The 144,179-nt window shown below is 42.2% G+C and overlaps 1 protein-coding gene and 4 long non-coding RNA genes across 6 annotated transcripts in view; 1 reads left to right on the top strand and 4 right to left on the bottom strand.

The window, feature by feature from the left end:
• Positions 1-40,081: 40,081 nt before the first annotated feature.
• On the bottom strand, positions 40,082-43,342 carry LOC131401929 (uncharacterized). The gene is made up of 3 exons (XR_009218138.1): positions 43,296-43,342; positions 42,020-42,110; positions 40,082-40,198 (listed from the first exon to the last, which is right to left on the bottom strand). It is a non-coding gene; the product is annotated as an uncharacterized LOC131401929 (long non-coding RNA).
• Positions 43,343-61,746: 18,404 nt separating this feature from the next.
• On the bottom strand, positions 61,747-99,714 carry LOC131401957 (uncharacterized). 2 transcript variants are annotated; one of them, XR_009218151.1, is made up of 3 exons: positions 99,519-99,714; positions 69,576-69,689; positions 61,747-61,859 (listed from the first exon to the last, which is right to left on the bottom strand). It is a non-coding gene; the product is annotated as an uncharacterized LOC131401957 (long non-coding RNA). The 2 variants fall into 2 exon arrangements; XR_009218150.1 differs by lacking the exon at positions 61,747-61,859 and adding an exon at positions 68,230-68,427.
• Positions 99,715-126,781: 27,067 nt separating this feature from the next.
• On the bottom strand, positions 126,782-128,275 carry LOC131401956 (uncharacterized). The gene is made up of 3 exons (XR_009218149.1): positions 128,213-128,275; positions 127,161-127,282; positions 126,782-126,836 (listed from the first exon to the last, which is right to left on the bottom strand). It is a non-coding gene; the product is annotated as an uncharacterized LOC131401956 (long non-coding RNA).
• A 530-nt stretch (positions 128,276-128,805) lies between these two features.
• LOC131401953 (uncharacterized) lies at positions 128,806-131,506 on the bottom strand. Its single transcript, XR_009218146.1, has 3 exons — positions 131,341-131,506; positions 129,147-129,254; positions 128,806-128,842 (listed from the first exon to the last, which is right to left on the bottom strand). It is a non-coding gene; the product is annotated as an uncharacterized LOC131401953 (long non-coding RNA).
• A 10,549-nt stretch (positions 131,507-142,055) lies between these two features.
• The window catches only part of LOC131401945 (adhesion G protein-coupled receptor E1-like), a 15,628-nt gene continuing 13,504 nt past the window's right edge, over positions 142,056-144,179 (top strand). Inside the window, exon 1 of the mRNA XM_058536995.1 lies at positions 142,056-142,123. Within this exon, the coding sequence (XP_058392978.1) occupies positions 142,093-142,123 (31 nt within the window). The 5' untranslated portion in view covers positions 142,056-142,092. The remainder of the gene's footprint in view (positions 142,124-144,179) is intronic.

The following is a 144,179-nucleotide window of genomic DNA, read 5'->3' as shown; positions in this document are numbered from 1 at the left end:
ACGAGATCCCACCCGGACTGGCTGTGTCCCCGTGGGTGGAGGGTTTACCCCGGGTCATGAAGGCTTCTGTGCTACAGGCTGGCACAGGCTCGCAGGAGAGGAAGCTCCCGCTGCAGGAGAGAGCCCTCAGGCAGAGAGTGGATGCAGGTGCTCCAGGGGGACACTGTGGGCCTGCTGGGGACTGGCTCCCAGGGACTGCAGGGACTCAAGTGGGCTGAGGGAACTGAAGGGCAGCAGCAGCAATGTCTGCAGCAGGGGTCTGCACACATGTCCCACACGTATGCCCCCAGAAAGGCTGCTCTGCGTGGCATTTCTCCTCCCAGATGCATAGTTGGCCCAAACCGCCCCTCCACTCCACACACCCAACTCCTTTCCACTCGTCTCGGGTTACTAGAAATTCAGAATATTTTAGTTGGTGTTGGAGCCCAGAGACTTTTGTTTGTCCTGCCCATGTTCTAACATTGCTGGCTTTTTAAAGATCTCAGGGCTTTGACTCCAAAACAGCAAGATGATGAGGATCCCAGAGAGCTTTCTGGAAGCAAGACTTGATGCTTTGCAATACTGCCATCCCACCAGCTCTTCTCAAAATCCCTCCAGGACACAGACTCACAATCTTGGGTCCTCAGATTGCTGAAAGGATGCGCCTTCAGAAAGTGATCGGCGTGGGTCGGCAGGACGCACCGAATGGTTGAGTGAGGAATTCAGCCAATCCTCTTCCCGGAAAGCCATGATCACACCGGACGTGCTGTCAGAAAACAACCTCTGGGAAGAGACCGAAGACATACAACCAACTGAGGAGCATGTGAAGCTGAGGGAAGAACAGTGAGAGTCGTGGTGTTTTTGCCCAGGGCAGGTCCCGTCTCCACCCCCTCAGTGTGACGGCCCTGTGAGCGGCGCAAGCCTGAATGGGGGTGGCTTCACTGTCAGAGGTTGCCCACTTGATGTCGCCATGCATGGGCAAAGACCGGCCCCTAAGCATTCCTGGAAACAGTAGCCATCTCAGTGGCAAGCTGACGTGGAAGGTCAACTTTGCAGCCGCCTGAGGTTGGATCTAGAACAGAGCAGCGAATCAGCCAGGAAGGTGAGACGGACAACCACACAATGAGACAGACACAGCGGCCTTGATGGGCTGCACGTAACCCCAGGGGGTCTGCAAGGTGGTGTGCTTGTGCAGGCCTGTGCTCAATCAGGTGAGACCAGGAAAATGGGCATTGTGGGGATGCTTAGAGACCTGCCACCAGCCTAGGCCCTGCCCCCCAGGTGTTGCTGCCTCCCAGGAAGTCCAAGTTGACTGAGGGGACAATGCCCAGCCCTGTTGAAGGTCCCTGTCCACTCTAGGGCTCCCATGGAGAGAGGCCTTCCCACCTGGAAACTTCTCCCCAGGTCTTCTTCAGAGGCTGAAACGAGGTGCTCTCAGAGCAGAGAAGATGGTGAGCAGTGAGGAGAGGCTCCTGAGGAGTCAGCTCTCCTGGGGAAGGAAGCAAATGAGCTGGGAGGGTGGAGTGGTCCCTGCTTGCTCTGGCCTCAGCCCCCTCAGTGTACATCTCCCTCCTGGAGGGGACAGGAGCCCAGGGAACCCGGGAGAGCACACCCGGGCCGCGATGAGCAACACTCCCAAGGAGGAGGATCTGAGCTCAACGCAGGATCAGCCCAGGTAGGAAGGGAGCCTTTCGCCACCAGGACACTCGAGTCAAGGTCAGCGTGCCCCTGCAGGGATGATCTCCCTGCCTGTTCTATACGGCCCTGTGGACCACTGACTGCTTAGGGACTGGCTTCTGACCAGCAGACCCAGCACAAGTGACAGGACGACCCTTCCCAGATTCCATCACCGAGGCTATCATTCTCTCTCACTCGCTCTCTTGTGTTCCCTCTTCCCTCTCCCCTTGTTCCCCTCTCTCAGTCTGTCTAACCCCTGGACCTGGGGACATACATGGACGTCCTGAGCTCCCCTATGCAGAGGCCCACGCAGAAGAAAACCAAGGGAGTGCCCTGGCCAACAGACAGAAAGCAGCCAGGCTCTCAGTGAAGCTGATCCTGACCGAGCCCACAGGAGTAAGCTTGACAGCACATCTCACCCTGGTCCAGCCTTGGTGGAGGCCACAGCCCCAACCTGGAAGTCGTCATGAGCAGAGGCTCCAGCTCAGTTGTGCAAGATTCCTGGTCCACAGAGATGGAGAGAGAGTGAATATTTGCGGTTTACAGATGCAGGGTGGGGAGCAGTGTTGTCAGAGAGGAGGAAACACCTCACACCATCTCCCAGTTCCCAGGTCTGGCCTGCCCTTCTCCCTCCTCTCCCCTCCAGGTTCTCTGCAGCCACAGTGCCCACCTCTCTAACCTCCTCTGGCCAAACTCACTTCTGCCTGGGTGTCTCCACACCAGCAGTGCCTTCTCCCTGGCATGCTGATCACAGGTGAGTGCAGCGCTGGGTCCTCATGTCATTCTGGTCACAGCAAATGTCACCTCAGTCAGGCCTTTCAGACCCTCCTACCCAGTGAGACCCCAGCCCTCCCTGCAGGACACTCTTTATTTTCATTCCAGTTCATGCTCTTCTCTTTCACGTGTCTCTGATTTTGTGCTTTTGTCCATCTGCCTCCAGACTGAGCTCCTGGTGGGCAGGGACCACTGGGTAGATTTCAGCACCACCCTTGGGCCCACTAGGGCTCCCGGCCCAGGGTGATGGCTTGGCACATAGCTGCCGAATGAACAAATAGGGGCATCTTGGATCCCTCCTTCCTGCTTTTGCTCCACTCAGTCGGTGAAGAGGAACACTAGTAATAGGAAGTGCAAGTGGGTCCTGAGGCAGGCGGAGGGTCAGCATGACTTCTGCATGAATCCTCCTTTCCCCAAATTGCTCCAGTAAAGCTCAGTGGGCACCACTGACACAGGAGGCTGCCACCTGATGGCCAGCACAGGAACTGCAGCCTCAGGCAGGGACAGCACAGCACCAGGCAGGCATGTATTTCTTGTGGAGAAATGCCTATCCAAACGCATTGCCCATTTTTCATTGTGCTATTTGTATTTTATTGTTGAGAGGGGAGAATGTATTATATATTCTCAATAGTAGAACTTTATCAGATATGTAAAGATCTGTAAACATATTCTCCCCTTCTGTGAGTCGTCTTTTCGCTTTCCTGATCGTGTCTTTCAACGCACTCAAGTTTTACTTTTCATGAAGTTTAATTGATCTGTTTTCCCTTCGGTTGCTTATGTGTTGGGTGCCACAATTACAAAAACATTGTCTAATCCAGGGCCATGTTTTCTTCCAAGAGTTTTATAGTTTTAGGTCTTACATTTACATCTTTGATGGTAAGAAGGTGTAACATTTTTGTATATGGTGTGAGGTAGGGGTTCACCTTTATTCTTTCACATGTGGATATCCACATGTCCCAGCACTACTTGTTGAAAAGATTATTCCCTCCTCATTGTCTTGGCATCTCAAATAATTCTAGAATCTGTGGTTGTTGTAGGTGGTGTGACTTACAGTTCCTTAGAATTTTTCTTTACATGAAGGTTGCTCTTCTCTGGCCTTGTGGACTTTCACCCACTGCATATGTAGACTGATCATTAGCGAAATAATCATATCAGGTATTTGGACTAGTTTTTTCTTTGCTTGCGGTGGGTATGTAAGTCCACACCCTGTTACTCCCTGATGGCTGGGTGGACCACATTGCACCATTGTTCTGGCCTGGATTATCACTGTATCCTTCTAACTGGTTTCTCTGCCTCTATATTTGACCCGCAATCTATCCTCAATGCACCAATTGGAGTGACCCTTTATAACCAGATGTCACACCCTGACATTGTGAAATCTCTCAAGGGGCTCTCCATTTCTCTCAGGGGGAAAGTTCAAGTCCTTATGATGGACCTCAAGCCCAATACAGTTGGTCCCACACTCTCTCTGACATCATCTTTGGCCAGTCATCCCCTGTACCATTTGCTCCAGTCCCTCTGCCCTCCATTATGCTCCTGGTACATGCCAGGCACTCTCCCACCTGTAGACTTGTACTCTATGTTCCTTCCACTTGGAATCTTCTTCCACATGATGATTTCATGCCTCATCTTCTTCACTATCTTTAATTCTGTGTTCAAATGTCATCTTGGTGAGGCTGTATTGACCATGTCATTTAAAATATAAACTATCCTCTTGTCCTGACACTCCCTATCCAACTTGTTCCCCTTTCATTTTTCCCCTTAGCACTAACACCCTATAAAATAATATATAATGATAAGAATCAGCGTTCAATCAGGACACGGAAACCAACCAATAGATTGAGCAGGGATAGTTTATATAATGAATAATTAACCATAAACCTTTAAAGGGAACTATAGAGAATAGCCCAGAATTACAGTAGAGTAGTTAAGAAAGAAACAAATTTGAGAGAGGACCCCCTCGCCAAGGCTGCCTTCAGGCCTTGTTGGAGAAGGAATGATTGCAGCACAGGGATGGTGGAGAAGATTGTCATGTTTCCCAAGGCCAGTACCAGTCCCTGGTCAGGGCAGAGCTCAGCAGGTAGGGAACAGCAGGCTGAGACTGGCAAACAGGAAAGCCCTGCCCCCTCCCAGGGGCAGGTAGGCTGAGGCTGTGATGCCTACTGGATTCACTGGGATTCCACTTGCAGCGGTGCCACTCATTCTCCTTATTAAGCCATCCAAGGGGATCCACTGAATCCACTGTGGATCACCCACTGTGGGTGAGTCCATGTAGACACCCCTGAATTGTGCCACTGCTGATTGTACTGCAGGAGAAAGAAAAAGAAAAGAATGGAAGCACCCTGGAATTAGGATGGAAGGCCCTTTGTCCTAAACCTTCTCTGACAAAAGCTTAACCCCTGCCAGGTGCAAAAGAGAAATGTCTACTGGGTGCAGCTCCATTATTGCAGAACAGACAATAGAGGCCAACACTCTGATGTTGTTACACAGGGGCAATCCATTGATAACTGGCACCATAATTCCCTTATTATTTTGTTTATGTATTTCATGCTTTTACTTCCAACTTGCCTCTATTGCTTTATTTGAAGTAAGATTTTGAAGACAGCATATGCTTGTATCAAGGTTTCTAAAAAAAGGTATTTTGACCCCCCAAAATGCCATTATTAGATCAAAACAACAGAAGAATTAAAAGTACAAAGTAGCTATACTATCAGTATATGCCTTAAGTAAATAGTTTACTGTCAAATTCCTCTTATATAAGAAAGCACCATGCAATTTCATTTTAATGATGTTAGCCTCAATAATCTAGTATAATAATAAACTCCTTTGTAATGAGTAACTATATAAAATGAAGTTACAATAATTTACAATTTACGTCTGTGACATGACCCAACTACTCTCTACAAGCACCACTGAAATCTTGATTGATGCTTGGCTACCTTGTTCTACTAGAACTAACGGGAATATTTCACTGCCAACAAATTCTGTTTACCTACTGTGTAGTTTATAAGGGTTGAATTCTTCTCTACTTGAAAATCACCATTTTCATCTCTCCATATGGATACCTGTTTATTGGCAGATAGCTTTGCAGCCAGTATAGTTTTTTTCAGGAGAGTCTTATATAAGAAGTCATAAAATATGAGTATAAATAACTTAAACTTAGGCAATTTTTCTTTTTCTTTTTTTTTCCCTGCTTGGAAAGATTTGCCCTGAGCTAACATCTGTTGCCAATCTGCCTCTCTTCTTTCTCCCTTCCCAAAGCCCCAGTACATAGTTCTATATTCTACGTGTAAATCCTTCTAGTTCTTCTACATGAGCCACTGCCACAGCATAGTCAATGAGAGACGAGTGGTGTGGTTCGCGCCTGGGAACTGAACCTGGGACTCCGAAGCGGAGCGTGCCAAACTTTAACCGCTAGGCCATCAGGGGTTGCTCCAGGAAATTTTTCTAGAAAAATATTGGAATCAAGATGTATGATTTATTTCTAAAAATTTCATAACATACTTTAAAACATGAAATGCTCAACATGTTTAAAAGCACTTTACCACTCAGTTTACCTTAACAAAGATATAGCAAACATTTTGAGAAATATACTTTCAACAGGAAAGTCCAATTGTAGCTTTATGCTTTTGTAGACCACTCCCAATAACGTGGCTTAAAAAATATAACTGTAAGAGTCTCTCAAGAAAATGTATTTCATTTCTATAAAAATCGTTCTTTACAGTGTCTCAATGTTTGTTTCCTACTAAGCTTCTCAATGTTCTTTAGGCTTAACAATACAGTAGAATCAAGCTCCTATAATTTAGCTTTTAATCCCACAATCCGGAAAGCTCTATCTCAAGGTCATCAACGACCTCTTAAATCACCGAATAATATTATTCCCATTTTATAAGTGCGAATACTAGGTTTGAAAGAAGTCAAGTTCATGCCCAATATTGTTTAGCTAGTAAGAGGCAGAGCCTAGATATGACTGACTCCTGCTGTCTGATTCTAAAATCCATAAGCATAACCTCTAGGTATACAGCCAAACATAACACTCTGTATTCTTGCAACAGAATAAATGCATTTGCTTTTTCTTTAATATCTGTAACACGGTTCTTAACTATTCCAATACATTGGTTTCTCCCTTTCTGTAAATGAGAGTGTTCTTCAAAGTACCTTCCTTCCTCCCTGCTCTTCTCTATACATTCCCTCCACTCCCAGTTCTTGAATTCATTTAACAAGTATTTATTTTATTGAGTCCATACAATTCCAGACCCCATGGAAAAACAATGAAAAAAAAACAGTCCCTGGTCTTGAAGGATTTACAGACTACTAGGGGAGAAAGCCCTATAAGCAAGTCCAATAATATTTTCAAAAAAAAAAAACAAGTTTGAGTCTGCACAAACACAGAAGGCTATCTATGCCACACAGCACGGGTTTTCAAGCCTTTTCTGAGGAGGACTACAGTTTTTTAAGAAATAGCGTTTAAAATTTCCAAAAGAGCACGCGAGACCTAGAACTTCCCTGATCCACTGTCCCCTTCCCACTACAAGCCATGTTTTTTCTAAGACTCTTAAGAACATCGTTTGAAAACCACTATATTCTAACATCTTAATAGTTTTGCCTTTCATGCCTAGGTCTTTAATCTACCTGGAATGGATTTTTGTGTACGGAGTAAAGTAGGGTTCCAATTTGAATTTTTTCCACACTGATATCTAATAGTCCCAGGACCACTTAAAGAAACGCCCCTCCTTTGCCCTCTGCTCTGTAAGAGCACTTCTATTAAAAGAAATCAAGTTTCTGGATACACGTGGAACTGGATTTGGGTTCTCTACTGTTTTCCACTGGTCTAACACTGTGCTAATACCAAAGTGCTTTAGTTACTATAGCTTTATATATAATAAATCAGGATATCTCATAGATCAAGTCTTCTCACCTTGACCTGCTGCTTAAAAAATATCTTGGCTATTCTTAGTCCTTTGTATTTCCATATGTATTTTAGAAATCACATGTAATTTTGAGCTCTGTAATTTCCTGGAAAACTGGTAAAATACCCACAAAACAAATCTAGATCAGTGTTTCTCGACCGGGGCAATTTTAACACCCCCACCTCCCACCCCAGGGACATTCAGCAACGTCTGGAAACATTTTTGGTTGTCACAAAGTGGGGGGTAGGTACTACTGGCCTCTAGTGGGTTGAGGCCTGGGAGATGCTGCTAAGCATCCCACAGTGCACAGGACAGCTGCCACAACAAAGAATTATCCCATTCAAATTTTAATAGTGCCACTTTTGAGAAACCCTGTCCCAAATAAATCAAGGGGCAAATTTGCATGGGCCCATTAAAGGCCAGGGAACGTCTACCAAAAACAATAATTTAGTTTTAGAAAAACTGAACTGTCATGTGCCAAATGAGATTTACCCCAATTCATTAAAAAAAAAAATCATATTATTTGCATAGACCAAAAGGCTTATCTTCCTCTTCTCTATAGCAGGGACATTTGCAGGAAGCTTATTGGAGGGGTTAAGTCTTTAAAATACAAAGTTATAAAGAAACAAGACATATCCAGAAGATATTTAAAAAAAAAAAGAAACTCATAGAAATCAGTAAGAAACAACCCAATAGAAATATGGGCAATCTAAATAGGCAATTCACTAAAAGGAATATTCAAATGACCAATAAACATATAAAAAGATGCTCAACCTCATTAGTCACCAGAGAAATACCAATTCAAACTCACGAGAACACCATCCATGCACCAGAATGGCTAAAATTTTAGAAGACTGGACATATCAAGTGTTAACAAGAATGCTGAACAACGTAATTCCCATATACTACTGGATGTAGGGAAGGGGTTGCATAACCTGGTTCAACCACTTTGGAAAATGTTGGCAGTCTCTACTATAGCTGAACATATCCATACACTATGACCAGCAATGCCATTCCTAGGTATACATCCAAGAAAAAATACTTACCTATTTGCAAAAGAATGAACAAGAATGTTCATAAAAGCATTAAAAGCCTAATGTAGAAACCATCCAAATGTCTAATAACTGCAGAACGGATTAATAAACTGTGATATGTTCATAGAAGTAAATAATATACCACAACAAGAACTACTACTATATGCAACAACACAAATGAATCCCCAAAATACAATGGTAAGCAAAAGCACGCAGACTCAAGAGTACAGATATCACTCCATTTCTATAAAGAGGCAAAACTCATCAATGGTGACAGAAGGGAGGATAGCCAATACCTGTGGAGAGAAAGGATAGTGACTAGAAAAGAGCATAAGAAGGGGCTGTAGGGTGTTGGTAATGTCCTATTTTTATCTAGGTGGTAGATACACGAGTGTGTTTACTTTGTGAAAATTCATCAAGCTATACACTTAGGATTTGTATGCTTTTCTGTATTTAGCTTATATCTTACTAAAGAATTTGCTTAAAAATGGAAAGAATCCAACCCTGATTTATCGCATCTGATGCTTCAAGAGACTATTCTAAACAGCCCAAACTCACAATGATGCTAAAATGCAAGTTGTGTATATATTGACAACTGATTTTTTACCAAGGAACAAAGGCAGTGCAGTGGATAAAGGATAGCCTTTTCAATAAATGGTGCTGAACAATGAGATATCCATAGGCAAAATAAATGAACTTGGATCCATACCTCACACCATATACCAAAAATAACTCGAAATGGATTTTAGACCTAACAGTAAAACCTAAAACTATATTTGATAGAAAAACACTTGTATTCAAAATATATAAAGAACTCTCAAAACTTAACAATAAGAAAAAAAAAAAACAGGCAAAAGTTTCAAAAAGACATTTTATCAGAGAAGATATACAGATGGCTCATAAGCACATGAAAAGACGCTCAACATCATAAGTCATCAGGGAAATGCAAATTAAAACCACAATGAGATACCACACTACATGCCTATTAGAATGGCAGACAAGACTGACCATACCAAGTGTAAGCAAAGATGTAGAGAAATGGGAACTCTCCGACACTGCTGGTGGGAATGTAAAATGGTATAATGTATAAACACTTTGGGTAACAGTTTGGAAGTTTCTTAAAGAGTTAAACATAAGTGATCCACTCATTCTACTCTTATGTATTTGCCCATAAACAGGAAAGCACATGTCCATAACAAAGACTGACATACAAATGTTCATAGCAGCTTTATTTGTAATAGCCCAAAACTAGAAACAACTCACATATACATCAACACGTGACTGGATCAACAATTTGTAGTATATCCATAGAACAGAACCTTACTCAGCAACACAAAGGAACAAACTGTTGACACACACAACATTGATGAATTTCAAAAGAATTATGTTAAGTGACAGAAGCTAGACAAAATTGGTGTACAAATTGTCTGATTCCATTTATATAAACTCTAGAAAATGCAAACTAATCTATAGTGATAGAAAGCAAATCAGTGGTTGCTTGGGGAGAGAAAGTCACAGAGCGGTGGGAAGGAGGGATAACAAAGGTGCATGAGAAAACTTTTGAAGGTAATGGATATGTTCACTATCTTGACGCTGACTGAAAGTTTCATGGAGGTACACCTTATGGTGGAGGCCATAACTTATCAAAGCGTACCATTTATTTTATTTTATATTTTTTCATTTATATATTTTTATTTGGAAATGTTTATATCAGTACAGTGAAACTAAATTTTAGAGACACGGGATGTCATTAGTTTGGATATCATTAGTTTATTATAAAAGAGAGACATGGAAATTATTTACATGATGAAAGATTTCAGTACTTCAGTGGAATGGGCAGCTTCACATGATGCCATTTCAATAGTGATTCATTTCAGTCTACATACTTTCCAAGAATGTCACCATCTCTAAATAAGAAATAATCCTTGTCGTCTAGAGCTACTTTGGTGCCTCTGAACTCTAGGAGAAGAACTTTATCTCCCACTTTCACACTAACTGGTTGAATCTCTCCACTCTTTCCTTTAGAGCCCCATCCAACAGCTACTACTGTTGCTTGCAATACTTTTCCTTGAGATTTTTCTGGAAGCATAATGCCTCCTTTGGTTACAGTTTCGGCTGCACTCCTTTCAACCAAAACTCGGTCAAAGAGGGGAAGAGACTTTCTAAATGCCTGTCCTGCCATGACTCCGGCCGCCGCAGCCCACGCTCCGCTCTAGCGCCGCCTTTGCAAGCAGAGCCCCGCAGTCCCACCCTCGAGACACGTGAACTTGGGACAACGCACCCGGCGCGCAGGCGCGCTCGCCCCCCCCCGCCCCCGCCCCTCCCCGCCCCCGCCCCTCCCCGCGCGAGGGGGCGGCGAGGCAGCGCGCGCCGTGATTCGCCAGGAGGGCCCTGCGCAGGCCCTGACGCGAGGACCCCAAAGCGTACCATTTAAATAAATGCAGTTTGTTTTGTCAAGTATGTTTCAATAAAGCTTTTCTAAAAAAAATTCAGGTTGTATATAAATATTATAAACCAGAGTTTCTATAATTTGCTCAAAATCAACTCCATTCATTCACACAACAAATAGTTATCTAGCACCTACTATACGCCAAGCACTCTGCTAGGTTCCAGGGTTACAATGGTAAGCAAACTGACATGGCTCCTGACCTCATGGAGAACACAGTCTGCTAGGGGAAACAGAGATCAACAAAAGATGCACACAGACACATGGATAATAAAAACTTCACAGACAAGTGCTGTGAAGGAGACAAACACAGTGAGATGACACAAAATAACAGGGAAACCAAATCTGATCTAACGGAAAGGTCAGCATGGCTCCCTCAAGGAAGTGAAATTTAAGCGATACCTAATGGAAGAGGAGGATAACAAGTTGAAGATGTAACTTTCCTCAGAAGAGACACTAACACAAGCAAAGGCTCTGAGGCAGAAGAAAGCATGACCCTTTGAAGGAATGGAAAGAAAGTCAAAAGGGCTAAGGGTCAAAACAGTGTAGACAACACTATTGGTCACCTCTCCAGTAACTTTTCCATCTCCTCTTCCTCACTCCTAACAGAATCACACTTGGGTTCCAGCAGCCACCCTCCTCCACACATAGTCATGTGCTTTAGAGGAAGACGACTCCATTCTTGATTTTAGGAAGTGGATACGTTGAGACTTAAGTCAGTCATGGCCACCTCTTTTCTCCCTGCCAGTGATTAGTGAAAGAATGGCATGAGTGAAAGCAGGAAAAGAAGTTATTGCATGCTCTAAACAAGAGATGGTAGTTTGGACCAGGGAGTTGTCAATGGAGATAGAGATTTGCACGGAGAAATAAGGTAGAGCAACGTGTACAGGATGTCTCCTAGGTTTCTGGCTTAGGCAAATAACGACCAATCTTTTCCATATAGTCAAAGCCAGAGAAATATTTTTTAAAAATTAAGAGTCTTATGTTATTCTTAATATATTTCACTTAAATAAATCTAATTAGAACTATTCAAGGATCATACCTAAAACATATCTCATCCTCATGCAGGATACTGGCTTCAGAAGTTCATGCAAACTTATCAAGAATGAATGAGGCTAACTAGATTTTGTCTTACAATACAAATCAATGTTTTCTAAAATCCTAACTTATAATTAACAATCCTGCCTACAAATAACATCAATGTCTGAATATCATTTATTTTGCCTTGCCTGCTTCAAAAAATGATTTAAGCTAGCAAAATGTCCAAATCAATTAAAAGCCAAGCCAAGAATAAAGTAGTCCAAGGATTTCTGACCACTCTTGTGTTATCTAAAAATAATTCCAGAGAAATTAGATGGAGGTACCTAATGAATTATGCTCATCAAATTTATCAAATTGGGTCTCATAACAACAGTAATGAAGGTTCCTATTACACATACCAACAGACCCAGGCAAAAATATAACCTACCTTGACAAGTTGGTGAACTGCCATTTCTTTCAGAAGGTGGTGTACTTGGACTGTTGAAATGACGTGAAGCTCCTCGGTCCTCGCCATCGTTTGTAACACTCTTTGAGTGGCACGTACAACGACGTGACAACGGCACTTCAGCTTTTTCGCTTAAGCTTTCATCCGCTGGCTTCCCTCAAAGTGAAAGAACCTCTATTCATAATATTTCTAATTAAACAAACATTCATCATCCTCTGCAGCTAGAGTGAGCAACCACTCGAATTTGCCCAGGATTGGGAGGTCCCCCAGGCTGTAAGATTTTCAGGGCTAAACCTGGGAAAGTACCTGGCAAATCTGGACAAGTTGGTCACCCTATCTGTAGCATCAAATTAGGACAGGAGAGAAACACTTATGCTGTCAGAGACATTTATAGAGAAATTATCATCAATTTACATAACTTACAAAAAGATAATAGTCAAAGATTAATAATGTAATAAAGGCACAACCACTTGAGTATTCGTTTATATTGAGATTCGTTAAAATATCAAACAGGGAGGATTAAAAGAAAGACCAAAAGTATATTCTTAGTTACTGCTATTTCCTTAAATGAATCATTCTGGATAAAAAGTACTTTATTATATTTTTTTCAAGTCCCAATAATCAAGCTGAATATATCAACCAAATACTTACCACGAAGAAGAGACTGTTGCCACGCTAAAGCAGCACAAAGTAAGACTAAGCTTTTCCCACTTCCTGTAGGGCTCTCCAACAAACAATGCTGCTTACTTTTTAATCCTCGGACAATCTATTGACACAAAAACAAAAAAAAATCAGTAAACAATTTACTTCATTAGGGTCTGTCTGCATCACAAGTACAAACACAACAAGCAGTAAAGTTGTACTTGAGGGAACATAGCAATAGCAGAAGGGTGAATTAGTATTTCGTTCAATCTAGACCTTATTCCTTTATCTTTCTCCCTAAAATTATGTTGGACTTAAAAGCATATAGGCATAAAAGAAATGAACAAAGCAATTTGTGCCTTAAGGATGCAAGCACCATCATTTCTGTAAAACTAGAGTACACTAATACCTTTGAAGACAACTTAATGGAGGATACTGCTAGAGAGAGTGTAAATCACTACAACCACTTTGGACAGAAATTAACAATTTCTAGCAAAGTTGAAGATACCCAACACCAGGAAGTCCAGTCCTATGTATATATCCAAAACCTTTCCCACAGGAACATAAGGAAACATGCATAAGAAAGTTCATAGCAGCATTGTTTAGAATTGCAAAAGAATGTAAACAACTTAAATGTCTGTCAGAAGGAAACTGGATAAAAAAATTCTGGTACATTCATACAACGGAATACTATACAGCAATTAAAATAGATTAACAATCAAGAAGGCTACTTCTTAAAAATAATGTTAAGCAACTAAAAACACTTCTGAACAAATATAGGTACAGTATCATATCATTGTACAAAGTTTAAAAACAGGTAGAGTAATGCTCTATATTGTTTACAGATACATATGTAACAAAAGTATAACAACACGTCTAGGAAAGAAAAAGAATAAATTCAGCATACTAGTAATGTTACTTGCAAACAAGGTATAAAGTTAATATGGCAAAATATTAAGATGGAACAACTCTGGAAAGTTGGCTTACTCATTTGTCTATTAATTTTCTATATGATTGAAACATCTCAAAAAATATGGTGAGAAATATAGTATTCTGTGTAAAAGACAGTAAATACTTTGTAGAAAGCAGTAATTCCGTAAAGTAAATAGAAGTTCCAAATGAGCTGAGAATAGTTTTCAGAATATTCTCCTTTGCCTCCTAACCATGTACAGTTTATAGCGATCAGGATTATTTTTCGAAAGGTTACATGTTCTTCCATGAACCCGGCAAATATTTTCAATCCATTCACTATCTGAGAAAATGAATGTAGTCACAGATTCAGTATATGTTATGAATTATCAGCATCTTTATCTTAATAAAGACTTAACTGCTGAAAAATACTTGCAGAATTCATTATAGCAAGCTATGATGGACAAGCTTGACAAGGAAAGTTCATCTTCACCCCACCAACTGCACATTCAGACCATATTGAAGAGTCCTGCTTTCCTGTTTACATAGATTCCTAACTGCAGCAGAAACGAAAATCAAGACTGAAACAATGCCAGTCAAAGAAAACCAGATACCCAACTAGACTAGGACAGAAGTCTAGAAATAAAAAGGGGATTCCTAAATGTATAAACAAAACAAATGCAAGTAAAAGAATTTCCTAGTCTTAACCATCACAGTGGTTGAGAACATGTCTCGGAATCTGACAAATCCGGATTTGTATCCCTACTCTGCCAAAACTGTGGACCAGGAGCTAGAAGCACGAGTTCTAGATCAGGTTCCCACAACTCAGATGTGTTTCCTTGATCATGTCTTCACTTCTCTAGACTAAGATCCTTATCTGTAATAATCCCTAATTGAAAAACTGTTGTAAGGGAGAAAATGCCTTGGCACACAGTAGGTGCTTGATAATTCTGATTTAAAGGTCAGAAGGGTATAATGAAAAGAAGATGGGCTTTGGAGTAAAGCAAGCCTAAGTGTGAGTCCCACTGTGTGAATCACTGAACCTCAGTCTGTTTCTTCATCTGTGCAATGGAGATAAGATTATCTACCCGATAGAGTGTTGACGAAAATTAGCCAGGCATTGAGATGAGAATTAAGTAAGGTAATGGATAGAACGTGCCTAAACTCTAGTACTTGACACAGAGGAGGTGATCTACTTTAATCCCCACCTCTTCTAAACCACCTATGCTTAATCTAGGATCCAGGGACAGAAGTCAGAGACTGTGCTCTCTTGCTATTGCGTGCAGAAGTCTTGGTACATGACTGCGTTTCTCTGAAGAGAACGTCCGTGGATTTCTCATTCCCAGAACTATATCCTAATAAAATCACTGAAAATAGAGGGGAGACTGATATGCACTGTTATCAACTGAGGACTTCCTTGCAATAGTGAAAAAAAACGGCGAATTCGACCTGGGGATGGAGGGATGGCTAAAAGAGCAATTCAACAGCTTATGAATCCAATTATACCCTGACCCCTAGCCTGTGTGTTCCCAAACAAGCTAAGAACCACTATTCTGAGGTATTTCCCAGTTCTAATATTCTGTGATTCTATCTGTGCGACTCTTGAGAAGAGATTTGGTGGACTCTAACCCCTTCACCCCAGCCAATAACGCAACGCTGGCTAGTTCCTCAGACACAGCCTAGAAATCCACCCCGCCCGCAGTCGCCGCCATCCCCCAGGGGATAAAGGAGGAGGCCCCGATCCGCCTCCCGCTGTCGCCCCCGCCGCCACGAGTCAGCGGGGACCGAGGGGGCCCGGGCCCTCTCCCCGGGGTCGGGACAGGCTCCCTCCGGCCTCCGCGTGCTCAGACCCCCGAGGCCCGGGGACGCGGGCACCCCGACCGCCCGCACGGCGGCCAGGCGAGAGCAGAAGGCTCCCTTCGGGCAGGCTGCGCGCCGCCCCACGAGAGACAGGCTGGCCTGTTCTGAGGAAAACCGAGGCAGCGCTGCCTGGGCTCCGAGTCCCGGGAGAAAAGGAAACGGTATCCGCGAGCACACACGGCGGAGCCCGGCAGAGAGGAGAGGCCCCAGACCTCTCGCCTCCTCACCGGGCTGCCACTCCCCGCCGAGCGCGGACTCCGGCGCCTCGCCCGCTCCCTCCTCCGCTCTCTCCAGGCCGCGCGCCCGCGCTCTCCCGGACGGATTCCCGCCTCCCGCCCCCTCGACTCCCAGCACCCAATCACCCGCCAGAGCAGAAACCAAGCAACCAATCCCGGCGCGAGGTGAGGGGACGCGCACCCTGGCCCCCGAGGGAAGCCTCCGCAATAAAAACCCACGCAAAGGATTTGGTGGGGAAGGTTCCCGGAGGGGAACGCCTGAAAAGCGAAGGACGGTTGCAGACCGCAGGGTTTAAAGGATAAGTCTTCTCCGTTTTGAGATTTTGAAACCGGCGACTTAACCGGTGCATCCGTTTCCTTGGAAACTCGCAGTCTCATTCTTCGGGTCTGTAGACCAAGCGAAAGGAAACCCTTTGAAGCCTCGCCGGGTTCTTCCCAGAGCGCCCGGCAGTGCCGCTCAGCTCACGCTTCCGACCTTCATGGCGGCCCGGGTGTCGCACAGACGGAGGCGGGAACTGCCAGACGCCCGAGCCCGGCCAGGCGACAAGGCTGGTTGACGACTGGCCGCAGAACCTCAGGATGTTCCAGGCTTCCCCGGATAGCGAGTCCACCCAGAGCAACGCTCTAGAGCGCTCCCGCCCCGGCCGCTTCTGCTCCATCAAGGCTCATCCGCCTCTGTCCCTCCTGACACCCGGTTGTTATTCTTTGCCACGAAGTACACTTCAGCTCCCTCGAAGGTAGGGAGTTAATCATGATCTCTCCAAATTGTGATTTTGTCAATTTCCGAGTAACTTAAGCTTGGCTCCAGTCCTAGTGTCTCAAAAAAGCAAAACCTGAGACAGTTTCTCAAGTTTGAGCAAGTAGTTTGGGGAGAGGTTTGCTGCAGGGGGAGCAGCGGGAGGAGAGTGGATTTGTTTGCCTCCCTTTCAGTTTTACTGCATCTTCCCAAATTGCAAAATGTACAGTGCTAAAGATAAATTCTACCTTTTAATTTAGTAATCTCAGGCTCAAAAATTTATCCTAAAAGAGTAATCCAAAAGAAAGAAAAAGTAAAAATACCTCAGTTGATAACAGTGCCTACTGTAATCCTGAAAAAAGTCATCAACCTCCCGGTCTAGTAATAGCACCCTATACGGTTATGATATATCAGTTTGATCATTATGAAGCCAGTAAAATAATTATCAAAACTAAACAACTTGCAAAAAAAATTTCATATAAAGTTAAATGAAAGAAAGCAGACTCCCTACTGGGTATTATGAATTCCATTATGTGAAAATATATATGCATAAGCAAAGATAGAGGGAAAGTATAAAAAATGTAACTTGCTGTTAAAACAGTGGAATGAAGGATAATTTATCAATACTTAAAAAAATCTTCAAATTTTTATTCTGCTTTTACAATTTTTTTAAATATCAAATCGTTTAAGTAACTGCTCCAGGGAAAGGACTACGATTTTCCTCCGCTCAATTCCTAAGGCTCTCAACCCACTCGAGCCTTGTATGGCCATTTGACGTGTGGGGCGTTAATAGAAATGGATACACGTAGGCTCTGGAGCCAGACAGTCCTGGATTCCAGTCCCTTGAACTGTTCCTTTCAGGTGAACAGTAGTGAAAGAAAACACAAAAAACTACAAGTTCATTTGATAAAGAATAGGAATGTTTATAAACCAATATTCAAAATAGCTGCACACATCTGTTTTCACTTGAATAAAAAAAATCACATTGTGACAAATTTTGTAACCTTAACTTAAAATACATGAATATTAACATTTACTAATATAGTTACACATTTTGTTTACATCATCAATGAATGTGATGAAAAACAGCATGTTATTATTTAAACACAGCAGGTTTTGACCAGTCTTTGAAAACTGATCCAAGAATGTGTGCTGCATTTAGTTAGAAACCATTTATTTCAACCTTTTCTGAACTCCTAGAGGTTTTCTACTCACATAAAATATTCCAAAGCCTCAGTTTAAAACAAAACAAAACAGGAGCTGCTGTATTTAATCTTAGAAGACTACAAAACTGCCTTGTTTAACAATATGAAAATTCTTACAGTATTTTTCAAGTGTATGCTTTTCTTTTTCGCATCGAAATTACTTAATTTAACATTAAGCATCTGATATCTCAGGGAAAGCCAGCCCAGTATCCTGTTTTTCAGAGCTGACCAGGTGTTTCTGATGCAATCTATGGACCAGCAGAGACCCATTTGACTAAAGAAGAAATAATTAGTCAAGTGTTCTCTAAACATTGCTGCATAATGGAATCAACTGGGGAATCTTAAAAAAAAATACTAATGCCTGACTCCCATCCGCAGACATTCTGATTTAATTGGCATGGGTTCCAATTGGGGATCAAGAGTTTTAACAGCTCTCCAGGTGATTTTAATGTGCAGCAAAATGTGGAGCCACCACAATGATGCAAGACACAATGGTGATCTAAATCACAATTAGCCACAAATGACAGATGCCTATAGAGGAGAACTCACTTTTAAAAAAGTTTCTCAAGTTGGAAATACTTTATAGTTTCTCTCTGTTTCTTAAGATCAAATTTATGCTTTTTCTTAAAGTTATAATGACTCTTTAATTAGTAGTGTTCAGAGGGGTTTTCTATTGTTAAACACTCAACAATTTTTTTCACCCATTAAGTTTAGGTTATTGTATATAATCACTGCTATACACTTATCTATTCCGTGTAACAATACACTGAAATTACCTTCTAGGCATCACAGTTTTAAGAATCATCCATAGTTTGTTGACGTTTGAAGCATTCTCCACAGAACCCCTGAATTCAATAGCTGGTTCATATTGGATGTTAATACTTCTGCATATGGTATAAGTTCACTGGCAGAGAGTGGAGTCAAGCGTTCTAGAATCTGTATCGTGTCCATATGTCTTACTGGGACAGCTGAAAATGCTAAAGGGGAAACTTAGCAGTCATAATCTAAATTCTATACAGCTTACCAAATAAGAAGTAACATTGCTCTATCAGACTACAGGCCAAACAAATCAAGAAAACAATGTTGCTCTAAATGTAAAACTTTCAATCCTAGCCATAGTTTTGGCCATACTTAAAATAAGGACCTTAAGAAAAATTCATTTAGGTGTAGTTATTTCACAAAGAACAAAACATATCTCATTTAAGAAATCACATTAGTGACCCAAAGACAAGGGTCATTTCCTTGGTGATTCTGACTGATTTTAAAAATTGATTGAAATATGAAAATATACCTAAGTATTGCCTTTGGTAGTCCCATTCATTTGAAAGATTGGAATTTGTTGATGCCTATAAGGGTGGCCCCCTTTATAGGTTATAAGCACCCAGCAGATTGCTGTTATTCAATAATATCAATCCTGTGCTCTTCAATAGAACAGACACTAACCACACCTGGCTGAGCACTTGAAATGTAGCTAGTCCAAAATGAGATGTGCAGTAAGTATAAAATATACACTGGATTCCTAAGACTTAGTATGGAACAACAGTAAAATATCTCATTAATCGTTTTTGATATCGAGCACCTGATGGAATAATATATTAGATATATTGGGTTAAATGAAATAGTTATTAAAATTAATTTTGCCTTTTTACTTTAATGTGGCTATAGAAAGTTTAAAATTATATGTTAAAATTATATGTGTGGCTTGCGTCTTATTTCTATTTGACAGTGGTGATCTAGAACACTATCCAGTAACCACAAGTACGTTGCTCTATTCCACGGCACTTATTTCTGACTTCTTTCTATCGACCTTTCACACAACCTGTTTAGTGATATAACGTCGGACCTAGGAGGAAACAGATACAAGCATATCAGAAAGAAATGGTTAAAACTCCTTAAACTCAAAGAGAATGATTAAAATTATATTCACCAAAACCTTATTATATCCCTAGGGAAGTTCTGCATGATTGTAAGATTTCAATGAGCCTAACATCTCTTTGCACTACTAAAGGGGAAGAAGGAGTATCAATCTACTATACCTTCTTGGAGTTGTTTAGGAGAGTGGTTTTTGGCATTATTAGTCAGGAGCATTTCCCTTAACAGGGCGTCAGTCCCTGTGATGTTTTCTTCACAGACCCATCTTTCACAATGCATAAATGCGGGTAGTTAGTTACAAGGAGACATAGTAAAGCAGAATGCGACCCTTAACACTTTACAGAAAGTCAACTGGATTTTTCATTCTTAAACACAAAACTCATCTCTCTCCTCTCTCCCCCTCCCTGCTCCCTTTCACTGTCAGCAATCCAAAGGAAGTTGCACTTCGTGTGCATGCATACTAGAGTTTGAGAACTTCTGTTAGGTAGTTCAGCCAGGGAATCTGCTTAGATCAAGATCCCCAAGTGATCTGATACAGGGAAGTTGGAAACTACTACTTTTATCAAAAGTTCTCAAGCTTTCTTCCACTCTATCCCAACATAAAAGTCTTTCATCAGGAAAAGTTGTTTGACATAGCCATAGTTCTGGAGTTGAGAGGGGGAGGAAAGAAAAAGAGGAGAAAAGAATGTCCATTTGGAGGAGATCATATATGACTTTAAAAAGGCCTCACTCAGAAATTCTGATGACTAGTGGTGTAGCGGTTTGCATACTCTGCTGCAGTGGCCCGGGGTTTGCAGGTTCGGATCCCGGGCACAGACCTACACACCACTCATCAAGCCATGCTGTGGCAGCATTCCACATACAAAATAGAGGAAGATGGGCACAGATTTAGCTCAGGGCCAATTTTCCTCAAGCAAAAAAAAGAGAGGAAGTTTGGCAAAGGATGTTAGCTCATGGCCGGTCTTCCTCACCAAAAAAATAAAAAATAAAAAAATAAAAGAAATTCTGATAGGCTTCTATAGGAGAACATGTCCTCTCCTCCAACCCAATTGACAATCATTGCTATATATGGGTAAAATTCAAGTTGCTCACTTTAAATGCCTAAAATGTCTCAGGCGCTTGATGTATATTTTCTCATTTCACCCTAACATTCCTACAAGGTAAGCAATATTGTCTCCATTCTGCTGTAAGGAAACAGGCTGAAAGACATTTATTAATATCCCAAAGTCACACAGCTAAGTGTGTCAGGCAGTCGAAGCAGTGCTGGTGATGCCCACAAGAGGACGCATTTGTCTTCCTTCAAGAAGGGTTAAGGAGGCTCCAAAGGAATGGGAAACCTTCCTTTTTGTAAATCAAATGCTTGTTTCTAACCTTTTGCTTATACCATGGTTTGACCATTCGTGACTATTGTTGTGTAATATCAATAATGAGAAAGTAAATGATGATATTGTAAAAATGCCTATTTAGATATATGAGATACCACTATGCTAAGTGCTTGGCACATAAATACTTAATAAATATTTTTGTTACTATACTAGTATCATCATCAGAGTTGTAAGTGTAGTAGTAATAATATTAGTAGCAACAATGGTACTTTAGATACAATCATCAACTTCTCATGCAACTTAAATCAAATCATACCAGTGCTTAGTCCCAGTAGGGATGGCATGACTCAGGGTTGGGAAACCGCCAGGTGACTCAGAGAGTCTTCAGTGGCCTTCCCACCTCCTTCAGCTTGTCTGGAGGGGGCAGGGCTCTGCCGGGCTGACCTCACTTTCTCCACCTGGAGGGAGCAGGGTGGGAGCGGAGCCTCCAAGTGAGTCCCCACTGCTGGGCGGGTGGCTTTTGGGTGAGGCCATCCACCTGCCCCATTAGCTGCCTCACCTGACCCTCCTGCAGGACATCTGTGCCCTCGGTCCCATCCCCTTCGGGCAGCTCCCTGGCCTTGAGGAGCCTCTGACCTCTGCAGAGACTCGCTATGGCAATGGTTCAGGACCCCTCTCAGTAATATATTAACACTCAGATAATGAATGCAGCAATGGCTTTTAATGTCCTCTGTGTGTCAGGCTGTGCTGAAGACTATTATCGCCTTCACCTTCCAAACGGCCCCATGGCAGGGTGCGTGTGTGTGTGATAATCTCTTAATTACACACGAGTAAACTGAGGTCCTGCTGGCTGAGGTGAGGTGCTCGGCCTCAGAGAGGGGACCCGGAACCTCTGGAAATCTCCAACACCCAACACCTAGAGGAGCTCACAGATCCTTTTCTTTTTCCATTTTCACTGTATTTATTTATTTGTTCATTCATTCATTTTAAACAGCTTTGTTGAGTTGTAATTCACACACCACACATTCACCATTGAAAGAGTGCCCTTTGATGGTTTTGGCTTATTTGTAGATAAGTGCAACCATCACCACGGTCAGTCTCGGGGCATTTTCATCACCACAAAGAGAAACCTGGAACTTTAGCTAACTGTCCCCCAACAGTCGGTTTGACCATAACAGTTGGTTAGTTTGCGATGTCCAGCGACAGCCACCTCTGGCTCGGCTTGCTGACGCCCCCGGGCCCCGAGCTGCCCCTGCCTCTGCTGCGGCTCTGTGCTGTGTCTTCCAGGCCTGCCCAGCTCTTCTTACAGACTGGCCACTTGGGGCAGGAGTGGGACAGGGGCTTCCTTAAAGTGGCCCAGACCGACCTGATGGAGTTACTGAAAACACGGATATAAAATAGGAGCAGACAGGTGGCCTCTCCTCACCTACTGGAATTCACCTCGATCCCCAAGGTCATGCACACTGTGCCCTAAAATGTCCCCCAGTGGCAGGGACACCTGACCCAGCATGGAGCCCACAGGCCACACCCTCAGTCAGAGGAGTCCACGTGGCCCGGGTTACACGTGTTGCTGCTGCGGGTCTGGCTCGCTGGCTCTGTGCGGGGCCGACTCCCGCAGCCGTGGGCCTTCACCTGGCGGGCAGCTCCCACTGTGCTCACCGCTGTTTCTCTGCCCCCTGAGTGAAGCTGCAGGCCCGTGCACCCCGCTCCCTCCTTCCCAGAGTCACGCCCTCAACAGACCGACAGACTGCAGGGCCTGGCGCTGGGTCTGGATTTGGGGGTGCGGGACTTACGGCTGCAGAGCCATCTCCTCTCCTTCATCCAGGGGCCCTGGCTGGGAGGGAGTGAAGGTGCAGAGAGACCGCTGGGCTCGGGCGGGTGGGGGCCCATGGGGCAGGGTGGGCAGAGGTCCAATCTCCATGCCCACCCATTCCCCACAGCCCTGAGCACCCCTTTCCCTCCTCACCTGATCTGCTGTGCACACAGCGGCCCCAGACGCTGCAAACAGGGAGAATCCACCCCTAATTACTTGCTGTCCATGTTACCAGTCCCTGGTGACCCGTCACTTCCCAGGTGGCCTCCAGAAATGTAAAGAGTGGAGGGACCTGTGATGGCCGATTCTGTGACCGGGAGGAGCCTCCCTCCGTCGTCGGTCACTTCACCTGGCAGGAACCGGAGTCTCTTCTCCCCAAACGCATGCACCTGTTTCTCTGCGTTGGAACCCGGAGCGTCCCAGGATTGCTGACTGTCACCCGAGAGGAGCCGATGGCCTGGCTCCCAGGCCTGGCAGGCGCGAGGGGCCTGGCTGGGACAGGGCCCGGGAATCTGGGGGAGATTCTTGCGAGCTGGAGAGCAAAGTGTGCTCAGGGGCCTGGGAGCTTCTAGTCAAGCTCTGGAAAAGTCCTCCAGGCCCCAGGGCGGAGGTAGAGCCAACCCCCAGAACGGGTGGGCGTTCCAATGGCAGCCGGGTCCCAGAGCTTCACTCAAGGGACGTCTCCGAGGGCGTCCCTCATCCAAACTGGGGGCTCAGTGAGGTGGGGGCTTGTTCCCAGTCTAGGCCTAGTGCCTCTGGGAGGCAGGAAAGGAGGGAGGAGGGACGTGGGAGGAGGGAGAGGGAAGAAAGCACTTCCTGGGTCTTTATGAGGCACCATGCCACCAGGCTCCACCACCTTCTGGTTCACAGTGGTGCCTGAGGTGTAGGACCACCCTTCCTGGTCTGACAGTTACTCAGGAAGCCTTGGGTTCTCTGGGAAGACAACTGGCCTGGGAATGAGACCATCTGGGGTGGAGTTCAAGCTCAGTCATCACCATCCCTGTGGCCTCTTGACCTTCAGGTGAAGCCCCAGGTGAGCTCCAGGTGAGCCCTGCACAGGGTCCCCACCTGCAACTGTCTGTCCTCTGCACACCCCACGCTCTGCCCAGGGTGACGTGGGCAGAGGAGGGCCTGCCAGCTCTGGCCAGGGAGGAGGCCTGCCCCCGAGTCTCAAGGTTACCATGGAAACAAACAGAAAGGGGACAGGGCTGAGCTCCTCCTCCCTGGCAGCTTGGAGACCACCACGAAGGCAGTGGCCCGTGTGTGCCAACATGTCCACTGGCAAAGGGCAGAGGGCTGCCACTTGTCACCCAGAGGGACAGGGCCCTGGGCTCCCACGACTGTGGAGCATGTTCTGGACGCTTCAGTGCTGCTGATGGGGAGAGCTTCTGGGGGGAGGTGTCAGACCGTGGACGTGTTAAAGGTCAGGGGTGTGAAATTACTGCACACGGATAAACCCTGGACACAGTTGCCGAGAAGGCTCTTTATGTTGGCAAACGTGCTTTGAGGTCATGAGTCAGGGTTTTATAGGCCATTTCTTAGCTGGGCCCCAGGAGGGCTGACGGCTTTGCAGAAAGGCGGCGTCATGTTTAATGAACGACAGATGCTATCATCACCCTCCGCACTGTCGTTCTGGTGACAGGACTGTGGCAGCCCCTGTGGACGTGGCCCCCGGTGGTACCTACAGGCAGAGCCTGGGTTCTGGCCTGGAGTGAGGATCCCTGGACAGTGCTCATGAAGTTTGTACCTCCCTCTGATGTTCCTGCTGTCAAGTCACCGCAGCAAGAGCATCCCTGGGGCCCCTGGTGTCCGGTGTGGCCCTGATGCAGGCCGGCCTTGCAGGATTGGCGGTTCTCCAACGGGACCTGGAAGGGCATCTGTCCCAGGCCCTGGTCCTCCCTCCTCCCTCCTGTCTCCACAGGCATCTGCAGGAACATCCTTGTCCAAATCCCATTCTCCTCGTCCATTCTTATCTTTTGTGTTTTCTCAGCCCCATAATCTGGGCCTGACATTTAGGGGCGAAGGCTGTACGTTCTGCTCTCTGCGGCTCACGCTGATCACGGCTCAGATCTGCCCCAGTCCTGCTTCGTTGCAACAGAATTATTTTTAATAAACAGATTTATTTCTCAATCTGGGAGAAATCACTGCATTTGGCCAAAACAGACATGATTTATGTTTTTAAGATCAGCTCTGCTCTGCTCAAAAAATGTTTAAAGGAAAGATGGGCAGAGACATCTGGGCTGTTAGGGTGAGACTCCAGGGAGAAGGCGGGGATGAGAGCCAACCCAGGACCAGAGGGTGGTTTCCGAGCGGGTCACAGGGCGATGAGTCAAGGAGCAGAGATGTGATGAGTCAAAGCCACAGCTTGAAACTCTAGCCAGGCATCAGTTGCTGTGGTGCTGCTGGAGCCCGGCCAAAGGGGAGCAGGGGTCGGGGGTCAGGGGTCAGGGGTGCAGAGGGGTCAGGGGTGAGGGGGCAGAGGGGCAGGGGGTGGGGCTGCGTCTGTCTGTCAGGTGTGAGTCCGTGTCCTGTACGGAACCCAGTGCCCAGGGCACCAGCAGGCCTGGCTTCTTCCCTGAGTCCTGGCCAGCAGGTGTGGGCAGGTGAATGAAGTTATGGGGACACTCCTGTCCTCTTCGTCTGGGCGGGAGAAGCACAGAGGAGTCTGTTCAGGCCAGGAGAGAGCTGCTTCAGCATTTTGGTTAGTTCCGTTTTTTTCCAGCACCCCGTGAGTCACACGGTCAGCACGGCATGGACCGCCTCTGACATCCTGCTCTGAGCCTCCCAGACCACCCCCCAACAGCCTGGTGACATCTCCCGGCCCCTCTGAACAGGGCCTGCTCCAGGCCGCTGCCCCGCAGACAGGTCTCACCGTGGCTCGTGGGTGCTGTCCAGAGTGGTCTGTATTTTCTCAGTAGAGCCAGGGAAGGGGCCCTGGACAGGCTGTGGGGACCCCAAGTTCTCTGTAGAAAGTGACTTGGCCAAGCCCTCAGGGGACCCGAGAAGGCCCCAGCTTCTGCCTCAGAGACGGGGCGCTGTTCTCCTTGACACCTTCTGGAACAGGCAGTTTCTCCTCTCCTGGTGTCCTCTTCTCTCTCCTTGTCTCAGCTCACGCCTTCCAGCTGCAGGGGTGTGACAGAGACCTGGACACAGGCCAGGGCTGGGCTGGTGTTCCCTCGGGAACACTTCCGGTGAAAGGGAGCTGTGAGTGTGCGTGCGTGTGTGTGTGTGCATGTGCGCACATGTATGTCACTTATAAGCATGCCTAAGCCAGCAGTGGCACACAACACACACACGTGCTCATTCTGAGGGTGGGCCCAGTCCCCCTCACGATGCCCAGCGTTTCCCACCGCCTTGACTGTGTCCGCCAGCTTCAGACAAGTGCAGTCAACCGTCAAGAAGAGAGCGCTTGGGTCCCATAGCTGCTCCTGAGGGGACCAGGATGCAGACAGTTGGAGCAGAGGCTCCGCACGCATGTTCCAGGAGCGCCCGCGTGTGGCCAGCCTGGCTGCTCCCCACTCAGGAGCCACACGGCCGGACCAAGTTCTTGAGCGGCTCCAGTCACAGCATCGCGTCTGTATGGGGGGTAAGCACCTCCACGAAGCTCGTGTCCTGGCCCTGAGTCCCGGCTGTGGCGTGGCCAGCAGAGCCAGCAGCATCCCCCTCATTTCCTCCCACCGCGTCACCCTGTCAGCTCACCAGGACCATCCGACACCCCCATGGGGTCTACAGGTCACTTCTGGGAGGTGGTCAGAAGGGGAGGTGGTGCAGGTGAAGCACGGCAGGAGCGTGTGCTCGATGCACGGTGGCTGCTGTTACAAGATTTACTGTCTTCACAACAGTGTGTCCGGGTTCTGGGGCCCTGCCGCCCCATCCACAGGAAATGAGTGTGCAGGGGAGAGCTCCAGCCCTTAGACCATCACCTGAACACTGAGCCCCCAGGACCGACCTGCACCCGCTTTCCTGTCCTGGCAATGCCCCTGGCTGGGCTTCCCGTCAATTCCCTGCTCACCCCCGCCCTCCCGTGCTGGAGCTCTCCACCTCCTCTCAGCTCTAAACCCGGGACCACAGCCCTTCCCCCTGCACTTGGTGGGGAAATACTGCCGCCGGGATCCTTCTGGCTCGCGTCTGCCCCTCTCTGGAGACACACTGGGCGTGCCAGGGGCGGAGGCTGGGTGGGAGCTTGTTAATGCTGAGTGAAACGCAGTCGGATCACAACGCTCCTAGCACAACACTCCTGGGTGCCCCAGCTCCTGCTGCCTGCAGAGTGAGGACCACCCTCCTTCCGTGGCACAAGGGGGCCCCCCAACTTCCCTCAGGTGTAACCTCCTCTGTCCTGACCCTCACCCATCTCCCTCTCACCTGGCGTCTGTTAGCATGACTATCTCTGCTGAGCTGTGAGGCAGAGACCAGACTGCTCAGTGGTGTGTCCTTGGATCCTGGGCCCACTCTGACCAGTGGGCATGTGTCAGGCTGACACTGAATGACTGGTGGGCATGGTGTCAGGCTGACACTGAACGACTGGCGGGTTGGTGGGGATGAGGGGGGAGAAAAGGAGGTTGGCTTTATTTTTCCCTAAGGACATAGAAAGAAGGAGGGGAGGTGGCTTCTGGGCAGGAGCAGACAGCTGTGCTGAGACAGGGACTCTGAAAACAGAATAGGCTCCAGCTGTCCTCTCCTCCTCCCTCCTGTGGTAGCCGGCCCCAACCCTCGTCTAGTGCACCCGTGGCTATTCAGGGGTTCCGTTCACTACGCTGCACTCATGTCCTCTGGAAGATGGTAATCTATTCAAGTCCCCTGCAGTGAAGCTATCTCGACCTTTGAAACAGATGAAAAGTACACTTTTTCCAAATGTGACTCAAAGGATGTGAGGTTCGTGCACAAGGCAGTTCTAAAAGTGGACGGGTAATTACTGGTTCTGCTTCCTGTAATGATTTTGTAAGATCATGCCACACTGCCTCCCCCACAGAGAACAACTAGAAAATCTGTACATAACGCAACCAGGAGCCGCTTGCCGGCACTGGGGAGTGAACAGCAGCAGACAGATTCCGGGGGAGTAGTTTGAAGTGAATTCCTGTGGCTTCCAGTCTGGGGCCATGTGCAGTCAGAGCAGGGCATGGGAGGCAGTGGCTCTGGGAAAACCACAGTCTCCACAGCCCAAGAACAAGAAAAATGAAACTGGGGGGCTGTGGTTGTTACCAAACCAAGTGGGCTTGTTACCGAACCAAGTGGGCCTGCCTCCTGGTGAGTTAAATAAGACTATACCAGTGGAAGTTGTCTCACAAAGTAAACTGTATTTGCAGCAAATAGGAGGTCGTGAGGAATCATTTCCAAAGTCATGGCGTCCCAGAACTAAGGGAAGCAGGAACTTTTATTTCAGTTGGGTAATAATATTCAAAAGGGAGAGCTGGGGGTATTCACTTGCACAGGCTCAGTTGGAGAACATGCTTCCACATGAGGCCTAAGCTCCTCCTGGAGAGATCTTTGCATTAAAAATAAAGCAAAGGTCATGGGCATAGCTCTTGTGGTGAGGCTTGGTCAGTTTCAGGATGGCTGGTGGTTACATCTCCCTTGAGTGCCTCATTTGGTCAGTTTCAGGATGGCTGGTGGTTACATCTCCCTTGAGTGCCTCATTTGGTCAGTTTCAGGATGGCTGGTGCTTACATCTCCCTTGAGTGCCTCATTTGGTCAGTTTCAGGATGGCTGGTGGTTACATCTCCCTTGAGTGCCTCATTTGGTCAGTTTCAGGATGGCTGGTGGTTACATCTCCATAACCTACAAAAGGAAAAGAAACAGCTTGGAATAACAGTTAATTGCTTCCAAACCCACCTTTGAGTTTCTCCAGGCACCTAGTCCCGGACATGGTCACTGAAGAGGGAGGGGGATTGCAGGAGGGGAAGAAATGTGCAGGGGAAACTTCAGACTCTGCCCTCACCTTTCTGACGGACTGAACCACGCATGCGCAAGCCACTCGCTAACAACAGAAGATCTGAACTGAGGCTGGAGCTGCAGCCAGGAGCCAGTTTGCGGTTCAAGACCAGCTGAGATCACTACCTGCTGAACCAAGAGACACAGTCATTGGTGGAAAATAACAGAATCCAGAATTTCCACCACACCACATTCATAATGTCCAGGACACAGTGCAAAATCACCCAACATCCAAAAATCAAGTAAATGGGACACATTATTAAGAGAAAAGAGGATCAACTGAGATAGATCCCAAGATGACCCAGGTGTTGGAACTGGCAGATAAGGATTTTTCTTGATGTGCCATAAAGCTCAGTTATTAGGTGCATAAACAGTCTGTATTATGTCTTCTTGATAATGGACCCTTTTGTATTTCACAACGACCTCCTTTATTCCCGGTCATATTCACTGTGCCTGAAATCTGCTTTATCTAGTATTAGTATAGCTTCTCCAGCTTTCTTTCAACTAGTGTTAGCATGGCATGTTTTTCCAATCTCTTTATTTTTAATTTATTTGTGTTTTTATATTTAAAGTGGGTTTGGGGTAGGCAGCATGTAGTTGAGTTTGCTTTCCTATTCAATCTGACAAATTATGCCTTTTAAATGGGGTTTTTAGACCACTGTCATCTAATGTTACTGCTGATAATAGTTAGATTTGAATCTATCCTGCGATTTGTTTCTTATTTGACCAATCTGTTTTTTGTTTGCTTTTTCCTCTTAGACTGCTTTGTTTTGGATAATTTAAGTATTTTTTATGATTCCATTTAATCATCTTTTTTGGCTTATTCTGGATGAGTCTTTGCTGTGTGTGTGCGTGTGTGTGCATGCCTTAGGGTTTACAGTACACATCTTTAACTTTTCACAGTTCATCTTCAAATAATATCAGACTACTTCATGACGCCTGAACAACCTCACAAGAGTACTCTCCCACCCCCACTGCAGCCTCCGTGTCCATGTTGTCACACGTTTTATTCGACATGTTACATACCCCACAGAAAGTGCTCTCTATCCCTTTCTTCACATAAGGTTTCCATATTGTGTCATTTTCCTTCAGCATCTCTCAGCGCTGATCCGCTGGTGACCGTGAATTATCTCAGCTCTTGTGTGTCTGAGAAAGTTGATATTTTATCTTATTTGTACCCTTTGCTGCCAGGCATAGGATCATAAATTAGCAGCTTTTTTTCTCACTACTCTGAAGACCTTGCTTCACTCTGCTCTGGCCTCAGTTCCAGTAAGAGATCTGCCTTCATTCTAAGCTTTGTTCCTCTGCACTCAGCAGGTCTTTTTATCTCCTGTCTGATTTCATGATTATCTTGTTATCACCCTATTTAAGCAATTTAATTATGATGTGTCTTCTTCATACTTCTTAGACTTGGGGTTCATTAAGTATCTTGGATATGTGGGTTTATAGTTTTTTTTTTTTAATAAAATATGGAAAATTTTCAGTCATTATTTCCTCAAATTGTTTTTTCTGTTTTCTTCTCTTTCTCTTTCTGGGACTCTGATTACATATATTTTAGGCCATTTGAAGTTGTCCTGCAGTTAAGTTTCTGTTCATTTTCTTTGGTCTATTTTCTCTCTGTATTTTATTTTGAATGGTTTCTATGGTATGTCTTCAAGTTCATTAATCTTTTGACGGATTTGCTCTTAATCTCATCTAGTAAGTTTTCATTACAGATGTTTAATTACAGACATTTCATCTCTAACAGTTTTTGGGTCTTTTTCCTATCTTCCATATTTCTACTTAACATCATCAGCCTTTTCTTTTTTTTACTGAAGTATTGACATACAATATTATGATAGTTTCAGGTGCACCGCATAGTGATTTGACATTTATATACATTATAAAGTGATCACCATGATAAATCTAGTTCCATCTGTCACCATACAAAGTTATGACAATATTGTTCACTTTGTTCCCCATGATGTAATCCCATCCCCATGACTTATTCATTTTATGACTGGAAGTTTGTACCTCTTATTCCCTCACCTATTTCACCCACCCCCGACCCCCTACATTGTCAGTCTTGTCTCTAACTTCTTGAACATGTGGAATATGATGACAGTAATAACATCCCATCTTTGTCTATGAATTAACGTCCTCTGTGCTATTTGTGGTCAGTATCAATTGAGTGATTTGTCTCCTCATTACACGATGTGTTTTTCTGCTTTTTTGCATACCAGGTAATTTCTGGTTGGCTGGTAGACATTGTGTATTTTTCCTTGTTGGAACCTGGATAGTTTGTACTCCTAAAAATATTCTTGAGCTGTTTCCTGGGACAGAGTTGTGTTACTTTGAAACAATTGGAAACATTCAGGCTGATTCTAAGCTTTGTCAGGTGGGATCTGAGTCACCTTTAGTCCAGGGCTGACTGTGTTCCACCACTGAGGCCACTCTGAATACTGGACACAATCTCATGCCAGTTATGGGGCTTTCCTAAGCCATGTGTGGACTGGTTGAACCCAAACCATTCCTGTCTGTGTGAGCTCCAAGAATTATTTCCTCTAATTTTTTGGTGTTTGATTCTGTAGTGTTGGGTAGTTTCCTCACATGGGTGCACTGGTCATTACTCAGTGGAAGATGCAGTGGGCCCACGGAGAATCTGTGAAGTTCTCTCTTGCTGCAGTTCTCACTTCTTGGGTGGTCTTCCATATGTGCTCTAGTCACCTCAGCCTCCCAGGACACCCAGTGCCATCTCTTCAACTCAGGGAGAGCTCAGGGGTCCACCTGGGTTCTCCTTCCCTGTGCTGGAGCCTGGAATTCTCTCTCCAGGCAGCAGGGCCATCACAGGGCCCACCTTGTCAGTTCCAGGTCTCTCAGGGGTCACTGAACTCTGCTGCCTGAGACCCACTGTGTGAAAACTACTGTTTCATATATGTTCCCCAAAATTTTCAGTTGTTGTGGGAAGAAGGGTAAATTAGTTCCCTGTTATTTCATCTTGGCTGAAAGCATAAGTATTAAACAAAGATTTTAAAGTGATTGTCATAACTATCCTCCATGAAGGTAAACAAACATGCTTGTAGCAAATGAAAGAGTAGGAAATCTCAGCAGAAAAATTTAAAAAAGAAAATTTTAGAATTGAAAAATACAATATTAGAAATAACAAATTCTTTACATGGAATTTAAGTAGAGCAATAGAAATTAACATGGAAAATAGAAAAAAGGGTGGAAAAATAACAGAGCCTCAGTCACTTTTAGGTAAGATCAAACTTTAATATACATGTGGTCGGCTTCAAAGAAGGAATGGAGAGAGAGAATGTGCAGACAAAAATACTTGAAGAAATAGTGGCTGGAATTATCCAAGTGATGGAAGATAGACATTTGCAAATATGATGCTCAACTAACACCAAGCAGAATGAAGACAGTCCCACATAGAGACACATCAGATCAAGCAGCTGGATACCAAGGCCGAAAAGCAAATGTTGGAAGCAACAGAGAAAAATGACACTTCACACAGAGGAGAATAATGATTTGATTAATAGCTGACTTCTCATCAGAAACTATGGGGACCAGAAGAGAATGAGAAAAGAGATTTAAAGTGTTGAGAGAGAGAAAAAAAGACCTGTCAATGCAGAATCGTATATCCAGCAAAAATATCCTTCGAAAATCACTGTTGAAAGACAGCATTTTCAGATTTAGAGAAACTAAGAGAAATTATTACCAGCAAATCTCTACAATAGAAGATGCTAAAGGAAATTCTTTAGGAGAAGGGAAATTATACCAGAAAAGGAATCTCAGATCCTCAGAATGGAATAAGTAGCTTCAGAAATGGTAAATATCTAGGTAAATGTCAAAGGCTACTCATTTTTTCTGCTTTCTCCTTCTAACTTTTGTATAATACACACAACTTACAGTAAAAACTGTAATATTATGGGGAGGGTAGAAGGATGAATAGGTGAGCATAGAGGGATTTTAGGGCAGTGAAACTATTCTGTATGACACAGTAATGGTGGATACATGTCATCAGACATCTGTCCAAACCCACAGAATGCACAACAGCGAGAATGAACCTGGTGTAAACTGTGGACTTTGGGTGATGATGACATGTCAGTGCAGGTTCGTCATCTGTAACAAATACACCATCCGATGGGCAAAGCTGATAGTGGGGGGGCTGTGCATATGGGAGCAGGGCATATATGTACCAAACACTCAATTTTGTTGGGAAACAAAAACTGCTCTAAAAAAAGAAAGTCTTTAAAAAATGATAATATTTTCTTCTGAGGTTCATAAGCTATGTAGATGCAGTACATACAGTTACTACAGCATAAAGGATGGGCGGGGTGGCCCAATATGGCTGCACTATTTCCATATTTTACCTGAAGTACTAAAATGTTCATTGTAAGTGGAACAGGAAAAGTTAGAGATGGAGATTGTGAACCCTGGAGAAATGACTGAAAAAAAAAATAGCCAAGAGGACAAAAAATAAAACAATGTAATCCACCACATCACCAGAGTAAAGAAGAAAATCATGTGACATGCAGAAAATGCATTTGAAGAAATTCTACATCCATTTATAAAAGTCCAGGAAAGTAGAAGTAGAGGGAACTTCTCTAACTTGATACAAGGCGTCCCTGAGAACCTGCAGTCATCACAGACAGTGAGACTAAAGGCTTCCCCTGTAAGTCAGGATCAAGGCAGAGACATCCACTCTCATTGTCCCCAGTCAACACCACACTGGATTCTTAGTTGGTGTGAAATAGCAAGAAAATCAAATAAAAGGCATACAGATTGGAAAAGAAGGAGTAAAACTGTCTTTTTTCACAGATGACATGACTGTCTACATAAAAAATCCTTAAGAATATAACAAAAAAAAAAGGCTACTGGAATTCATAAATGAGTGTAACAAGGTCATAGGATACAAAGTCAACATACAAAAATCATTTGTATTTCTATACAGTGGCAATAAATGATTGGAAATTGACATGTTTTTTCTTTTGCTTGAGGAAGATGGTCCCTGAGCTCACACCTGTGCCAATCTTCTTCTACTTTGTATGGGATGCTGCCACAGCATGGCTTGATGAGCAGTGTGTAGATCCATGCCCAGGATCTGAACCTGAGAACCCAGGGCCGTGGAAGTGAAGTATGAGAACTTAACAACTGCGCCACCAGGCCGGCCCCCAGAAAGTGACATTTTTAAAGTGCAACTTACAATAGCAACAAAAATCATAACATATTTAGGAATAAATCCTATAATATGCCTGTAGAATCTCTATGCTGAAAACTACAAAACACTGATGGAAGAAGTAAAAGAAAACTTCAATAAGCAGGGAAATGGTCTTAGTCTATTCGGGCTGCTATAAAAAAACCCACAGACTGGATAGCTTATAAACAACAGACATTTATTTCCCACAGTTCTCGAGGCTGAGAGTCCAAGATCAAGGCACCAGCACGGTCACATTCTGGTGACAGCCCGCTTCCTGGTTCATAGCTGGTGCCTTCTTGCTGTGTCCTCACACGGTGGAGGGGACAAGGGCTCTCTCTGGAGCCTCTTTTGTTATAAAGGCACTAATCTTGTTCATGAGGGCTCGACCCACATGACACAAGCACCTCCCAGAGGCCCCACCTTCTAACACTCTCAACCTTGGGGGTTAGGATTTCAACATGTGAATTTTGGGAGGACATAAGCATTCAGACCCCAGCAGAAATATACAGTGTTCGTGGATTGGAAGACTCAGTATTTTAAATATTAATTTTCCTTAAGTTGATCTATACCAATTACAATTCCAGCATATTTTTGGTAGAAACTATGAAGTTGATTCTACAATTTATTTGAGTAGGCAAAGTAATTAGAATAGCCAAAACAATTTTGAAAAAGAAGAACAAAGTTGGAGGCCTTAAACTACCTGCTTTCCAGACATATTATAACATTACGATAATCAATAGTGTGCTGGTGAACGAATAAACACACAGATCAGTGGAACAGAAGAGAGAATCCAGAAACAGAACCACACATGTATGAGCAATTGATATTTGACAAAGTTGCTAAAATAACTTAATGGAGAAAGAATGGTATTTTAAAAGAGAGGCACTGGAAAAATTGAATATTCATATGCAAAAATATCCACCATAATATATAACTCAAAACAAAACAAAACCCCCAAATCCTTGGACCCATGTCTCACACCACATACAAAAATTAACTCAAAGTGAATCATAGCAGTAAGTGTAAAATCTAAAACTATAAATCTTCTAGGAGAAAATATTCATGACCTTGGATTAGGCAAAGATTTCTCAGGTATGAAACCAAAAGCACACCCATAACAAATTTTGTTTAGTTAAACTTTATCAAAACTAAGAACTTCTTCTCTTCAAAAGACACTGTTGAGAGAAGGAAAACAAGTCAAAAACTTGGAGAAACCATTTCTGCAACACACATCTGTGAAGGCTTTTTATTCGGTGTATATGAAGAACTCTTCAATCTGAATAACAGAACAAACAACCTCGTAAAAAACTGGCAAAAGATTTGAAGAGGCACTTAGCAAAAATGATACACAAATGGAATGAAAGTACAGGAAAAAATGCTCAACATCATCAGTCATCAGAGAAATTCAAATTAAAACCACAAAGAGATACATGTGTGCACCTTTCAGAATGGCTTAAAAAATTAGCAACAATATCAAGTACTGGCAAGGATGCAGAGCAACCAGAATGCTCGTACACTCCTGCTGGGAAAGTAGAATGTTTCAGCCATATTGGAAAACATTTTGAGAGTTGCTTGTAAAGTTAAAGAAATGTTGACCATGTAATCTTTCTGATCCAGTAATCTTATTCTTGGATATATGTCAAAGAGAATCAAAATGTTACGTTCACACAAAAATCTGTATGTTGATGTTTATAGCAGACTTATTCACAATTTCCAAAAACTGGAAACAACCCAAACAGACAAACTGTAGATATAAATGTTCTTGAGCTAGTAAATAGGTGGCACATCCATCCAATGGAATATTATTCAGTAATGAAAAGGAATAAGCATTTTATATGTGAGACGAAATGGATGAATATCAAATACAATCTGCTAAGTAAAGAAGGTAAAGCTCAAAAAGTTGTTACATAGTGTGTGATCCCATCCCTGTGAGATTCGGGAAGAAGCAGAACTACTGATAGGGAGCAGATCAGTACTAGAGACAGTGACATTTTATAATGATGAAATGGTCAATAGTTCAAGACATAACAATTAAAAACATATATGCATCTATTAATGGAGCATTGAAATACATGAAACTTTTAATAGAAATGAAAACAGACAATTCAACAATAGTTGAAGACTTCAATACCCCACTTTCAATAATGTATAGAACAATTAGACAGAAGATCTACACGGAAATAGACGACTTGAATAACACTACAAACCAACCAGATCTAACAGACTTCTACAGAGCACTCCATCCAACAACAGAATATACATTCTCAAGTACATAGGGAACATTCTCCAGAACAGATCAAATGTTGGGCTATAGAACAAACCCCAATAAATTTAAAAGCATAAAAATAATACCAAGTATGTTCTCCAACCATAATAAAATAAAATTAGAAATCAATAGTAGGAATAAATTTGGCAAATTCATCAATATGTGGGAATTAAACAACACATTCATGAATAACCAATGAGTCGAAGAAGAAATCTAAAGGGAAATCAGAAAACGCTGGTTCTTTGAAGAGATCAACACAATTGACAAACCTCTGTCCAGTCTGACCAAGAAAAAGAGAGAAGATTCAAATTACTTGAATCAAAAACAAAAGAGAGAAAACAACACTAAGATATCACCTCACGCCCGTTAGAATGGCTATAATCACCAAGCCAAAAAACAACAAACACTGGAGAGGATGTGGAGAAACAGGAACCCTCATACACAGCTGGTGGGAATGCAAACTGGTGCAGCCTCTATGGAGAACGGTATGGAGATTCCTCAAAGAATTAAAAATAGAGATGCCCTATGATCCAGCTATCCCACTACTGGGAATCTATCCAACGAACCTGAACTCAACAATCCCAAGGGCCTTATGCACCCCTATGTTCATTGCAGCATTATTCACCATACCCAAGAAGTGGAAGCAACCTAAGTGTCCCTCGACTGATGACTGGATCAAGAAAATGTGGTGTATATATACAATGGAATACTACTCAGCCATAAAAAAAGACAAAATCGTCTTTTATGATTTCTAATTTTTCTATTGATTTCTAATTTTATTGCAACAACATGGATGGGCCTGGAGGGTATTATGTTAAATGAAGTAAGCCAGAAAGAGAAAGACAAACACTGTATGATCTCACTCATGTGGAATATAAACCAACACATGGACAGAGAAAACTGTAATGTGGTTACCAGGGGCAATGGGGGTGGGGGGTGGGCACAAGGGGTGAAGGGAGGCATATATATGGTGATGGACAAACAAAAACGTACAACCCAAAATTTCACAATGTTAAAAACTATTAAAACATCAATAAAATAAAAAGACAAAACTGGAGGGAAAAAAAAAAAAGAGAGGACAAGATTACCAACCTTACAGAAACGAAAAGGATTATAAACAAATACTATGAATAATAGTACACAAATTAGATAACTTAGATGAAATACACAAATTACTAGAAAAACACAAACTACAAAAATGACTCAAGATAATCTGAATAAACCTATAATAAGTGAAGAGATTGAATCAGTAATCCACAAACTATGCACAAAGAAAAGCCCAGGCCTAAATGGTTTCACCGCTGAAAGCTACCAAACACTCAAGGAAGAATTAACACCAATTCTTCCAAAAAAAAAAAAAAAAAAGGAGAGGAAGAAACACTTTCCAACACATTTTATGGGGCTAATATTACCCCGATACCAAAATCAGACAAAGATGTCACAAGAAAGCAAAACTACAGGGGCCAGCCTGGTGGCGTAGAGATTAAGTTTGCACGCTCCACTGTGGTGGCCCAGGGTTCACAGGTTTGGATCCCGGGTATGGACTGATGTACCGCTTGCCAAGCCATGCTATGGCGGTGTCCCATATGAAAAAAAATAAATAGAGGAAGATGGGCACGGATGTTACCCCAGGGCCAATCTTCCTCTGCAAGAAGAGGAAGATTGGCAACGGATGTTAGCTCAGGACTAATCTTCCTCACCAAAAAAAAAAAGAAAAGAAAGAAAACAAAACTACAGACTAATATCTCTTACGAACATGGATGTAAAAGTCCTCAACAAAATACTAGCAAACTGAATCTAGCAATATATAAAAAGAATTATACACCATGACCAAGTGGGATTTATCCTAGGGATGCAAAGTTGGTTTAACATCCAAAAATAATTAATGTAATACATCATACAAATAGAATGAAAAACAAAAAATCACAAGACCATCTCAGCAGATGTAGGAAAAAGCATTTGACAAAATCCAACACGCTTTCATGATTTAAAAAAAACTCAATAAACTAGGAACAGAAGGGAAGTTCCTCAATATAAAGGGCATCTACAAAAAATCTCCAGTTAACATCATACTTAATGGTGACATACTGGATGGTTTCCCTTTAAGATTAGGAACAAGACAAAGATTTCCACTCTTGCCATTTCTATTCTAAATTGTAGCGGAGGTTCTAACCAGGGCATTTAGGCAAGAAAAAGAAATAAAAGGCATCTATATCGGAAAGGAGGAGGTAAAACTATCTCTATTTGCATGAAGTGATCCTGTATATAGAAAATCCTAAGGAGTCTACCAAAAAACTATTAGAAGTAATAAATGAGTTCAGCAAGGTTGCAGGATACAAGATCAATATATAAAACCCAATTGAATTTCTATACATTTGCATTGAAAAACCCAAAAGTAAAATTAAGAAAACAATTCCATTCACAATAGTATCCAAAACCAGGAATAAATTAACCAAAGAAATGCAAAACTTATACTCTGAAGTTGATTCTAAATTCATACGGAATTCTAAGGCAACAAGCTACAGCTAACAAAACAATTCTGAAAAAGAAGAATAAATAGTGTAAGACTCATACTTCCCAACTGCAAAAGTTACTACAAAGCAACAGTTGTCAAGACAGTGTGGTACTGGTACAAGGACAAACATACAGATCAATGGAACAGAACTGAAAGACCAGAAATAAACATATACACCTATGGTCAACTGATTTTTCACAAGGGTGCCCATGGTGCTGTGACAATTGAATAGCTATATGCAAAAGAATGAAGTTAGACCCTAACCTTATCCCATAAGCAAAAGTTTACTCAAAATGGATCATACACTTAAATTGAAGAGCTAAAACTATAAAACACTTAGAAGAACACACAGGCATAAATCTTCATGACCTTGTATTTGGCAATGGACTCTTAGATCTGACACCAAAAGCAGAAGCAACTAAATAAATGAATAAATAAGTTAAAAACTTCATCATCAAAATTAAGGAACATGAGAAATGTAAAGTTCCTGCTTTAAAATTTCATCAGGGGCAAGCAACTAATTCAAATGGAATGCAGTCATCTAAAGGACATCTTTTTAATGAGAAATGCTATTACTAAAGGCGACTTGGGCTGTTTTAAATGATATTTAGCCCAAAGCAACAAGGGAGGTATTTCAGCAGGTGACTGCTTCCATTCCCATCTATAAATTCTTCCCCAGTGACTCAGTGCCCTTGCCTGATCAGTATTTTATGTTGATGACAAATCTCGCACACAACTCACTTATCATTGCTTGAAAAACTTACAAGAAGTGCTACTGTTTAACAAAACTGAAAAAATACATTTTGTCCTTTATGGAAAATAAGGAAGAAAGTATCAGGAAAGGAAAGAATAATTTAGCCCAAGTACTTGGTAAGAAATAGGAATACAAAAACAAATAACCAGAAATTGCTAGTATATGTATCAGCCATCTCAGAAAGAAGAAACAGGCCACTTTATTTCCTTTAAAGCCTGACATTTTTCTCTCTGCCCTTTTCCGACACCCTCCAATTTGTGGTCTCTAAGCAGCCCTACTGCAAGCAGCTGTAGACGCTAATTCGTGGTTCACTGAGGTGTCAATTGAGTCTTAAACCAAGGAAACAACAGCTGCAAAACAATACTTGACTCTGGTGCAAATATTTTCAAAGGTAGACTAAAGTTTCAACTGTTATTTTAGATAAACAAAACCCCAAACCATAACCTTCCATCAAGTCACAAAACAAAAGAACACGCGGCCGGAGTTTAATTCATTGCGTAGCGACATTTCTCATCGTGTTGCCGCTATTTAGACAGGCTTTCACGACTTTACCTTGACAAACGACTTCCTTCACTAGATGAAAAACTAGCTTCCGAAGCGATTTTGTTAGTTGTCTTTGTCTTGAATGTACCGCTGCCAGTATTCAAACCTGTGAGAAGCACAAACATGGAGAGGGAGTGTCAGCCACCACGCAGCAACGAGTGAAGAAGAGGGCTCACAATAACTTTGGTGAAACAAATGTCAACAGGGGAAGATGCTGCTCAAGCCACAGAAGGCAGGGAGCTTCTGAGGCAAGGAACATGTTGATAGAACTCTGAAAGGAAGTGGAGTGTTTTCCGGTGATACTTAGAAGCCACAAAAAATAAAAAATAAAATCATTCGAAGAGCTCTATTCCAAATGACCACGATGCACATGTGAGCACATGGGTCTCTACTACAGCACCATGCACTGGATAATTCACCTTGTTATAACACATGGGCAGCAAGGGATCATCAAAATTATGGGTGCTGGGAACCAGGTCTCAGAAATAACTGACACCGCTGGATGACAGTTACCCACCCCACCCACCCTTAAGCCCTCTGCCAAATCCTCTGTTTTTCCATCTCCCAGGAGAGACTGAATCTCCATTGAAAACCATCAAGGCCACTCTTTAACCAGCCTGAAAAAGTTGATGGGGAAGATGCACAATCCACCTCTTTCCTGGAGCCAGGGGAACCAGACTGTTCCCATGATGCTATCAGCGTGCAGGGCAATCCTTGACCTCTGCCCCCTGGGTGACTTCAGCCTTGGATGTTTCTGCTTCAAGTCTGATTCTTAACTGGCAGTCACCTGAGATCACGGATAGAGAGTGCATGGGTGTCTCTGCAAAAGGCATTTGCTGAGTTTCTATCCTGTAACCTGCTTGCCTGCATGTAACCTCTGCAGCCAAGCCATTCTCTTAACAATGTGTCCGTGCTCAGCCTGAAGAGGGCTTCCATGTGCTTAACAGCATAAGGCCTTTTCAGACATGGAAAGGAAGGCGCAAGGTGGCAGTGGCTTTCCTTAGTGACAGGTCCAGAGGCAGAGACCTAACACATCTGATGCAGAAAGTAACTGAAACATGCACTGCTTCTTCAATAGTCAGATTTGGGGTGGCTCCTGAGTTCAGGGTGCCCATCCTCACCACTACCTGTAACAGCAGTAGCGGGGTACGCTAACCACGGGGTACGTGGCTTCCATTTCCCTCCACCTTGCCAGCCTGCCTCCTGCTTCTCTTTGGAGCTCAGAGAAGTCCCCAGGATCAGAGTGAGAACGAGAGAGTGAGAGTGAGAGTGAAAAGTATTGTGTGACCACACGTAAACTAAACGCCAGAGGCCGTATCTGACCTCAGAGACGGCTGACACCACCAGAAGGACTTCTATGATCCCAACGCAGGAAAATGTGGAATCTTGCAAAGCACATAGTGTAAATTTGAGTGTGGAGTGAGGGAACTGAATCTAGGGGTGCTTGATTATACAACCTATAAAGTATCACTTCACTTATGAATAAATTAATAAACAAATACATTAATCATTAGTATATTAATAGTACCAACTTTTTTGTTGTTGTTGTTAGGAAGATGAGCCCTGAGCTAACATCCATGCTAATCCTCCTCTTTTTGCTGAGGAAAACCAGCTCTGAGCTAACATCTATTGCCAATCCTCCTCCTTTTTTTTCCCCAAAGCCCCAGTAGATAGTTGTATGTCATAGTTGCGCTTCCTTCTAGTTGCTGTATGTGGGATGCGGCCTCAGCATGGCTGGAGAAGTTGTGCGTCGGTGTGTGCCCGGGATGCGAACCAGGCCGCCAGTAGTGGAGCACGCGCACTTAACCGCTAAGCCATGAAGCCGGCCTCCAACATTTTTGATATACATCCAAGGGACTACAACTTATGTCAAATTTACTCATCCTTTGAACTTGTCCAATTAACTCTCCATATAAAATAAACTTACCAAACACAGATTTGTGGAGTCAACTTCCAACCACGTGTGTCTGCTAACTGGCTGTAAGGCTCCGAGGGAGGTGCTACTCTCTTGTCGCCTCCTTTTGTAAAATGAGGGGGTTGGATAAATACTTTCTAAATCTCTCTGGATTCTAATTCTGTGACTCAAATGTGAAGAAAGTGGTGAAAAGCAAACGGTTAAGGGCTCACGAGTGCTACATCTTTCCAAAGTGATGAAGCCCTCCATCGGGGCAGAGGCCTTGCTTCATACCTCAGCCAACTACAATGTCTCACATTCGCGGAGTTCACATAACACCCAGCACCACCGTGGCCAGCAGTCGCTGAGGGCTGCTCTCTAACAGGCCCTGTGCTGGGCATTTCGCCTGCAGTGGCTCACTGAATCCTCAAAACAACCAAAATAACAGAATTTTGCAGCAACCAATTCTAACACTAATATTATCTAGGAAATAGCTCTCTGAAGACAGACAGCTAAGTCTAATGCACCATATGTCCCTCGAAAAAATGCCTGTCTGATATAGACATCTTTGAGACAATTGGGAAATCTGGATATGGCCTGGGAATTATGTGATGTTAAGACATCACTGTTCATTCTGATGGGTGAAATTATGGAATGGTGGTTTATGTAAGGATAAGGAAGTGACTAAGGTGTACTTCCTTCTGTATGAATCCACTTACTTTCACAAAGGGAGCTGAAGTGACATACTAAAAAAAGGTGTAATAAAATAAAAACCAATGAAAATAATAAAAATGCAATAAAGTATACGAAAACAAAGAAAATTACAATTAAAACAAAAATCCTAGATTGAAGGAACTACACTTAAGCTTAAAATTTAGCTTTACTGGGATTTACAGTCTTTTCATTTAAAAAACCCAAAGTTTTCCAACATTCTGGTGAGGGAAAATAGCCCAGGATGATGTTCCCCATTGATGATTAAGAAACTGGAAGATGTGGGAAAAGAAAGAATTTGGGGTGTCTCCTGTGGTACTTAGTGACAAGTTACTATCATGACATGCCAGGTATAATCCAAGGGCCTGTAAGGACCATCGCCATGCCAGGGCTGGCACATATCCAGGAGGGAAGACTCTTCCAAACTCTTGTTTGTTAAGGACTGAAAAAGTACTGGCTGATTCTGATCCAGTGATAGCTTATTACAAAGCAAACTCCAGAAACTTTCAAGGAATGACCACCCTTCCCTGAGCACAGCACTAGCTGCTGCCTTGGGTCACCTAGACACTGGCTGTGAGTGCTGAATCTGCTCACTTACCTGACAGTTGTGATGCAGAAGCATCTGCCTTTTGGAACCTGTCTTCAGTTTGAGTTGTATTATCCTGAAGGGTAGACCACTTCAGCAACTGGTAGGCTTTTGTTTCTACAGATTTAAAAAAAGGCACAGATAACTGGATATCCACATGCAAAAGAATGAAGTTGGACCCTTACCTTATACCATACACAAAATCAACTCAAAAAGGGTTAAAGACTTAAACATAAGACTGAAAACTATTAAATTCCCAGAAGAAAACATAGGAGAAAAGCTTCAGGACGTTGGTTTTGGCAACGATTTCTTGGATATGACACCAAAAGCACAGTCAACAAAATTAAAAATAGACACACGGGACTATCTCAAACTTAACTTTTGCATGTCAAAGGAAACAATCAACAGAGTGAAAAGGCAACCTACACAATGGGAGAAAATAACTGAAATCATATATTTGAAAAGGGGTTAATATCCAGAATATATAAGGAACTTCTACCACTCGACAACAATAACAAAAATCAAATAACCCAATTAAAAATGGGCAAAGTGCTTGAATAGACATTTCTCCATATACAAATGGTCAATAAGCACATGAAAAGATGCTCAAAATCACTAATCACCAGGGAAACGTAAATCAAAACCACAATGAGATATCACCTCACACCCATCAGGATGGCCACTATCAAAAGAACAGAAAATCAGCGTTGTGGAGGATGTGGACAAATCGGAACTCTTGTGCACTGCTGGTGGGTGTAGCTATTAGGGAAAACAGTATGGAGCTTCCTCAACAAATTAAAAATACAATTACTATATGATCCAGCAATCCACTCTGGGTATATATCCAAAAGAACTAAAAACAGGATCTCAAAGAGTTATTGGCACACCCTTGTTCATCACAGCATTTTCCACAATGGCCAAGAGGTGGAAGCAACCCAAATGTCCATCAGTAGTTGAATGGATAAAGAAAATGTGGCATATACATACAATGGAATATTATGCAGCCTTTAAAAAGAAGGAAATCCTGTCACATACTACAGTGTGGATGAACCCTGAGGACCTTATACTAAGCGAAATAAGCCAGTCACAAGAGGCCAAGTACTGTATGATTCCACTCATATGAAGTAACAAAAGCGGTCAAAATCATAGAAACAGAAAGTGGAAAGGTGGTTATTAAGGGCTGGGAAGAAGGGGGAGGGAGTATTAGTGTTTAGTGGGTATAGTGTTTCAGTATTGCAAGATGAAAAAGTTCTAGAGATCTGTTGCACAACACTGTGAATATACTTAACACTACTGAGCTGCACACTTAAAAACAGTTAAGATGGTAAATTTAAAGTTATGTATTTTTTACCACAATTAAAATAAAAAGTAGAATTTGTCCATGACAATTCAGGTTTCTGCCTGTTGTCCCAGCATAATAATTAATAGAGTTGTCTTTTGTTAATCAAAAGTTTCCTAATTTAGACAATAAATTATATGGTGATGCTACTTAAGAGACATATGAACCAAATGCAGTGCAATGGCACAGTTTGGCTACTCATCAAAAAAATCAACTGAAAAGATATCTGCTTGGCTCCTGACTGAACACTGATTGGATATATGATATTGCTAAATTGTTATTAACTGCTTTAGGTGTGAAAAAAATACACAGAAATACTGAATTTTCTACTACCTAGAAACAAGTTTCTTGAATTCCTCCTACGACGTTAACACTTTTCAAATGCATGCAAATTAGTTTTTTGAACTGTCCCTTTTTAGAAACTCTGAAAACAAACAAACAAAAAACAATTTAGTTGAACCCAGGTTTCAAGACTCGAAGTCAAGTTGTATGAATTTATTTGAGGTGGCCAAATTCTAGTCGTTATTTTGAGTGGGTCTGTGGATAGGTTCAACTCACAGTAAAATGGTTTCTCTCCAGTCCAGGCCTTGCAGAAGCGGCTACAGGAATGAATCAGAGGACACATAACTGACTGCCTTGGTTGCTCAGCTGGTCCTCTGCAGCTCTCGCTGCCCTGGCCCTCAGGCTTGCACATTTGAGTGTGGGGTCTCTGGGCTGAGTGAGGGGCGGGAAGGTCAGGAAGGGGAGGCGGCAGCAGGATGAGCTGGGGGACCCACCGCTGAGAAAATCTAACCAGGCTCATCGTAGGGACAGAGAAGAGCATCTGCAGGGAGCAAAGCCAGGTGCCCCAGAGGGGTCAGCAGCAGCCTGGGCACCCACAGGACACCCTTACCCTGCAGGACTGTTAACAGTGTCTGCTGTAAGTTAAAGTGGGGAAGACTGTTGGGAAAAACAATAAATAATGATCACGTAAAGAACCTGAGAGACACAACTTTCCCATTACCTCAAGGCTCAAGGATGCCTGGATGAAAGAGAGGCTGGAGAAATAGAGTTTTAGCACAGACATAACAAAACAGCATCCACGTCCACATCTCCAACGTGGCCACAAACAAAAGGAGTCCTGCTGTCAGCACCGGAGGCTGGCAATCACTGCTTTCCTGCTTTTGCTGGTTCAATTTAAGAACTTAACCATGAGCCCCTTATTACTGGATTAAAACTGCCGTCACACTGACGAATAAAAATGTAACTTATCTTGCCCTACTGAGAATCAATCCAGATAAAAATAAGTACTTAAAATGAGCATCATATTTTGAAATATTAAATGCTATATAGTTAAAATATGTACAGATCAGGGACTCAACTCTGAAAATAATAAATCCTAAGGCAACACTTTTTAACACTGCTGGATTGTGATATTAGTTGGGCAAACCTGAACTAGTATTTTGACAAATTTAATAAAGAAAACACCAGATGTCATGCATGCAGAAGGGGAAAGTACTGTTTTGCATAACTTCTGTATATGTGTTGGGTACTGGCCTAGGACAGAAAGTGTTTCTTGCTGTAGATTAGTCCCACTGTCCTAGGACAGCATCATAACACTCTCCTGTCAGTCCTACTACCTATATTACTTCAGATTTGTGGTAAGGTACTTTTGGGAGAGGAGAAGTATCAATAAAATCAAAGAATTCTAAAAAGGTAAGGAATCACTGTAAAAGAGGTAAAAATGTTCTGTTTTGTTTTTATTCTATAAAGATCAACCAACAAGTTTTTCAGCTTTTAGGATATAAGTCCAGATCATAATGACCATATGCTATTTCTGCACTCAATTATACTGACTTGGTCAAGGAAAAGAGAGCAAAGATAAAAGTTAAAAAAAAAAAAGAATAGGAAAAGATAAAAAGAGTAGCTTCTTGGTAAACAAAGGCTCCTGGCAGCTGGAAGCTGGAGTTAGGCTTTCCTCTCATCTATTGTTGTGAGGTAAATCATCTGACTCCAGTGAGCTGGCTCTCCTGCTCCTCAGAAAACACGTGCCTTTTATTTTTAGGAGAAGATTTTCGTGAAAAATATAAAGCTAGTAGTTGTGAGTTAATTTCACATTTGGGAGGATTAAGTATTCTGTCCAAATATAGGACAGTACGGATATTATCACTGGTCTGAGTCTAGCAAAGGAGGAATGTGAAGTGAATTCACATTAGCAGCAAGGGACCATTTTACCACTCTGGAAAAGAAGGCCATTTCCGTGTTCCACACACTTTCCATTCTGGTTTCCTTCTCTTCCTTCCTCTTATTCTTTTTTTTTTAATTGAAGTATAATCGACATACAGCATTATATTAGTTTTAGGTATGCAACATAACGATCCAATATTTGTACATATTGTGAAATGATCACCACAGTTAGTTAACATCAGTCACCATACATAGTTACAAAGTTTCTTTTCTTGTGGGTGAGGAATTGTAGGATCTACCCTTCCCTTGCTTCTTGAAGGACTTGGACTCTGTAACTGGCCTTTCCCTTCAAGGCTGCCCTGAGTCTGCTTTCAACCGTACACAGTTTTGGAGGGATGTAGCTTGTCTCTCCAGTCTCGTTCTCCCAGAGCCCACCCCGCTTCCCAGCCATAGCTCCTTACTGGTATTTGATCTTTAAACCTTCTGTAGCCCTTCTCTAAGTGGAAAGTCAGTGAAGCTCACCTGGACAATTTTTATTTGGGACATAGCCGCCCTGACCTAAGTAATAGAGGGTTGGCAAAATCAAGCTGAGGACTGCTGGGCACATGGCCTGCTCCCATCCCCGATGCATGCTTCCTCGTGTGGTTTAAGGGCAAAGTGAAGTTTAAAAGGTGAAAGGATTAAGTGTATTCACTTGGAGGAAGAAACACTAACTGAGACAGGACCAAGACACCAAACCAGCCAGAGGGGTTGGAGCAGGCGGCAGGTGCTGCTGTCTAACAGGAGGTCTGTGTCGGGCAGCAGATGCTCAGAGCTGTGGTCATTCTCCCATGGCGTGTATCACACCCTCAGTCACCCCTGTTTTAGTCAGAAGAGCTGCATAAAACATTTGAAGGACTGGGAAACAACCCAAAAAGGAAAAACAAAATTAAGGTTTGGTTAAAAAATAACAATGAGAGGATAAAGGCTACATAGCCTGCGTAGAAACAAGGGAAGAGGGTTTAAGAACAGAAATTGCATAGATTGGACAGGGCAGGATTATAAATGCAGATGCTCTGGGGCCAAGTAGGTAGCACAGAGAAGTGAGTCTGGCCAGCTGGAGAGCACATGCCTGGCCAGGGGGACAGCTGTTCTCCGGCTACAGCCAACTGCTGCCAGGTGGGAAAGTGGGCCTAGTCTTGCCAGACTCCTGCCTTTCTTAAAAAAAAAAATACAACACTGCACAGGCCAAACAGAACACACTGGAAACCTCGAAACTAGATGGTGGTGAGCAAATTTTCTGTGTTCCCTAAAAGTGGCACAAGAACACTTGGAGAAAAACTTCAGCCAAGGGATATAAGCTAGATGTTAGCAAAAGCTTTCGTAGTTTGCAGAGCTGAGAGACCCGGGAACACACTATCAAGGCAGGCTGCAACAGCTGTGTGGAGATTTTTAAGTAGCTGCTTGTATCAAATAGACCAGGTTTCAGACTCTTTGGAGGCAAGAGTGTACGTCTTGCTAGGGGCACTCAAACAATTCAGACCTCCTCCTGGAAAAGCCTAGAGGTCTTGGCCAGGACGCCAACTTCATAAGTAAAGGAGGCAAAGCTACGGGCGTGAAGTTTCTGGTAACTCAGGCCCAGGCTTTCCTAGAAGGAAGAAGGATAGTGAAGAATCAAGCAGTTCAAAGCTGCACTGTATTGCCCTGCAGATTTATAGTTACGAAATGAATGAACGAACAAAAGAGCAAAAGTAACAAACGAACAAAAGAGCAAAAGTAACAAATGAACAAAAGAGCAAAAGTAACAAGTCTAGAGATTCAAATCAGCCTGCTATAGACAAGTGGGGGCCAAGTTCCTCCAGTTCCAAGGAGAAAAGACTTGAGTCTTCTCAACTGCAAGTAAACCCTAAGTCTGCAAATTCGAGGACTAGGTAGCCCCTTAAGGCTTTACTTTCCAGCCCGTGACTGAGAACTCCAGAGAAACATTTCCGCTCATTAGTCATGTCAAACTCTCAGAAAATTATTGAGAAGTGCGTATAATTAGATAAAACAAATATTTCTAAAGAATACAATTATTGTCAATTAGAATGTTCTGGTACACACAGAAACAGATATATATGCGTGCTCAAGCTTTCAGTTCTGGATCTCTCAGTCAAGCATCTATTATACACTCAAATCTGTGTCAAGATTTAATTTAAAAAGTAGAAAATATTGCAATTTAAAACATAAAATAAAGGAGTCCAGGGGGTTAAAATCCATCCTTGGCTATTAATTCCAGACTGGTGACACAAAGAGATAAATATGTTTTTCCCTACTTTGTTACATAAGCCAGCCAAACCCAATCATCTATCTTCCTACAAAGTGGTGAAGAATCACTGAGATTGCTTTTTTTTTTTTTTGATATGCATTTCGTGTCTAGAAAACGGAAACAGCCAGAGAAGGAAAGCGAAAACATGCTGAATAAAGGGAGGTAGGAGAGAGATGATGTTGAGGTGGGAAGAAAGAAAAAGCCTCAACTTCTTATCTTTTATTCTCTTTTATATGCAAATGTACACCTGCTAAAATACTTCTAAATCTAGAAATAAAAAGAAAAAGAAAATATCTGATGAACAAGTGCTTTTAACAACTCATTACAAGAACCAGAGAGAGGCAGGGTTCACCAGCCCCTAGGGGTGTCTCCAGGCAGAGAATCTGCCCCTGGCTTGCGCAGAAATCCCTAATGAAAGAAAGAAAAGTTGGGCCCGGAAAAGGAGTAACAAAGGGAGATGCAAACAATACCATCACTACAAATAGAAAAACAACCTTGAACCAACAAAGAACTGGGCATCTTTGAGGAAGGAAGGGGAATTACTATTCCTATAGGAAGTATGTAGAAATTTAAAAATTAAATTTGAAAAGTATTTTCTGTCCACTGAGTTTCCCAGTGCTGTTACTTTTCACATATTTCTACACCCATGCAAATTTTTTTCCACAGTTACTAGATGTGTTGCTGATGCAGCAAACATAGTCATTTTTGTAAAATAAAATAAAAATTGTGACATATATTTCTAAAATTAATTCTAAAGATAAATATTATCACTGAAAATCCAGAAGTCATTTGTCTAGTAATCTGCTCAAATGAAAACAAGAAAATATTAGGATATGGGTGCCTTCACAATTCTGAAAATACAGAAAACTCATCTATATTTAGGATTTTTTTCAAAGGCCATAAGTCAATGTGAACCTGAGATACATAGGTTGGATCCATGACCAGAATCACTTTTCATGTCCAGACTTTCTGCAACAAACTCCACTCCCCCAGTGTCGTGGGCCTGTAAATCTATTGCCAAGGTTTCTCTGTGCTCTCACAGAGACTGCTGATGTACAGAGAAGAGAAACTCCTACTTCACATGAGTTGCCTGGAGCTGCTTCAGAAAATAAATATTTAGGGACCAGCCCTATGGCATAGTGGTTAAGTTCGGCATGCTCCGCTTCGGCAGCCTGGGTTCGCAGGCTCGGATCCTGGGTACCAACCTATACAACTTGTCAGCCATGCTGTGGCGGCGACCCACATGCAAAATAGAGGAAGACTGGCACAGATGTTAGCCTAGGGCTAGCCTTCCTCAAGCAAAAACAAGAGGAAGATTGGCAACAGATGTTAGCTCAGGGTGAATCTTACTCAGTTAAAAAAAAAATTTACATCACATTCTTAATTTCTACGGAGTAATTCAACAATTACACTTGAAGATAAATGTCAGGCTTGTAACTGAACTTTAACAGAATGTTCCAAAACTGAACTGAACAGTCCCGCTGGTATTACTTCATATGTAAATTTATAACCATAGTGCCTGCCACTTAACATTGTTCAGCCATGGGAGGGGAATTTTTAACTCTCCAAGTCATGCAATCTTGAACTTTTCAAAGATTCAGTAATCTTGATCAGGAAGCTATATTTTATTGGCATAATTAAATATTTTTAAAAACAATATTTTTAGCAATTTGCATTCAATGATTTATATAATGAGAAGAATCAGAAATAAAGACAATAATATTATCATTAGCATTATAGTAGGGTCAGGAATAATCAATGTATAAGATGAACTAGATGTTAGAAATGTAAAATATGAAGAAATCTCTCTTCACCCCCTACAGTGGGTTGAATGATGTCTCCCCTAAAATTCATGTCCACCCAGAACCTCAGAATGTGACCTTATTTGGAAATAGGTTCTTTGCAGATGTAATTAGTTAAGGATCTCAAGATGAAATCATCCTAGATTTGTGGTGGGCCCTAAATCCAATGACAGGTATCCTGACAGGAAGAGTGGACACAGAGACAGGAAAGAAGGTGATGTGAAGATGGAGGCAGAGACTGAAGTCAAGCTCTCACAAACTGAGAGCCACCAGAAGCTGGAACAGGCAAGGAAGGCTTCTCCCCTAGAGCCTTCAGGAGCACGGCACTTCTGGCCTTTGGTTTAGACTTCTGGCATCCAGAACTGGGAGAGAATACATTTCTGTTGTTTTAAGTTTGTGGTACTTTGTTACAACAGCCCTAGGAAAATAATACACTTCCTGATCCTCGATTTTATTAAAATATCTGAAGCCCAACCTCTTCTCTCCCCACTTGAGTCTCTTGTATAAAATGAAGGTGTTTCACAACATGACCTACAAAGGCTCTTTCAGCTTTGAGACCCCCTGCTCCATGGTTCTCAAACCTGGGGAGTCACCTGGGGGTGCTATAAAAGACTGATGCCTGAGCCCCACCCCTAGAGGTTCTGATGTAACTGGTCAAGGGTGTGGCTGGGGCATAGGTATCCACCCAGGATTCTACTGTCAACGACCAAGGAGAATTTCTCTAGGCATTTATGAATTAATTTCCTTGAATGCAGGAGCAACCAATCGAAAACACTCTTCAGAAAGGTGCCTTTCATTCTTTACTGACCATGTTAAACAAACACCACCGCCCTGCAATGTCATGAGTGAAGACGCTTTGCTGTAGCAGCAAAGGGGAAGCCCCAGCAGCCTGACATCTACCACAGAGACAGGGCCACAGGGACTGCAATGGACAATCCAGCAGCATGAGATGGTTCCCCTGGTTTTGCACGAGTTGGGGCTCCCAGGCTTGGCAGGTAACACGTCTTTCCTGATTCTCATGCATTTCTGGGACAGGACAGGTGAGACACATTCTTAGTAAAGTCTCCTTAGTGGAGTGTTACGCCACTGTACTCTGGCGTCCAACGTTGTCACCACAGTCTTCTCTCCCAGGGTAAATCCAGTCACCAATGACAACCTGGCTATTGTATGTTTCCAGCCTTTTCCAATTTGATGTAAAACTCAAGCAATAACGTTTTGAGAAGCACTGCCCAGAACCCCAAGTGGCTGACCTCCCTCACAGCTTCTAAATGGACATACCTTAGTATGACATTGAATATTTCAGCTTGCCAAAGAATATCAGTGAGAAATGGCACTGTCAGGCAACCACTTTCAACACAGCTTGACCGAGAGAATAGGAGTCAAAAGAATGAGAGGCTGAATGGACATTCTTAGAGGCTTAATCCTCTTGAGATAAAAGCTGAGAGCCCTTTTCACGTGGAGCTTAAGGAGATGAGTTTTGCCAGGATGGGCACGTGGGGTGGGGAAAGTATTGGTAGAGTGACTGAGTGAAAGAGACAGCGTTCTGGCCTGAATCAACAAGCATTTAAGGAAACTCCTTAATCTTTGGATTCCAACTCGTTTTTATTCATTCGTTTGACAAACTGAGTGCCCACTGTGTTGTGTGCCAGATACTGTGTCAGGTGACGGGTTTCTATGACATTTAGCATAACCTGTGTCACTTGCTAAAACTAAAACTCACTTCACTCTCAGAGGTAAATTCAGTATGAATACAAACAAAATTGCCAACGTGGGAAATTTCACTTGGGGGTATAAGTAGTTCAGATGAGATTTTCTCTCATAATCTGGATAAGCATGGCTTTAATCCTGGGCTAAGTGTTCCAGGGAAGCACTGGCCTGAGTATGCTAGTCCTGCGCGTGTACTCAGGCTCGCCCCGCTTTATAAAGGGCACACACACCTCTTGGCAAAATCCATACTCGGAAATCCTTGCAAGCGCCCACCTCTCTAGGCCTAACATGAGAGGAAGGAAAGGTATAGCTTCGCTCATCATCACTCGCAAAGCATCCTTGTGGAGCTCATCTTTTGTGATGATATACACTGATGTTTAATTAATCCAGACACCTTGATGCAGTCGCCTCTCCTGTAAAACGAAAGCAGCAGGCTGGTGGAACAGAAGGAGTTCAGGGATTAAATCCTGAAGTTTGAGTTCGATTCAAGATCCAACACACTAGCTATATGGCCTTGAGCAGGACTCAACCTTCCTAAGTTTCTGTTGGACTGACTGTAGAATGGGTCCCTAATGTTTACCCCACAGGACTGTTGTGAGGATCAGAGATGATGAAGACTTAGGAGGGGCAAGGACCCAGTCTTAGTCCCAGGACTTAGCCAAAGTAAAGGTGTAATATACATGCAAATGATATACTATCTATTATAGGGAGAAAACCACACATTCATAGATATCAAAATTATTCTTTGATTTCTACCTTAATTCTTCAGTGTGAACAACCAGACTAATAAAAGGGGTAGATTGTGTTAACAACAACAGATCATACAGGCTGTGGGAATACTTATTCTGGTTGTGTGTGTGGGTCTGTGTACAGGAGGGTTTCTATGTAAATCTTAGCACAGACTGCAGGAGCTCAAGTTATGAAACCAACACTCTGCAAATGATTAACAAAGCCGATGCCTTCAGAGTGACAGCAAACTCTTTAAGGATGAGCCCCTCTGCCAAGGAGACCTATGTTTGGAAGTGATAAGCAAATAAGAAAGGGAAATAAAGAAATGAGAATATTGGCACATTTGATTTCTTTCATATGGAATGAGAATCACAGTCTCTTAGCATTAGAAGGAATGTCAGTTCCAGAAACAAGAATTCTTTCCACAGTGTCCCTCTAGAGAGTAGGTTCCTGCCATGGTTCAAGCACCCAGCACAGAATCTTATACCTGGAAGACACTCAGCTTGGTTTTGCCTCAAAGAAGAGCTAGAAAGTTCTTCCATTACTGAGCTGTGAATTCCTTCCCTGCACCACTCACACACAGAGCCCCCTGAGTTAGACTCTAAAATTACGCTTGATCAACGTTCTGTCTTGTACGTGGAGGCCTCGCAAATATTTAAAGATAGCTTTTGTACCCTTCTCAGGTTAAACTTCCCCAGGGCCCTCATCATTCTGAAAGTGGTCTAACTTCAGAGCTTCCCCTCCATTCTGCCCAAACTCCTGGTGCCTGCCTGGGTTCACTTCGGTGTCTTTCTCTACTACATCTCCTCTGAGACGGCTGTAAAGCAAATAGTCACGCAGAAGGACACACACTAAAGAAGAGCACTTCTGGACTGTCCAAACTCACTACTGGAACATGCTGGTCGTCAATACATCAATTCAGAAAGCAGCTTTAACAAATAACTTTCAATCATAACATCAACTGGGTTTAGTTACACTAAAGTAGCCAAAGCTTCATTATAAAGCAATCTCATCCACAAGGGAGATTCCCACAAAAAGGACTCATGGGAAAATGTTGACGATAATTTTAGTGTATTAAGAATACTGGTGCCCTCATTAGACTCAAGGTTTTAAAAAACATTCTGTGTATATCTGTGTATATTTCCCAAAACATGTTCCACAGAATATTAATTCTGTTGGCTGTTCATAGGAAGGATTCCATTTTCAAATAGAAGATAATTATTTGAAACTTTAAGTTCCCACCTTTAAATGGGTCATTTACTGAAAGTCTAAAAGTTTTCAACGTGCTCCCTGCACTGTGCATGTTGCAGAGGGAGAGAGCGATTATGCGGGATTTGGTCAGAAAATGTGTATTCCCTGAAGCATTTTCGGGGTGGAGCCTGCACAGAACACGCTTGGGGAAACGCTGCATCCGCCCATCCACACCGAGAGGCGGCACAGCAGGGGAGGACTGTCGCCTGGGAACCGTGTGCCCTGCAACGCCCTCACCTGTGAGCCTGTAAGAGTTATGGCACACAGGCACTCACAGGCAGAGATGCTGGGCCTTGACCAGTGAGAGCCCCAGGAGCCACTGCACCAGGTTGCTGTGATTCTTCTCTAAGGGTTTCTCCACGGGACTAATTAGAAGTTCCAAAAATATCATGCAACTCTCCTCAAGATTCCTTTTTGATGGGGTAAATATCCTTCTGGATTCAAATCATCAATTGAGTTCTTAAGCGGAAATTTCTTGCAGAAACTAATTTAGCGGTACCACTGGGAAGCACTGTCTAGGAGGAATTATGGCAGCACAGGGCTTGGGCGAGTCTTGGTCCCAAGTGGCTACCGCAATTCAGGAGGTGGTGTTCAGATGCCTTTCCAAGACTCGTCTCAGGATTATGCTTTCTATGGCACTGCACCCCCAGCCCCCTGCTTCTTTTCCTCTTTGAGTTTGCCTTGTGAGATGCCTTTTAACTAGATGGCATTGGCTTGAAAAACTGGGGACTGTGGGGCCAGTGCAGAAGATCAATACTACTACTAACATTCACATGAATATTATTATTATGAATCGCAGCTTACCTGTATTGAGTGTGTAGTACACGCCTGGCACTTGCACACACACGATCTCACGTAAACTTTAAGACCATCTTGCCAGGTGGTATGTCTGCTTTCCCAGTACAGAGGCTCAGAGAGGTGGAGAAATAGAGCAGGGAGTAAAATGCTGACACTGACGGCTGATGCCAAAGCCCAGGCTCAATTGTAACATCCCCTCAACCCTGAGAACAGCCTCTGGAATATTCCTTTTCTTTGGAATATTCTAGAAGGAATGCAGCCCATAAAACAGGAAAGTCTCAATAAAACTATTATAAAGGGGGAGGCAGAGTCTATCCCTTTTTTTTTTTTTTCTTTGTGAGGAAGCTCAGCCCTGAGCTAACATCCCATGCCAATCCTCCTCTTTTTTTTTGCTGAGGAAGATTGGCCCTGAGCTAACATCTGTGCCCATCTTCCTCTACTTTATATGGGATGCTGCCACAGCATGGCTTGACAAGCAGTGCATCGGTACACTCCCGGGATCTGAACCTGAGAACCCTGGGCTGCCACAGCGGAGCACGCATACTTAACCACTTGCGCCACCAGGCTGGCCCCAGACTCTATCTTAAATCAAACTATATACCTGCTTTACTCTACCAAGGCCAAATCTCCAAATAATTATGCCAAAGACACAAAGATTTAATAAAGAGATAATGGTCAAGAAGAACTTAGAGATTAAACTAATACAATGTTATATGTCAATTATATCTCAATTTAAAAAACTGGGGAAAAAAGAACTTAGAGATCAAAGTAGTTTCAATGACAGACATGACAACAGCATTAAAGAGTCAAGGCACATGAGGCCCTCAAACATTAATTTCATGGGAAGTCCAGTGGGTGGGGAGCAAAGAAGAAAGAGAGTATGGTGGCGAGGACAGAATGGAAATGCTCAAAGTAAATGGCTTTGAAAGTTTATTTTTATATCTCCCAAGTTATTTTATATGTCTAAAACTTTGGCATGCAACAGGCACAAAGCATTTTTTTCTTTATTTCTTTTTTTTTGGTGAGGAAGATTGGCCCTGAGCTAACATCTGTTGCCAATCTTCCTCTTTTTGTTTGAGGAAGATTGTCTCTGAGCTAACATCTTTCTCAATCTTCCTCTATTTTGTATGTAGGATGCCTCCACAGCATGGCTTGATGAGCAGGGTGTAGGTCCGCGCCCAGGATCTGAACCCATGAACCCCGGGCCGCCAAAGCAGAGCATGCAAACTTAACCACTACGCCACCGAGCTGGCCCCACAAAGCATTTTTTTAAAACTGCCAACTATTAATCGACTGATGGCAGGTTGTTGGAATTAAAATTTCTTTAAAAATCTTAATGGTAAATAGCCCTTATTATTTCTAGGCACATCACACCTCTTTCTGCAAGAAAAAAGAAAGATTTGAAACTCCAGTACTTGACTGTCTCTTCCCTTATAAAGAAAGTCTATGAGAAAATAACGTTTGCACTAATTTTGAGGGCAGTCATCTGCTCACAGCAAGGAATGACTGGAAAAAATACTGAAAAGAGAAGCAAGAATGGGCAACGAGATCACTTCCTGGTTTCTCTCCAATAAGTCTTTATAATTTTAACTGAAATAAATTCAGAGGTCATTAGATACTTCTGCATTCAAAGGTAAATGCAAGAGAAAAGTCTCCAAATGACTTCTTGATTATCTGCAATTTGGGATCATCTACACTTCTACTAACAAAAAAATAAAGAGGGAACGCTACCAGAGTTTTCTCAAAATGAAGAATAAAAATGCAATAAACATATCACTGGGAAAATGTTTAAAAGAAAAGAAAACCTCTGTATTTCGGAATGAAATATTATCTGATGCAGAATATATACAATAATTGCTCTACTATAAACTCTTTTTTCAAAACCAGAGTTCATCACAGAAACATGAGTTTAAAAAATTAATCATCAGGCTATGAATTGTATTGTCATAAAAGAAAGCCATTCTTTTCCGCTTATAAACAACAAAACGACCACATGTGCAGATGCGTGCCTCAGTACCGCAGTGCAGTGGTGTGGTTACTTGTATAAATATTTAAAGTCAGACCTTTGAATTTATAATGAAGTAGTGTACCACTTTACAAAATGAGATCCTAGTAAATTTAGATGTATGACAAATAGAACTCTGTTCAGAATACTCATTGCTGCTGTTGATATTCTAAAACTAAAAACGTAATGATATTCAGATTCCAGCTAAACAAGCGTAATACATGTGCAGAAATCTTAATAGGTCTTGATGAAACGTTACTGCTAAAATTTTTAAATTATCACATGGGCTTTGTAACTGAGGCACAAGCAAGCTTCTTGTCTGGCATTTTTTTTTTCCTGCTCTTATTTTAATGAGACACATTCAATTATCACAGGAAAGAAAAGAGTAAAATCAGAAACAGCTGTAGTTGGCCACACAATGACTGGTGTTCCCCATGGAGACTGACCTTGTCACACAGAAGCAGGTGCTGAAAGGCTATGTGATGGGGTGCTCACACGTGTAACTGTGTAACATGATCATGAAGAATTCAATAGGCATGGTTATTTTCCACCTCAGTTTATGTTAATGTAAGCGCACATGTCATGCTCTTACAATTAATCGTCCCCTCCAGCACGTAGTAGTTGAATATACTTGCTCTTAGCAGAGTCCACACACCACTAACCTAGAATGTTCTGATTACATTTCCTTCTATATGTAAATCAGTGCTATTAATGCAGATACAGAAAAGCAAGAGAATTAAAAACCACGGATGTAGACAGTAGATGACAATTTCCCCTAATACACAGATTTAACTGACTTTTTCCTCAAGAACCTTCCTCTTGCACACCAGAAGTAATTTTTCAATGTTTAAAGAGAAATGCAAGCATCATCACCTAAGGTATGTCTAAGTTATAGGAAGGGGATTTTATCTGTGCAGCAATTAAAAGAAAGCAGAAAGTATTCATATGAGCCAGCAAATGAGTATTCAAGAGAGAAGACCAAGAGAACAGTCGATCCTTAGGGAGAGATGAAGGGATTTCTGTGACTAGTCATGTGTCTTTCTGGTATGTGTGGTGGGGGCACTCTATGAGTGCCACCAGTAAGCCACTCTGCTTTCCCTGGAGAAGTTCTCCTGGGTGGAAACAGACATCACTTAGGAGAGAAGGAGTATTAAGGCACTTTGTGTTTTAATGAAGCACCCAACTCATTTTTTTTTCCACATAAAGTAATTATAAATTTTTCTGATTTAAAAGCCTGCAGCTCAATTATGTAATTGCCTAATAGGGTATGCGGGTGCTGTGGATCTTATCTGGTCTCAAGGGGACATAATCCGAGTTTCAGCGGCTTTAATGACGTATTTAGTCAAGAGACAGGATTGACTCTAGCTGACAGCAAGGGGACCCACAGGTAAACATCATTTACATGTGACTGTTTAATTAGCCACTTACCCAAGAGATCAAAGTAAATATTTCTGAGCTGCATTAGACTCTTAGCCAAGTAATTTTTAGTAGAACTTTCTTAAATTTTGAAAATCTCTTATTTTTAAGATTTTTATCTACAGAGAAATATGTAACTCATGCTATTTACTAAAGGTGTATATTGTTTCAATACAGGGAAACAACCAAAGATACTTGATTTTGCTAATAGTAAAAGCATGACATGTAAATCAAAACAGTCCTAGAACTCACAAAAGCATTTTGTTCTAAAGTTCGCAAGGCTTGCCCTGCCCACGTCATTTTGGTAACATTGTTCTTTACGGCTGTGCATTTCTTCAGTCACAACCTAACCGTTTCAGAAACTGCCTGCTTACTTCGATTTTTAAGGACAGATTTTGTGATTAATTTATTGGTAATTTTTATGATTGTCACTAAGATGAGATCAGGATGATTTAAAAGGGAACAAAAAACCTACGAGGGGAGGCAGAATAGCATTTGATTCATAAGTTATTAATTGGGCAGCCCCTTCTCATTAATAATGGAGTTATTGGGCCGGCCCTGTGGCTTGGCGGTTGGGTGCGCGCGCTCCGCTGCTGGCAGCCTGGGTTCAGATCCCGGGCGCGCACCGACGCACCGCTTCTCCCGCCATGCTGAGGCCGCGTCCCACATACAGCAACTGGAAGGATGTGCAACTATGACACAACTATCTACTGGGGCTTTGGGGGAAAAAATAAATAAATAAAATTAAAAAAACAAAAACCAAGCAACACTGAGAGATCCTTTAAAAAAAAAATAATGGAGTTATTATTTGAAAAATTATGAGTGGATTGGTTGTCTGGAAGTGGGAATACGTTTTCTAATATAAACAACACCTTTTTAAAAAAAGATGACTAGATAGGAAAGGGCAGTAGACCACTGCTTATTTCAGCCTTGACACGGCTGAGATGTGACCTAATTGAGTGAACAAGAATGGAATACAATGTTGTTACAAAATGGTACTAGATAAAATGGACAACAAAACCGGAAAACAAATCCTTCTTAAGATCTACATTTATTGGGCCAGCCCAGTGGCATAGTGGTTAAGTTCCCCTGCTCCGCTTCAGTGGCCCAGGGTTCACAAGTTGGGATCCCAGGCGTGGACATACGCATGGCAGGTGCATCAAGCCATACTGTGGCAGGCATCCCACATATAAAGTAGAGGAAGATGTGCATGGATGTTAGCCCAGGGCCAATCTTCCTCAGTAAAAAGAGGAGGATTGGCAACAGATGTTAGCTCAGGGCTAATCTTCCTGACCTAACAAAAAAAAAAGATCTACATTTATCAATAGGTGTGGAACGGATCTAAAAAACACAGGTTCTGTTTTTCCTCAAGAACATGGTTCTTTCTCAAAGAACATTCACACAAGTGGTATCATACCTCAAACAAAACAAAACTATAGGTTATTTATTGAGTCACAGGAAGTGCAGTGAAATGAAAATATGTGTGGGAAGGATAGCACAAGATTACCTCTGAAAAGGGGCATGGGCTTGAGGAGAAGCGCACAGGGGCTGTATCTCCGTAATAATTTATTTCAGGAGAAAGAAATTGGGGAGGAAGGAGGTTAGAGGAGGGAGAGGAGGAGAAGGAGAAAAGGAGGGGAGAAGAAGAGGAGAGAAAGAGCAGAAGAAGGGAGGGAAGGTGCGTGAAAGGGGGAGAGAGAGAAGCCAAGAGGGAGGGGGAAAAGGAGGACGGGTAGGAAGATGAGGAGAAGGAAGATGAGGAGCAGGTCTGAAATAAATAGGGTGCAATGGTAACAACACATGTGAGTCTGGGCTGGTAGGCATGGGATTCCTGGGTTCATTTTATCACTCTATGTTTGTATGTTTGAAATGCTTAAAAAAAGTACTTCTACTCTCTTTTAATCAAAGAGGCAAAGAAAGGGGGGCTTGAGAAGGACTGAAGGTGCTCTGAAAGGCTTGAGGGGTGATGGCCGAGGCTCTGGACCGCACAGCCACACAGGTGTGTCACTTCAGTGCAGAGATGGCAAGCCGCGCCTCCGGGAGGGGCACATGCAGAATCCTCGAACTTTGTGCATGATAAAAATAAAAAGGATCAAAGCCAGAAAACCCTATATTACATATAAGGATGAGAAAACATACATGAAACTAGACACGTTCACAAGACATTAAATTTAGGAAAGGAAAGGCCATCTCTCTGAATATATGGCTTTTCCAGGGAATGACAAGGACTACGATGGGAACGCTCTAAATCTGGGCTCCTGGGTTGGAGCCCATCCTGCTTTCCTTGGGAATCTGCTCCATCGGTTCCCTTGTCTCTTCAGCAGTTCACACTCCCCTCTGTGCCAGCTCCTGAGTCAGGCCCCTTGCTGTCTTGTCTGACCCACAGCAGGGCTCGCTCCTCTCCGTCTCAGTCCTAATCCAAGCAGACAGAACTCCCCAAGGCGCAGCAGAAATCTTATTATAGCCCCGCTCGAAAAGCTCTACCGGCTTTTCAAAATCTACTCAATTAAACACAAACTCCTTAGCCTAGGCTGGACCCGGCACAACAAGGCTCCACTCCCTTGGACCTTCTCGCCCACCAGCCCACACATCAGCCACAGAAGACGGCTCTGTTTCCCGGGTCTCGATGGAGTGGAGAAAGAAAACCAGGATGCTACAAGATGCTTCTAAGTTCCTTGGAAAATGCTGTGGTAGATATGCTTAATTAGGTTAGCTCCAAAACCTGAATCAACTTTATGTAAGGAGTTGAGATTCCTACATAAAACACTATGCAAAAGGCCTGAGAGCAGAAAGTTAAAACCAACCATAAAACCTCACTATTATTTAATCTTTTTTCAAATATGTTAACCATTGTTAAGAACATGACTATTTCCTTAAATGAATAATTTGTACATCTTGAAACTTATTAAAAAAAATAAAAATTACTAACCCCTGTCCTCTGGTCCACGTTTTTGACTGGAAAACTTCAGACTTCTTAGCTACCTCTTCTGTGATAGAATTATCACGTTCTTTCAAGGTGGCCATGTGCTGACCCAACTGTGCCCTCAACAAGCCTGAGGCTGACGCTTGTTCAGATCTATAACACAGAAATAGGAGACACATTAGAAATTTGTAGTATTGGGTTACTTATGAGATTCCCATATTTTCAAAGTCCCCTTAATCAAGTTGGTAAAAGACAGTTCATCCAGAAAAGTCTAGAACCTAATATATTCTGGACTAAGGGAATTTACAGAGTCTTGGTATTTCTTTTTTAATTTTATTTTGGTTACGATTTCATTGCTAGATGAGCATTCTCAACTTTGGCTGCATACTGGAACTACCTGGGGAGGTTTGCAAAATCCAGGTGCCTAATGCCACCCCTACAGAGTCTAGTAAAATTGGCCTGAGGTGTGGTCCAGCCATTTGGATTTTTTAAGGCTCACAGAGCGATTCTAATGCGCGGCCATGGTTTCAAATCACTGCACAGATAGTCAGCCTCCTCTTAAGTGTAGTTAAGAGAAACAGATCACATTTCCATCTCAACAACAGTTGATTCCTGTTATATACTTACTATGAAATTTTTTAAAAATTAAGATATTATTAGGAAAGAGTTAAAAGGAAGCCTATATTGCTGCCTAGACTATGGTATTTAGATACTAAAAGGAACCAGGTTCCCTTAGGGAAATGCCCTGTTCTAGTTCTGGGGCAGGAAATGTACAAGATGAGCCTGGAAAACCTTGTCATACCAGAAAGCATGGAAGCTATCAAAGACTACTGAGTCATGTCAAAAGGCCTCAGAGGCCATCTTGAAAGGGTTCCTGCTGGCCAATGATGGGACAGTTTGAGCACCAAAAAGAACAATGAGTGCAATGGACTTAAACACAGCAAATATATAAAAATCTACAAGTTCATTTAAAAAATAAATAATAAAAAGTTTTAAAAATAATAAAAAGTCTTTGGATTCAGCCTCAAAAAGGAAGGAAATCCCGTCACATTCTACAACATGGATGAATCTTAAGGACACTATGCTAAGTAAAATAAGCTAGTCACAAAAAGACAAATACTTTATGATTCCACTTACATAAGACACCTAGAGCAGTCACATTCACAGAAACAGAAAGCAGAATGGTGATGCTAGGTGCTGGGAGAGGGAGAAATGGAGAGCTATTTAATGGATACAGAGTTTCAGTTTTGTAAGATGAAAAAGTTCTAGAGATCTGTTGCAGAACAATGTGAATGTACTTAACAGTACTGAGCTGTACACTCAAAAATGGTTAAGATGGTAAATTTTATGTTATGTGTGTTTCACCAAAATTAAAAATATAAACAAATAAACAAACCTTTGGAGGCTGCTAGGGCAACAACTTGATATTCTGAAAATTGGTAAGTAAAGGGATAGAATCAAGCATTTATCCTGCCTTTGTGGTCAAAAAATGCATTTTACAATTAACAAGTAGTTGATGGGAAAAGTTCTTCCAACTAACAAATGCAGAAGAAATTAACAAATTAGAAAAATCACCATTTTGTAAGTCCAAATTAATGAATGCATCTAGGAAATGATCATAATTTTGTGGAAACTGCATAACAGTAAACTTTATACTGAAGCATCAGTCTATCAATGTTCAAACCCACAGACCAGTCTTCCTAACAACATGACAACCAGATATCACATGCGGCCTGAGGGGGTGTAATAAGAAGTACAAGCACTGGGGCAGCCCGGTGGCGCAGCAGTTAAATGCGCGCACTCCGCTTTGGTGGCCTGGGGTTCGCAGGTTCGGATCCCAAGCATGCACCAACGCACCGCTTGTCAAGCCATGCTGTGGCGGCATCCCATATAAAGTAGAGGAAGATGGGCATGGATGTTAGCTCAAGGCCAATCTTCCTCAGCAAAAAAAAAAAAAAAAAAAGGAGGAGGATTGGCATCGGATGTTAGCTCAGGGCTGATCTTCCTCACAAAAAAAAAAAAAAAAGAAGTACAAGCACCACCTATGACGTTGTCTTGCCAAAATAACTGGGCTGGAGTATAATCATGTATCTGGATTGAACCAGCAGTTTACAGGTGATAGCATTTCGATCCTGATACAAACAAAGCAAATGTAAAATGACTTTTTTGAGATAATCAAGACAAACTCACAAGAAATAGGTATCAGATAAAGTAAAGAATCTTGTTAAATGGTAATGTATTATATCCTTATATGTTAGAGATATAAGTATTTGTGAGTATTTATAAGTAAAATATGTTGTCTCTTTTAAACTACTCAAAGAAAAAAGTGTGGATGAGGGAAAGATAAAACAAGACTAGCAAAATGTTGACAACTGGTGGATCTGGGTGAGGGGTACATGGGACTTCATTATGTTATTATAGAGGCTTTTGTGAATGTTTTAAAAATTTCAAAGTAAAAAGTTAAAAAACAGTGTACTAATGTCTGCAACTTACTTGGAAATGCATAAAAATAAGAGATTGTGACTGATGGATGGATGGAAATATGAAGAGACAGACATATGGGAGTGCAATCAAATGCCAATGGTAGATTCTGGGTGGTGGGTATATGGATGCTCATTACACAGTTCCTTTTACTTTTCTGTATGTTTGGAATTTTCATAAGAAAATATTTGGAAAAAAAGTAAGTCTAGGTACAACTCAGAACCTTCTTTAATAAATCTTAATTGTTATAATCTTTGCCTGACCTAACTCTAGTTTTTCCCAAGAGTTGAATAAAGTGGGATGGGTCATCGGAATCCTTGAACTTATTTAAAAACTTCCCAGAATGATTCTAAGGTTTCTGGCTGGTTTGGTAGAAAGCCCCTTCAGCAACTTGCCTTTCTTGGTTCTGTCTAGACCTCACCAATGTCATAATGCCACCCAATTCCTTTGTTCTGTTTCTATGTAAATGAAGCAACCTTTTTCTACATTTGGTTTCACAAGAGATTTCCCTACCGGGAAAATGCAATCACAGGCTACCAGCAAATTCTAGTCCATTCAGCCGTTACATTTCTCATAATGAGTAAATCAATTGTGCTTCTGGTCTGAAAAGATGCTTACTTAGGTTGAGTTAAACTTGGAAACAAGTTGAAGTAGGGTGAATTAAGTTAGTTAAAGTAGTTGGGATGGACTGAATTATCAGAGACCATCTCGCTGGTGACTGATACACGTGACTTCTGCAGAGGCAAAGCCAAGGCAAGAGGCTACTAATGTCCCCACCAACTGTAACCATCCTTTGGGCTCTGGTATGAAAGAACTAGCTAAGGTTTCCTATAATTATTATACATACCTCACAAAAGGACAAAACCCATTAATTGACTTGCATGGGGTCAAATAGCAAATGAGCTATGGAAGGAGGTACAGCATCTAGAGTCTGTGACTTCTGAACAGTTAAGCCAACACTTACAGCACAAAACCAGGCTTTCGTGCAGATTGATTTCAGGACAAATTGGGTGAGGAGTACAACAGCCACGGCTCTCCTTGCATGGAGTCTTGCCCATGTTTCTACATAAACACACCAAATCAGAAAATTTGCAAAGTGGTACAAAGGATTTTTGTGTGTGTGTGTGAGGAAGACCAGCCCTGAGCTAACATCCAATGCCAATCCTCCTCTTTTTTGCTGAGGAAGACTGGCCCTGGGCTAACATCCGTGCCCATCTTCCTCTACTTTCTATGGGACGCCGCCACAGCATGGCCTGACAAGCGGTGCGCTGGTGTGCACCTGGGATCCGGGCCAGTGAACCCCGGGCTGCCACAGAGGAGCGCGAGCACTTAACCGCTTGTGCCACTGGGCCGGCCCAAGGTACAAAGGATTTAAAGGAGTTTTTTTTTTCTCTTTCGTCTACTTTACATTGGAAAATTTATAACATCAATGCCACAGAGAAAAAACAAAGTTCAATGTCAGCTAAATTATATACTCCTTTAATTAAAAAGATAATAAAAGAATAGACTTTAAACAGTCTATAATTAACTTCATACACTTGGAATGGCTTCCAATCAGAAAACTGCAATTTAAGTAAATGTACCAACATTTCCTAATTACAACTGATTTACAACAGATTGGTAACTTGACCAAAGTTTTAAATGCAGACAAAATAGTAAGTACCCTGAATTTTATTCTGAACATAATAGGCAGAATAAAATAAAGAGGTTTTTACATACTGTAATCCAAATAATATAAAGCTGACTCAATTTTTCAGCATGAGTTTGAGAGCACAATTGGGCAACTGTATCTGAAAGTAGCCACTAACAAGAGACAATTAATTAGTTGCACCTGGAAAAAAAATAAAATAATGAGTACTCTCAATATGGATTTCATATACGATAAAATTACTTAAGTAATCATTTTTATGTTAAAATATGTTTTCCAGAAGGCAATAATGAACAAATTTTTTTATCAATTACCCCAAATGACATGAATTATATTTTAATAATTCACAATTGTCTAAAATAACAACTTGGTCTTCCACCTAATAACAGTAAACTTTTCATATGAAGGTCTTTGAACACTTAATCCCTGATATAACAAAAATCAATAATGATGATAGGAACGGTTTTGTTCTTTTTCCTTTTAAGATGCTTCACTTTGTGAGCAGGAATTCAGAAGTCTTCTCACTATCTTTTAGAGTACGCTGTGGGGCAGGTATCCCATTTTGCAGATGAGATTATAGTAAAGAGATAGACCTCGACAGCCATGGTTGGGTCGGGGCACAAGCAGGGCTGCCGCCACACCAAACACAGTTCTCTTCAACAGGCTTTAAGGAGTTCATAACCCATTAGAGCCTTCCTACTCTGCCTGGCTTAGAATTCTAATGACATCAGTGTCATTAACAATTAAGGAACAAAAGTAGATCATTCTCTCCAAATCTGTGTTTCTGAAATAGTTTATCAAGTTGACCAGTTGACTGCTTTGGTCCAGGGGAGATCTCAAAGCAGATGGGAATATATCACTTAGGGGAGTGCCCAAAATAATTCCTGGGTGCTGAGGGGCACAGAGGGTGGCTAGAGCAAGAAGAGCAGCAAGGAGCCCGATGCCATGATTAAAACTTGTTAGAGGGGCTGGCCTGGTGACCTAGTGGTTGAGTTTGGCGTGCTCCACTTTGGCAGCCCTGCTTCACGGGTTCGGATCCCAGGTGTGAATCCACACCACTCACTCATCAGCCATGCTGTGGCAGTGACCCACATACAAAATAGAGGAGGATTAGCACAGATGTTAGCTCAGGGCTAAACTTCCTCAAGCAAAAAAAGAGGAAGACTGGCAACAGATGTTAGCTCAGGGCTAATCTTCTTCAGCAAAAATAAATAAATAAATAAAACTCGTTAGAAAGAATCTGTATTTAAAGACCTGACTGCTTATCTCTCAAAGGTCATATAAACACTTGGCACTTTTTCCAAGGCTAGACAGTGAACCAGTGACAATCAGTGTGCATTAAACAGCACCCCTAGTCACAACACACAATGCAGCATAAAAGGGCAATCCTAATCGTAACAGAACATAACACTGACATTAGTAACCATTCCTGACTTCTTTATCTGGCTTAAAAAAATGATTGTGGTAAAGAAGCAGTCTTGCAGCCTCCAGATATTAATTTTAAAATTTGTGTTGGTCATAAAGAAGGATCATTTCTTAGGGAAAGCTGATTTATACATAACTGTAGACCAACAGTCATGCAAAATGCAATCTTTCATAATGGAAATCAATGCTCTCTTATGCATGTTGAGAAACTATACAAATGTCTAGTCTAGTAGATGTAGATATTTTATCTCATCACCCACAATCACAGTTTGGCAGCGTAGGTTAAGAGAGTCACACAATGAATCATTTAGTCTAACAAGTCAGTTTGCACAGAGAATTATAAATGCATATATGCTTTCTACGCCACATACCACAACTGTGGTTTATGCAAAATAGTATATCAACAGATACAAAAAGCAGTGAGAAAGAAACAGGGGCCTGGTTACAGAGCCTCACAACACATAATCACCAAATGACCTACAGAGTGCAGAAAGACTCTGCCCCAGACAGCTTCTTCCACCGCCTTGTAAAGGAGTATTTGAGACTGCTGTTTTTTATTTTGCATGATAAAACAACAGGAAAGAGGGGGAGCCGGCCCCCTGGGTTAGTGGTTAAGTGCGCGCGCTCCGCTACTGGCGGCCCAGGTTCGGATCCCGGCGCCCACTGACGTACCGCTTGAACGGCCATGCTGAGGCCGCGTCCCACATACAGCAACTAGAAGGATGTGCAACTATGACATACAACTATCTACTGGGGCTTTGGGGAAAAAAAGGAGGAGGATTGGCAATACATGTTAGCTCAGAGCTGGTCTTCCTCAGCAAAAAGAGGAGGATTGGCATGAATGTTAGCTCAGGGCTGATCTTCCTCACAAAAAAAAACAAAAAAACAAAAAAAAAAAAACAGGAAAGAGGATTTTCTTGCATTGCCCTTTACTGCTTCAGGTTGAAAAGTTACTGACCCGGAAGGTCATTTCCAGCATTTTCCACAGTTTGGAGATCACTAGTACAGATGCAGAAGGTAATGTATACACATTCAGGACTTGTGAACCTCATCTTGTGCTCTGTTAAATGGAACATATGATTGGCCAAGTCTTCTTGTGACAAGGCCCTTTTAGAAACCATCATCTTGACTTCTCACGCCTTCATGGGATTTATGCTGAATTCTACTCTGAAGAAAATCATTAACATAAAACAGCCTATGTGGCACACTGAAGGTAGAGAAAATGATGTTAGATATAAGATAACCAGACCCAAAGCCCCTCTCACTCTCAGCGAAACAAGGTCCTTTCAGGTGGGCTTTCACAGACACTCATCTGCTGACCATGCTCGAGAAATAATTTGTTCTCTGCTAGTAAATAGTGGGGATATATTTTAATAAAAGGAAATATAGTCAGTCCCCAAAATAAAAATCAGAGTTAGGTCACTGGCAACAATTATGCAACATGAATTAGGCACCGACCAGGTGCCAACGCTGGACAAACCATTACACAAATTACACATATGTAATTCTATGACCTCAGTAAGTCACTCAGATGCCACAAAGCTTCTGAGGCCATGAAAAGAAACCCACACTACCTAAAAGGTGGGTAGAGGGTATAGAACAGATTTCTGATTGACTCAGGAAGGATGTACAAGAATCATGGTTCACATGTGCCAACTACCCTGCAAATAATTAACCCCCTCTCTCTCTCATCCTAGCTTTATGGCCTTTAAGGGATATCCTTGAAGTGGTGGCTCTCAAACCTGAGTGAGGGTAGTTCCCTTAAGGGCTCATTAAAACCCAGATGGCTGGGTCTTACCCCCAGATTCCTGATTCAGTGAGGCCTGGGTGGGGAAAACGTGTTCCCAGGTCTTGTTGATGCTGCTGGTCCAGAGACCATACTTGCAGATTGGGGGCCTGTATCTTCTAGATTGGGGGCCTGTATCACCAGCATGACCTTGGAAATTGAGGAATCCATCTGGGGTTTGGACTTGCCAATGACATCCCTCTAGGGTGGTGGCTAGACTAGATTATATCCTGGGTTGTTCACGAAGGTATGCTAATATACCAGATGAAGGCTACCTGTGCTCCCTCCCCCCAAGTAAGCCCTTAAAACGTTGTTATGAGTAGGGATTGAGTGGATATATCCAATTAACAATTAGAAACAAATACATTTACAAAGAAGTTAATGGTCAAGTCCATAAAACAGTTAAACTGACAACTACAAGTGTCTATCCCAGTGGTGACCGTGTGGACTAGTGTTTTGTTTTCATTTGGAAGCATCTGGGAACAAGAATGGCCATCCTTCCACAGCAGCAATTTCATCCCAATAATACCTGACTTGCTTTTCATGGCTGCCACCTCCAGGTAAGAGTCTCGGAGGCTGGTGAAGGACAGCTGTTCCACAGGCTTCAAGGTCTTCTTTCAGAATGTCACTGTGATTATAGAGCCTATAAAATAAAACAGGTGCTGCATGAGATGTTTATTTAAGCACAGATGGCCCAGCTTCTAGAATCTACGGAGGTTCTTCGTGGTTTATTGACATATCTGTAATATAATCTAAACACAAAAATGCAGCAACCAGACTATCTCTCGACAAAGATGTAAAATGGGGCATTTTGAAAACCTTGTTTGTGTGTATGTGGCAGTTTTAAATCCATCAGTGGAAATAACTTTTAACCCTTTGAAGACATTAATGACCTTCAAATCGACAGCTATGCAATCTCATTCCACATTCCACCTGACTGATAGGAATGCTAGATAATCTTAACAGCAGAAAAGGCTAATTTTCTATTGTCAATCATAACAAAGTTAGATCTCCACAACTCATGTGAAATTTACTTAAATCGTCACTGCTAAGAAACTGAAAACTGCTGGCTGGATACTGGTTATGTCCTCTATTTCTGAACGCAGAAAAATGACTATTATTTCTCCATTCAGATCCCACTGCAATACAATTTTCTTTATTTTTAGTAAGAAGAGGAAGGGAGGGAAAGAGGGATTTAGCCTTCATTATCTATTTCCAGTCTACTGGGGGCCTGGTCTAGTCTAACAATTTGGCCACTGTTTTAGGTTAGATCTGTCACGGTATCATAGTAGCTTCCAAAGAGACTGATTAGAAACTTCCTTTAAAAACATGTCTATTTGGGGGAAAGCATGATTCTAAAAAGCTATAGGAGAAGACATCAAAGACAAAACAGTATTTCTACTTTAAAGAAGCTGATGACATACGTAGTTGGGAATATTCAACATGTACTCCAAAAAGAAAATGAAGCAACTTGTAAAGCAATGTGTTAATTAGCAACATCTTACTAACTTGTAGTTAGTACAACAGTGGGTTAAGTTACTGGATCCACTTGATGGCCATGTGCCTAATATCAAAAGGATGAAAGAGATGTGCTCTGTTTGTCTATTAGAGGGTGAGTGACAAGTGTAGGCTCAGGCACCCTGACTCTGAAGCAGGCTTTTATCCTGGGCAGGAAATACAAATGTCGTGTCATGTCCGTCCCCCACCCCCACCCCCCCCCACCCCCCATTCAAGCCCTATTCTGGACCCTAGGCCACCCTATGGGCGCTCCAGTTCCTTGCCGTGTCTCAAGCTCTTGTCTAAACTCTAAGCCTAAGATTCTTAGTCCTTCTGGGCCACATCCTGTGTTGGATCCTTCACCTCTGAGCTCTGCTGCCAAAAACCTTCCATTTTTTGATCGGGTTGTTTTGTTTTTTGTTGTTGAGTTGTATGAGTTCTTTATATATTTTGGAAATTAACCCCCTGTTGGATATATGATTTGCAAATATTTTCTCCTAGTTGGTGGGTTGTTTTTTCATTTTGTTCATGAATGGCCAACAGGCATATGACAAGATGTTCAACATCACTAATTATCAGGGAAATGCAAATCAAAACTACAATGCGATTTCACCTTACATCCATCAGAATGGCTATAATTAACAAGACAAGAAATAACAAATATTGGAGAGGATGTGGAGAAAAGGGAACCCTCATACATAACTGGTGCAAATGCAAACTGGTGCAGCCACTATGGAAAACAGTATGGAGATTTCTTATAAAATTAAAAATAGAAATACCATATGATCCATATATCCCACTACTGAGTGTTCATCCAAAAACATGAAAGCAACAATTCAAAGAGATTTATGCATCCCTATGTTCATCACAGCAATATTCACAACAGCCAAGACATGGAAGCAACCCAAGTGCCCATCAACGGATGAATGGATAAAGAAGACATGGTATATAGATACAGTGGAATACTACTCAGCCATAAAAAAAGACAAAATCATGCCATTTGTGACAAAATAGATGGACCTTGAGGGTATTATACCAGGCAAAATAAGCCAGACAGAGAAAGATAAACACCGTATGATTTCACTCATATGTGGAAGATAAACACGTGGATACGGAGAACAGATTACTGGTTACCAGAGGGGAAGGGAGTAGGCGGAGAGTGAAAGGAGTAAAGGGACACATATGTATGGTCACAGATAAAAACTAGACTATTGGTGGTGAACACAAAGCAATCTATACAGAAACTGATATATGATACTGTGTACCTGAAATTTATACAATGTTATATGCCAATATGACCTCAATAAAATAATTTAAAAAATAAATTAAAAAACAAACAAACAAAAAACCTTCCAGACTCCTGGCCTATATGACTTACAGTACCTATAATACTTCTTTTTCCTTTGGCAAAATCTGGTTCCTAATTCTTCCTGGAAGGCTTTATCTCGTCACCACTCAATTCACAAAATAACACCTGCCCTTAAGAAAAGGAAGACAGGCCCATCGGAGGTAAGCCAATTTCAGAGCAGCAAAGGAGAGCACATAATCACTGGGAAGGCAATCAGGAGTTGTGAGGCAGTAGAGAGACAGAGAGCTCCTTGGCATCACAAGGGCTTGACTATGGAGGAGGAACTTCAGCTGGGCAAGATTTAGACAGAAGGGGAGATGACCCTTTAAGCTAAGGGGCGGCACAGGCAAAGGTGAGAGGAAATGCCATGGTAGGAGGGGTGTCGGGACCAGCAAGGACACAAGTCTGGCCAGGTGGGGGTTGCTGTTTGTGGTGATAAGATAGTAATGGGAAATAAAATTCAATATGAAACTCGAGTGAGAAAATAGTAATAAATCTTGCGGATTTCTGAGCTATGGCTGGTTTCTTGAAAGCAGTGTTTTTGAGAGGGTTAGCCTGGCAGCCGTGCACAGATGCAGTTGGTGAGGGGACAGACACGAGACCCAGACCACAGCCAGGAGACTGAACTTGTGCTCTAGATGGCAGGGGAAGAGTGTGTAAGTGGGAGAGCAGTGGTGGGGGTGGCAGAGAGGGAGAACAGTCATTCACGGCTCAGCTGGGGGGAAGTCAAGCGCCTACAGCTGGTGGGGTGGGCTCGCGAAAAACTGGGGTGTGTGCCTCACTCAAAGGGCCAGTCACTCCCAGCTCCCGCAGTGGAATGTGTCTCAGTGACGTCGATCTTCCTAGTTTTCAAGAGAAGCTGGAAATTCACAATTGCTAGTTTTATTTTTACGTGACATCTCCCAAATTTAAAAATCTGGCAGCTAATTCAAAAGGAGGTTAAATACTATGCTGGACAAACAGAGCTGGTCTGCAGGCTTGGGGTCTCCAGCTTAGACTGCCTCTAGTCTCACCTCCCACCCCAGGTGGTAGACCCTGAGCAAGGACCAGGGCTTGATGTTTTTGCACCTCCTCTGAAATGCTGGTACAATGGCGGAAGTCAGCAGACGCTCACCAATGCTGGGGTACCACAGTGGGGTATAGGCAGGGTGTTCGGGTGGCAGCAGCCTCCCTCCAGGGAGGAGTATTTTATCTCTGCCATTCTTAGGAATGGTGATAAGAGAAAACAGTTTTAGTGGTTTTATTACTGTTTATAAATGCTCTACAGACAATGCACCCTTTGTTGCCTGTATCCCCCACCCCCACACCATGGTATGCCAGTGCTAAATAATACCTGATTGTCCAGTCAGGACAGATGCCAGATAACCTTTGTTCTTTTCCAATTTGATCAATCCAAATATCAGGCTTACTTAGACTAGCTCTTCTCATACTTGTCTAGGAGCTTCTCTGACTACCTCATTCACAGGGATCTTTCTTATCCCTGAATTCCTTTAGCACAATACAGACCACATCCTACATTGTACTGTTCTCTAGTTATGTCATGTCTGTCTAGTCTTCTCAACAAGACCAAAAGCTTGTTGAGAACAACAATTGGACTTCTGAATTTTTATCTTACTTGAAGTTTCATGTTGCACTCAGCACAATACTGAAGACATACTTAACACCACGAGTTGAATGACAGGCCAAGATTTAAACCTAGATTAGAGAAATCCATGACACCTATTTTTACAGTATGTTTTTATACGGTTGCTGTTAGACCAGTCCAGGGCTTCCATGGCGTCCATGGCTTGGCAAGGAGCGATCAATAAGACGGCCACAAGTACTGTCTGCACAGAGCTTATGGTCTACTCTAGATTAATTCAGAACCTTCTCTGGCTAAAAGACAAGTTGGTCTGTGCTGAGGGTTTCTAGTAGTTATTTCTCCACGTGATACCTGACTTTAGCTTACAAAATATTCATCAGTCCTTTGCTGAAAAAACCTCTATTAAAGAATTCAAACACTATGGAGCTAAAGATTAAAGACTATGTGTTATAAAAAACACTATCCTAGAATTCAAGACCTCAATTTCTTTCATGTCTTCTATTTGCATTCCCATCAAAATAATTCCAGCTGGAGGGGCATCAGTCTGACCAGCCCATGTCCAGTCCTTCCTGGGGAATATGTAGACGGGCCTGGCACTAACACACTGGGCCTTACCATCAGTTTGTCTCTGTGAACTCCAGCAAGTGGACAAACGTGATGGATGACAAGTAATCTCTAGAAGCACAAAAGGCACTTTAAAGAGGTATATTTTATTTTACCCAACAGTGCAGGCAGATAATAAATAAATTTTTTTGGCCAAATTTAAAGTAATTGCTTTCTAGCTTCATTTTCATCTTTCAGTCATACAGAATTTAAGAGAGAATTTAAAAGAAAACAACTCCACTCCAGGCTAATGGGAACACTCAAAGGAAGGTACAATTTTTTTTGGAAGCAAGGAAGAGAGAAAAAGTGCCATGCTTTTCCTTTCAGTACTGCAAACTGAGAATTACTTTTTGGCAAAAATGACCCTGTATTAGGGCTGTAGAAAATAAACTTTTCCTTAACCCCACCAGGTAACTTCCACACATTCCCGTGGGTGTTCTATCAGAGTGGACATGTTTCAGTTGCAGCACTAAAGGCATGACTTTCAGGTTTTATTTTCTCTAGGGAACAACAGTCTCAAAATGGTGTGGTAATCACTGCCCATAACTAGTAATGAGTTTACTTCATAATTTACATAATATAATGTTACTTTTAAAAAGTTTTATACATTTACTGTATTTTTAATGAGACTGAAGAATAATAAAGCACCATAGTTGGTCACATCCAGAACAACGTTTTGGGGAAGGAAATTGTATTGCTAAATGAGCAACAACAAAAAGGCATCATCTGCAGAGGTGGTCTGTAGTTCTGAGTGTGGGGTTTAGGAACATCCCATATACAGAACAGTGGGCAAAGGGCAACACAACCGGCCTTTGCTTCCCATTCCAGTGCCTGCAGAACACTGGCCTGCACACTCAACTTCTTCCTTCTCATGGGTTTGACACTACACTCCTTCCAAAACATAAGAAGGTTTTGATCTTTAAACTAAGAACACATGGCCTGGATAGAAAAGATTACTTTTAAAACCATCACTTTGGGGCTGGCCCGGTGGCATAGTAGTTAAGTTGGAGCGCTCTGCTTCGGCAGCCCAGGGTTCTCAGGTTCTGATCCCGGGTACGGACCTACACACCGCTCATCAAGCCATGCTGTGGTGGCATCCCACATACAACACAGACGAAGACTGGCACAGATGTTAGCTCAGGAACAATCTTCCTCACCAATAAATAAATAAATAAATAAATAAAGTCTTAGTTGCATATTTTATCTCTATTAAAAAAATAAATAAATAAAACCATCACTTGATCATGTTCTGGTTCTGTTTTTCACATTTAATTCCCAAGGAAATTTGTTGATTACAATCAACAACATTTAAAATCCTCCTAAGACCCATGAGGATTGTTAAGTTTAAACAGAAGTAACAGAATGCATTCATGCACCCAACACTTAAAGACCACAACTGCTACAAAATATAACTAACGAGCCAAAGCGGGCTGTTGTCAGTCAAACCCTGATATGCTAATTCAATTTGTGTAGCTTACTGGTCATCCTAAAGCAATTTAGCACCTTCACCAATAAGAGAAAACCTCCAGTGACCTCCCACCCACAGGTACACAAATACAACAGAGAACCAGAGAGGTCTGTAGAAGCCCTACCTCCATAAAGATGCAAATTAAGATTTAAACAGTGTAACAATTGGCGAGAGCTAATCCTTTTACAGAGGTGTAAATGGCTATTGAGAACTGAATTCCGGCTGCTAGCTTTTGTTAAGTAGCATTACAGACAAGTTTCACCCAAGAGCAATGCCACCAATTCTGAAGACTATTGATAAAATAGTTTCATAAAGCCAGTGCAATTTGTTTACTCTGATATCAAGTTTCCTGACCATAAATCCAAACATGTAAATATAAACCACATCGAGAATTAGTGCCCTGGGAAAATAAACTGGGAGGAACTATCTCAAGCCTGACACCCGATGGCTGGAACAGCTGTATGTGCGGCCACAGTGAAGTCTGTATACGGGGTTTTGTTTGCCACACAAAACAGTTGTAGAAAGGACAAACACATACATAGTTAAAGAGTATTTTTCTTTTAACAGGCTGTCTTACAAAACCTATGTTTTGGTGGCTCCCTTGGTCCCCATTGTGCAGCCCCCTGGGTGGTCCCTTCCAGGGGGCCACTTGAAGGGAACACAATGCCAAAAATGAGGGAAGGAGGGGACAGCAACACAAAGGCCAACAGAGCGGGGCGGTCTGCAGCGGCAGGCTGCAGACTAGGGGTCAGCAAACAAGGCTCTCTGTTTAGCCCTGGAAACAAGGGCTCCTTCTCTATACCTGGAAACAGCGTGATTAAGCTGACAGCTTGAATTATGGGCTGCATTTTGTAGGGTATGGTCCGTCTGTGTTAAGGTCCTCTTTATTGTAGCAGAGGCCTCACAAGCAAAACCCTTGCCTTTTCCCCCTCTTTGGCTTCAAAACATCATTCTGTTCCATTTTAATTTTCAGAACTACTCCTTCTCCCATATCACCTTTCCTTTTTTTTTTTTTTTAAGTTGCTTACTGAGGTGCTGGGAGGCCTGAGAGAATTTATAATAGGGTGTTTCCCTCTACCCTTAAACAGAGATAACCAGCCTGAACCCATAATGAGATTTTAGCAGCCGAGTCATTAGCGATGGCTGCATAAAGGATGGTTCCTTTATGAAATGGATGTGTTCTTTTTTTTTTTTATTATTTATTTTTTACCCCAAAGCCCCAGTAGATAGTTGCATGTCATAGATGCACATCCCTCTAGTTGCTGTACGTGGGACACGGCCTCAGCATGGCCAGAGAAGCGGTGCGTCGGTGCCCAACCGGGATCCGAACCCAGGCCACCAGCAGCGGAGCGTGAGCACTTAACCGCCAAGCCACGGGGCCAGCCCTGAAATGGATGTGTTCTTAATTTGCTCTTTGATAGGTCTGTGGATCCCAAACAACACCTGAGTTGATAAAAATCCTCTTTGCTGGGAAGGTGAACACTGGAAACATTTACTCTTGCTCCCTGGATTTCCTTTAAATCAGCACAGATGTGTCGCCAGTGGGGTGTTGTCATTAGGGTGCTGGCTGCACCCTCCAATCTGAGGTGCACACAACGGATTTATGGAGCCAGTCACCTAAAGTGACCTAGCTTTAAATATCTGCTGCAAAAAAGAACATGGAGGGTAAATGTCTTATCGTACAACTTTATGCCTTTGATGGTGCTCAGGGCAAGCTACCCCAGGAAGCACCACTCTGGTATGCGGATTATTTCGAGCTGAAGACAATAAGGACTCAGAGAACTCAGGAAGAATATTTGAGTTTCCCCTCCCAAACTGCCTAAAGAATTTAAAACAAAAGATCTGTTTCAGGAAGGAGTTATTATCATGACTGCTATAAAGATAATGTAGGATAGAGGTTACAATAGAAAAGGCACCAACAAGCCCATCTTATCGGAAGCTCTGTCTCTCTGGCCACATGCTCTAGATGGCCCTGCGAGGAGTTACCAGACAATCATTTACAAGGGAAGTCTCCATTTGTAAAGGTATCTCCCTCTCTGTATTGGGAAGAGAGGGGATGACCTCATTTCTAGAGACTTATCAATGTAGAAGGTGAGGCCTTAAAACTGCATAATAAACCTTACTCTTGTTTATAGTGCTTTAGTGATAATCTCCTGTAACTAACACCCCCGCCCCCAACATCCTCCTTGTCTTTGGTTGGACATGGTATTTAAGACGAGAATCTCTGCTACTGTGTTGATAAACGCAGTGTCCCTGCTTTCTCCCATGTATACATGTTATTAAACTTGGTATTATTTTCTCCTGCTAACCTGTCTTGTTATTTGGCCAGCCATAAGAACCTTAAGGAAAAGGACAGAGGGAGATTCCCCCTCTTCCCCCGACACCTTTCAGAAATGTAATACAATCAGGCCTTGTATTTTGACTAAATTTAAAGAATACTATGAACATAATAAATTTTTTTATTAGACATTATTATAATTGGTTCTATAATTAAACTCTAGAGGGCGCTTTTTGTAAAAGGGCATCTGATATTTTCAGGGTAGAATCATCTTTGCTGGAGCTTAAGGACTAACAGAGGATCATAAAACAAAACACCAGACTTTTGCTGTTACACGTCTCTCCGTCTGTCTCCACATGTGTGTATGTGCCGGTGCGGGTGTACGTGCGTCTGTAAGAGAAGAGACAAGGAGGACCAGACTGGGCTGGCAAAGATTATGCTACGTGAGGGGATCCAGGGAGAAGGCAAATCAGAAGGCATAATGGGATGGTGGATGGGCTTACTGAGGGCTCAGGCAACGTTCAGACTCTGAAATAAGTTAGTATGTCACTTCTCTGGGATAAGTGAGTCTCCTTAGAAGCCAATTAACTCTGATGAATGGGAATGGGGTCTAGGGCAGTCACCCTCCACTGAGGGAGAGCTCAGACCTGTAGAGCAGGTCCCTCCCTGGGTTCTGACTCAGTGTTCGGGGCCCACCTCCATGATGACAATGAGATGGGAGTGGCAGCACCCTGGGAGGGCACCAGCAGGAAGGAGACTGAACACTTGGCTATTAATGATTGCCTCCTGCTATGTGAGTATGGTAGAAATCAAAGACAGAATTACTGACAAAATTGTGCTGGTTTTCTGCTGGCTCCTTCAGAGGGCCAATACTGTATTAAAATGAAGAAGCTGAATCAATTTATTATTCAAATGCTCATTCACCTAAGAAGCTGCTAAAAGGAAGCCAAAAGAAACAAGACAGTGAATGATAACAAACCATCATTATGAATGAATAAAGGGGATTAACCGGGAGGAAAGGCAGGCGGGATGCAAGCTAGGAAATAATGCCCTCCTGGGTAGACCCTGGGAGCCAGGTGAAAAGGCTTCTCCTCAGTGTGGAAGTTCAGGGGATGTAAGACAAGCACATCCCCAATTCCAGGTAAGTACACCTTTCAAAACAGCAGAAACCAGTTTCAGCTGTGCCCATGATTACAGATGTAATAATGCTCCAAAACAACCATGTCCAGCATACATCCATGTAATATATAACATCTGATCAGCAAGCACCATCAATCCCAGACCCAGCACTGGAAATTCTTTTAGGGATTCAATTATCCTAGAAAGTAGTGCTTTTCAATGTTTAAGGTGGCAGAACACCTGGAATTCTTAGAACTTTCTGTAAAATATCATGAAGTACTGATATACGTCATTTCATCACACAAATTAGGAACATTTTTACTAGCGGACAATGAATATATGTATACAATATAAAAATCAAACCACTAACACAAATACCCATGATGAAAAACCAATCTATCAAACCTAACAGGATCAGCTGATTTCACATTTTTCATTATTATTCATTTGGTACTCTCATTCATTTTCTCTTCCAGTAGGCAAGCTATAGCAGGTAACCAAAGTTTTATTAAAATAATTTTGAGGAAGTTCTCAAAATTACAAAGATTTATTTTCCTAAAAATTGGAAAAGACCACTTGACTCAATAGCAGGAGAATTCTACTGGAATATATCTGAGAATCACTGCACTAAAGAAAACGAATCTAGCATTGTTTTAAGCAGCAGATTCAAACACACTTCCAGTCCACAAAAATGACAAGCAAATTAAAATGAATTTACACTGACAAAGGAAAATAGAAAAAAGTTAGACAACTAGTTGAAGGCCATTAAACACAAGGTGTTCAGAAGTGCTCCTCACATCTCTCTTGTAGGTTAAAGTAATACTGTAAGTCTCCTAACTGGGACTCAAAATAGTGAGATTCAGTACAAAAGCACAAGAAAACATATCAAGGTCTCACTTATTGCTTTTTGAGTTTTTCTTATCTGCTTGGCCTATCTGCACAGATTCCCTCACAAAAGCCATCACTGAATGGAAGCTTTCCCACTCAGTTATCAAGCTCAAATGTTCCTTATCAAATCCCACCTTAAAATAAGTTTCGTTTTTCTAGAAGCCTATCACCAACAGCTCAACAACTGCTCTTCAAAAGGTGAGAAATATAAGTTTAAGAGAATAAAAGGGAAGATGAGCCATAAGGAACTGATCAAGTCTAAGATCAAGGCGCTGGCTGGCTTGGTTCCTGGTGAGGGCCCACTTCCTAGCTTGCAGACGGCTGCCTTCTTGTTGTGTCCTCACAGGGCAGAGAGAGGAGGAGAGCTCTCTCAGGTCTCTTCTCATAAGGGCACTAATCCCATCACGGGGGCCTGACCCTCATAACCTCATCTAACCTTAATTACCCACTAAGGGCCCATCTCCAAATACCATCACATTGGGGGTTCAGGCTTCAACATATGAATTCTGCAGGGACACAACTCAGTCCATAAGAACACCGCTGCCACCATCTTGTTCCTGGCCTAAGGATGAGGTCAGCACTGAGGATGACAGAGCAGGGAAACGGAAAGGACCTGGGTCTTTGATGACAAAAGTGAAGGGCAGTATCAACCAATCCCAGGGCCTGCTTTACTCCCGGACTTCCAGAAATAAACAAAAATGTGTTTATTGTTTAAGGCAGTTCGAGACAGTGTTCCCGTTATTTGTAGCCTGGTATATCAAGATAATTAATAGGTAAATGTTCAACAAGGCCAGAAAGCCAAGTTTGAAAAAAGAACTCTGATGGATGGCTTTTCCATAATTCAAATTTACATTTCATTGAAAAGAATTTAAGGGAGGTATCTTAAAATGACGATCCTACCCCTGTCACTCTGCTCCCCTACCATGTCTCCTTTTTATAAATACCAGTAACAGCAGAATCTTTGCTCTTGGTGTGGCTGGGCCAGCACAAAGCAGGATCGAGGGGCTGTTCATGTGCTGGGTGTGGAGGGATAAGAAAAAGACCCCTGTAGCCCCTGAATGTGTTCCCCTGGCCTGCAGTGGTGCTATACTCTGCCACATGAGCCACTCCTTCAGCTGGAGTGACCAACAGTTCCCTAGACATGGGCCATGCTGGTCTGTCTTCAGGCCTGTGCTCCAGCCATTCCTCTCTTAAAATCTGGAATGGCTAATCTCCTTTCATCAGCCAAACCAATCACCATGGCTATTCTGGTTTTCTATTGCTTGTAATAGCTAACCTGAATTTAGTGGTGTAAAACAACAATCGACAACTTTTTGTTATGCTCATGGCTTCTGCGGGTCAGGAATTTGGACAGGGCACAGGGCAGGTGGCTTGTCTCTGCTCTGCAATGTCAGGGACCTCAGTCTGAATATCATGGGGTGATGTGGAACACAGGTCACTGGAATTATCTGGAGGCTTCTACACTCACATCTGGAGCCTGGGCTGGACTAAATTCAGGCTCAGCTGGGCCTGCTGACTGCAACACTGACACACGGCCTCTCCCTGAGGCTTGTTTGCTGTTAGCCCCACTTTCTTGGAAACCTGGCCATATTCCAGTCTCTCCTACCTTATTTGAATCTTAAACAACCAAGACTTGACCCCTAGAGTCTCCTCTCCAACTTTTGAAACCATAGGTAAACTTGTTCCACTCAGAATAAACTACTTTTAGATCTCAAATTTGTATTGAAAGAGGTCTCATTTTTCTGCAGCCCTCGTGGAATTTGGGCTGCTGGTTCCCTCCCTAGCAGAGATGCAGGCCTGCTATATTCTCTCATCAGCCTCCCTAGTCTCTCTTTCCCCCTGCCCTCCCTTTCTCCCTCTCCCCAATCGCCTCCTCCCTCCCCTCCCTCTACATCTCTTATTTGGCTCCCGGAGTGCTGGGATAGGGCCTCTTAACACTCCATTGAGACATCTCCCCAAAAATGTTGTAACTCACTTAAACATCAAATGATAAGAGGGATTCTAGGAAAACAGTGGCAGCACAGCCTTTATTTTTAAAAATCTCCCTGAATTCCCTTATATAAATATAAAAAAAAGATAGAACAACTAGGAGAGCAAACCAAAAATTCATGCATAATATCTATGACAAAATTATGTGACAAAATATGAGTGAGTGGAACAAACTACTGATAGCAACTAAACCCCCATTATATCTGCAATTGTACAGAAGGAAGTGGAGGGACAGCAAAAGTATGAATGACGTTCCTGAGAATGCAAGAACCTCCACATCGTCAAGCGGTACTCACTGGCAGGCTGAGGTGAGAAGGGCAGCCCATCTGGAAGGGGGCTGCAGGTCCATTTCAAGGGTTAGAACAGAGGGACTGCGGTAGGTGCAGGAGCAATCCGGGCCCTACCACTCCAGAACCTTACCAGTCTAAGTGCCCTTTCAGCAGAGCTCTGCACTGAGGAGAAGCTGCTGGGAGTGAACTCTAAATTGAACTTAACTGGGACAATAACGGCAGAGGAAGAATCTTCCCATTTCAAGTGGAGGAGGGGAAAAGAGCCAAGGGATCTAAGAAAGTAAGAGGCCACATACAAACATTCTGGGAGAACAACAGAAGAGGGAGCTCTGGAGCCATAAAACTAGGAAAGCCAGCCTGGCCCACCTGCCCCTCCTGAGTGCAGGAGAACTCCTCTCACCAGACATAGGCCCAGAAAAGATTCCAGGTCTCTTTATCAGTAAAGCGCAGGTAACGACACCTCCACTGCATAGGGCTGAGGCAGCAGATGAGATAATGTATGTAAAGCAGCTGGCACAGCATCGGGTACACAGTAAGCACTCAAAGATGATCGAAATTATTACCATTATTATAAACATTAGCATATCAAGTTTATATAACAACCTTAAGCCTAACTCTAACAAAAGATTAAAGATTTCAGTCAGGCCACAGTGAAGTGTGGTAAAACACCACTGTCCCACTCCAGAGGACATTTCCCAAGTTGTCCACCCTGGACTCAGCACCCTCCTCCGCAGAACAGTACTACCCAGTACATAATTGCTCAATTCTGCCTCTCGCCTTCCCTTTCCCCAGCTGCAAGCTGACCCTTTTCCAGCTGCTCACACATCCTTGCTTCAGAGAGCCTCTTACAGCTCCCTGGTCTACGATTTTCCTTTATGATCAATTTTCCGCCCTGATTATCTTGTTTCTGGAAGGTATCTCAGGTTTTAGGAAAACTTCTGATCACACCCAATTGGATGATGATTTCCTGGTTGAACTCGCAGACTTCTGGAGCCTCGCTGGTGACCTCATGTACTGATGCTAAGCACAAGCTCTACTTACAGGGCATCATACCCAACACTTCTCAGGGAAAAGGGCTAAATAAAACAAACTGTCCATTTTGTCAGGATTCTGATTCATTGATGCTAGAAATTAAATTTATCAAATTGCTAAGAGTCAGAGTAGGAGAGACAGAAGCCAAGTTCATTTCTGACTTAAAAAAAAAAAGAGGTTGGCCATTCCCTTTATATGTCATGTATGTCCCTGCATCTTGACTTCCAGAACCACACTATCAGATTACCATTAACTATCAAATGCCAACATGTGCCAGCCACTGTACCAGGTGCTTTAGCTGAAAAAATCAATCTGATGAAGATAGTAAACTAGAACTTTGAAGTCAAATTTAATTAGTCAAAAGATGATACTGGTCAAAAGGAGATCCAAGACTATAATCACAAAAGGTCATGGCTCTGCCAGTCTTCCTGTGGTCTAGAGCAGGGAAAGAGAAAGAGAACATTCCAAACAAATCAGTAAGTTCCTGATTTGTTTCTTGTGATCCTCTCTAGTTAAAGAAAGGGAATTAGGGACAGGGCTAGCCTGACAGGAGAAATAAAAGGGAACAGGTTCATATTCTGGATAATTTTTCATAAATGTGTACAAAACATAATATTCTGAAATCACATATTCTCCATGTCAGCAGACGGTTATGAGTTTGGAAGGCTTTCTAGTAACCACACATAATAAAATAAGAAAGTACTGTGTATAATCTAAAAGGACAAATTGTTAAAAGACTTGGGAGGGCTCATCACAAGGAAAGAAAGATGAAATGGAAGGGGAGAAAACTGTTCCACCAATAGATTTAAAAGGTAAAAGACAAACTAAATTAGAAATGACTTTGTCAAAGCTATGCATTTCATAACTAAAACTGAAAGTGGCCAAACAATATCTGGTTTCCCCGGCCTTCAGAAAGGAAGCAGCAGCCAAGTGGAAGCGACTATGAGGGAGAAGGGAAGAAGAGACACCAGGTAGGCTTCAGGGTGCTGATACTATTTCTTGACTGGGTGGGGGTTACCAGCTGTGTTCACTCTGTGATAATTAATGGAGCAGTACACTCATGATTTGTTCACTAGTATGTAGGCTATACTTCAATAATAAAATTCATTTTAAAAAGAGCACATGACAAGGACTTCTGCTTCTTGTAAAGGCATCCTAGGTAATGCAGGCCAATCCTTGCACTAAGAACAAAAAAAAGTATAAAAAATATCTCTTTGATAGCTTAGAGAGATAAGGCAGTGATGAATTACAGGATCAAAACCTAGAAAAAAAGGAAATTCAGAGAGATAAGCCTAACATCTGGGGCAATTTTTCTTTGAAGGGCATGTGCCAATTCCAGAAAAGGCAGCTGAGAGTCTGAGAAGCTGAGTGGAGCTCCAGGCAATCCCACAGAGTGGGAGAATAAAAACTGAAGTCCAGGTCTACCAACGAAGGGGAACCCTAATAAATCACCCACACTTTGAACTGGAACTTCAAAGGGCTGCTTCCTGTGGATAATGGTGAAACTGAGTCTGGCCCTCAAAGGGACCAAGGCCTGGCTTCACACTGTCTCAATTCTTCAACCTGGATGAAAGGGACCCAGGATCACTTCTGCCCCAGGCGCCTGCCAGAAGCAAATGCAAATCCTCTTTAGAGGAGGAAAACTTCCTTGTCCTCAAATCACTCCCAAAATGCTCCTACACAATATCCATTCAAAAATTGCCAGAGATTTGAGAAAAACAAGACAAGAGTGATTAAAAAGCGAGAGAAAGAAAAGAAAACAGAAGCAGACCCATGGGGAAGAAATGGAGATCCAGTCTCTAAGGTACTTATACTGTCTGGAAAGAAAGTAAAAATATTAATTAACAATAGATTTTGAAAGGTCAGAAACTTATAGATGAAACAAAAATTAGTAAATATATAGGTGATTAGAATCATGTAATTATTAAGCTCGAGCTAACGGAAACATACAGAACCCTACCCAATGAAGAGTGAATATACATGTTTTCAAGCATTATGGGCATTTATAAACATTGGCCATTACTATGGCCAATCAACAAAGACCAAAGCACAGATGTTGTTCAGAACACATTTTCTGCCAACAATGTGATAAAATTGGAAATCTATAATGAAAAGAGAATCCTCTTTTCCCCTAATATGTTTAGAAACAACCAAAAATCATTTTACATAATACCTATGTCAAAGAAAAAGATATAATAATTATAAACATTTAGATAATTAAATTAAAATACTTAAAACTGAATGGGAGTGATAGCATTATTTGTCAAAACCAGTGGGGTGCAAGTCAAGCAGTACTTACATGGAAATTTAAAGCCTCAAAAGTATATGTTCTAAAATGGGAAAGATTGAAAATTAGGCATTCAACTCAGTTAGAAAAAACCACCTGGTAAAACCAAGCAAAGTAAAAAGGGAATAATAAAGATAATAACAGAAACAAACGAGATTTTTAAAAAGCAACAGACAGGATGAAATCTGATTATTTGGAGAAATTAATAAAATAGACAAATCTCACGCAGGATTGATTGATGAAAAAAGTTGGGCAGACATAAAATTATGAATGAAAAAGAAACATAATTATTGACACGGTAAAAATTCTAAAATATAGGGTCCAGCCCCGTGCCCTAGTGGTTAAGTTTGGCATGCTCTGCTTTGGCGGCCCAGGTTCAGTTCCCGGGCGTGGACCTACACCACTTGTCGGCAGCCATGCTGTGGTGGTGACCCACACCCAAGATACAGGAAGACTGGCAACAGATGTTAGCTCAGGGATGATCTTCCTCAGAAAAAAAAAAAAAAGAAAAAAAGAAAAAAAATTGTAAAATATAAAAGCTGCCCACAAATTTGAAAACTTAAAAAAGTATTAAGAAACTAGAAAATTTTTCTAGTACACTCTACATTTTCAAAATTGACTCAAGATGAATGAAAACATCAATATATGTATAAGAATTTAAGAAACGGAAAAAGTAGACAAAAATTGAGAGAATTTTCATCAGTGCACCTGTCTTGCAAGAAATGTTAAAAGTTCCTCTGGTTTAACCTCTGCAGGTGTTCTCAGTATCCCCGACTCCTGCCTTTGCTCTAGGGCACCCACCTCTTCTGACTAAGGCCAGAAGCCTATGGTGAGAAGGGTGGGAAAGGCTGGGGAACCAGGTTCAGGTCGGTCAATGGAGACTTCTTTTAACATCTCCCGTACAGACACTGAGTGACAGTTAATGCCTACTTCGCTGACCATCTGGTCTGAGGACTGCTGCCCTCTTGGAAGCCTGGTTCTGGACTTGTAAAAATTTAAACCAAAATAAAGATAAGGAAAGTCTTAGATTTTTCAGATCAAAGTAGGTGAGCTAACAGGAGAGGCACAGGCAAGACTGGGGCATGAAGTGCCAGGCAGAACAGGAAGGGGATACACTGACAGCCCCACCTGCTGGCACCAGGTTATCTTTTCAAAAGTGTAATGCACAACCTTACTTTGGGAACAAAAGCGATCATCTGTGGGGCAGCAAGAAAAAGCTCAGGGGGCCACTTGTTGAGGGGCAGAGGTCAGGTCCAGGAAAAACAAGAGACAGTGGTGAAGAAAAAAAGCAAGTGAAGCAGACACCTGAAGGCATCATCACATCTGAAGGAACACTGAATCGATAAACATGCTGCCAGCTCCGCTTAGAGTGACTTGCGGGTAAATGCTACAAGAAACACAGTTTTATGCAAGAATTTCAGATGCAAGAACTTCCTTCCCATATTTAACTTTGAAGAGGGGCTAAATTAAAATCACTAGAGGAGATTCACTTCATGTGATCACATTTTTATGACCCTGAGAAACCAAGGCTTTCATTTATTTAGTGTAAAAGGCAGCATTACGTTTTGCTGTCAGCCATACTCCAAGGGGAGAAGGAACAAAGCAACTCTGCGAGTGCTTTGCTCAGCTTGAAGAAAGGCACACAGCACTTCCTCAGCTTATTTGAGGCTGGAAGGCACAAAAATCAATACGGACACAGCAAAAGCTCAAATTGCCACCGCTTAGTTTTCTTTTCTTTTCCTAATTAAATAATCTCATTTGCTTCTGGAGCTTCCTTATTCAACCTAATGAAATATTATCTCTGATATTCCAGTTTTTTAGGCAGTAGAGAGTTACTGGGAACCAGCCCAGGGTATCAGTTAAGAATACAGACTCTGGACCCAGACAGCCGAGCTCAAAGTACACTGAGCCACTTTGTGACTTTGAACATAACTTCTCTGTGTCTCAGTTTTCTCCTTTGTAAAAGGGTAATGATGATAGGAATAAATGGATTATTATAAACAAAGCTCTTCACAACAGTGCCTGGCACAGAGTGGGTGCTATTGAAGGGTATATCACCATTATGATTGTGATTTGCATGGTAGAGCACAGAAATTAAGAGCATGAATTCTGGCATCCGGCGGTCAGTTCGAATGCTAGCTGCACCTCTAAGGTTATTTAATCCTTCTAAACCTCACTTGAAATACTCCACTTGGCATCTGCAGCACAACTTCTTCTTGGTTCTCTTGATTCTTCCCTGCAGCTTCGCCTCAAACTCCTTTGCTGTTTCCTTCTCATTTTCCTGACCTTGAATGTGGAGCCAGGCCTTGGGCTGCTTTCCTATTCACACTCATTGCCTAATGTTCTTCTCAGGGTCCACGGCTTTAAAGTGCATTTATACTCTGATGATTCAGTAAAGTTGCAGGATACAAAATCAACATACAAAAATCAGTTGCATTTCTATATAACAATCCAAAGAAAACAATCCCATTTACAATAGTATCAAAAAGAATAAAATACTTAGGAATAAATTTAACCAAGGAGGCAAAAGACTTGTACATTAAAAACTACAAAACATAGCTGAAAGAAATTAAAGGAGAGACAGACAAATGGAAAGATATCTCATATTCATGGATTGGAAGATTTAATATTGTTAAAATGTTCACACTATCCAAAGTGAGCTACACATTCAATGCAATCCCTATCAAAATCCCAATGGCATTTTTCACAGAAATAGAAAAACCAATCCTAAAATTCATATGGAACCACAAAGGACTCTGAATAGCCAAAATAACATGGAGAAAATGAACAAAGCTGGAGGAGTCACATCTACTGATTGCAAAACATATTACAAAGCTACAATAATCAAAACAGTATGGTACTGGCATAAACACAGACACACAGACAAATGGAACAGAATAGAAACCCAGAAATAAATCCACATATATATAGTCAACTGATCTTTGACAAGGGCATCAAGGAGGCACAATGGGGAAAAGATAGTCTCTTCAACAAACGGTGCTGTTATTCACGTGCAAAAGAATAAAACTGGACCTTATCTTACACTATACACAAAAATCAACTCAAAATAGACTTAAAAATCAACTTAAACGTAAGACCTGAAACTGTAAAACTCCTAGAAGAAAACATAGGGGAAAAGCTGCCTGACATTGGTCTTAGCAATGATTTCTTAAATATGACATCAAAAGCACAGGCAACAAAAGCAAAAATAGATAAGTGGGCCTACATCAAACTAGAAAATTTCTACACAGCAAAGGAAACAATCAACAGAGTGAAAAGGCAACCTACAGAATGGGAAAAATATCTGCAAACCATATATCTGATAAGAGGTTAACATCCAAAATACAAAAGGAACTCTAACAACTCAATTGCAAAAAAACCAAATAACCTGATTAAAAAATGGAGAAAGGATTTGAATAGATATTTCTCAAAAGACGATATATAAATGGCCAACAGGTATATGAAAAGATGCTTAACATTACTTATCATCGGGGAAATGCAAATCAAAACCACAATGAGATATCACTTCATACTTCTTAGGATGGCCATTATTAAAAAAAAAAGGAAAGAAAAGAAAATAACAAGTATTGTTGAGGATGTGGAAAAACTGGAACCCTGTGCACTATCAGTGGGAGTGTAAAATGTTGCAGCCGCTATGGAAAACAGCATGGAAGTTCCTCAAAAAATTAAAAATAGAACTACCATATGATCCAGCAATCTCACTCTGGCTATTTATCCAAAAGAACTGAAATCAGGATCTCAGAGACATAGCCGCACTCCCATGTTCACTGCAGCATTATTCACTGCAGCATTATAGCCAAGAGGGGGAAACAAACTAAATGTCATCGACAGATGAATGGATAAAGAAAATGTAGTATATAAATGCAATGGAATATTATTTAGCCATAAAAAGAAGGAAATCCTGTCAGATGCTACAACATGGATGAACCTTGAGGACATCATGCTACACGAAAGAAGTCAGTCACAGAATGACAAACACTGGTTGGTTCCACTTATATGAGATATCTGAAGTAGTCAAATTCATAGAAGTAGAAAGTAGAATGGCGGTTGCCAGGGGCTGGGGGAAGAGGGAAATGAGGATTTACTGTTCAATGAGTATGACGTTTCAGTCGTTCAAGATGAAAAAGTTCTAGGGATATGGTATACAACAGTGTGCTTACAGTTAACAATATTGTACTGTACATGTAAAAATGTTAACTTTTCAATAAATGGTGCTGGAACGGGATATCCACATGAACAAAAATGAATCTAGACACAGATCTTATACCCTTCACAAAAATTAACTCAAAATGGATCACAGACCTAAATGTAAAATATAAAACTATAAAACTCCTAGAAGATAACATAGGAGAAAGTCTAGATGACTTTGGGTATGGTGATAACTTTTTATTTGTTTATTTATTTTTTATTTTTTTCTGAGGAAGATCAACCCTGAGCTAACATCCACGCTAATCCGCCTCTTTTTGCTGAGGACGACCGGCTCTGCGCTAACGTCTATTGCCAATCCTCCTCCTTTTTTTTTTTTTCCCCCAAAGCCCCAGTAGATAGTTGTATGTTATAGTTGCACATCCTTCTAGTTGCTGTATGTGGGACGCAGCCTCAGCATGGCCAGAGAAGCAGTGCGTCAGTGCACGCCCGGGATCTGAACCCGGGCCGCCAGTAGCGGAGTGCGCGCACTTAACCGCTAAGCCACGGGCCCGGCCCTGGTGATGACTTTTTAGACACAACACTAAAGACATGATCCACGAACAAAATAACTAATAAGCTAGACTTCGTTAAAATTAAAAAACTTATGCTCTGCAAAAGATAACATCAAGAGAATGAGAAGACAAGCCACAGACTGGGAGAAAATATTTGCAAAATACACATCTGATAAAGGACTTATATCCAAAATATACAAAGAGCTCTTTAAAACTCAACAATAAGAAAATGAATAACCCAATTAAAAAACGGGAAAAGATCTGAACAGACACCTCACCAAAGAAGATATACAGATGGTAAATAAGCATATGAAAAGATACTCAACATCATATGTCATTAGGGAACTGCAAATTAAAACAAGAAGATATCATTACATACCTATTAGAATGGCTAAAATCCAAAAAAACTGACAATAACAAATGCTAACAAGGATTATAGAAACAAGAACTCTCATTCATTGCTGATGGGAATGCAAAATGGTACAGCCACTTTGGGAGACAGTTTGGGAGCCTCTTATAAAACTAAACATAGTCTTACCAAACAATCCAGCAATTGCACTCTTCGGTATTTACCCAAATGAACTGAAAACTTACATCCACACAAAAACCTGCACATGGATGTCTACAGCAGCTTTATTCATAATTGCCAACAATGTGGAAGTCACAAAGATGTCCTCCAGTAGGTGAATGGATAAACTGCAGTACATCAAGACAACATAATATTATTCAGCACTAAAAAGAAATGATCTATCAAGCCGCAAAAAGACACGGAGGAACCTCAAAGGCATATTACTAAGTGAAAGAACCCAATCTGAAAAGGCTACATACTATACGATTTCAAGAATATGACATTCTGGAAAAGCCAAAACTATAAACTGTAAAGGATCAGTAGTTAGCAGGGGGTGGGGGTGGGGGTATGAATAGGTAGAGCACACAGGATTTTTAGGGCAGTGAAAATACTCTTTATGATACTATAATGATGGATACATGTCATTATACATTGTTCAAACTCATAGAATGTACAATACCAAGGGTGAATTGTAATATAAATTGTGGACTTTGGGTGATTATGATGTGTCAATGCAGGTTCATCAGTTGTAACAAATGTACCACTCTGGTGTAGGATATTGATGATGGGGGAGGCTATGTATGTGTAGGGGCAGGCGGTATATAGGAAATCTCTGTACCTAATTCTTAATTTTATTGTGAACCTAAAACTGTTCCAAAAAATAAAGTCTTAAAAAATGTTAAGAGGATAGATCTCATGTTATGTATTATTTTATTTATTTATTTTTCCCCCCCTAAGCCCCAGTAGATAGTTGTATGTCATAGTTGCACATCCTTCTAGTTGCTGTACGTGGGACGTGGCCTCAGCATGGCCGGAGAAGCGGTGCGTCAGTGCGCGCCCGGGATCTGAACCTGAGCCGCCAGCAGCGGAGCGCGCGCACTTAACCGCTAAGCCACGGGGCCGGCCCTGTATTTTTTTTTAAACACAAAAAATATATGTATATCCAGAATTTGACACTTCTCACTGCTGCCACCCTGACCCAAGGCACCACCACCTACTCCCTAGATTACTGTAATATTCTCTAAACAGGTCTCCTTGCTCCCACCCTGTCCCCTACAGTTCATTTTCCATTAAGCAGCCAGAGTGGTTCTTCACCTCCCTTGAAGCACAATCCAAAGTTCTTCCTACAGCCTACAAGACCCTTTGTGATGTGGCCCACTGATATTTCTCTCACTCCATCTCCTACCTTCCTCACTCACCTGTTGTGGTCCAGCTGCACTGGCTTCTTTGCTGTTCCTAGAAACACCACGTATGCTGCCACTAGAGGGCCTCTGTACTTGCTGTTCCTGCTGCATGGTATTCTCTTCCTCAAGATATATCCCACTCATCTCCAAGACACTGAAGGAGAGAAATGAAACATAAATTGATAAACAAACAAATACACCAGGGTGAAAATTAAGGTAACAAAGAATAAAGCAGGTTAAATAGACAGAGAAGGCATGGGTACAATTTAATGTGGCTTACTCTCACTCACTTTAGATCTCCTCTCAAATGTCAAATCACCACAGAGACTTTCCCTGAGTATCCTACACTAAATTGCATCTATGCATTCTCTATGCACTTAACCTGCTCGTTCTTTGTCATAATATTTTCACACAGATTGTTTATTGGTTTGTGTTTTCTTCCTCCCCTCCACACGCATGATCATAAATACCATAAGAGCAAGAGTAGTGCCTGGGACAGAGTAGGCACTCAGTAAATATTTAATGTTAAATGAACAAAGTCCTATACTAGCTATCTATAGACTCGTAACAAACTACCCCAAAGCTTTGTAGCTTAAAACAACAACCATTTTGGGGCCGGCCCCGTGGTGTAGTGGTTAAGTGTGCACTCTCCGCTGCTGGCAGCCTGGGTTTGGATCCCGGGTGGGTACCACGCACCACTTGTCAGGCCATGCTGTGGCGGCATCCCATATAAAGTAGAGGAAGATGGGCATGCATGTTAGCTCAGGGCCAGTCTTCCTCAGCAAAAAGAGGAGGATTGGCATGGATGTTAGCTCAGGGCTGATCTTCCTTACACACACACACACACACACAAAACAATAATAAAAAAAAAAAACACCACCATTTTATTATATCTAATGACTTTGTGGATCAGAAAATCAGTCAGGGCTTGGCTGAGTGGATTCTTCTGTTTTAGGTATTATTGAGAGAGGTTATTCAGTGATATCAGCTGGTGGATGCACTTGGTAGAGGGTCCAAGAAGGCTTCGCCTACATGTCTGGTACTTTGGAGGGGATAGCTGCAAGGATGGGCACAGCTGGGACCACAGTCTAGAGCACCTACACATAATTTCTTTACCACGGCAGTCTCAGAATAGTCAGACTTCTTACATGGTGGTTCAGGGTTCCAAGAACACATGTTCCAGCAAAAAGAGTGGCAACTGCACGGCCTTTTATAACTCAACTTTGGAAGTCATAGAGGATCAATTCTACCATGCTCTATTTGGTTGAAGCAGTCATAAGCCCATCCATATTCAAGGGAAGGGGAGAGAGATCCCATCTTTTAATAAGAGGAGTGTTGAAGAATTTGCAGCCATATTTCAGATTGCTACAACCCCATACCTCACAGTACAGAGCTTTGGGCCTACTAGGTATTCAGGAAATTTTGGTTGACTCAAAATGGAATTACAAAATGGGATTTTCAACTAAGGTACTATAACTAGAAGAGAGAACAGTTTGGTTCTTTAATACAGGGGTTTATAAAAAATAATTAATTTTAAATGGTCTACATAATTTCAAAACCAAAAAACTAAACATCAAACTCAAAACAGACCATCTATGAGGGGCTCACCAATAGACTGGACATAGCTGAGGAAAGAATCAGTGAGCTTGAGGATATGTCAGTACAAATTTCCCAAACTGAAATGCAAAGAGAAGGAAGAATGAAAAAAAAATGGGACAGAACATCCAAGAATTGTAGGATAATTACAAAGGGTGTAACATACAAGTAATGGGAATACCAGAAGGAGGAGAAAGAGAGAAAGGAGCAGAAGGAATATTTGAAGTAATAATGGCTAAGAATTTTCCGAAGTTAACAACATATACCACCAAACTACAGATCCAGGAAGCTCAGAGAACACCAAGTAGGATAATTACCCAAAAAATCTACACCTAGGAATATCACAAAAATCCTTAAAGTGTATGCACCTAACAACAGAGCATTGAAATACACAGGCAAAAAGTGATAGAACTGCAACGAGAAATAGATAAAGCCACTATTATAGTTGAATATTTAGTCACCTCTGTCGGTGACTAACATATCCAGCAGGTAAAAAGCAGCAAGGATATAGCTAAACTGAATAGCACCATTAAATTGGATCTAATCGACATTTATAAGATACTTCATCCAACAACAGCAAAATACACATGGTCACATGGAACGTTTGCTAAGACAAACCACATTCTGGGCCATAAAACACACCTCAACAAAGTTACAAGAACAGAAGTCATAGAAAGTATGTTCTCAGACCACAACAGAATTAAACTGAGATCAATAACAGAAATATAGCTAGGAAATCTCAAAATATTTGGAGATTAAACAACACACTCCTAAACACATGGGTAAAAGAGGAAGTCTCAGAAGAAATTTAAAAATATTTTCAACTGAACGAAAATGAAAATACAACTTATCAAAATTTGTGGGATGCAGTGAAAGCAGTGCTTCCAGGGAAATTTATAGCACTGAATGCACACATTAGAAAAGAAGAAAGCTCTAAAAGTCAATAATCTAAGCTCCCACCTTTGGAAACTAGAAAAGAGAAGAGCAAATTAAATTCAAAGTGAGCAGAAGAAAAGAAGTAATAAAATTTAGAGCAGAAACCAATGAAATTGAAAATAGGCAAACAATAAAGAAAATCAAAAGACAAAAAGCTGGTTCTTTGGGGAAAAACCCAACAAAATGGATAAACCTCTAGCCAGGTTTATTAGTCTGCTCAGGTTGCCATAACAAAATATCACAAATTGGGTGATTTAGACAACAAAAATTTATTTTTTGCAATTCTAGAGGCAGGGAAGTCCAAGATCAAGGTGTCAGCTGATTTGGTTCCTAGTGAGACTTGCAGATGGCCACCTCTCACTGTGTCCTCACATGGCAGAGAAAGAAAGCTCTGGTGTCTCTTCCTCTTCTTTTAAGAGACCAGCCCTATTGGATAACGGCTTCACCCTTATGATCTCATTTAATCTTTATCATCTCCTCATAGGCAATCTCATTTAAAGCTCAGGGTCCTCTTCCAAGTTCACTGGTTGTTGGCAGAATTCAGGTCCTCGTGGCTATAGGACTGAGGCCCTCAGCTCCCACAGGGCACATACCATCGTCTGCCACGTGGCCTTCGTCACAAGATGGCAAGTTTGCTTCTTCAGGTGAACAGGAGAGTATCTCAGCTGCTTTGAATCTGATTTCAGTAAGTGCCCAGTCCCTTTTAAAGGTTGATCTGTTTAGGTCTGGCCCACCCCGAACAATTCCTTTTTGATTACCTCAAAGTCAACTGATTTGGGGACTTTCATTATGTTTGCAAAATTCTTCACCTCTGTCACGTAACATAGCCTAATCACAGAAAGGAAATCCTTCAAACTCACAGTCCTGCCCGCACGCAAAGTGAGGGGATTATACAGAGTGTACATCAGGGGGCAGGAACCTCAGGGGCCATCTCAGAATTCTGCCCACCAGTGTATACAATTAATCCTGATGAAACTAATGATGTCAGATTAATTCTCCTAAATCAAGTTACTCACCATACCACTCTTCTCTTAAAATAACCTTCAATAGTTCTGGAAAACACAGAGAAGGAACTTTAAATTCTTTACCCTGATATTCAAGGTCTTTCTCAAACATGACCCAGGCAACATTTTAAACCTTTACTCCAACAAGCCCTGCTCAATGAGCCCTTAGTCAGACACTTTGCTCTGCCCTCCCACGCCCTTTGTGTTCTCTGTATCTGCATTCCTTCTTGCACTCTTCCTCCAGACCTCATTCACTCCTTTCCCTCCTCCTTCTTATTCAAGCCTTTACAGCCTTCAAGATGCTGCATCAACACCCCGGGATAAAACCTTTCCTGACCCTTTTGACTCACACTGAGGTTATCTTCATTTGAATTTGTCCTCAAGTACTGTGGTGGATTGCAAAAAGCAACCGTAATCTTCTCATTCCTGTGTGCAATCATTTGCAATGTGACTTTGCCACTCATCCCATCAAGAGGTGGATTATATTTTTTCACCTCTTGACTCTAGGCTGGGTCCTGTGACTTTCTTTAGCCAATGGGACATGAGCAAACCTGACACAAGCAGACACTTTAAAGCATTTGTGCACTGGGGCTTGCCTTCTTGCTGTGCTGGGAACCCTGCTACCACCACCAGGTGACTGAGGTTGGACTACTCTACTGGACGATAAGGGACATCTGGCCAAATAATTCTTGTAGCCCCAAATGACACTGGGCCAACCACCTGGCACCTGAAAAATAATAAATGTCTGGTGTTTTAGGTCATGGAGCTTTGTACCAATGTTTGCAGCAAACTACTCTTTAACAATGAGATTCAAGGTCCTCCTTTTTAACAACATTGCTTTTACTCAGCTTCATTCTAGTATGCTTCCTTGTGAGAAATGTGAATTATAGCTTGCAATGAAGGAACTGTGCAGGAAGCACAAGCTGGTCTTCAATTATCTGGAAATATCCATGGGGGTGGGTCATGAACCTTCTCAAAGATGCTTGGCTTTTAAACAGAGAAGCAATCCATATGTCCATCAACAGATGAATGGATAAACAAAATGTGGTATATCCATACACTGGAATATTATTTAGCCTAAAAAGGAATGAAGTTCTGATACCTGCTACAACATGGATGAATCTTGAAAATGTTATGTGAATTGAAATAGACCAAAAGGACAAATATAGAAGGGGGACAAAAAAGTTTTGGAAATAGGTAGTGGTGATGGTTGTACAATATCATGAACATAATTAACGTCACTAAATTGTACACTTAAAAATGGAAAATTTTGTTATATACATTTTAACACAGCATTTAAATATTAATAATATAATATGCCAAAAACTCTTGAATTATACACTTTAAATGGGTGGATTGTATGGTACGTGAATTATATCTCAATAAAGCTGTTAAAAAGTTTTTTTAAATAAAACAAACAAAAAACAAGAGAAAACACCACCAAAAGTCACCCTTGATTTCACTTTTCTCCTCAGATGGAAACTACGCTGCATACTGCACATCTATTTTCCCTTCACTGCCAGGAAGCTTAAGACCAAGTTTTATGTTCAAGGTCAGCAACTCAGCTGGCACATAGATGTGCTCAAACATAGTATCTATCATCATTCTCATCAAATCAGAGGTTCCGCTTTCCTGTTCAGATCCTTCTATGTGTCTTCCTTTGTCCCATCTCTCGATCTTTGTTAACTAAAATTCATTCAACTGACTTTTCTCCAGGCCCCCAACAGACCCTAAAGTAAACTGAGATAATGAACCTTTGAGGTCATAGTATTAGCTCTGTAAATATGACACTATAGTCTCAGATGAATAATTAACCCTCAGAGCAAGGAGAAGAGCTCATGCTAAAGAGGAAATAAGAGAACGCAGCGCCTCAAAAGCGGTGAGGATGTCAGCAGGTTAACCAGGATCATTTAAACCACCTTCAACCTATTCCTGGGTAGTACTTTTTTGTTTTGTTTTGTTTATTTATTTATTTATTTTTTCCCCCAAAGCCCCAGTAGATAGCTGTATGTCATAGATGCAAATCCTTCTAGTTGCTGTACGTGGGACACGGCCTCAGCATGGCCCGAGAAGCGGTGCGTCAGTGTGCGCCTGGGATCCGAACCTGGGCCGCCAGCAGCGGAGTGCGCGCACTTAACCGCTAAGCCACAGGGCCGGCCCCTGGGAAGTAATTTTACCACAGAAAAATCAATGGGCTCAAATTTGGTAACAGACAGAAAACAACCATTGCTGACTGACCTTTCATTCTGGGACCATTCCATTAGGACAAACTATTCAAAAATTCCCCAAATGCCCATATTTTCTAACAAATTTTGGAAAACTATATCCCAAAATTCTGAGGAACTTGCCTTTAAGATCATAGGAAAAAGTCAGTCATATAGGAGAAGGAGAGAGAGAACATTCTTAATTCTATACACATACCCAACTTTTTTCATCTCAGAAAAAGCCTGAGTCCTGGGTAAGTACGCTAGTCCCCCAGTTAATCCACCAAACTACTTACTTGTCCAATGAATTGCTATAAAAAGAAGCCTACAAATACGAAACCCAAAACAGATACATTCTATCTCTAGTAATAAAGTTTCTGATGATGTAGTATATAATACCTGTACCTCTTTGACGAGAGGAGTATTCTTACTAGAAAAATCCAATGGGGGGCCAGCCCGGGGGCACAAGCGGTTAAGTGCATGCGCTCTGCTGCGGCGGCCTGGGGTTCGCTGGTTTGGATCCCGGGCGCGCACTGACGCACCACTTGTCAAGCCATGCTGTGGCGGCGTCCCATATAAAGTGGAGGAAGATGGCCATGGATGTTAGCCCAGGGCCAGTCTTCCTCAGCAAAAAGAGGAGGATTGGCAGATGTTACCTCAGGGCCGATCTTCCTCACACACACACAAAAAAATCCATTTGGCTTGCCACTCTAATAAATCAAATTTCCCAATGACAGGAACCATGTTGGTTCTTCCATCCACAGTACAAGTACTTTGTACTTGGATGTGCTATTAATAAATATTTCTTGAACATCACTTTAAAGTCAATCAGACTATAAATTAAAATTTTCACCATAAGTAGATAATGAATGGTAAGAGGCAATACATTAAAGGTGCAACGCTGCTCTAAAAGAGAACATATCCCCTCATATACAAGGATGCCCACTTGGCTTTTCACTGTTGCTGGGACTGTTGGAAAGAAAGAGTGATGGCATCACAGTGTAACAGAAAATTCTAGTGGTGGCATGTGGGTTGGGGAGGCAGGCTGTATGGAAGGTCTGCCCCAACGGCCTCCGTGTCATTCCTATGCCCCTAGCCTTGATTTCCTCATTTTTAAAAGGTGAGATCTACCTTAGTTTGTTACGTAGGTTCCTTCCACTCCTAAAAGAGATTTGATGCTATTAGAGTTATTTTTCATTGCAGAATTGGTTTTCAACAGTTTCCATGTTTTCTACACAATTCCACCTAGTACCTCCAATCAATAATAAAAAATTATACATGAGCTTTCATGAGTTGGATATTATAATAAGTGCTCAAAATGTATAACACTGATGTTGTTCCTATTTAACATTAAAGATTCCAGTGTCCTCATATTTACATTCAGAAAAGGAAAGCTGGCTTAGATATACACTTAGAAGAACTTATTAACTCATATTTAATCGTATGACAAAAATGACACCATGGCAAGGGATATTAGGATTAAGCAAATTAATTAGATACAAAGTTCCTAGCCTCTAAAGCTGAATTCCTAGTAAGTTTAAGCGTTTGTCACCTTCTGTGTTACCACAACTTCAAAATGATTTGTTTTCTTAAAAGGCTGGAGGGTAGGGGTGGGGGGAATGACTTATGAATTAACCAGGGATTGTCTGGATATAATTATAAACTGCAAATCACCATGATTTCAATGATATTCAGACTTTTAAAGCTATTTTATAAAAAAAGAAAAGAAAGCAAATTAGACCTTTGCTAAGAGATTATTTATGAGTAAGGAACTTATACATTCATGACTGAGTGTTCGACAATACATTCCCAGTGGAATGATCTCTAAAAATGTCTATAATTAAAAACAGAATAGTAAAAAAAAATTCAATGGCTTACTCTCTTGTTGGTGAGTTAGTGGAGGATTCCTTTTTTGAATCAGGAGAGCTTAGAGTTTGCAAAATACAATTATGTTTTTCGGTGGATAGGGCACCTCTTTCTTGCTCAGAGTGGATTAATTTTAAGGCCTCTATTCCATCTTCTCCCTCCATCTTGTCACTCGGATTTGGCTGTGGTTCTGGACTCTCTAAAATCAGACCATCTTCACTTACGGCAACTGTGAGGTCACTGCTGCTGCTCAGACTTTCCTCTTCCTGCTGTTGCTGCATTTTCCTGAAGGGCTTCTGTGCCTCGGGGTCCCCGTGAGGAGGATGATCTGGAAGAGGGGATATGAAGAGACTACTGATCACTAAGTGCAGGGAGAAGCGAGGTAAGACGTTCCACCTCACGGAGTGGGATTATTCATCAGTTAAAACATGTAGAAACAATCCATGATTAATTACAGTATTTAAAAACTCATTAAAAATATTTTATTAAATATATTAAAAATATAACAATGAGTTTAAAAATCAGAGAATTCGCTTGTAAGAATATTTCCACATACATATTTAAGAATTCATTAGACTGGAATTTGTTGGCAAAGTCACCACTGTACTTTGTTTTTTGACAAAAGATAAAATTAGAGAGTACACTTTGTTCTTACATAAGACCACTACCACCCAGAAAAACTAAATACCAACAAAAATCAGCAAACAACCTCAGCCTCTCACCCCACCTGAGAATCCTTCCTGAGCAGAATGCTTCTCTTGAGAACACTTACTTTCAGATGCACAGTATTCTGAGACGGATATCGGAGCGACTGGTAGTCTGGCACTGTCTTCCTTGACTTCAATATGTTCCCGTGTCAGTATTTCTCCCTCTGATGCCCCTGATCTGCTGGAACTGTCACACTTTAAATCAGTGGTTCTGCTCCCTGGACGTAATCTTCCCCGTAACAGGGAATGGAGTTCAGCAGACTTTTTGCTTTCAGATAAATTACTCTTGCCGTGACGTGAGTTGCTTCCTATCTCCAAGCTATGAGTCTGTTCCTCCTCAGACAATGGGCTGGCTGTGACTGGCGTTTTCTCACCAACCTGAAGAGATGTCCTTCCATCTATTTTGTCAGACTTATTTAAGCACTGTGTGCCACTATTAGTGCAGACTACATAGCTGTCTGTCACATCACTGCTCTGGCTGTCTGTCGCTGTGAACGTGGGTCAGGAATTGTTCTGAAGTTCTTCATGGGTTGGGGAGATTTCTGCTCTGTACTAACATCTCCAGTGCTTGGGATGGCTGACATTTGGCGGCCCATAAAGATTGTTGCTGGTTGATACAATCCTCTTGACACAGCTGTCCCCAAGTTAATCCCTGCCTGCATTGCAACCTGCAGCACCAAAAGAGACGTGAGTTAAATGTATTGTGTATGAACAATTAGGTTGTTTAGGTTGTTTTCAGAAATGAAATGAGGTAAAGGAAGCATGACCATTGAAATCAACAGCTACCATGTTTATAAAACTCATGGCTTCCTACAAAATGAATGAGCAAAAAACTGGTATAGTCCATACTCTTTAATTTTAAAAACAGTGTTGGTTCACAAAGCAAATATTGTCAAGGAACTATGGAATCTATATTTTTCAAAAAGAAATGCATACATTGCACAACTATGTGAATGTACTTAACGCGACTGAATTGTACACTTAAATGTGGTTAAAATGGTAAATTTTATGTTATGTATATTTTAGCACAAGCCAAAAAAAAAAGCTGTGAGTTCTAGCCACTTTCCTCAGAGATGCTCAGATTTGATGGAGCTAGGAAGGTACCTGATGGCAAAAAAAAAAAGGGAGAGGGAGAGAGAGAGATGCATACAAAGGACTACCAGAGGTTTCAAAACTCTATTTCTGGTATTATGTGTAATATAAAAAACCCTCCAATAATCACATTCAAGATTGCATTATAATATTCTGCATATGTGCAAACAGCCATAATTTCTAGTCAACCTCAAATAACAACAACAGTTTTTCCTGAACATCTTCAAATAATTTTAAATACATTTAAAGCAATTTAAATTTACTGGCATGTCTATCAGGAGAATGAACATTGTCTCTTCCTTGAAAAGAGAGAGGGGAGGGGAGAGGTGGAAAAAGAAACAGAAGCAATTGGTTCAGTGGCTTGATCAAGGACGCGCAGTGGGAAGCAGAACTGGAAGTAACAACCCTGAAGCCTTGAGGAATTTAAGTGCTTTTCTTCCAAAGAGACCAAAGCATCTCCACATATACAGTAGCATTTAGTTCACAGAGCCCTACAGAATAGATGGGGAGACGTATTTGCACCCCTTTTCTGCATATGGAAAAACTGAGGCCCAAATGTTCAGACAGAAAATGCCATAAACACAGCTGAAACAGAATCAGGTGTTGCTTCTCTTCAAATATACCATCTCTTCTATTCCAAAAAATAAAAGAAACAACTTTGATGTTAAAAACAAATGAACAGAGATGTCAGAGAAAATGGTAGAATAAGAACCTCTCAAAATTCTATGTTTCATAAAAGAAACAGTGACACCGGAAAACATCTTCGACACTGGAAAATAACTTAGAATCCCGGAGATTAACCACAGGCTTGCAGCAATCAGGGGAGCATTTACTCAAGAAAAACAACTGAATCTTGGTAGGAACAGTACACTTTATGGTGCTTTAACTTGTCCTATTCTCATTTCCCACTCTTCAGGTCTGCGGTAACTTTGAAAATCCACAGCCTGTAACCCAGCAGTCTAACAGCTACTGGAAGGAGTGGAAAAGAGATGGAATTCCTTCAACGCCCCATGCTCAGAGAACTGTCATTACGTGACTTATCTGGTGGTTTCCTGGAAGGCTACACTCACAAGACTGTCTTTATTTGACTTAACTTGGAGCTCACACAGTGCAAAAAGCCTTCTCCTTGGGGGTATTTGTCAAAAATAATCAGAGACAGGGGCCGGCCCAGTGGCGCAGGCAGTTAAGTGCATGCACTCTGCTGCGGCAGCCCGGGGTTCGCCGGTTCGGATCCCCAGCATGCACTGACGCACTGTTTGTCGAGCCATGCTGTGGCGGCGTCCCATATAAAGTGGAGGAAGATGAGCATGGATGTTAGCTCAGGGCCAGTCTTCCTCAGAAAAAAGAGGAGGATTGGCATCAGATGTTAGCTCAGGGCTGATCTCCCTCACAAAAAAAAAAAAAAAAAAATCAGAGACAATTGTTTAACATCAAGGCTGTATATAAAAGTTGGGCAGTAGATAAGAGTTGGGCAAACAACAGGCTAACCAAAAACCTTAAAAGGAAAAGCTGGTTAACAAGATGTCCATAGGGGGCTTTGAAAAGCTCCAACACACTCCTGGAAATCCAGATGGCCACCTGCACGCTCAGGCCTTGGGCATGCTCAGGAAAAGTCCTGAGAAGGGCCTAAGCTCTCACCTCAGGCTCACCCTGAGGCTCTGTGCAAGCACTTAGTAAAGGTCAAGGTGGAATTGTAAACTGCCTGGATGAGGGCTGAAGGTGTGCCCGAAGACACACTCAAAGCCCCTTGGCAAAGACTGTGAAACTTACTGGTTTTAGGCATTTCAAAAAACTCTGTCTAATCATTAGCTGATCACTAATAAGTGAATAGAACCTTCAGTGACCACACATGACAAAAAAATACTTTACATAATTAGTCCAGAAAGTCAGTAAACAAACAGCAACAACAAACTCTGAGAGGAAGAGAATCAGATGTTCAGAGTTGTCATATTTTATTATTTTCAAATGTCCAAATTGTAACAAAAAATTATGAGACATGAAAAAAAACAAGACAATAAAGCCCATACACAGGAAAAAAAAAAAAGTAGTCAAAAGAAACTATCCCTGAGGAAGCCCAGATGTTGGACTTACTAGAAAAAGGCTTTAAATTAGCTATTTTAAATATGTTCAAAGAACTAAGGGAAATCATGTCTAAAAAAATAAAGGAAAGTATGAGAACAATGTCCAAAAAGAGATTATCAATAAAGAGATAGAAATTATTAAAAAAAAAAAAAAAGAACCAAATAGAAATTCTGCAGTTGAAAAGTACAATCACCAGAATAAAAAATTCACTAGAAGGGTTCAGCAGCAGATATAAATAGGCAGAAGAAAGTATCAACAAACTTGAATATAAGTCAATTGAGATTATCAGACTGAGGAAAAGAAAGAAAAAAGAATGAAGGAAAATGAACAGAGAGAGATCTGTGGGACACCATCAAGCATACCAGCATAGGCACAATGAAAGTCCCAGAAGGAGAAGAGAAAGAAAAAGGTGCAGAAAGAAATTCTGAAGAAATAATGGCAAAAACTTCCCAAATTTGACGAAAAACATTAATCTACACTTTAAAGAAACTCAACAAAGTCCAAGTATGATAAACTCAGAGATCCTTACCTAGATACATCATAATCAAACTATTGAAAGCCAAAGAAAAAGAGAGAATCTTGAAAGTGAAAACAGAGGAGTGACTCCTCATATATAAGGGATCCTGAATAAGATTCGCAGTTGATGTCTCATCAGAAACCATGGAAGCCAGCAGGCAGTAGGATAACATACTCAAAGTGCTGAAAGAAAAAGACTGTCAATCAAGAATTCTATATCTACCAAAACTTTCCTTCAAAAATGAAGGAGAAATTGAGGTATCCCTTGCTAAACAAAAACAGAGAAAATTTGTCATTACCATACCCGCCCTACAAGAAATACTACAGGGAATCCCTCAGGCTGAAATGAAAGGACACTACACAGTAACTCACATTCACAGTAAGAAATAAATAGCACTAGTAAGGGTAACTACATTGGGAAATATAAAACAAAGCATAAATATATTTTTTGTTTGTAACTCTTCTTCTTCTCCTATATAATTTAAAAGACAAGTGCATCAAGCAGTAATTATAAATCTATGTTGATGAGTAGCATCTAAGATATAAAGATATAGTTTGTATTACAATAACATCACAAGGGAGTGGGAAAAGAATGGAGCTATATAGGAGCAAAGTTTTTGTATGCTATTTAAATTAAATTGGTATTAATCCAAACTAGATTATTATAAGCTAAGATATTAATTATGACAGTAGGGTACCCACAGCAAAATAAATGACAGAGATTTAAAATGGTATACTAGAAAATATATATTTAGTGCAAAAGAAGGCAGCATGGAGGATTAAAGGAACAAAAAAAGATATATAGAAAACAAAGAGCAAAATGGCAAATGGAAATCCTACTTTTTCGATAATGACATTAAGTTTAAATGGAATAAATACTACCATTAATGTAAGAGATTGGTAGAATGGATAAAAAACATGATCCAACTATATGCTGTCTAAAGAGACTCATTTTAGATTCAAAGACACAAAGAGGTTCCAAGCAAAGAGACAGAAAAGGGTATATGAACAAAGCCTCATGGAAAAAATATACTATGCAAACAGTAACCAAAAGAAAGCTAGAGCGGCTATATTAATATCAGACAAAATAGACTTTAAGACACAAAATTGTTACTTGAGACAAAGGACATTTTATAATGATAAAAGGATCAGTTTATGACAAATTTATAACAATGAGAAACAGATATCTATACCTATATCTATATATCTACACATATCTTAACAACAAAGCCCTAAAATACCTGAAGCAAAAACTGAGAGAATTAAAAGGAGAAATAGACAATTCAACAATAGTAGTTGGAGACTTCAATACCCCACATTCAATAATGGATAGAACAACTGGATAGAAGATCAATAAGGAAACAGAGGTCTTGAACAACTATAAACCAATGAGACCCAATAGACATATACAGAAGACTCAACCCACCCAACAGCAGAGTACATATTCTTCTCAACTGCACATGGAACATTCTATATGTTAGGCCATAAATGAAGTCTCAATAAATTTAAAGGGATTGAAAGTATGAACTCTGCTGACAATAGAATGAAATTAGAAATCAATAAAGGAAGGAAATTTGGCAAATTCAAAAATATGTGGGAATTTAAAAACACACTCAAATAATTAATGGGTCAAAGAAAAAATCACAAGGGAAATTAGAAGATAGTTTGAGATGAATGAAAAGGAAAACACAACATACCAAAACCTATCAGAAGCAGTGCTTAGACTAGGGAAATTCATAGCTGTATGTGTCTATATCAAAAAAGAAGAAAGAACTCAAATCAGTAACCTAAACTTCCACGTTAAGAAATTAGAAAAAGAAGAGCAAATTAAATCCAAAGCAAGCAGAAGGAAGAAAATTATAAAGATTAGGGCAGAAATAAATGAATTAGAGAAGAGAAAAGCAATACAGAAAATCAACAAAACCAAAAGTTGATTCTTTGAAAAGATCAACAAATTGAGATACCTTTAGATAGACTGACCAAAAAAAAAAAAAAATAGAGAGAAGATTTAAATTACTAAGTAAATCAGAAATGAAAATGGGTACTATGTTACCTACCTTACAGATATAAAAAAGATTATAAAGGCATACTAAAAATAATTGTATGCCAACAAATTAGATAACCTAGATGAATTGGACAAACTCTTAGATGGACACACACTAACAAAACCTACTCAAGAAGAAATAGAAAATCTAAATAGGCTTATAACAAGTTAAGCAATTGAATTAGTAATCAAAAAACTTCCCCTAAAGAAAAGTCCAGGACCAAAGGCTTCACTGGTGAATTCTACCAGACATTTAAAGAATAATTAACACTAATCCTTCATCAACTCTTCCAAAAACAGGTGAGGAAGAAATACTTCTCAACTCATTCTATGAGGCCAGTCCCTAACACTGAAACTAGACAAAGATGTCACAAGAAAAGAAAATTACAGACCAATATTTCTTATGAATATAGATGTAAAAATTTTCAATAAAATACTAGCAAACCAAATTCAGCAACATATAAAAGGGATTATACACCATGATCAAGGAGGATTTATCCTAGCAATGCAAAGTCGGTTCAACATATGACAATCAAGTAATGTAATATACCATATTAATAGAATAAAAGACAATCCCTCTGAATAATTATCTCCATAGACACAGAAAAAGCATTTGACAAAATCCAACGTGTTCATGATAAGAAAAAAACACTCAACAAACTAGGAATAGAAGGGAACTCCCTCAACTTGATAAAATGCATCTAAGAAAAACCCACAGCTAACATCATAGTCAACAGTGAAAGATTGAAAGCTCTCTCCCTATGATTCAGATTAACACAAGAATGTCTGCTCTCATCACTTCTATTTAACACTGTACTGCAGATTCTAGCCAGGAAGTATGACAAGAAAAAGAAACGAAAGGCATCTAAACTGCAAAAGAAAAAGTAGTCACGTGCTGAATAATGATGTTTCAGTCAATGACGGACTGCACATACGACGGTAGTTCCAAAAGACTAGTACCATATAGCCTAGGTGTGTAGTAGGCTATACCATCTAGATTTGTGTAAGTACACTCTATGATGTTTGCACAACAGTGAAATTGCCTAACAATGCATTCCTCAAAACATATCCCCATCATTAAGTGATGTATCACTGTAAATCTATCTCTATTTGAAGATAATGTGATCTTATATAAAGGACTCCACAAGGAACAAACAGAGCTAATAAACAAGTTCTGCAAGGTTGTAGGATACAAGATCAATATATAAATAGAAATAATGTACTTCTATACATTAGCAATAAACAATCTGAAATTGACATCAGAAAACAATTCCATTTACAATAGCATCAAAAAGAATAAAATACAACAGAATAAATTTAACAAAGAAGTGCAAGACAAATACACTGAAAACTATAAAACATTGAAGAAAGAAATTAAAGAAGACCTAAACAAATGGAAACACATTCTGTGTACAAGCAATGTAAGACTTAATGTTGATAAGACAACAATACTCCTAAACTGATCTACAGATTCAAAGCAATCTCTATCAAAATCCCAGCTGGCATTTTTTCAGAAATTGACAAGCTGATACTAAAATTCATATGGAAATACAAGGGACCTAGAATAGCCAAAAAAATCTTCCACAGAAGTGCAAAGTTGGAGGACTCACACTTCCCAATTTCAAAACTTACTACAAAACTAGAGTAATTCTAGTCTGTACTGGTATAAGGACAGACATACAGATGAATGAAACAGAACTGAGAGTCCAGAAATAAATCCATGCATCTAAGTCAACTGATTTTTAAGACATCATCTTTTTAGAGCAATTTTAGGTTCAAGGCTAGAAGGGGCTGGAATTGGTTATTTCCTTTTCTCCACATAGAAGCCTAGGGCCTTCTGGAGTTGGGTATTTCCCTTTCCCTAGATCAGTTAGGCTCTGGTTAAATAGCTTCTCCTGAGGGCAGATACTGCTAAGAACAGAATGCTCTAGTGCATTTCAAAAATGGTTCCTTTTCCCCATTCCTCTACCTGAATTATGAGGGAATTTTTCTCCGATGTTCACTGTGAGGACCTGTAAACTCACAAAAGAGGGGAGTCTCCCTATGACTAGTCCCCCTGGAGTTTTTAATCTCTTGAACCTATTTACACTGAGCCTCCAGCAATTTGTCAGTTACAGTTGAGGTTTCTCTCCCTCAGCACTGGTTATTGTAGAGGTTTCAGCTCTGTTCTGGTAAGTTGTGATTTCTCTATGCACCTGGCGGTCCCTCCAATTTTAGGAGTAGTGGACTGCCCTATGATCTCACTTCTCTGACAGACTGAAGAAGAGTTGCTGATTTTTTGGTTTGTTTGTGTTTTTACTTGTTAGGATGGAGTAGTGACTTCTAAGTTTCTTACTTGTTGGACTGGCAAAGAGACTATATTGCAATTTTAACAGCTGCATATTATCCTGTTCTATAGATGCACCATAATTTATTTAACCAGTCTCATTTTGATGGACCTTGGTTTGTTTCCCACCATCTACCACTGCAAACCATGCTGCAACAATATCCTTGAGTGTATGTCTATCTGCAAACGTGACAATACTAGTGGGACAGCTTCCTAGAAATAAAATTGTTGGGTCAAGATTGCCTTAGAGGATATTGCAATTTCACCATCCAAAGAGGCCATTACGTCATTCCTAAGAGTTTTCCATTATACCATATGGTTTAATTAGCAAAATTATATTAATCAACATTCTGATTTATCAATATGAACAGTATTTGTGATACAATGTGTCTTCTATTCCTTTTGTAATTGAAAAGCTGATATAATAACAAAGACAAATTTTAAAACAGGCAAAAATCACCTATTACCAGTACCCTAATGTAACAACTACTTTCATTTTTCCTGTTCTCAAAATAAGTTATTTATAAAGATGGCTCCAAGTGATGTGCTACTGTGCTTGAGCTTCAGCTGGCTGCACGTGAGGACTCAGAGTAGGTACACAATAGCGGTCATTTAGTGAAGACCTGAGGCAAATCAGTGACCAGACTTGTGAGTTTGGAAGGCCTTTGATATTTCACTTTCAAGACCCATTTAGGGAGTGTTGATGAACCAATACCAGAGAAATTACTAACCCAGCTCAGGGAGTACACAGCAGTCCCTCCCTCTTTGTTGGTCTGTTAAAGGCCAAGACATAAAGCAAAGGTGTAGGCCTGTCTCAGAGATGAGAAAGCCACCTGGGAGGGCCAAAGGAAGTGCCTTGAGTTACTCCTTGCAACCAGTAGTTCTCAAACTCCTCTGACCCACTAAGAGAGGCAGAAGACTCCAGGCCCATTTCCACTGGACAAAGAAGGCAGAGAGCCAAGAAGCGGAGAGAAACAACAAGAGTCTAAATGGTAACCTGTGCGATCAACAAAAGTAGCACAAAACCATGATTTAACTTACAGTAAACGCTTCCGTAACCACAGGAACTGAAAACAATGACCAATTCAAAAAAGCACTGTTAACAGTGGGTACTTCCTAAAAACAGGAGAAGTTACAATTCTCTGTGATAGCAAGTAGTTATTAAGTGCCATTTTGACAAGAATTCCAGACTTTTTAGAATATGGAACTCTGGGTCCTCAACAAACTCTAGTAATACACTAATTAATGAGAACATTATATTTTAGTGGCATGTAATAAATCAGGCGTTATAAAAAGATTACCCTTAATTATGCATAAAAATCAGTCTGGTGCATTATTCCCCTATAAGGATCAAAGGAGGCAACTTGTATTTGAGGATCTGCTGAGACCCAATAGGAATAAATAGAAAATTATTTAGGAGACTCAATAGGGAAAAAAGTTCTACTTTTTTGGAGGGGGAGAGGGGTAACTTTTTATTTTGATATAACTTCAAACTTACAGAAAAGTTGCAAGAATCATACAAGAAACTTCCCTAATACTCTTTAGCTGGATTTAACAATTGTTTATGTTTTGCCCCATTTGTTTTATCATTCTCTCTCCCTCTACATACATGCATGTGAGTATGTTTATATATATGCATACTATTTTTTCCTGAACCATTTGAAGGTAAGTTACAGACATCTTCCCTCTCTCCCCCTAAACAGTTCAGTATGTATTTCCAAATGTCCACAGGGACATTCTCTTTCATGAGCAGAGTTCAATGATTAAAATCAGGAAATTTTACATTGATACAATCTTATTTTTCATTCCACAGTCCACATTCAGATTTTGTCAATTGGCCCAATAATCTCCTTTGTAGCCAACTTTTTTCCAGGTTCAGGATCCAATCTAGGGTCATGTCTCTTAAATTTCTTTTAATCTGGAACAGCTCCTCAGTCTGTCTTTGTCATTCTTGACCTTGACATCTTTTTAAGAATATAGGCTGGCTACTTTGTAGACTGTCTCTCAATATGTGTTTGACTGATGTTTCCTCATGGTTACATTCTGGTTATGCATTTTTGGCAGGAAGACCACAGAAGTGTGTTTCTAGTTTTCAAGTGACAGGAATAATACTTTCATAAAGTAAGTTTTTTTTTTCTTTTGTGAGGAAGATGGGCCCTGAGTTAACGTCTGCCAATCCTCCTCTTTTTGCTGAGGAAGACTGGCCCTGGGCTAACGTCCATGCCCATCCTCCTCCACTTTATATGGGACGCTGCCACAGCACGGCTTGAGAAGCTGTGCGTCGGTGCGCGCCCGGGGTCCGAACCAGCGAACCCCGGGCCACTGCAGCGGAGCGCGCGCACTTAACCGCTTGTGCCACCGGGCCAGCCCTGATAAACTAAGTTTATTGGGAGGGAAATTAACTTCCAATCTTTCTCCTATCAAACAAAATAGTTAGAAATATTCCCTTAAAAACTTGGCTTAAAAAAACAAAAAACAAGACTGACAACAATGTAATATCATTTTATACCCATTACATTAAATTTTTTAAAATTAAAACTATAACACTCAATCCTGGACTGGGTCCTGGAACAGCAAAGAGGCATTAATAGAAAAACTGGTGAAATCTGAATAAAGTCTGGAGTTTAGTCAATAGTGATGTACCTATGTTGGTTTCTTAGATTTGACAAGTGTGGCACTATAACGTAAGAGGTTAACAATGGTGGACACTGAGTAAGGGATTCAAGGGAAATCTTGATATTATCTTTGCAGCTTTTCTGCAAACCTAAAATTATTCTAGAATGAAAAGTTCACTTAAAAAATTATAACCCCCAGTATTGATGAAGGATAGGTAAAACAGAAGCTCTTGCATTCTTGGTAGCAGAATAAACAGGCAGAATCCTCTTGGAAAAGAGTCAGACATTAAGGGTCCTAAATATCCTTGTTGCCTTTGATTCTATAATTCTACATGGAAACATTGTAAGGAAATAAACCTAACAGAAAAAAAAAGCTACGTGGACAAACAAGTTCATTTGCAGCATTACTTATAATCATGAAAAGTTGGAAGCGACCTATATGACAACAAAATAGGCAAGATTAGGAAGTCATAAAAACGAGGCAAATGAAGACTATGTCACATCAAGGGAAATGCTTAAATATGGTAAATGAAAAAAAAATTATATATTCAGTATGCTTATACCTATGTAAAGATCAATCTAAACACAGGAAAAAGAAATTACCCAAAATCTGTTTGTACAGGATTATGCCAGGAAAATGAACATTGTCTTCTTGGCTTTTTTTTTTCCAATTTAACAAATTTAACTTAATTTAAACTGTTAAAAACAGTTTTATTGAGACATAATTCACAGATCATACAATTCATCTTTTTAAACTATATAGTTTAGCAGTTTTTTAGTTTATTCACAAAGCTGTGCCACTATCACCACAATCAATTTTAGAACATTTTCATCATTCCAGAAAGAAACTCCATACCCTTTAGCAATCACTCCCCATCCTCCCCAACCTCCAGCCCTAGCAACCACTTACCTTCTGTCTCTAAAGATTTGCCTCTTCTGGACATTTCATATCAATAAAATTATACAATAGGTGTAATAGGTGGTCTTTTTTGAGTGGCTTTTTTCTTTTTCTTTTTTTTTGGTGAGGAAGATCGGCCCTGAGCTAACATCTGTTGCCAATCTTCCTCTTTTTGCTGAGGAAGATTAGCCCTGAGTTAATATCTGTCCCCATCTTCCTCTGTTTTCTATATGGGATGCCACCATAGCATGGCTTGATGAGCAGTGCGTAGGTCTGTGCCTGGGATCCAAACCTGCGAACCCGGCGCCGCCAAAGCAGAGCGCGTGTACTTAAGCGCTACACCACTGGGCCAGCCCCTGACTGGCTTTTTTCACTCAGCATAACGTTTTCAAGGTTTATCCATGCTGTAGCAGTTATAAGTACTTCCGTTTAAGGGCCAAATAATATTCCATTGCATGGATATACCACATTTTGTTTATCCATTTATCAGATGATGGACATTTGAGTTGTTTCCACTTTTTGGCTGTTATGAATACTGCTGCTTTGAAATTTGCACATAAGATTTTGTGTGCATATGTTTTTACCTCTCTTGAGTATATACCTAGGTGTGGAGTTGCTGGGTCACATGGTAACTATGTTGAACATTCTGAGAAACTGCCAAACTGTTTTCCAAAGTGGCTGTACCATTTTACATTCCCACCAGCAACAGTTTAAACTTTTATAACAAAAAATGTACAAGAAATCTGCAAAAATTAACTCCTGCTCACCATAAGGTAATGCTACATTTGAACGGGCTCAACATTCGCAAAGTAAAATATTGGCTCTAGCAAAATACAAGCTGGGGCTTTTGCAGGTTGGCAGATTTCCCACTTGCCGAGAACAGGCACAAAGACAGGCGTCTCTTTTCTTTTTTAAAATAGTCTGTCAGTTTGTGTGCTTAGCAACAGGAAATAGGGTGGTCTTGAATCTTAAAATTCTGAACATAATTATGTGTCTTCTCAAAGCAGTTTCTGAACCAGGGAAGCTGAAGAGAAAATGTCGCGTTTCACATTATTGTTGACACTAGAATAACAGTAGGAAGTGACAGGTTTTTGAGAGACAGATGTTATTGCCGAAAGAAGGACCGTGTATCAGAATTTAAGGATCTGACATAATGGTCAACTTTTTTACGCCTTCCTATTACTTTCTGTAGTTGAGTGCTTGAGGTAAATCTATAATCAAAGATTTTAGTTCAGTTCTTCCTTTTCCTGTCACAGTTACCCATCTGCAATTTCTTAAAAAATATTGAGAGTTGGGGAAAGTGATAGCAAAGCAAACAAACACAACTGAAAATACTTATTAAGGAACAGAAGGTAACTTCTTCAATCAGGCATTCCTCTTTGCTGGAGGAAAAGAGGGGACATATATAAGGAGATATCAGCAAGTTTAGAATTATTGTAATGATGTCTCGGTTAATAATTACTAACTGGAATTTTCAAAGCAAGAGGATCTTGACCACTACTGTACTTTGAAAAAATATTTGTTATACTTCGTTTTACAATATGCTGAGGAAATTTTAATTTTTTCTTTGTATATTTTTTCCCCAGACAAGGGAATTGGGAAGCATCAAGGTGAATGTAGAATGGAAACAGAGCTGTCAGACTAAATTTTCAGCTTTTCACACAGTATAATTATCACTTTTTAGTTTCCACATAAACAAGTCCTTAAATTACATTAAGATTTCAAAAATATCCCTTAATAAAAACTTACATATAACAATCCTGAAGGAATTATTTTACTTTACCATGTGTTATAAACTGAATTGTGCTGGCCCCAAATTCTTATGTTGAAGCTCCAATCCCCAATGTGACAGGGCCTTTAGGGAGGTAATTAAGGTTAAATGAGGTCATAAGGGTAGAGCCCTAATCTGATAGGACTGGTGTCCTTAGAAGAGGAAGAGACAGCAGAGATCGCTCTCTCTCCACGCACAGGCACAGAGGAGAGGCCATATGAGGACACAGAGGAGGGTGGCCACATGCAACACAAGGAGAGAGGCCTCACCAGAAACCAACCCTGCTGGCACCGTGCTCTTGGACTTCCAGCCTCCAGAAGAGGGAGAAAATACATTTCTGTTGTTTAAGCCACCCAGTTTGTAGTATTTTGTTATGGCAGCCTGACACAACTAAGACACCACACCAATGTGATTTGTAACTGTTCTTTCCTTTTTGCCACTGTGATAGATTATAGACACAACCAAATTTTCTCAACTGAGGCCACAAAGAGATGTCTCTGGCCATTAAATCCAATAGTCATTGGAACTATCTAAATTTTAAAATGAATCCACTAAATTTAGGCTTCAAAGGATGTATTCTAAGTTATTTTGTAGGATAAATCACTATAAAATCAATATTTTACGAGTTGTTACCACCAGGGGGCTTTACCTCCCATTTCTTTAATTCATAGCTAGCCTCTCTATCCCCATAGCTGGCCTCTCCACTATCCTAGATCAGCGACAAGAAGCCAGGACCAAAGTATGGCTGACCTAGTGGAGAACAAAGATGGTGATGATGGTGACAGTGGTAAGAGTGGTGGTGACAAGATCAGTGAACATTTGTCAAGCACTTACCAGATGTCAAGCAGATATCTATTACCTTTTTTAATCTTCAAAACAACCATTATTATTATCCCCACTCTTACAAGATTTAGCAAGGTTCAACAATTTGCTCTCTGTCACAGGATTCAAACCCAGACACAAGCAATCCAGTGCCCATTTCTTATGCTACAATTCTCAAAACTGAATCATTTAAACTCAAATTGTGTTACTGAACCATAGCTTTTTTGAAAAAATAAATAAAAATCCCTAATAATGAATCTGAAGTCTATGTCTAATTTCTTACTAAATACAACCAGTACAAAACCAGATCTACTAAAATAGACTCTAAATGGAACTTGTACCTGATAAATAAAACCAAGTCCCTGTAGGGTAAATGGGAAGAGTAGAAAAGCAGACAGAAGCTTCAGGAGAAATTCAGCATTCCTAAATTGTACCAGTAGGTGATTTTCAAAAAATGATGGAACACTTTTTGTTCAACATTTTCCCCAATACCTCTAGGCCAAAGCAACTGCCTTCACCAAAACAATACAAGTTAAGTCTTGGTTTCAAGTAAAGAACAGAAGCTTAACAAGTGTCTGCGAATATCAAGGCAACTGCTCATTCTTTTATAATACAATTTAATATGCCCTGTATCTGCTCGGAAATTCCCAAATAGGGTGACTCAGGATATAACTATGTCTCTTAGAGTTCCCTGTTCACTAAAGAATTACCACAGAGAGACAGAACACCAACTCCTTTTACTAATTCTGAGAGACCTGAGTAAAGATAAAAGCAACTCATACTCTACCACAATTAAAAAAGCAATCTCATCCACAGGCAGGCTCCTTTTTCCTAAAATGGATTAACCACCTGTCCATTCCTTCCTCATATATTTAATTTTTTTTCACTATATTAACATTATTAAATTAACTAGAGCTTCTATTCCTAGAGCATAGATTACCAAAAGTTGGATTGCTGGGATAAAGTATATATGGCTATTAACTGTGATGGTTATTGCTAGATTCCTTTCCAAAAAAAGTTCTAGGCACTAACATTTTTTTTCAGGCTATATGAAGCAGGCTGTCCTTTTCTACTAATACAGTATTTCATAGAACATAAGTACACAAAGTTTGGAAAGTCTTCTAAAGAACAAGAAATCAATATTTGTTCTCCTGTGGAGGCTTCTGTAATCCCTTTTACTATCAAAAGGAGAAAAGAAACTGTTACTCACAAAATTTATCTGCCTCATGCAAAATCGACTTATGTTTCCTTTTCCCATTCTTGTTCACTTTTCCTCTCTTCCCCATCACTCCACTGTAAGATGTGCACCTATATGTATGAACACAGCTTTCTCACTTGTAAGAGCCTTGACACCTAACACACTTGTCCCATAATTTCACCACAGAGAAGGCGAAAGGAACGATAGTTGGGTAGCCAAACATTTCCACAAAAGGTAAGACTTTATTGTTATTTTCTTTCTTGACTACGAGAGAAGCTAAATCCCTTAAAGAAAGGCTCCCTCTCATCATTTTCCTAAGTGAAATCTTTCTTCCAGTAACTGAAAAGTGAGTCGATATACTTATTAATTAAGGCTCTGAACCAGTCTGCTGAGATTTGCTCTTCTACCGACCAGTTGTGTGACCTGGGAACAAGTTACCTAACTTCTTTGGCCTCTGTTTCTTAATCTGTAAAATGGGTACAAAAATAGTTCTTACTTTGTAAGGTTGTTGCAATGAGAGTGTGTATATGTTTATGTTTGTGTGTATATTTATAAATATTTATATACACACATATATAAAGACCTTAGTACCTGAAACACAGTAAGACCAATGTAAGTGTTAGCTGTAAATCTGAGCCACATTCCCCACTACCCACCTGGAAGGCACCCCTAAAAGGAAGCAGGATGTGGAGAGTTCAAACTTCATTTGCCCTCTAACTCCATGTGAAATGGGAGGCATGCACACCTGGCTCAAAGAGAACAGCTGTCTCCTCTCCCTCTTTGAAGTCAGAGGGCCATTCTCACTCACCAGGTGTAGCAGGGGAAGGGGCCCTGGGCCCTGCCCCACGGGAGCTCATGGTCTAGCGAGCCTGGAGAGAAGAGCAGTTACTACCCTCTCCTGAAAACAGGCCTGCAGATCTAGTTTTAGGGCCAGGACTTGAAAAACTGTTTGTGTATTCAGTTTAATTTCTAATTGTTTTCTGAATAGAAACACACATGAATTAAAAGCTATTAAGATAAAAGAGGTCCAGCTGAACACAGAGAGACTACCTTTCGACTTGTCATCGCTCTGGGTCAAATGAAGTCACATCTTTGAGGATGGCAGAGCTGAGGGGTCACCATCCCCATGAAGGCACAATGGCTTGGTATTAGAAACCTGGGCAAATGCTCAGAGCCCCACATTAGGGAGATTCTTGTGCACTGTGTATAACTGAGCAGTGATTCAAGGGGACTGTTGGTGAAGGAAGCACTGTGGGCCAGCAAGGATAAGAAACTGAGGCTTATACAGACAACTTTAAGTAAGAACTCAACTCCTTCACCCCCTTCCCCTACTGTTCTTTCCTGTAGCGAGTATGACAGGGCCAGGCCCATATCCCTGGGGCCCTCACCACCCCAGTACATGCCCACAGTGTCCTCCTACAAGCACCCATGCCTCCTGGCCTGAGCACTTCCCTCGCTGCTGTGCAGCTGCCAGAAGTGGAGCCAGGCACAACAGTCAGTCAGTGACAGACGGGAGGGGAACGGTAAACGCCTCCCTTTCCCACCCCTGTGTGCAATAACTCTGAGGCATGTTCTACAGTCTTCCAAGGGGACTGAGCTCCAGCTGCTCACAGAGGTAACCTACTCAGTCACACTCTTTATCGGCCCTGTCACTTTCCTCTCTCCTCTATCTGGGATTTTTGGGACCACCTCCTACATAAACTACTTATACTCAAATCCTTGTCTCAGGATCTGCTTCCCAGCAACTCCAACCTAAGTCATTTCCTCTTTAAATATGGGCACTTCAGGATAGTCTTATGACTCCTTTCCCCTTGCCAGGATGTTTATTTTAACCAGGTGTCCCCTCCAGAACACGGGTCACTTCACCCCTTGGAGATAAGCCTGGGCTCTACAGTGGCTGCCTTGGTCTTATGAACACTACTCAGATCCTGGGAGCTGCAGGCTGCCCTCTCAGGATGGAACTCTTCCCACCGTGTAACACTGGGGTGTCTTCGTCTGGTGCCTCTCCTGCTGTGGGGCTTCTTCCACTCACAGCTCCACCACCTCTCCTGACATGGCTCAAATCCACAGCCAAAGCCACTGCACACTAGGCACACATCTGTCTTCTTGCTTGAAATTTTCTCCAGTGGAGCTTGAAGGTATTTCTTCTCTCCAAAAAAGCCAACTCAAATGGATGCTCCTTTTATTGGAAATGTGAGCAGTTTAGAGATGGGCACTCTGCTTTTCATGGCTCACCTGATTCAGCTGGAATATTACAGCACTAAGGGAGACCATTTCACTAGCTCCCAGAGTTAGATAAAAATGCAGAATCTAAATAAATAATTGAAATATTTCACATGATGTAGCTAGGATGTTTTTATCTGATCAGGAATTCCTCCCAACATTTGAAGAGCCTTTCACCCATGCTCACTTATAAGGCAGTGCAGCAAGATGGCTAACAGTATGGCTGCTGAGGCCAAATGGTCAGGGTTTGATTTTTGCCTCTGCCTAGCTGTACAGTCTTAGACAAGTTAACTTACCCCTCTGAGCCTCCCTAGAAAATGAGGATAACAACAGTATCTACCTCCAGGATTGCTGAGAAGATTAAATGAGTGGGCCCTCAATCCAGTGACTGGCATCCTTATAAGAAGAGATGAGGACATAGAGACATGGAGGGAAAAAGATCATGTGAAAGACGTAGGCAGAGATTGGAGATCTGCTGCCACAAGACAGGGAAGCAGGAACCACCAGGAGCTGGAAGAGGTGAGGGAGGATTCTCTGCTGTTGGTAAACTGTGTGTCAATTGTAGGCCTCTCCCTTTGTTCTCACTCAAACCATAAAACCTAACAGTACCTTGTCTTAAAAATTCTGATTATCATGTGGCTTATCATACGGCTGTCCTGAAGATCATGGACCATGCCCGATGCCATCATTTAAATTTCTCAGGTCCACAGTTATCACCCCTGAACTCCTTCATTTCTCATTGTAACTCACTGAAATCACAGTCTCCATCTGAGAATCAGTAAGGAATAATTTTAAATGTATGGGAGAGAAAGCCCAGCTAAATTTAACTTAAAATAATTTAACAATATAAGAAGAAGGAAAAAAAGATTCGATGAGGGAAGAAATCAGCTCTTGGTAACGAGACTTGAGGAGCAGATTGTGTCCAGGCACAGAGATGCAGCATACAAATGAGGGGGCAGGTCTTGTCCTGACCGTCCCTGATGCCCACCCCTACTCTGCTCTCCTCCCAGGTGGCCTCAAACCCTGTCAGCGGCTCCTACACTGTGACCTCGCTCAGCTCCACTCCCCAGAACTCCAGGTCTGGCAGGTAAGAACCCCGTGTATACCCAGCTCCTCCTCCTGTTCCATAAAGGGTCCTGTGCCTGGATCCTGTTGGACCAGAGAGGGCCATTTGACACCCCATTCCTAGGACATTGGGGATTTGGAATATGCAGATTAGCTCACACTGAGGAATTAGAACACCCTAGTCCTAGGGAGGAGTCAGCCCCACACCAAAGCTGTGGGCTCTGGGAGGGAGCCATCACTGTGTTAAATCCAGAGGCCGTTGTCAGGAGGCGCAAGGCACAGCTGTGCACCTCCACTCCCTCTCTGCCCTTCTGTTTCTCAGTCACTCTTTGACCCTCTGAAATAGGCTTCCTTCCCCATGACTGCTAGGACTGCTCTATCAAAGCTCTTCAAGAAACTCCAGAAAATTCCAGATCCTTCCAAAACCACCTCAGTCCTTTTCCTTCCTGACCCAGTGAAAGATCCCCCCATCTCACTTCTGTAACTTGACCCTTTTTGGTTAATTTCAGGTGTCAACTTGACAGAGCTAAGGGATGCCCAGAAAGCTAGTTAAGCATTATTTCTGGATGTGTTCACACGGCTGTTTGTGGAAGAGATTAGCATTCAATTCCATAGACTATGTAAAGAGGCCCACCCTCACCAGTCTGCGACCTGATACTACCACAAATACGCAGGCAAAAGATAAGTTCATCAAATACCATAAGAAACTACAGTAACAATTCAGAGCAGAAGGAAATGACAAATCTCCAGAAACCAACCTTGAAGTCACAGAAATTTACAATCTAAATGACAGAGAATTCAAAATAACGGTCATAAGGAAACTCACCAAGTTACAAGAATGTTCAGACAGTTCGATGAACTCAGGAATAAAATTAATGAGGAAAAGGAAGACTTCATCAAAGAGACTGAAACTATTAAAAAAAAACAAGCAGAAATTCTGGATATAAAGAACATAATTAATGAGATAAAAAAGAATCTAGAATCCTTACAAAATAGAGCTGATATCATGGTTGAAAGAATAAGTGATTTAGAGGATAGAAATATAGAAATGCTTCCAGTGGACGAGGAGAAAGGACTCAGATTTTTAGAAAATGAAGGAATTCTTGCAGAAATATAGGACGCAATTATAAAAGCAACCTAAGAATTATACGTATTCCAGAGGGAGAAAAGAGGGAGAAAGGAGCAGAGAGCTTGTTCAAAGAAATAATAGCTGAGAACTTCCCAACCCTGGGCAAGAACCGGACTTACAAATACATGAAGCCAACAGAACACCTAATTACATCAATGCTTAAAGACCTTCTTCAAGGCGTATAATAGTAAAATTGGCAAAAGACAATGACAAAGAAAAAATCTGAAGGGAAGTAAGACAGAAGAAAATAACCTACAAAGGAATCCCTATCAGGCTTTCAGCATATTTCTTGGCAGAAACTTTACAGGCAAGGAAAGAATGGAATGATATATTAAAAATACTGAAAGAAAAAAACTTTCAGCCAAGAATACTCTATCCAGTGAAATGATCTTTATGATACAATGGAGAAATAAACGTTTTCCCAGATAAACAAAGGCTGAGGGAATTCATCGCTACAAGATCTCCCATACAAGCAATGATCAAGAACGCCCTCACACCTGAAACAAAAAGAAGGAAAATGTCTACAAAGCTTTGATCAAAGAGATAAATAGACAAAATCAGAAAGCTACAGCTCTGTTTCACAACAGGCTAGCAAATACTTAATTATAACTTAAAAGAAGAAGGGAAGGAAGGCATCAAAAGTAACTATAAACACTTCAACTTAGTCACAAACGCACAACACAAAAATGAATAAGTTGTGACAACAATAACTCAGAAGGAGAAGAGGAAAGGGATGGAATCTGCTTAGGCTAATGGAGATAAGAGGCTATCAGAAGATGGACTGTCTCATCTATGAGATCTTCATACAAACCTCAGAGTAACCAGCAAACAAAAAATCAGAGCAGAGCCATAGATCATAAAAATAGAGAAAACTGCCACAGAAAACCCCCAAAATGAAATAGTAGTCAGAAACACAAAGGAAGAGGAACAATGGAAATATAGATTAGGTGGGATTAAGCCCCCATGTATCAATAATCACTCTAAATGTAAATCGACTGAATTCTCCAATCAACAGACACAGTCTGGTGGGGTGGATTAGAAAAGAAGACCCAATGATATGCTGCCGCCAGGAAACACATATCAGCTCTAAAAACAAACAGGCTCAGAATGAATGGATGGGAGACAATACTCCAAGAAAATGGCAAATAAAAGAAAGTAGGTGTTGCCATACTTAGATCAGACAAAGCAGACTTCAAGATAAAAAAGACTATGAGAGACAAAGAGGGGCAGTATATAATGATAAAGGGGACTTTCCACCAAGAGGACATATCCCATTCAACATAGTACTGGAGGTTTTGTCCAGAGCAATTAGGCTGGAAAAAGAAATAAAAGGAATCCCAATTGGAAAGGAAGAAATGAAACTCTTGCTGTTTGCAGATGACATGATTGTAAATAGAAAAAACCATAAAGAATCCATCAGAAAACTATTAGAAATAATCAACTACTACAGCAAAGTTGCAGCGTACAAAATCAACTTACCACCATCAGTTGCATTTCTACTCTAATAATGAACTAACAGAAAGAGAACTCAAGAAAACAATCCCATTTACAATTGCAACAAAAAGAAAAAAGTCTCTAGGGATAAATTTAACCAAAAAGGTTAAAGACCTATACAATGAAAACTATAAGACATTATTGAAAGAAATCACTGATGACCTGAAGTAATGGGAAGATATTCCATGCACATGGATTGGAAGAATAAACACAGTTAAAAAGTCCATATTACCTAAAGTAATCTACAGATTCAATGCAATGCCAATCAGAATTCCAAGGACATTCTTCACAGAAATAGAACACAGAATCCTAAAATATATATGGAATAACAAAAGACCTCGAACAGCCAAAGCAATCCTGAGAAGAAAGAACAAAGCTGGAGGCATCACAATCCTAACTTGAAAATATATTACATAGCTATAGTAATCAAAATGGCATGGTACTGGCACAAAAGCAGACTCATAGATCAATGGAGCAGAACTGAAAGCCCAGAAAGAAAACTACACATCTGTGGTCAGTTAATCTCTGACGAAGGAGCCAAGATCATACAATGGAGAAAGGAAAGTCTCTTCAATAAATGCTGTTGGGAAAACTGGACAGCCACATGCAAAAGAATGAAAGTAGATCGTTATCTTCCACCATACACAAAAATTAACTCGAAATGGATAAAAGACTTGAATCTAACACTTGAAACCATAAAACTCCTAGAAGAAAATATACGCAGTACAGTCTTTGACATCGATCTTAGCAGCATCTTTTCCAATACCATGTCTACTCACGCAAGGGAAAGAAAAGAAAAAATATACAAATGGGACTACATGAGACTAAAAGGCTTCTGCAAGGCAAAGGAAACGATGAATAAAACGAAAAGACAGGGCCGGCCCCGAGCCTTAGTGGTTAAGTGTGCGCACTCTGCTACTGGCGGCCCAGGTTCGGATCCCAGACGCGCACAAACGCACCACTTTTCCCACCATGCTGCGGCCGCGTCCCACATACAGCAACTAGAAGGATGTGCAACTATGACATACAACTGTCAACTGGTACTTTGGGGGAAAAAAAAAGGAGGAGGATTGGCAACAGATGTTAGCTCAGAGCCAGTCTTCCTCAGAAAAAAAGAGGAGGATTACCATGGATGTTAGCTCAGGGCTGATCTTCTTCACCAAAAAAAAAAAAAAAAAAAAAGGAAAGACAACCCACCAACTGGGAGAAAATATTTGCAAATCATATATCTGACAAGGGGTTAATCTCCAAAATATATAAACAACTCATACAACCCAACAACAAAAAAACAGATAATCCAATCTAAAAATGGGCAGAGGATACGAACAGATACTTTTCCAAAGAAGATATACAGAAGGCCAACAGACAAATGAAAAGATGTAAAACATCACTAATTATTAGGGATATTCAAATCAAAACTACAATGAGAGATCACCTTATACCTGTCACAATAACTAAAATTCCCAAGACAAAAAGTACCAAATGTTGGAGAGGATAAGGAGAAAAGGGCACGCTCACACATTGCTGGTGGGAATGCAAACTGGCGCAGCCACCAGGGAAAACACTATGGAGATTTCTCAAAAAATTAAAAATAGAAATAGCATACCTTCCAGTTATCCCACTACTGGGTATTTATCCAAAGAAATTGAAATCAACAATTCAAAGAGATTTATGCACCCCTGTGTTCACTGCGGCATTATTCACAATAGCCAAAACATGGAAGCAATCCAAGCGCCCTGCTACAGATGAATGCTTAAAGAAGACGTAGTATGTATTATATACAATGGAAAACTACTCAGCCAGAAAAAAAAGACAAGATCATCATGTTTGCAACAACCTGGATGGACCTTGAGGGTAGGATGTTAAATGAAATAAGCCAGACAAAATCAAATATGCATGATTTCACTCATACGCAGAAGATAAACATACACAGGGATAAAGAGAACAGATTAGTGGTTACCAGAGGGGACGGGGGCTGGGCATTGAGTGAAAGAGTTAAAGGGGCACATATGCATGGTGATGGATAATAGTTAGACTACTGGTGGTGAGCATGATGCAGTCTATACAGAAATTCACAAATAATAATGAACACCCGAAATTACACAATGTTAACACCCTTTATAATTTCAATAAAATAATTAAAAAAGAAAAAAAATAATTCATTCTTTTTTATGGTTGAATAGTATTCCATCGTGGGGATATACCACACTTTGTGTATCTGTTCACCAGTAGATGGACATTTTGGTTGTTTTCCGTTTTTGTCTAGAATAAATAGGTTGTTATCAACATGTGTGTACAAGTCTGTGTATAGACATATGAGTTTATTTCCCTTGGATGGATTCCTAGGAGAGGAATGGCTGGATAGACGTATGTAATTATTAAAGACGCATCCAAGCTATTTTTCACCAGCACTCGATGAGAGTTTCAGTGACTTGACATCTTCAACAACACTTGCTATAGTCAGTCTTTTTAATTTTAGCCATTCTCAAGTGTGGTAGAATCTCATGATGACTGTCACTTACATTTCCCCAATGACTCATGTTGTGAAGGAGAAGGCAAGCCACGCACAGACTGGGAGAAAACATCTGCAAAACATATCCCTAGAAAAGGACGTGTACTTATAATATATAAAGAGCGATTACAACCCAATGGTAAGAAGACAATCAACACGTCATGGCTTACCAGGAGACAGCAGATCAGGCCTGTGATGAGCACCAGGAGGCCTGCCAAGCAGATGAGGATGAGGGTCCAGAAGGGGAGGTCTGGGGAGACAAGTGGTGGGGGAGCCACCTCCTGTCATCGCCCCAGGGCTCCTGCTGACCCCACTGTGCCTCAACCGTCCTTGACAAGGGTTGGCCAACTTTCCTCATCATCCAAGACCCTGTGCGCATGGTTCTCTTCAATGAGGCACAGCATCAAGATACTCGCCCCCTACCATGGGCTGGGGTTTCCTGCAGGTTTACCATGCTTCTCAGTCAAGGTGTCATCTCTGTTGGGAGAATATTCTGGAAGTGAATGAAATGGAGAATGCATGTGAGTGTGTTTCACTCTTTTTAATAAAACTTTTTAGACACAGAAAAATAAAGGGAACAGTCTCATAAACATCCATCATCTAGATTTAACAATGTACATTCCATCCAATTAAAACAATATTTCATCAATGTATAAATTATTAACACTTGCCACCCTTGATTCATCCCATGTTTTCAATGAAACATTAAAGTCAAGTATACATCATGATGTTTCACCTCATTTTACTTTCCATCTCTAAAAAGTGAGCACACTTTGCTACAAAATCCAAGGCCATTATCACAGAACAAAAGTGTAATAAATTAAACCAAATTAATACCTCTGGGCACAGAGGACTGAATTTGGGGTGGACTATCTTATGACGGCCGGGGGGAGAATGGGTCATCACAGTTGGCAAGCCTATGTGATCTCTCTAAATTCGTAAATTCCCACTCAAAATTGTTCTTCCGTGCCTAGAAACACATCATCCCCTTCTCCTTTATCTATTTGCTTAATATTCATTTCCTAGGATTAACCTACAATGTAATTTCCTGCAGGAAGTCTTCTCTGGTTACCCCCTAAAAATATGAGTTTGTTCAGATCAAATAATTGATAAGTTTCAATTCTCTATTCTTGTTATTGCCAGCTACAACATAAACTCCAGGAGGGAGTGGGCATGGGGGGAGGGGTGCAGGTCACCCTACTTGTGCCTCTACCCAGACAACCTCCTAGAGGTGTGCTGTATGATATGCAGCAGCAACAAGTCTCTTTTTGAATTAAAATTAATTTTAGTTAAATAAAATAAAAATTCTAACCTCAGTAACATTAAAAATCAGTAACAATAAAGACCAGTCACAATACCATCTTTCGAGCACTCAACAGCCACATGCAGCTATGCACTGGACAGCAAAGATATAGAACATTCCACCACTGCAGAAAGTTCTAGTGCGTTGGTGCTCACCTAGAGCGGGACTTGGCAAACTATAGCCTGTGGATCAGAAACCACATCCACCCCCAAACCTGTAAGTCTGCTTCACACACAGCTGGAGGCCCTCATTGACCATCTGGCCCAGTGGCTCTCAGTGCAGAGATAAGGAAACAAAAGTCCGTAGAGGGGAGGTGACTAGCTTGAGGTCACAGAGCTGTCTAGGAGAAGGTGAGGGCCTCCCACACTACACTGGTGTCCTTTTCTCTCTCTCAATGGTGGGTAAAGACTGGGGGACTATGCCACCTCCTGCCAGGCTGAGCAAGTTCAGTGTTCTCTTAGCCCCAGGCCTCCAGAGTCCCTAGAAAGGCCTCACTTTCTTCCCCAATGACCAGGGAGCCTTACCATCCCCAAGGGCATTCTTTCCGTCCAGGGTAAAGTTCTGCAGCTGGGTACCCTTCTGGTCAGCCGCAGGAATTCCTCATAGATGGCAACTCTATCCAGTCTCTGTGCCAAGGCGGCTGGGTACACAGTGAGTCCACCCAGTGTGGTTACCATGGGAGACCGACCTGGAAGGACACAAGGGATGAACAAGGGTGTCTGGAATTCTACCCTGATTCTAGATTCCCTGCTTCTGGGTCCTGTCCAAGAGAACTTTCAGCAATAATGTCAACATTTGCCTGCACTACCAAATACACTCATTATTAGCCCCATGTTGTTATCAAGCACTTAAAATGTGGCTAGTGTGTGTGAGTGAGGAACTGAATTTCTCATGTAATTTCATGTAAAGCTTGGTGACCTAGAACAAACACAAGGGAGAGTGGGTGAGAAGATGGAGGTCTCCTGGAGATGCAGGGGGCCACTGGAGCCAGTGAAAGATCACAGACCTTGGGGCAAGGGAGACCTGACTTCAAATCCTGGCTCTGCTCCTAACTCACTGTGTGACCTTAGGCACAATAATCCCCTTTCTGAGCTTCAGTTTACCCACGTGAGAAATGGGGAAGGCAGCTAGGACATCACCTCTGGATACTGAGAGAACCCAGGCACGCAGGGAAAGTGAAGGGTTGAAACAATCACGTAACAGATGTAAGTCAGACGGAGGAATGACGGTGCCCGCAGGGCAAGGAGAGACGGGACAGGGGAGAACCCACCTGGTCCTGGGTGTCCCTCAGCAGGGCGGTGTATTCCGAGGATGTGGGCTCCGGGTTGCTGAGGTTCCAGCTGATGATGTGGAAATGTAGCTGGTGCTCTCTCTGGATGGATAAACTCTGTGCTGCAGAGCCTGGAGCCACCGAGAGGAAGAGCAGACAGGTGGAGACTCTCCGCTCCCAGCACACAGGCATGGTGGCCCACGGGGTCAGGGCGGTGGGTGCAGACAGCGTCCACACTGCTGGCTTCCCCATCCTTTTCAGGCCTGGGGAGAGAGGGACGTGGGGACTCTAGAGAGAGGTCCTGAAACCTCTGGGGTGGGGGCCAGAACAGGAAGGAGGAAATGGGAGGACAGGGGCGAGACAGAGAGGGGTGGTGACAAAAGTGGTCATTAGGGGCAACTAATCAGGGGAGGGTCTCACCTGAGGGAGAACAGTCTGCAACTCAAGGAGAAGAGGCCCAGGCTGCTCTTCTTGAACAAGGATCCAGCTGGGGAGGAAGGAGGAGGAGGAGGAGCAGGAGGGACAGGGATTGGGGGAGGGGCTGGGTGGGATTAACCCAACGGGAGCTGCTGGGACCAGGGTCTCACCAGGCTCTGCAGGACCCTCTCAGTGGAGTGGAACGTGGCTGAGCCATTGCTCCTGTCTGATGAATACCAGAGGGTGGAGATGGGGAAGGTGACTGTGAGGGACTTCAGGTTGTGCCCCAAAGCTGCAAGACGAAAGGGAGAGCGATGGCCATCACTGAGAGCTGGCCTGAGACCACACCAGAGTCCTGCACTCATTATCATCTGTCGTCTTCTCTCCCAGGGGCACCACCACCCACCCGTGTGGTCACCCAAGTCAGAACCAGCACATCTGCTCAGCTCCTCCTCCCTCCCAGTAACACAAATTCCAGTTGCACACTGGTCCTCACATACACTCCCTCTCCATCCCTGTCCCAGCTTAGGTGTTAACTTCCTTCACCTGGACCAACACCCCAGCAGGCTCACTGGATGCTCTGTCTAAAGGATGTTCTACATGGACCACTAGAAGGATCTTTCTGAAATGAATACCTCACTAGGGCCACCACTGCTCTAGTACCACCCGTGGCTCCCTATGGCCTTCAGTGTTAGTTCAACCTTCTTGACCTGGCACTCAAGGCTCTACTCAATCTGGCTCCTGCTGACCTTTCAGTCTCATTTTATCCATGTACCGCGGGTTAAACTTCATGCTTCACGCAACCCAAATTCATTTCAATTCTCCCCATACAGCATGTTGTTTCTGGCCGGAGCCTTTGATCCTGGAATCCCCTCTGCCAGGAAAACCCTTCATCCTCTACCTGCCTGGGTCCCTCCTGCTCATTCTCAAAGACTCCATTCAGGTGAAACTTTCTCTAGCAAGCTCTTCCCCTCCAAATGATGCCAGGCCCTCTCCCCGAAACCTCCCACATTGTACTATAATGGTGTGTTAATTTCACAATATTAGGGGCTCTCTGAGGGCTGACCTTAGACTGAATCATCAGTATAATCTTTGTGATCAGCATGATTGCCCTAAAACCAGAATTTCACACCCTGGCTTCCCAGCTCCTGGATCACAACTGGCTGGTGGAGGAGTGGGGCTGGAGAGCTTCTCTTGGGAAGGAAAAGGGGACCCCAGATACCTGTGGTGGCTTCTGGTGGCACAGGTGATGATGAAGTATGCAGGGACGTGGTGGCCGGCTCGGGAGCTGGCCTCGAGGGCTGTCTCAGGGAGGGACAGAGTGGGAGGAGCCCCCAGGCTCACCCGGGCTCCAGCAGTGGCTGTGCCAGGACCACCATTCACAGGTGAAGCATACATGAGAGTGAGGGGAGGGGTGACTGTGTGAGTAGAGGGATGAGCAAGCCTGTGGATGAGAGGAGCCCGAGAGAGAGAGAGATAGGTGAACAAGAGAGACTGAACACAGAGGAGAGACACATGGACGGGCAGAAAACTGGACAGACGGATGGGATACCTGGAAAAGGAGGACCAAGGGCGGGGCTTCAGGAGAATTAAAGTGAAAACCACGTGGGGTCAGAATGTGGTGGAGAACACGTCTGTGTCTAAGGCTTTCTCACACTGGGCTGGGACTCTCCACCAGAACCCGGGAGGGAGAGAAGGGATGAATTAGGGCCCTTCCAGGTGCTTCCCTCACCAAGGACAGCGGGTGAACGAGAACAAGTGCTCCCCAACCCCAAATGTGGACGAGACCCAGGACATCAGGGCCAGGAATACTCACTGGTGGTAGTCGGGGCTGCGGCTCCATAGGTGTAATCTGTGGAGAGAAGGCGAGAGGAGTTGCGCAAGAGTTGGGGTGAACATAATGGATTAAGGGAGAGGGAGGATGTAGGGAGCTTGGTGGGGAAAGCAGACGGGAAGAGGGGAGGGGAAGAGGGGAGGGGTGTTCAGGGGGGAGGCAACAAGATGGAAGGTGGCTGGACCCAGTGATCACACAGTGATGAGAAGACTGATCCCAGACCAGAAGCATAGAGAGATGGATCATAGCTCACTTTAGAGCAACGGAGGCAACACAGAACTCTGACTGGGAGAGAGAGTGTGGCTGTAGCACAGCCGCTCACCACTGACGTAGAGGCTGTCCCCGTCCAGGGTGAGGGAGCCCAGGTGGGTGACGCCCTGGGTCTCATGGCACGGCTCCCAGTAGAGTCACTCTCTGTCCAGCCCGGGACCTGCGGGGGTCAGAGTGGAAGGTGCAGATGATGTCCACCCCAGTGGCTGCCCCACCCTTCTCAAGCCTGGGGGAGGGAGAACCTGGGGACATGGAATACTGAGCAGGGGTCCTTCTGGGTGTGGAAAGCGAGAGAGGGGAAGGGAGGAGGCTGAGGGAGAGGCTGAAGGGGCTGCTCTGATGTCTGGAGAGGCTCTCCTCGGTGTCTCCCATGTGAGACAACCCCCTCACAAGTAAGGCCTGACTTCCTGTAGGATGTGGAGGGGGGCCTGTGAGTGACAAAGAGGGGTGAACACACAGACCTGGGTGAGGGGGCGCCTGCAGCTCTGCACGGACAGCAGCGAGGAGAACAGTCTCTGCCCTGTGCCATCTGACACATGCAGGCAAGAAAGTACCGTTACGGTCTCTCGGTTCTACACTCCAAGGTCTTTTCTTTCTATTTCTGTAATACTCCACAGCCATCACCCAGGCCTAGGGAACAATCATCTTATTCCTAATCTTATTCCCAGCACCTCCCATCTTGCCTCTTAAGTCTACATTCTTAACCATGAAATCCATTTGAACCAACGTGCTTAGACCAAACGCTAATCACATCATCCTTCTACTCGCATCTCTCCAGAGTCTTCCCACTGGTCTTAGAACAGAGTCCCAAGTTACCCCTGATCTGGTCCTGCCTGTCCCCCATCGCCGGCGTGGCTCACACCCCTCCCCCTGTGTTGACTCGGCTCAGCCATCCCTCTTCTCAGTTCATGGACACACCAGGCTCTCTGCTTCAGGGGTGTCCTCATGCGGGTCCCTCTGTCTGAAACGCTCTCTTGAACACACTCCCACACCCTCACTCCAGTCTAACCCTCCAACTAGCTAAATCCTGTCCAAACTCTAGCTCTCAAGCTAAATATCAGTCCTTCTCAAGAGGGCTTCCCTGCCCCCTCAGGTTGAGTCCCCTTGTGCCAAACTCCCACATCACTCTCATCATTAACTGTCTAAAATCCAAATTCCCAAATACAATATAAATTCCACGGAGGTGGGACAAGGTCTCTCTGGTTCTCCAGGTCCCCATGCATGTGGCCCAGGGCCTGGCTCATCAGATGAGGAACCATCCCAGTTTGTCTAGGATTGCCCTGGTTTGAATACTAAAAGTCCTGTGTCCTGGAAAACCCCTCTGTCCTGAATAAACGAGGATGGTGGGTCACCATAAATTATAAACTCAAAGACTATCTATTGCATGACAAGCACACATTCCCCTCAAGAACATCACAGGAAAGCTAGAATGAAAAAGGCACACACACATACACACACAATTAGTAGAGGCCAACAACTAAATACAAAATTACTTAACAAGATTCTCTGCAACGTGAATCACCAGACCGTTATTTCAGAAAAGTTTCAAGAAACAAAGTTAATTCCCTTTAGAAGGCAAGGTGGTGAGGACAGGTTTTTTAGAGACTAGTGCCCTGCCCTGCAATCTACAGTGTTGCTTAGTACTCCTCCAAATGATTTGAAATGTCATAAAGAAAAAAATGCTCAAAATAAATCTGGCTACTGGCAAATTCAATGTCAAATTTGTTATTAATACAAAGAAGTTCCAATCATCTTTTTCCCTGAATGTTCCTTTATTTCAAATTTTTGTGGAGGATTTATAGGACTTTAGAAGTCAAGTTGAATGGGTCTAAGGAATGTTGCTGAGTATCCCTGCTAATATTTAATGGGATGTCTTCTAATGCTACATACACACGCAAAACATTTCTGTATTTATATTATATATAAATCCTGACTTTTGAGTATTATGCATTGCAAGTAAATCTATATTTTCTACTATAATACACATTTGCAGTTACTTACATTTGTTTTATGTGTTCTTATTTGCATATAACTGTACTTACTGAAATATTTACCACACACAACCACACACAGCTTACCATCTTTCCCTTGAATATAATCCATGAAACATCAATAATTTTTCTCAAGATACCCTCACTCTCAGTGTCCATGTGGTGACAACCTGAGCCCAGGAAAGCCCACTAGCAGGTCTTCTGCACAGCGGAGGCTGCCAGAACCTGCTGGTACCAGGTCCACAGGGTACTCACCTGGTCACACAGAAATCCATGGATCAGCGAGGACAGGTGGACTCTGAGCCTGCTTTCACCTCAAACTTGAGCTCCACGGATGCTTTTTGTGTCTGAGGGGGGAAGAAAAGCGCAAACAAGCTTTTGAGGCCTTTTCTAGGGTGTTGGATGGAAAGGCCACCCAATTCACTTTTCTTTTTTGTATTTACTGATGTAACTGTAACTGTTGGCTGAAACTGGATTTTCCCGATTCCTATGCAGTCACCTGCTCCCCAAGATGGGAGGAAGCAGCTCCGTGCTGTGTGCACTTGTGTCGCTCAACTCACTTGGCTGGACAGAGACTTTTTGCTGACTCTGGACCCTTTAAACAAGCTTGTCATTTATGGCCCCTGTAAGTGACTCGCTGACTTGTAAACAATTTTCACACTTCATTCAGGGCCCGGGAGATTTTCAGGCCCTGGAGCAGGTCTCCCAACCTCGGCACCACTGACATGTGGGGCCGGATGATTCTCTGTCGGGCCGTCCTGGGCCCTGGAGGACGCTGAGCAGCTTCCCTGCCTCCCCCTCTAGATGCCAGGAGCGCCCCCATTAGTAACAACCCAAACACCGCCTCCAGACGCGGATAAGCCCCCTGGGGACAAAATCACACGGAGGACGGTGACGGGGACTCTGAGGAGGGGCCGGCGGCGCCCGGAGCCGGGAGGAACAGCAGCCTCGGGCGCCCTGACGAACAGCCCGGGGAAACGGGGCTCCGGGGGGACGCGGGGACGCCGGGCCGTGACGGGGCTGCCCGCGGCCCAGGCCCCTCCCTGGACCGCGACCGGAGCCGGGACCGCCCGCCACTCACCGCGCGTCGCCCCTTCGGCCGAAGGTCCAGGGGAATCCCGTCCGCGCCGAGAAGACTGGACACACCGCGCAGACCTCCCGCTCCATCCACGGCGCCGCCCGCGCTTCCGCTTCCGGTCTCGGGCGGGCGTCTGGGAGGACGGAGGTTCGGGGAGGACGGACGATTGGGGGCTCCGGCCGCGGGGGGACGGGGCGGGGCGGGGCGGGGCGGGGCCTCTCACCCCAGCCTCGGGGGAGGTGTCTAGTTTCTAGAGTTAATGTGAGACCGGTCCGCGGGCTGGGTCAGCACCAGGGACAGGGACCAGGTCTAGGGGCGGGGCTGTGGGTGGAAACCAGTTAAAGAGGCGGGGCTGTGGGCGGGGACAAGGGTGCGGGCGGGGCAAGGGGCGGGACCAGGCTGTGGGCGGAGCCCGGGACCTGGCGGGGAGAGACGGAAAGAGCCGAACTGTGGCCGCGAAATCGGAGAGAGACGAACCCGAACCGCTGAGCCGAGGAGCGGCTGAAGATAATGTCAGTTTTATTTCATCCTTTCCAATAAATCATTCCTTTTGTATCATTTCCTGCCAATATTGCATCAAGCAGGGCCTCCAGTGTGTGTTTCGTAGAAGCAATGATAATGAACCTTCTCTTATCCTTGATTTCAACACTGCACCATAAAGTTTGACTCTGTAAATACTCTTTATGAGATTGACAGAGTTCCCTTCTATTCCTGATTTTGTAAGAGTTGTTTTTGTTGTTGCTGTTTATTTTTTAATACACAAATGGTGTTGAATTTAATTAAATGTCCTTTTCTGCAGTTATCGAGGTTATTATTTCTCCCTTTTCAGGGACTAGAGTACTGAATTACATGGCATGACCCAAGCTTAGTCATGATATGGCCTTCTTATAAAATATAGCTGGATTTGGAATGCTGATTTGATTTTTATTTAGGGTACATGAACTTAATTCAAGAAGGAGAGTGGCCTCTTATAATAGTCAATTACTAAATTGACTAAGGAAGCATTTCAACTCTGCAGTTCTCATCCAGAGTATTTCCTCGGATGAAGAACGGACATAACAGAGAGGTAGAGAAAGTCTCTGTAAAGCATATACTCACCTGTCTCATTGGAAATCTCATTCTCTGGGCAGGGAGTGCAGTGAAAACAACAGAAAGCCTCTCTCTCCTGAGGGCTCTTCCTAAATCCAGGACTACAATTCTCCCTGCATAAGGAGCATGAAGTCTGGAGATAATCAGATACCTGTTGGTAACAGCTGTGACTTTTAACTAATTTTCTAATAACTAGAATGTTTTAGATTATTGGGCATTTAACAAATATATATATATATATTTTTTTTTTCATTTTCTGAGGAAGATTCACCCTGAGCTAACATCTGTTGCCAATCTTCCTCTATTTTGTTTGTGGATTGCTTCACTCCTTTCCATGGCTGCCTAATATTCCAATATATAGCTATGTCACATTTTGATTATTCATTCATCCATTGATAGACATCTAGGCTCTGTTTACCTTTTGGCTATTGGGAATAGTGCGTCTGTGAATGGTTTTTACATTTTTAAATGGTGAAAGAAAGTCAAAAGAAAAATAATATTCCATGACACATGAGAAGTATATGAAATTCAAATTTTGTTGTCCACAGATAAAGTTTTATTGGCACCCAGCCACATCCATTCACAACATCTATGGCTGCTTTCACATTATAACACTGGAGTTGCAACAGTGACCCTATGGCTTGCAAAGTTGAAAATATTTACTACCTGGCCCTTTACAGAAACAGTTCCTAAACCTTCGGCGAAGGAATCAGAAGGTTCATTATTAGTCATCTCCTTTGCAAGCTCTGCTTGGATGAAATATTAATGCTCTCTTGTTTCCTCTTATTATGTTCTCTCACATTTGCCGGCTGCAGACAAATTAAGAGAGAGCCTCATTGTAATATCCTGTAAAAATAATATATGTACATATTTGTATGCAGTGTATAGTAATAGTGATAGTAGCTGATAGATATTTACTGTGTACATCCTACTCTGCCAAATGCTTTCCGTGCATTGTTTCATTTAGTCCTCAAGATAACTGTGTGAAGTAGACAAATATTTTTTAGTAGACGAGAAAACTGAGGGTCAAAGAGACTGTCAATAGTTAAGGTCACATATTACATGGTTGGATCTGGAATGCGGATGTTATGGCTGAATTACGTCTCCCCAAATTGGTATGTTGCCGCCCTAACCCCCCGGGACCTTAGAATGTGACTGTATTTGGAGACAAGGCATTTAAAGTGGTGATTAAGGTAAAATGAGGTCATTAGGGTGTGTCCTAATCCAATATGAGTGGTGTCCTCATAAGAAGAGGAGATTAGGACACAGACATGCACAGAAGGGAGACCATATGAGGACACAGGGAGAAGGTGACCGTCTGTAAGCCAAGAAGAGAGGCCTCAGGAGAAACCAACCCCACTGACACCTTATCTCAGAATTCCAGACTCCAGCACGGTGAGACGATAAATGTCTGTTGTTTAAACCACGTAGACTGTCATATTTTGTTACAGCAGCCCTAGCAAACTAATCCTGTGAAACTCATGCTATCTGCCAGAAAAGCCAGTCCTCTAAGCTCACAGAATTTATTGTCCCTGATTTGGGCTGTACCCTTCAGACGTCCCTCTCCTTCTAGAACCTCTTCCTTCTCAGAGGCTTAGGCCTGGAGGCTCATGTTTTTTCTTCTCTAGATTCTTGCAGATCCACTTCCCTGAAATTCTGGCCCGTGGGCCCTGTGCTTGGGGAGCAAATGTGATGATGTATTATTTTCCTCTCCAAGCTTCTGCACTTTCACATCTTCCTCTGGTTCTACTTCTGGGAGTGTCTGAAGGTCTAGGGTGACAGTTCTTCTAGCTGTTCCTTCTGCCTTTGAGATAGAATGATAAGTAAGAGCATTCGTGGAACTGAGTTTCTGCAGTAATCTGCAGAGGGAGCGTGTGTGTCCAGCAGGGCTTGCAAACACCAGGAATCTGCTCCAAGGGGATGGGAAAGCAAATTGTGACACATTCACAGAACAGCACACAATGTAGATTGAAAAGAGTGTGGCCGAGCTCTAATTATTGCTAAGGAAGGGGTTTCCAAGAAATATTTCTTATCAGTCAGGGTGCAATTAGGAAATAGAAACTGTACACATTTTTATTGTTTTATCTTGATTTTTAAGGAAGTATAGCTAGAGGTTGTATTTTAGCTTTCTAAGGTCAAATGTATTTATCTTTGTGAAATGAGATCAAGCCCCATATGAAAACAAATTTAAGAGACTGCGATTCTCTGGAGAAACTCAAAATCATGTCTTTTGGTCCCTTTGTATAGCATAAAATAATTTTGTCCCTTTATATAGAATGGGCAATAAAATAACTTGGCAGAATGGTGGGCACTCTTTATTTTGGAGCCAATCTTATCAACTTTTGGAGGGATGATTCACATACAACACACGGCTTCCTTTCACAATGTAAAATTTGCTGTGTTTTGACAACCTCTGTCACAATCAAGATAAAGAACATTTCCATCATCCCCCTCAATTTCCTCGAGGCTTTTTCTGATACATCCCTCCCTCTGCTTCACCCTAGGCCACCATTGATTTGTTCCTCCTCTCTCCCCTATATATGGTTTGCAACCTCTAAAATTTCCTATTGTTGGACTGTGTGATGGCTAACTTTATGTGTCAGTTTGGCTAGACTGTGGGGACTAGTTGTTTGGTCAAACACCAGTCTAGGTGTTGCCGTGAAGGTATCTTTCAGATGTGATTAACACTTAAATCAGTAGATTTTGAGAAAACCAGATGGCCCTCCATAATGTGGGTGGGCCTCATCCAGTCAGTTGAAGGACTTAGAAGCAAAGATTGAGGTTTCCCAGAGTGGAAGGAATTCTTCTTCCAGACAGTAATGTAGAAATACATAAATTCTGCCTGAGTGTCCGGCCTTCAGCCTCAAGACTAGAGCATCAACTCTCACCTGAGTCTCCAGCCTGCTGGCTTGTCCTACAGATTTTGGACTTGCCAACCCCCACAACTGCATGAGCCAATTCCATAAGATCTCTCTCTCTCTCTTCTATTGGTTTTGTTTCTCTGGAGAACCCTGACTAGTACAGAACTATTCCAGCATTTACTCTTTTGTGTCTTTTATGTCAGATTTCTTTTCCTCAGCATAATGTCTTAGAGATTCATCCACATCATTGAGCAAGTCAGCGCTTCATAGTGTAGATATATCACCTATCAATGGACGTTTGGGTTCTTTCCAGTGTTCAGTGATTGTGAATAAAGCTGCTGTGAACATTTGTGTGTGAGTCATTCTGTGGAGGTATGTTTTTATTTCTCTTGGATAAATACCATGTGATCCAGTAATCCAACTTCTGGGTACATATGCAAAGGAAATGAGAACAGGATATTGAAAAGATATCTGCACCCCCATGTTTATTGCATCATTATTCACAATAGCCAAGATGTGGGGACAACCTGTCTGTCAACAGAAGAATGGATAAGGCAGATGTGACATATATATGATGGAATATTATTCAGCCATGAGAAAGAAGGAAATCCTGCCATTTGTGACAATATGGATGGACCTTGAGGGCATTATGCTAAGTGAGATAAGTCAGACAGAGAAAGACAAGTACTGTATGACCTCACTTATAGGTGAATCTAAGAAAAGCTGAACTTGTAAAAACAGAGAGTAGAATGGTGGTTTCCAGGTGCTGGAGTGTTGGTGCAATGGGGAGATGTTGTCCAAAGGGTACAAACTTGCAGTTATAAGATGAATAAGTTCTTGGGATCTCAAGCACAGCATAGTGATTATAGTCAACAATACCGTATTGTTTACTTTAATGTTGCAAAGAGACTAGATTTTAAATGTTCTCACCACAAAAAAGGATTGATAATCATGTGACATGATGGAGATGTTAACTGATGCTGCAGTGGTAATCATGTTACAATATGTAAATATATCAAATCAACCCGTTGTACATCTTAAACTTAAAAAAGTGTACGGATATATTTCCATTCTAGTTGGTAAATCACGACTTCAGTCCAGCTGCATATCTAGCCTTTACCATAAGATATCCCACAATCCAGCTACTGATGAGTTAGTGGCTGGCACCAGGGGTGGCCCCTAGGATCTTGTCTGAGGCTCAGAGCCAGTGTCCGTTCTGTATGGTCAGTGCCCTGCCCAGACCAGGAATCCTATACTTTGAATATCACCTGTGCAGAAAAATATTAACATAATTGGCCATTGGTTGGGGTCTGGGAACTTGGACCCTGCCATGAGGATTCTTGTGCACTGGGTTTATTGAGGGAGGACATTTAGCAGAGGAGGAGTGAGGGGAGCAGGGTAGGACAGAGGGAGGAGCTGAGCAAGGAGGTGGTCTCAGTTGGAATCTAGCCTCAGCCTAATCCCATGGGGAGCCCTGGAGCCTGAACAACACCACCGAATTGATCTCACCTTGGGGCGAGGGCTGGCTTTTTGTACTTCTGTGACCAGTTATTGGCTGTGGGCTGGGTCAGAGGGCTTGTGCAGCTGTTGGACTGGAAAGCAGTCCTCTGGGGAAGCGGAAGCTGTGAGCTGTGAGCAGGCGACACCCCCGGAAGCTGGGGGATGGGTGCACCAGCTGCTCAAGGGTGGCTGGACAGGGAGGCATCAACAGTGTCTGCTACAGGGGGCTTCAATTAGTTTAGGATGACTGGGGTTTTGGGGGAGTGAGGAGGCTAGAGGGGGAGACCAGTGTAAGATGAGGGAGGGTCTCGAGTGCCATATTAATGAGCATGGACTTCATCCTGAAGGTAATAGGGAGCCATGGGAGGGTTTAGAACACAGAAGGAGCATAGTCAAGGTGGGCAGGGCTTCCCTGGAGCCCCCCACACACAGTGTGAGGATGAGTGACATCTCTGGCGCTCCTCCAGGCTGACCTCTTCCGTCTTGAGTGTCCTTAGATTTCCCCTTTGCTGGGAAAGTCACAAGGGGTTAGGTTTCTGCAATCGCTTGACTAGAATGGTTCATTTCCTCCATCCCATCTTTCCCCTTTTTCTCCCTTTACGACTTCCCTCATCCTTGCAGGACCTCTGTGGTCCAGATATTATAGCCTTGGTCACCTCTTTTGGGTTTGAAGGGTGAATGGCATCTTGTGTGCTCAATCACTCACTAAGACCCCAGACCCCATCTGTGGTAGGTAGAATAATGTGGCTCCCCACCCCAAGTTGCCCACATCCTAATCCCTAGAATCTGTGAATATATGACCTTACACAGAAAAAGGGACTTTGCAGATGTGATTAAGAGAAGGATCTTGAGATGGGGAGATTTTTCTGGATTATCCAGGCGGGTCCAATGTAATCACAAGGGTCCTTTTAAGAGGGAGGCACAAGGGTCAGAGAGAGAGAATAAGAGAAGGAGATGGAGGGGGAGAGAGAGAGAGAGATTGGGATCTATGTGTCTGTGTATCTATATATGTATCTATGTTTCTATGTATTTATGTATCTATATATGTATGTATGTATGTATGTACGTATGTATGTATGTATGTGTGTATCTATCTATCTGTCTATCTATCGAGAGGGTGAGAGAGAGAAAGAGGAAAAGGTAGAAGAAGAAGAGAGAGAGAGAGATTTGAAGCGAGAGATTTGAGGAGGCTACACTGCTGGCTTTGAAGCTGGAGGAAGGGGTCTTGAGCCAAAGAATGCAGGTGGCCTCCAGAAGCTGGAAAAGGCAAGGAATGGATTCTCCTCTGGAGCTTCCAGAAGGAGCACAGACCAGCTGCCATCTTGATTTCGGCCTCATAAGACTCATGTGGGACTCTGACTTCCAGCCCTGTGACATAATAAATTTGTGTTGTGTCAAGCCTCTAAGTTTGTGGTGATTCATTATGGCAGCAGCAGAAGACTCATTCATCACCTCATCCCATTCCCATCCCCAGGAGGAATCTGGGCTTGATCAGAAAACCGTCCAATTCCTTAATGCAACCTCCAAAGGCAACTCTTCCTTCTGTCTCAGACTCCCCACCCACATCCTGATGTTACCCCAATTCTCTTCCTACTTCCCAAATTCCTCTCCATCTCCACAGCCCCTGTCCTAGACCAGACCACCACCACTCTTTTCTCTCTCTTGGATCAGCCTCACTTTCTCCCTGTCTCCCCACCCATGACCACATCCTGTGCAACACCCACTCTACACAGCACAAGTGTTGTAAAACACCAACCTGCCCATTACTCCCTTCCTGAACCTCCTTAAATTGTCCTGAGGATAAAGCCTCAACCCTTTCACCCACTTCAGAAGATACTGGATGAAATGATCTTTGGCGACCTCTTCAATTCAATTGTGGCTGGTACCATGCCTCCTATGAGTAGCTGTAGCCATTTGGCATAGTGGGATAATGATATTGACAACAGTAACTAATACTCTTGAGCATTTAATCTGTCATGCAGGATTTTTTGATTTTATCACATGAAACCTCAAACCTTATGAAGTTATTATCGTCATTTTACTGATGGGGAAACGTTGCTTCTCAGTGTGTTAGTTGCTTCTTGCTGTGTAACAAATTACTCCAAAACTTAACAGCTTTAAACAACATATTTTTATTTTCTTATACTGTATCAGGGTCAGGTATCTGGAGGTGGCCTAGCTCGGTGGTTCTAGATTGGGGTCTCTAATGAGGTGGCAGTCAAGCAGATGGCTGGAGATCTCAGTTCCTCCTCACAGGGGCTTCGCCACTGCGCTGCTTGAGTGTCATAACAGCATGGTGACTGGCTCCCCCTCAGTGAGTGATCCTGGAAAGAGAGAGCACGGAGGAAGCCACAATGACTCTTACAACCTCAGGTGTCTCAGATGTCACACCATGTCACATCCTCCTTTTCCTGTTCATTAGAAGCAAGTCACTAAATCCAGCTCACACTCAAGGAGAGAGGAATTAGGCTCCCCCTCTTGAACGCAGGAGTATCAAAGAATTTGTGGACATCTGTTAAAGCTACCCCGTTGGTCTTTTTGCCTCTAGGGTCCACACTCCTGGATGCATTGAACAAGGATTATAGAAGAAAGTGCAAGTCCCAGCATCCCCTCCCAGGTAGCAATGTTACCAGACATTACTGCATCCCTTCCACAGCGATCCTTTGGGACAGGGCCTATTGCTATTCCTATTCTCCAGGTGAAGAAACTGAGGCCCAGACAGGCAAGTCATCTCCCAAGGTCACTTTGGGAATATCTTGCAGAGTCAGCATTTGATCCCAGGTCTGTCTGACCTCAGACCCTATCACTGTGATAGCCAACGCTGGGGGATTTCCTGTGTGCCAGGCTCTGTTCCAGGCACGTCACATATGACCACTCCTCGGATGTTCATGTCAGCCACACGGAGTAGATCCTACCATTACTGGGCCCATCTCATAGATGGGAATGTTGGGGCATAGAGAGATTGAGAAGTTGCCCAGGACAACACATGACTGGCAAGCGGTGGAAATGGGATTTGAACCCCCCAGCAAGCTGGTTCCAGAGTCTGCTTTTACCCTCCAGTGCTTCTCAAACACAACACAGCTCTGTTTATCCTCCTTCTTGGTGGAATTTGCTGCATTTTCATGCTGGCTCTTAACTGCAGCCTCACTGGGGCAGGGTCCCTTGATGAATCTGCTTCAGTGATCATAACTCCAGGATGGGTATCTTGCCTTGCACAGATCGAAAGGGAGAATGCAAAGACAAGTGGGGCTTTTCTTCCCAAGAACTTGGGGCTGGTCTTTCCATTTCATTTTTTAGCTTGTAGCAGATACTCTTGGTGCCTGCCCACCCCCGTGACCCTCAACCCCTCAGGACACACTAGAGTGAAATCTGCCAGCCACTGTATTTTGTTATCAAGAGGGTTACACTCTGGAGCCTCAATCTGTGAGTGACAGGAGCTGGTGGATAAACACCCCAGTTCCCTCGCCCCTCAGTTGGGATAACTCTGAAGAGTGCACTCTATGCTGCCTTCCAGAGGTGCCAGGGAGATTAAGATCCAGTTTCTCACTGTGTAACCTGCTTGATAACACACCTGCTGTGGGCTCTTTCCCTTCCGTATCTCACTTCCCCCCTCACTAGCTGGAGTTTTGGTGGCCCTCTTTGCAGAACTACCCTTACCAGAATTCTTGTCTCAGCTTCTGCTTCTGGAGGACCCGAACTAAGGTGTTACTAGACCTCCATATTTATGAGATTGTGCATGTGTGTGTGTTGGGTTGGCTTGGGGAGCTGGGAATGGGATGGGAGCGTTGTTGTGCATTGAGGTGATGATGGATATGATCAGATATAGTGGAGAGCTGAAGGCAGATGAAATGAGTAAACTCTAGACTTTGGATTCAGAGGGTCCTGGATTCAAATCTCAGGTCCAAGTAATCTTGGACAAGTCACATCTCTTCTCCAACCCTCAGTTTCCTTTTGTAATTTTTGGTAAAATAGGAGGGGGTGGGAATCCCTACTTTACGATGTTGACATGATGATGAAATTAAATTTTGTTGGCAATGTGTCTACACAGTGCCTGGTACATGATGGCTATGGTGCTTATTTTTATGGAGCAGGCTGGGAAGAGTCACTTGAGTTGGGACTTGCCTCACTGGAGTCAAGTGGTGGAAGCCCATTTATCATTGGGTGCAATGGAGGAAGGTGATGAGAGATGGGAGGTAAATGTTGGTGGGGAAAGGAAAAAGAGAGCAGGAGGGAAGGAGAGAGAGAACATGGTGACACAGCAGCCAGACCAATTTTTCTTCACGGTGATGAGAGGAGAATATAAGGGGTTTGCCACACTGTCCTCATTTAGTGGGAGCAACTCAGCAAAAAGGGTCATGATATTCTCACAGTGTTGAGCAATTCCAGCTCCACCCCTGCAGTCTTCCCACACTTCCTGTAATTGAAAACTCAGAGAACAGAGAAAAGTTTCCCCTCTTTGAGTGACAGAAACGCAGCACGATGTGGACCTTCAGCTTGCTCCTCTTCTGGGGTGAGTGTGAGGCTGAATGGGGTACTCAGGGAAGCCTGGGCTGGAAACAGGCTGTAGGAAAAAGGGAGGGCCATGGACTGTCCAGCCAAGAGGTCATAAATGTAGGTTGGACACTGCAAACACCTTTATTGGGGGACCGTCGACAAAAATCACTCTAGCTCAGGGAATTCCATCCGTCAGAGCAGAATTCCTTTATAGCCATTCACTTGACATGTATTTCCTGAGTACCTACTATGTATCAGGAGCTGTTCTAGGTAGTGAGGATAGAGAAGTGAATAAACAGACGAGGTTCCTACTCTCGTGGGGCTAATATCCTAGTGGGAGGGGGTGGGTGGAAAAGAATCCACTAACAGTAACAGCAACCACCCACTTACCATCATTCTAAGTTCCTCAAATATAGAATGCATTCAACCTCCACAGAATTTCTCTGATATTGGGTCATCAATAGCTCCATTTTACAAAGGAGAAAACTGAGGCAAAAGAGATTAAATATCTTGCCCAAGACAGCTTAGCTGGTAAGGGGTAGAGTCAGGGTTTAAAACCAGGCAGTCTGGTCCAGAGTCTGTATGCTTTATCACTACACTATGCTACCACAAATAATAAACAAAAGCATTTCAGGTAATAATAAGTGCTATGAAAGAAGTTGTTATAGAGTGTGACTGGGTGTTGCATTGAAGGCGGAAGTCAGGAAAGACATTTCTGAGGGGGTGATATTTGTGCTAAGATCAGAACAATGAGATGGAGACTTTCTGTCTGTCCTCTTATTGCTTCTTCTTTAGGCGTCAGTTTTTCTTGGTACTGTTTATCTTCTATGTTGTGGTTTCCTTGACATGTCTTGTGAGTTTGGGTCATGGGTTCAAATCTAAGAATGAGGGATCTTTTCTAAGTGACAAGTGTGGGTTTCCTCTGCTGTTGTAGAGTTTCTCCTATTTTATGAAGGAGGAAACTTAGGTATGATGATATTAAATAACTTCCCTGAGGCCACATGGTCTGTAATTGGTGAAGCCAGATTTTTAAACCCACATATTTTGATGCCAGATTTGGTATGCTTAAATACGATACTCGGTTGCCTCTAAGATAATTCATGAGCAAGAGAATTTCAGTTAGTGATGGTGAGTTGGAGTGTTGGGAGTTTGGGTCTGTGGAACTGGTTGACTGGAAGGCTTCATCAGAAGAAGCAGATAAGTCATGGACTCCAAATGCAGGAATGCAGAGTTGTTGCTTTGGGGTGTCAGCACTGGTATTAGCCATTAGCACCCCTCGTTATGCTCTGAAGTCAACCAGCAAAGAGTAGTTATGATGACTTTGATGATGTTGATGGTGAGGGTGATGATAATGGTGGTGGTGGTGGTGGTGGTGATGATGGTGATGGTGATGATGAAGATGATGATGGTGGTGGTGATGATGATGATGGTGGTGGTGGTGGTGATGATGAAGAGGATGATGATGGTAGTGGTGGTGGTGGCAGTGGTGCTGATGAAGATGATGATGGTGGTGGTGATGAAGGTGATGATGGTGGTGATGATAGCGATGATGATGGTGGTGAGGGATAATGATGATGATGATGATGATGATGTTGGAGAAGAGCTAAATGCTGGAGGACTACACTGCCTTTTAGATATTTAAAAAAACTAATTGCCCTACCATTTCATGAAATTTTAATACCACAGATAGACTGTACATCTATTTGTGTATTATATGTATATCTATATGTGTATTATACATAAAAGAGTAAGATTTTTTTCATCTTTCCCAAAAGAACCAAGTTTTGCCCTTTTGGGGGAGATGTCATTCCTTTTGAGAATGTGTGTTTTATTGTACATCTTTGAAAACCGCTTGGAGCTATTTTTGTAATTGAGAAGAAAATGAATACAATCAAAATGAAAAACCAAAATAAAGTGCAGAAAGGCAGGAATGGTGGCTGTGAAGATTATGTGCAATAATGTATGTTTCTCACTCAATTGGGTCTCTCATGTAAGCTCATCAAACCTGAGGCCATGCCAGGAGTAATTTTTAAGGTTGAGCCCAAAAAGCTTCTTGCTGCTTCACGGTATTT

This window comes from Diceros bicornis, assembly GCF_020826845.1.
Source record: "Diceros bicornis minor isolate mBicDic1 chromosome 27 unlocalized genomic scaffold, mDicBic1.mat.cur SUPER_27_unloc_1, whole genome shotgun sequence".
Lineage (NCBI taxonomy): Eukaryota > Metazoa > Chordata > Mammalia > Perissodactyla > Rhinocerotidae > Diceros > Diceros bicornis.
The sequence above is the reverse complement of the archived record's forward strand: the minus strand, read 5'-3'. Positions and strand labels throughout refer to the sequence as shown.